Source organism: Dicentrarchus labrax, unplaced genomic scaffold (genome assembly GCF_905237075.1).
Source record: "Dicentrarchus labrax unplaced genomic scaffold, dlabrax2021, whole genome shotgun sequence".
Classification (NCBI taxonomy): domain Eukaryota; kingdom Metazoa; phylum Chordata; class Actinopteri; family Moronidae; genus Dicentrarchus; species Dicentrarchus labrax.
The window spans coordinates 19,934,663-20,075,037 of record NW_026136705.1 but is presented as its reverse complement, the minus strand read 5'-3'; the positions used below and the strand labels follow the sequence as shown (position 1 = coordinate 20,075,037).

Sequence of the window (140,375 nt, the reverse complement as noted above, 5' to 3'; positions counted from 1 at the left end):
CACATCGACCACAAATGTACGCGCTGTCAAGCTTTTTCCTGTCCACCATGCCTCGCCCTTCCTCGGTTCTTGCTGCCACCACTGTGCTATCTCATGTTCAACTTTTAACCCTTAGTGCTGGTAGCTGAATGAGGCAGAGACTGACTGATGTTGTCGCTTTCGCAGACCAAGTCCAGACTTTATTATAACTATCAAATATATATTTTTAGGGTGACAAGGCCTCAGTCCAGCTGGTTGTCCATATGTCAGATGAAGGGTGTCATTTTTAATTAAATTACTTAAATTATTATGACCTGAAGCAGTCTTTTGTTCAAGACAAAATTGCATCTGGAACGTACTTTCAGCAGCCTTTTTTCCTTGACTAAGGCTCAACGTTGAAGAGCTAAAAATAGATCTTTGATAATAAAAACTATGACGAAATTTCTGTTTTGTTTCGTTGGCGAGACGAGACAATGCACGTTAGTGGTAATAAGTATTTTCTCCCGAACCCGCCCAACCTGAAGGTCTCAGTGGTTGTGGGTCAACCCACAGATCACTGTTACACTAGTAAAACTGTTAAGAAAGTGAAATGTTGCTTTACAGATTTCGTGAAAGCTTGAAACTATGAAGTATAAAAAAGCGTTTTTGTCTCAAGACTAAGACTAAATCTAAAATAGCTGCCAAAATGAACACTGACTGTCTATAAAGCATTTAATTGGTAGAGTTTGATGGGAGTATTGCACGGCCTAGGTAGAAGTGCTGTTTTGGAGTCTCGTTTCAGGTAAAAGACTCACACACACATCCATGTGCCACCTTGAGTTTGTGGGATACTGTGACCCTTTTTTAAACTCTGAAAACAACAAAACATTCTCCCATAACCAAATCTTCCAAGTATTTCCACACTACAATCACTCAGCCTTTCCCAGCTTTAAACTGACCCCATGCACAGGTCCTAAGGGCTGACTTTAATTCAGTGATGGACTCCGTCAAAGTCATACGCAAACACTCTCGCTCAATAGTCTAATCTATTGAAAAATGTCATATTTGGAGACTAATAACATACACAAGAGGATGGAGGCCAACATTGTTCCAGCATGTTAATCTGAAAATATAAAACTTGCTGATGATTAAGAGGTCACTATGTTATCATAGAAAACATACATGTGTAATCAAACGGGCTATGTGCTATCAGGCCTCTGTCTTATGTCAGGGCAGCTTTGCTTTCACATGATTCAGAGCTGATAACTGACCATGTCAGCTCTCTCATATATAAAAACATTGGCTGCATTTGCAATTAGGTCTTTATGTGATTATCTTTGGGTAAATATTGTAATATAGCTATTGATACCATGTGATCTGTAGGCTAACCCACAGGTCTGATAAGAGGTAGACCTTATAGTGGAGCTGTTTCTGTCCTTCTTTACATCATAAGAGTTCAGAACAGACTTTCTATTTTATAGTCCCTAGCATTTCTGCTCCGTGGAAAAGCTGCTGGACATCAGTTTAGCTTTACGTTATTTGACAACAAGATTAACAGTGAACAGTATGAAAAACAGTTTGTAATGTGAATTGTCTCAGAGTTCTTGTATGAAGGAGACTAAAGTTGGCTAATGCTGTAATTCTGGCAGAGGTATACCAATGCTGCACTGCCTTAAATGGGAAACAGAGACCCAGACCTGTGCTTTACTACAACATGGCTCTGATTAAGACCAGATTGGTCTGCCTGTGGTTGGTTCTGTGCCACAGCCAATTCCTACTCAGGGACAAGACTGTTAACGCTGTGGTATGAATGCATCTATGTCGATCTCTCCCTCCTTTCAGTCACTTACATCTGCTTTAGTGAATATCCCTATAATTGCCAAATGGATGGATGTGGGCTTTTTTTGGTCCTTTTACAGAAATCCGTCATAAAGAAATCAATGTCAAAGAAGACACAAGAGTATTGACAATATTTAACTCTAAGAAAGTTAAAGGATGCATTTTTTCTGTCCCGATAAAGATTTTCTCATTGTAATTGGTTCAGAAAACAAATGGCCATTTTTTTCAAGATAACAGGACAGTTGTCTCGTTACGAATATTGTTTTATACAAATATACAAGATAAGATGATTTATCATTTCAAATTGCCACTATCTGATCAAACGTGATTTTTTTTCAATACTTTGGTTTATTATTAAAAACCTGCAAAACTAAAGACTTTCTTTGTTTTTCTACACACTAAACTGTGAACGTGGTAAACATTACCTGTTAAAGGTCCAGTGGGTAACATTTAGGAGGATCTATTGACAGAACTGGAATATAATGTCATGTTTTAAGTATTGTATAATAACCTGAAAATAAGTTTATATATATATAAGTTTTTATCAACAGAGGAAGCGGCTCCTCTTCTTTCGAAGCCACCATTTTTCCAGCCCAGAACAGACAAACCAGATTTCTGTTGGTTGCACAGTTCCTACTGGTCCTTTAAACATTAGTATGTTAACGCTGTTATTATGAGCATTATTAGCATTTGGCTTAAAGCGCTACTCTGCCTAAGCCTCAAAGGTTCGCTAGCATAGCTGTCGTCTCTTAGTCTACAGCTATTATAGTCTAGTGCCCTATTAGAATACACAGCTCTCTGGTTATAATGTGCATCCATCATAGATTGTACTCATGAAGTTAACAATGTCAGCGAGATCACTGAAATACATTCCTTTGTGAAGTTGCAGCCTGATAGTGTTAAATTTGGATGACTGATTTAATGTTATGTCCTAAAGAGACACACAGTTTCTGCCTGTGTTAGTTAACCCACATGATGAAGTACTAATCAATAATGGCATCTCTTAGGTCTGATATCATCAGATATGATAGAAAATATCTCACTGTCTCAAGATATTAGGCGAAAAAGGGTGAAAAGGAGTTTGTTATTCCAAGGAACATTTAGACAGGATGTTAAGATAACAGGACTTAAAAAAACACTGCAACCACTCTGAACTTCTGTACTACCACATTATATTTCTCACATTCTTGCTTATAGATTATTTAACAGCATTAAGTCAAATCTGTTCAACTTTGTTTCCATCTCTTCTGTTTGATTATCTCATTTGCTTTACTTTTTTAAATGTTTTTGCACCATTAAGAGTTTTGATGTGTTTAAGGATGACATGTTTTCAAATCCCTTCACCTCTCATCTACAGTCCTACCCCCCGTTACATCAGTCAGCTTTGTGTCATCAGGTTGTGTGAGGAGAATCATCTTCAGCTCAGTGTCAGTATGACACAGGCTGTAACGTGGCAAGAATCCATCACACCTGTCCGGTTGCAATAATAAGTCTTTAGGTCTCTTCTCTTCTCTTCTCTTTCAGTGCTTTAAAGTTTTCCTCCATGTTTAAGAAGTGATGTTTCTTTGCTACCATCTCCTGGCCAAAATGAAAATTTCAGGAAAGCAAATTGGAGAAAGAAAGTGATATCTTTTACCAGTGAGGCCAACAGCATCAGCATAATAAAGCAGTGATGAATGGGTAATAAAGTAAACTGTTTGGCTTGGCTCAAACTAAGGCACAATTAACTTGGCAACACCTTAACTTAAGGTAGTTATAACATACCATAACTACAAACTTTTACACCTTGTAGTTACAGCATTAAAGCATAAATATTGTTTATTTTATCTTACAGACTGATTTTGTTTTGGAAATTTACTTTTCTTGCTGAAATAAAAACATCTTGGACATCCTCACAATACTAATTATAACTTATTTCCACAGTGACCATAAAACATAATATATTACATAAGTTTGTATGTCAACTTATGTTTTCTAACTTTAATTAAACGGGTCAAAAGAGGTACATATGTACAAAGTAATCCATAACATACCAAAAGCCTTAAAGAGAGTAAATGATGAAAGGCAAAACACAGTAACGTACAAAGAGGTGATGAGTGATGACTCTAGGTCTTTACCTCAGAGAACAAGTAGGATTAGGATGCAGCAAGAAGACCGAACCGTTAGAGCTCCGATTATACAGCAGAATCAGATCACAGCTCCCATAAATGAAAGGTAAAACAAGGTTAAACAGGATTTATTGGTGGTAGATGAGAGAAGCTTCATAGCCTTCGATTGTAAAATAATTAATGTGGTTACCAAGCAAGAGAAAAACAGTAAGAAAAAAGATAATGAAGACTCAACTCTGAATGCTGAGCTGAATTAAGTTGAAAATAGCATTACGTGGCACTGGATATACAGCAACGGGACAGGATCAACTCAGTTATGATGTTTCATAAGTTACCTGGTCAAGTATTGAGTATCATCCTCGAACTGTTTAATAAGATATGGAAAGAGGGATTGATGCCAAAAAGCTGCAAAAGTACAATTATATTCTCTTTTACTAAACCCGGGAAAGATCCAAATAATGCTGGGATTTATCGACATATTGCCTTAACGTCACATCTGTGTAAATAGATGGAAAAGATCTTGAGCTGAAGACTTAACTATTTCCTACAACAGAGAGGACTGATAGCCTCATATCAGAATAGATTCATATAGATACATAAACAATGAAGATGAAAGAACTGATGGCAGTTGTTTTCTTTGATATAGAAAAAGCCTTTGATATAGAATAGAAATTAATATATAGGTATAAAAATATAGTAAAAAGTTAAAATAAAAATGGAAATAGAAATATAGTAAGAATAAAAAGAGCCTATATACAAAGTAAATGTAAATCTAAACATGAATATAAAACTATTCCACAGTATGTACTGACGAGCTGATGAGTTTTAGATAATCACAAAGAATGATGTAATAATGAAGTCAATTGCACGTAGAACCAGGTATTGCACTTGCAATCGGCTTATTGCACATTATTGTTTATTATATGTTCTTCACCAGGAAGACAAACAAAGACAAACTTTATAAAAGGTCTTTATTTCTATGGGCAACCGTTGGAGAAAGTGAAGGAGTTTCAGTACTGGGGAACATAACTTGATGAAAGATGTACATGGAAGATTCATATTGAGAAACTAGAAACAAAATGTAAAAAAGTAATTGATCTAATGAGAGTTATATCTATGGGGAGCAGATAAAAAAGCATTAATAGATATTTATAGGGCTTTGGTGAGATTGGCAATTGATTACAGATGCATTGTCGGATCTCTGTCTGACTTTGTGTTGGTGCAACTCCAAGAGACGCTGTACTGAACGGATAAAATTGTATTAGCTTATTGGATTCGTCTGAGAAGATGTGGAGATGAAAACCTCACTAAAAGTGTATTAAATGATTGTTTGGAGTATAATAGATTTAAGGGAACTGGTTTCGGTTGGAACATAAACAATAAAGCAGAAGAAAATTACATTAAAGGTTTAACTGGTAGTGTGTCGTTTACAGTCCATTAGGGAAGATTTAATGTTAGATTTTTTTCAATATTCAGAGAATTCTGGGATTTGGGATAGATGGGGTAGTGAATTTGCCGAGAGGGTGGCTAAAAGATCAATAAATATGAGGAATATAATGGACATTTCATTTGGGAAAGGGGAAGGTTAAAAAAAGGTGGGATGGAGACAATAAGGGCAGAACATAAGAGCAACAGAGCACAAAGTGTTAAAGGAAGAAATATAAGAGAAGAGAAAGTTTTTATCTAGATTAAGATTTGATTGCACTGGTTTAAATAAGACATTTATTTGTATTATTTTTATTGGGTTAGGTAAATGTAATGAACATGTAATACTGCTGCACTGTATCAAATACAATAAAGAGAGAGTAAGTTTACAGCAAAGGGTGAGATAGGCTTATTTATTGTTTAGTATTGTTTATTTTGTATATAGTCTTGTGTATATTACCCTGTAAAAACACTTTGTAAACCCGTTTTTGAAAGAGTCTATATACATATAAGTTAATAAATATAATGTTTATTATTATTATTATTATTATTATTATTATTATTATTATATGTATAAACATATTCCGGTACGGTAGGTGGCGGTATGCGCCTCTAAATTGTAGAAGTAGCAGCAGTAGAAGTTCGCTCTGTCCTTCGCGAGTAGCCGTAGTTTACGTCATTAAAACAAGCCGACCCGAGCAGCATGGAGGAGCTGTGTCGCTGAACAATTTTTGACCTTCTGAAATAATTCCTGTGAAGTAGTGTGGGTGAGTTGTTTCTTTGCGTCCTGTATTCAGTGTTAATCTGTGGTAATGTTGAGATAAAGTCGATGTATTTACGATTATTTCTGAAATTAAAACGTCAGCTGCAGCAATGCGAAGTGTATAGCCTCGGTTTGTCTCCTCATGTCATCCTCTGTTATGAACCGATTGGACATAAATAACATAATGTAGCTGTATAACTGTATTGATCCGACGAAAATCAGCATTGATTAAAGTGTGATGGTCGGTTAAATAAGACATTTGGGTTATAAAAGAGAACTCAGTTGATCCTCGTCTGTCAGATAAATCCTGAGGACTCATGTTAGTATTGTTTTTCTTCTGTTACTACAGGGTTTGGATAGAGATTTTCCAGGATGTCTGCGCTCAAGCATGCATCAGTTCATGCGAAATGGATCATCGGAAGAGTAATCGGGACCAAGATGCACAAAACTGCCAAAGTGCGAGTCACAAGGCTGGTGTTGGACCCGTACCTGCTCAAGGTGAAGTTTTAACAGGGTTCATTCACTGCTGATGGAAGGACACCTGGATGTTACATACACCAAACACCGTCAATAACAAAAAGATTATTTCTATTTCTCTGAGTTTTAGTATTGATGCCAATGCAAAACTATTTATATATTTAATAATAAGCCACAATAATCTGTTAAAATCACCATTAAATAAAGCCAAGAAAGAAGTTCGGTCTAGACCTGCTCTATTTGAAAAGTGTCCTGAGATAACTTCTGTTATGAATTGGCGCTATACAAATAAAATTGAATTGAATTGAATTGAACATATTTTGACAGTAAAATTCTGCACAAATGATTAATTCTCTCACATTAGCCTCGTATAGGTGATAATAAACTTCACTGTGTAGAAGTGAATCGGTGAATGACTCGTGTACAGTGACAATGTATTTAAATAAGCCTTATATTGTCTTCTCTTCCTTCTATAGTACTACAACAAGAGGAAGACCTACTTTGCCCATGATGCTTTGCAGCAGTGCACCGTGGGAGACGTCGTCCTACTCAAGGCTCTGCCTCAGGCGAGGTCCAAACACGTGAAGCACGAACTGTCTGAGATAGTGTATAAAGTCGGTCAGGTGGTTGACCCACTGACGGGAAAGAGGGTAGCCGGAGCCGAGTATGTGGAGCCTCTGAGTGACCTCCTAGTCAGCCTGGAAGACGACATGACGTTAACGGACAAACTGAAGGAGCTCAACATCTCTGCCTCATCCGGTGCAGACGACTCCCCGCCAGCACAAACGCCCACTCTCTGATTAGAAAAGTTGCTTAAATGTGACGTTTCTGTTTCAGGTGTTCATGTAAATATAAAAATGTATAAACCAGTAATCACTTCAGAGCCTGAATACACACGTTTGCTACCTGCTCAGGTAGTTTTGAATTCAAGACCCCATTTAAAGAAAGGATTTCACAATAAAATGACTGCATGGTGTCTGCATGATGCTCATATCTGTTTTATTATACCTTCAGACCAAAGTTGTTTGTTTGAAAAGACATTACATGTTTAAATATTACCATTATTAGAGTCAGTCGCTGGTTTACTTGCTGTTATTTACTAACACTAAGTACAGGATGTATTTTGTCATAAGTGTGATAGTTGAAATGTGCATGTGTGTGCTGGAGTGCACACTAAATCTAAAATATAACAGTATTTAGGTCAGTCTTTTATGTTGAGGCCAGTGTAACTTATTTATTATTATATTTAGAAGCAAAAAAAGTTATATTTAGAAGTCGAAGGAAAACAGAAGTTAAAGCCAGAGCTTAGTCGGTTGTGTTTAGTTTTTCAGGTGTGTTGTTAAAAGTTTAAAACCCCGCGATAATAATAATAATAATAATAATAAAAACAGCAGCGAGATTGATGTTTTAAAGTTAATACGGGGTTATGTTATTGTAAGTAACGTCAGCTCCACCGGGAACAGCTGCACCGGGAACAGCTGCACCGGGAACAGCTCCACCGGGAACAGCTCCACCGGGAACAGCTCCACCGGGAACAGCTCCACCGGACTGTCAGACAGCCTCAGACTGACAGCAGCTTTCAGGGGAAAGATGGCGACCCGAGTCCTTCAAAGAGTGGGCAAAGGCCTTAAACAGACGAAAAGTGGGCTTCAGGTCACGGTTGTCGTCAGGTTAGAGGTTTGCTTATTGAATTTGCCAACGGCGACGTACAAATGCGACTTTAACGCGTTTATTTCCGGTGAAGTTGAGAGCAATGACAAACTCCGGTGTGCTAGGTGGCTAAGCTAACGCTAACGTAAGGACGTTGGCTACGTACACATCTCTGTATAACGTCGCTAGCATTAGCACTATAGCTCCAAACTTGCTAACTTTTTGCTAATGCTAATTATTACCCTGCCGAATTAGAAAGTGGTTGTGCCACTTGTGTTTGCACTCATCAACGCGCACTTTATAATGTTGTGTGCAGAGTTACAGTTGCCATGAGCATAAATAATGCAAAATCTCAACGGGGTTCCTGTCAGTGCCAAAAACTGTATTCAACTTCAAGGTCAACATTGTTGTTGTGATTAGTGGATGACAGAGTTGCTTGCTGCTGCAAGTGTGTGTGTCCTACCTAGAGCAAGCTGTGATGTTAATACGTTCACTCCTGCAATGCTGTGGTGTATATAAAGTTTATTTACAATGTGAGAGTTTCTGAATACACATAACAAAATAATAGTTTTGTTTGCACCAGCTGGCAAACTGTCAAGAGGACTGCTTCCTGATAAACAACTGTAACCAGTGCATGGAGGGCTTTTTGGCACTTTTAAATTAAGTTAAATATGAAATGCTACTCATAAGGGAAGGCTGCTTATGAGTCCTTGTGAACTAATCCTCTGATTATGTGCAGTATGTACAGCTTACAGCCTCCTCTGCTGCTGGACCCTGAGCTGGATAGTATACAATGCCACCTTGTGCATTTACGCTCACCTCAGTCTACGTGCAAGGCAGTTTTATTTATATGCACATTTCATCACAAGTAAACTCTGTGTGCTTTACACAAACCAGTGATATGTACAGAGGTATAGCCTGGCTTATTCTGGATGTATTAGGCTGATATCAGGGACATTAGATATGTTTAAAAACCCTCAATTAGACACAGTTTCTAAATGACTTCAAACAAATAATTGGGATTTACATACTGACATATTGTGTTAGAAATCCATACAGATTTATCTTTAATAAGCTTATAATTGCTGATGTGTCAGTCTAGCTCTATACAAAACAATATAATAAATAAACTACAAAATGATGCAACATTAGCAACAGAATAAGGAATATAATACAAAATACACCCATTCCGCAAAAGGCAGTAAAAGACCCCAGACATACGCATATAGTAAGTAGTCATAACCTGCAGAAGGTAAGACGAGTTAGCTTTTGAACTTGCACACAAGTGTAATAGATCTCAGGTCATCAGATAGTTTGTTCCAGAGAATAAGTGAATGCAATCTCACTACAACAAATACAGTTATAAAACCACCACCTGATGACCCGAGATGTCCGATTGGAATATAGTCAGTGAGCAGGCCAAGAAGTTAAATGAGGAGTCAAACTGTTTTCGTGCTTTAGAGACTCTCAGAACTACAGACGAGTACAGGCAACACAACTGTACGCTGCACTTGTTGCTCAGCTTTTTCTGTTGTTAGTCTCGTATTTCTCCATTGTGTTGCAGAAGAACAGCCGGTTGTATCCAACCTTTGTGTTTTGTTTCACCACAGGAGCCTCTCAGCTTTCCGTGAAGACAGCTGGTTCAAGTCTCTGTTTGTTAGAAAGGTTGACCCCCGAAAAGACGCTCACTCTCATCTACTTGCCAAGAAGGAAGACAACAACCTGTACAAAATACAGTGTATGTGTTTTTTGTGACTTGCTGTGAGTGTTGTGGTGGCACATTGAAATAATCTTTTTCTTCTGTAATGATATTTAGATTATAAATCTATTAGCTGTTGTGTTATCCGCTCATATTTTATCGTCTCCTTGCAGTTCATAATGTCAAGCCTGAGTGCCTTGATGCTTACAATGAACTTTGGTAAGATGTCCGTCTTCCTTCATTGACTTCATCCAGATGTCAAGTTGCAGTGCAGATCTTTTGCTCTTATACACAACTGTATGTGTTTATCTTTAGTGAGGGTGTCTTGCCTTCCATTCACGCTGACCCTGAATACCCTTGTGAGCTTGTGGGAACCTGGAACACGTGGTACGGAGAGCAGGATCAAGCAGGTAACAGCAGGGTTTACATGTGCAAGTGATAAAGCTACTTGTGAATGGCATTTCACTGATTGGTTGTTGGCCCATTCAATCAGGTAGTCTAAATATCACATACACTTCTTTTTCAGAAAACACAGACAATATAGTAGTGCTCAAAGGTTCAATTGATGAATGAATTGACAATAATCTGTCATATATGAGTGATTGTTCAGAAAGAGGATTTCTTGCTTCTTTCTACTCGGTATTAATGTCCATTAAATATTTCTGTTCTTTAAAGTGAAGAGTTTAGAGATGTACCCTAAAGCTCAGGGAAGCATTTTTATACACTAAAACATTCATAGATTTGGTTGGAAAAAACTAATCATCAGATTCATTGATAATGAAATTATTTTTCGTTGCAGCCATACAAGACACTTTCCTCCTGGTTGAGGTTGAGGCTTTATAAGACAATTACATGCATCAGGGCAAATAGGATAATATTGACAATAACTTTATATTAAATAAAAGTTTAAAGTTGAACGGCATAAAAACTCTCTGATTCAGTTTGCTGCTGCTGATGGGAAACTGAGGTTTAGAAGATTTTTTAAGCTTATTTCTTCTCCATGTTTGACTCTTAAGAAAGTGACATTTCATAAGTATTATGCCAATTTTCTCCCCTCTCCAGCTACACAAACCAGAGCTTTCATATTGTGGTTAAATATAGCCGCAACTGTATTGCACTTTTCCTGGCTGCGGTCCAGTTTCTCCTTGTGGTGACATTTGTCGTTCCTCAGTCGTAATCTGCCTCTGATGTTACAGCGCAGTGATATTGGCTGCCTCAGTAAAAGATAATCTAAAAGGCTGCATGAATAAAATATATTCACAACGTGTGCACTAGGAAACAATATGCTCTGAGAGATTTTGTTTCATACTGTAGAGAGTTATCTGTTTTTGTGGTCAGTCCTGTAAAATTACTTTTCATAGTTGATTTCTTTATTCAGTTGTTCATTTTTCATCTTGATCACTGGATTCAGCGTGTTATTTTCCTGCATTGTGGTGGGGTTTGTTCGCACTGATCAGGTTTAGCTGATACTATCTCGTGTCTAGTAGCAGTAAATGCTTTTTCTACTTGGTGGGAAGAACTTTGGAATTGACTAATATCTATTAAATTATGTTAATATTTTATAACAAGTTTTTCAGCCAGAAACTCACATTTTACCAGATGTAACTGAAGTGGTAAGATGATGTGATTTTGGAAATTGATTAGAGATTCATGGTTGATATACTGGATCTCATGTCAGCTTAGATCACAGGTGCTCTATAGAGATTAAAAATTCAATAATTAAACTACAGCTGTTAATGTAAAAATATATCTCTAACCAAAGAAATGCAGACACACCGAGATATATTCGAGAGCTGCATTATTTTTGGCTCTTCTGCTCCTTCTATTCTAGTTCACCTGTGGAGATATCGGGGAGGATACCCGGCTCTCACCGAAGTCATGAACAAACTCAGACAGAATAAGGTAACGGGTGCTCGGAGTAGTTTACCGGCAGTTTGTGACCTGTAGGAGCAGTGTCAGGCAGTGCACCCCTCAAATTAGATCCACAAACCATTTTTCCACTCATGTGTCTCCATCTTTATGTGTGATTTTCCAGATGTTTGGTGTGAACCTTGTGCAATTATTATGTACAGAAATGCAATTTTATACTATAAATGAGGTAAATTCGCCCAATTCTGGTCTTATCCATATTCATGTTTTAATCTTCAGATGTTTGTTTTTATCTAGAAAGTTTGTGAGAAGTTTGAAAAAGAAGAATGAAAATAAGTACAAGTTTTTGGTGTCATGCCCACATTGATGTTACTAAATTATTTAAAATCCAATAAATACAATTAGATAGAAAAATAAATACATTTTCAAATTGTGCATTCACATAAACTTTATGCAATTAAGTAACCCAGATTACTCAAGATCTTATATAATAATAAAGAATAAAGAGTCTATCGACATGTATTCCAACAAAATTCATAAGATAATACAGGAGATGGTTTTTGTCTGTTGGAACTGGATGCTAACCTCCCAAAAAACAGAGATGTTGCCCTTCGCAACCATCAGTGTTTTCTATCTCTGTCTTACACTGTCACAGTTCTTACTAAACTTCGTCATGACAACAGGTGATTTGTTGTTCCAGGTGTAGAAAATGGTGATGTACCTAAATGGTCTGATCACAGCTGATGTGTTGTAACCAATCTAACTGACTTTACTGACTTCATCTATACTCCTATCTGACTAGAGTATTAATATTATTACGTATGTATTTAGCAGTCTGTGGGTCGAGCCAGATTTATTGAGTGATGTGAGATTGTTGTTTGTCGTTGCTGTAGGAGTTTATGAACTACAGGAACGAGAGGGGGAAGATGCTGCTGTCTCGTAGGAACCAGCTTCTGCTGGAGTTCAGTTTCTGGAACGAACCCGTCCCTCGTCCAGGACCCAACATCTATGAGCTCCGATCGTACCAACTCAGGGTAACACCATCTCATACATAGATTCACTAGCTTCCTCCCATTAAGTATAGATATATGTTTTCTCTGTTGCTGTAGTGAAGAGTCAGAAAACTTACTTTACACATCTCTCCCCTCTTTACATTCCTATTTCAGCCAGGGACGATGATCGAGTGGGGAAATTACTGGTAACGCATAACTTTCTTAATCTTTCTCCTTTTTTTTTTTTTTTTTTACATGTAGAATCAGAAAGCCATCATATTGGATTCATTTAACTAATGTGCAGATCTCGTACACTTTCTCTTTGTGTTAACTGTAGAGCTACTTTTATGTACCACTTTAAAATTTCCTCACTACTATTTTATTGGTTTTACAGATTGTGGCAGATGAAAATGAGTCAACGGTACTTTTTGGCTAGACAGTCTGTGCATGACTCCTAAGCAAGACATATTACACACATAATTTGTAAATCTCAAATATAATTGACCTATTCCCCGTGCATTTAATGTACGTACTAGGGCTGCACCCAAAAACTCAATGATTCGAATTATCAGTCGAGAAAACCTCAACTCGTATTTTGTCAGTTGAATCTCTGCATGTTTTTTAGCTGCGTCATTGCACACAGAGCAATGCAGAAGCAACTTTATAAACCAAGTCTCAACTATCACCCGTCTCTGCTTTCATCACAGTTAGTTTTTTTTGGTTTGTGATAACTTTAACAGACAGCGTGAGGCCAGACAACATGAGGCAGGGCGACACAGCTCTAGTCTGAGTCTGCTGCAGCACCCTGGCAAGTGTGTATGGCACTGGGATTTTATAATGGAGCTATGAGCAGAACGCACACTATTTCTGTCTGTGATTGTGTTAAAATCGGATGTTTTGACATCACAGATGCCGAAGAGAGGCATTAAAACGTGAGGCAGGCTAACAGCCAAATCTGATTCAACTGACAAAAGTCTGACCCGGGTACAGCCCTAGTATGTACGTATCTGATTAAATTGATAATGACTGGGAAATTTACCTGAAGTTTAAAACAATCTTGAGGTTGTAAGATCAAAGTCTGATGTTTTGATTTGAATGATATAATTTTGGTGCAGATAAATGTCAGTATTATTTGAACTTTAAAACCTACATAATTGTGCTGGTGGTTAAATCGGTACAATTACCCTTAAATAACAAGCCTTTTTTTTCATGTAACATAACTCTTTGGTGCTCCGCAGGGCGCGTGCTATTGAGATCCGCCAGCAGAACCAAGAGTCGGTGGGAGGATTTTTCTCACAGATTGGAAGTCTGTACACGGTTCACCACTTATGGGGTGAGCAGTGTTTAATGAACTGTGCAGCACTGAGATATTTCTAGAGGAAAAAATACATACACAAGTTAGATTATAGAATATTTAACCCATATTAGGGATGTTTACAAATGTATGACTGTTTTGTAAATTATTAAACAGCAGTACATAACAGTTCACTACATTAAGTGCATCTTTGATGTCTATTCAGGAACTATTTTACTTACTCTTCAGGTCAAGGAATTGATTGGAATCTATAACTTAATAAAAAAGTTTCAAAATCTAACACTTTTCTTAGTAAATATATATATATTATATATATATTTTTTTTTCCTTCCAGCTTACAAAGACCTTCAGTCCAGAGAAGACACCAGAAATGCAGCCTGGCAGCGTGATGGCTGGGACCAGATTGTTTATTACACTGGTAAGTCTTATCTCTTATCTCTCCTCTCTTTACCTTTCTGGTAATATAATGTAATCAGTCTAATCTGCGTATGTCTGTAATCTGTGTTTACGTTCACGTCATTACACATAGTGATGCATACACATTCACATTGTAATGAAGAACTGTGAAAACTTGTGTCCTACCACTGCGCTGTCAGTTTAAATGCTTGGACATACACGCACACACATACATGGGTTGCACAATTAAACACGAAGATCCAAATCTTTTCAACAATTTATTAGTGGTAATGAAATGGATGATCTTTTTCTGCAGGAAAATTAAATATTATAAATACATCATTACAAATTAGAACTCTGCACTCTGAATTAAGGTCATTATTATTACGTTTGGCATTTAGGTCTTCAGGCCTCACTAATGGGATTCTAATATGATTCCAACACAAATAATCCATTGAAAATGTAAATTAAATAAGATTTTATGGGTGAAAACTCACATAGATGATTTGTCCATGTGCATGTAAATGCTTTGTCTGATTATCTGAGTAACCTGATTCCTTCCAGTAACACAGTTTGTTGTATGTGTGTGTCTGTGTGTGGGTTTGTTGATGTAAACAATACTGCATGACACAAATCTGCCACTGTTGTTCCTTCCTCGTTCCACAGTCCCTCTTATTCAACACATGGAATCTAGAATAATGATTCCCATGAAGACTTCGCCCTTGAAGTAACCACAAACACCGAGGGGGAGCCTCTCAACAGCCACTGCAACCATCACACTGATCTGTAGAGAGTGTTACCAACCTTTAGAGTGTCCACTGCCATGAATATCTGGATAACATCAACATCGTGTTTCAGTTTCAGTTTTTTTTCTTTTGTTTCTTTACTCTGGTTTTCTGTGTGGGCCTAGAATGTCTTATTTCAGATAATGAGGTTAAAATGATTCATCACCAAACTGTATCTGTTACAGCAGACTGTGTTACTGATCCATTAATGCGCCGTGTGTAGACAAAATATAATTCCTCTTCACTGTCCATGATTTAAAGGGTCAGATTAAAAATGGCGTCTTATTTTTAATGACGAGATAAAAACTGCTTTCATCAGTGTTACGAGTGTTCAGATGTGAGGAAGAGATGTGTATCAAACATTTAATAGTTCTAGTGCTGGTCACAGGCTGAAAATGTCTTTTCATAAAAATGTGTTTCAAAAGAGAAAGTTCTTGTGACTCGTAAGCCCTGTTGTACTAGCATTGATAACTAATCAGACAAAAAACAACTGCCTCCGGTGTCTCACAACAAAAACACGTCTTCCAGAGCTCACAGTTCACTACTAATGTGAACTGAAAAAGCTTTAAATGTTACAGATGATGGTTAGTTTTAGAGGAGCATGCTGTTTACAAATCAGTGATTGTCAGAGATAGCGGCCTGTGTTGTAGAGCGGACTCTGGCTTTATGTTCAGTAGAAGTTCACCAGGTATACACTCCAACAGAAAATGTGACTTTATGTTTACATGGCTTTGATCCAGCCAGCCGGTTATCGTTTATACCAGTAATTCGTTTCAAGATGAGTTACATGGATGAATGAAAAGATTCATTATGACACTGTTATGAGGACACACAAAAAAGTTCACAAGAGTGTCGGACTTGTCAGAACAGCAAGCTAGACTTTGATTTAGAACACAGTCTTTTTTTTTTATTCCTGTTGGATTCATGAATGTAGTGTCCGGTTCTTGTGGTGAAGATGTGCTGAATGTCCTGAAGGAGTCATGTCTTCTCTTTTAAACTGACCACAAACTCCAGATTATTTTCTAACTTGGACATCATGACACTTCTGGCTCTTCAAGCTGTGAGGAGGGGGACAAGTTGATTCAAATGATTAGAAGTTATTGTTGATTGTTGACAACTAATCAGTATCTACACACTGCTGTACAACGACTGGTTTAGCCTATCCCTCTATCGAGCAATTAATGCCAACCAGGTGATTGTGTGCTCTAACTGAGATTAATAGGTTTGTTTGTTTTTTTTAAATGGTCAGATTGTAGATATACATAGTGGGGCTTATTGACCGAGCCAGAGATATGGTCAACCCTGTGTCTGTAAATGAAGTGGGTTGCTCCTAACTATTTCATGTTGATAAATAAGTGGACAGAGGAGGAGTAATTTCTCAATGTGGTAAATGCGAATTGCAGTGCTTTAATAAGACTAGTTGTACATATTAAATTAAACTTCTGATGAAAACAAGAAACAGATCTTGGTCTCCATTGTATCATGTATTGTTGATGCTTGTTCTTGATCGCTCAGTCCTGTTTGTCTTGCAGGACTGAAGAAGAATGTGTTTTATGCTCACTTGATTACATCAGAATAAATAAGACAAATATTTCACACACTTTACACACAAAGAAGAACTATTTCTACTGTCAGTTTTCCTGACTTAAAATAGTTGGAAGTTAATAACACATCCATGTCCATCCCAGCAGACCTCTTATTTCCATATTAAGACACTGAAATGTGACGTATCTTGCCCAATCAGCGCGTCGTCTAGGGTGTGACTTAGGCTGCCTTCAATGTATGTCGGAGATCCTAACACCTGACACAGTCCCGACAAGGTGGTCACTGCAGAAATTGTTTTCCAGTTGATCATAATTAAGGATGGTTAATTGCTTCCACTACTACCAAATCTTGTGCTGTCATGATGTATGATAAAATAAAACAGCAACCTGTGTGCTTTAATATTCAGCACATATATCAACAATTGTATGAGTTCCTAATAACAGTCTCTTTTTTTTTGGTTTAAATTTTTTTAAATGTTTTTGAGGAGTCTCCCATACCGATGCAATCACTTGCAACCGCACGACTCGCTATTAATTTCCCATTAATGTGAACGGGTAGTTTTGAAGCTTTCCTAAAATCCGAATGTCCGAGCCTCAACTCGTTACATAAACGCACCACGAGAACACGTGGTGGAGCCTTCTGGAAGCAGACTCTCCTTTCCAGCCCGAGCAGCCCGCACTCCCCACCGGCGGTACTTTTTACTTTTACTTCGCTGGTTGTGCTGCTTCGCCATGTCCGCGGTGAAAGCTCTGAACCCGAAAGCAGAGGTGGCCAGGGCCCAGGCCGCCCTGGCGGTTAACATCAGTGCGGCTCGGGGGCTTCAGGACGTGCTGAAAAGTAACCTGGGACCGAAGGGGACCATGAAGATGTGAGTGACGCACGAGCCCTTTGTGCAGCACGCGTGCTAAGCTAACGTTGCTAAGTAGCTAACGTTCACCGGCAGGGTGGCCGTTTATAGACAGACTAACCGCCGCGTGGTTTTGCGTTTGTTTTAAATGCGGGACGCCTCCCCTGCGTGTTACTCCGCCACAGGAAGTGCTGAATCGTAGTTTAGACCTTTTACTTTTAATAAAAACGGTTAACGGATTTTTTCCCGGCGCACGTTGCCCTGCGCAGTCATCGTCACGAGCCGTTTTGACAACCGTCAGGCTAACGGTAGCATGTTAGCGTCAGTTGGTTAGCGGATTACGCTAACGCTAACTGAATGACAAAGTTTCTGTTTACATCGCTTTTATTTTATTGTATCGTTACTATAGTGGGACTAATAGGCGGATGAATGGATTGATCAATGATAACCGAGTTAAAGTTATTGATTATTTAGCGCCGGGAGGATTATTTCAGGAAGTTTGTGCAGATGGCTAACAGTAGCTGTGTGCAGACACTCGTTTATGTTCAAGGTCTGACGAGACTGACTTTAAACTTTCTCTAAACTCTTGGTACCTACAGTATTTAATCCGGCTGTAGCTTGTAGTAAGCAGCCCGTGGCTCTGTCCAGTTAACATTAACCCTGTGTGTTGTGGGTCTGCAGGCTGGTGTCCGGTGCAGGAGACATTAAGCTGACCAAAGATGGCAACGTCTTGTTACACGAGATGGTAAGGAAGTGGTGAGCTGTGAAATTGCACTTTTTGTGTCCAGCTGTGTTGTCCTTACACTGCCTTCTCCATTGTCAAAGAGTGACCACACCCCTAATGTATTTGGATGCCATTAAAGTGAATGTGAGTAACGTGTTCCCATGTAAAAATAAACACTGTCTGTTACATGGGTGATTAACTAACTACCTGACAGGACTGGGAATCAAACCTCAATACTGTCTCGATACTGATTGATTGTATTGAGTGATCGAGTACCGACAGCTGGTTCTGAATACCTGAACAGGATTATAACGATTTGATGCATCTGCTAATCCTGGATTGAATTGCACTGCTATTTTTTGCTGCTTGTGTTTGGAGAACATTTATTATTTGTGAACTGAAATGAGTTTGTGTTGAACATGTTAATATATAGGGCACAAAACTGCTGATTGATTACACATAGATTGGTGAAAGAACAGTTACCAGTGCTAAATCTTTAAATTAAAACTCAGTCTTCAATCAGTATTACATTTGCCAGAGTCAAAATCAGGTTTAATGTCAAGTAGGTTTTCACATACAAAGAATTTGCCTTGGTATATTGGTGCATAACAGTAGACATAGCTCGAGGAAAATATAAAGATGAATTGTGAATAAGCATAAATTGACAATACGAGGAAGGAAAGAAATATGAAGACAATAATAAAGAGGCTATATGTTTCTTTCTCGACTCTTCATCAGTGGAGATACTCTTTTGAAAGCACAAGTGGACCTCGAGTTCAGTTTGTTTTGTTTTACAGCAGAGGAACGTGTTGTACTGTAGAGTAGAAAACTTATAGTTGATCATCTCAAATTAACATGCAACTAGTTTGATCATTGATTGTAATTGATAATTGTCTGTCACATATGATAATGAATATTCTTTGGGGTTTGGACTTTTGGTCAGGCAAAGCGAGACATTTGAAGATGTAAACTCGAGCTCTGTGACGTTGTGATTAAACCAAATAATGTATTAAAATATTAATTCATGAAAATGAATCATAAGCTGCAGCTCAGTTGTTCTTCGTCGGTGATGGGGTTTTGCATAATCACCATGATCAATGGTCTTTTTATGTTGCACTAATATCTTTACTCTTGTTCCTTTTCAGCAAATTCAGCACCCGACAGCATCACTCATTGCAAAGGTTGCCACGGCGCAGGATGACATCACAGGAGACGGAACCACCTCCAACGTCCTCATCATCGGTGAACTGCTGAAGCAGGCTGACCTCTACGTGTCAGAGGTAAAAGAGAAACACTGCTCTTTTATCAATGTAATGAGGGGCAGTGGTATTTGGAACTAGTTATATTTTCCCTCTAACTTTCTTTTGATTCCGCGCCGCAGGGTCTTCATCCAAGAATCATTGCTGAGGGCTTTGAGGCAGCAAAAGAGAAAGCCTTGGCGGCTCTGGAGGATGTGAAAGTGACCCAGGAAATGGACAGAGAGACGCTCATCAACGTAGCACGCACCTCTCTCAGGACCAAGGTCCACAAAGAGCTGGCAGACCTGCTCACTGAGGTGAGACATGTGCGAACGGAGCTTAGTGGGAGTCTTTGGCACCGAACAATGATCGTTCTCTTGGTTATGGTTACTCCTAGTAGACTCTTTAATCCCTTTGGCTGTAAAATATCTACTAAGGGCACTCGCTGATAAGCTACCACATCAGTCAGATAATTCCATACGAGCAGTTTCTTGCCTTTGTGAAGATGTGGATATTCGCTAGTTAATTAGGACGTGCAGAAGTTTAATATTTCAGATTTTTGTCAGTGGTTAATGTGACATGTTTGTCTGCAGGCTGTAGTAGATGCTGTGCTGGCAATCGCCAAACCCAATGAGCCAATCGACCTGTACATGGTGGAAATCATGGAGATGAAGCATAAGACCGACTGCGATACACAGTGAGTCTTAACAAAATCTGAAGACTTGGAGCAAGTGACATTTCATCACTTTACTGATGCTGCTGCAGGAGTGTATCTAAGGGTTTTTTCTTTTCAATTTTAATTTCTCAGACTGATCAGAGGTTTGGTGTTGGACCACGGTGCTCGACACCCAGACATGAAGAAGAGGGTGGAGGATGCCTACGTGCTGACCTGCAACATATCTTTGGAGTACGAAAAGACAGAGGTTAACTCTGGCTTCTTCTACAAGAGTGCAGATGAGAGGGAGAAGCTTGTGGCTGCAGAGAGGAAGTTCATTGAGGATCGTGTGCAGAAGATCATCGCCTTGAAGAACAAAGTTTCGCCCGACGGGGAGAAGGGTTTTGTTGTCATTAACCAGAAGGTAAGTTTGAAAATGAGTCGTACAGTATTGGTATTTAACTGCAAGACACTTCTTACTGGGAGTAGCTTATTTAAAGTGTTAAATGTTATGTCAAAAATACTGCTTGATAAAGCTTTAAATATATTTGACACAATATTATCCCATGACCCATTGCCTCTCGTAGGTACATAAGTTACAGGTCAATTCACATATCATTTTAAGACATTTTTAATTTCTATAAGAACACTGAGCATTTTGTGATTCTCAACATATTTAAGTAAAAATAAATGCCTCATCAATACTGTTAATTGCACAGTGAACACCCAAGGATGCTAACGTAGCTCCCCCTGGTCTCTTGTGTCTGTGCTACAGTAAACCTGATCTGTACCTCTGCATTAGGAGAGTCCGCTCCTCACTTACATGTATTCAACAGATCAGAATAAACTTTACATCACTGAAACTGATAACTGTGAGCTATTTATTGAATTGATGATGATGATAAATGGATGTTTCATGTTTTCTCTTTATTGTATAGGGTATTGACCCATTATCTCTAGATGCCCTCGCCAAGGAAGGCATTGTAGCCCTGCGCAGGGCGAAGAGGAGGAACATGGAGAGGTAAGAAAACATTACAAAGAGTGCCCTTTTCTGTACAATGGAAATGTTGTAGTTTCCCTGTCACTTCCGGTAAACGTGAATTTTATTTTTTTAGAAGATGGAAAATTTTGCAAAAAGGGTTCAAGACAACAAACCTATTATTATTTCTTCTTTTGTAAAATGTAGTTGGTCTCATTTGCACAGCGAACACCCAGGGATGCTAACATGGCTCTCCCTGGTCCACTATGTCTGTGCTACAGTGACTCTGGTCTTTTCCTCTGCATTACGAGAGTTTCCGTCTCTCCTACATGTATTCAGCTGATCAGAACAAACTTTGTTTTAAACAGATCATTTTTGCATTATTGAGCCGGAGCAATGATACTTGTCCTCTATTGTGGAAATGCTAACAGAGTCCAGTTAGAACAGTATTTTTTCACTTTTTAGCAATTATATCCACAAACAATTGGATCATATATAGATGCCTAGAGCGATGCAGACACTGCAGTTAAAACAATAACACATCCTATTGTTTTTACAAAAACCTTTCTTATACGTTCACAGTTCAGTTAGGTTTGATAAAACAAAGGCAAACCGTGGTGTAATGTAATTTTACTATTTTGGCTCTAGGTGTAGTTGTTCAGTAAAGTTTGAATACTGTGATGATACAGTTTACCATCATGTTTTTGGCCACAGTGTTAAAATTGAATATCAGAACACATTCCCTAAATCTAGCCAAATGTGGGACCAGAATGCATATACTACATTTTATTATGATGAGTACAATCTTGTCTGTGCATTAGACGTCTCTACCCTTCGGAGGCTTGGTGAAGTATGACTCAACGTTTTGCTCAGGAAACTGTAACGATTGGTCAAATTTGTGGACAGGTTGTGGCGATAGGATAAAATTGCTAGGTTGTGGATTGTTCTGATCGTATCGTCGCAGCCTCCTGGAGGGCCTGATTAGATGTCAGTGAATGAGACCGCTTGATTACTTCCATCAGTACAGTGACACATGCACAGACAACACTTGCTCTCCATAGCTACTGTGGGTTCCCGGCTGTATGATGATGTACCATCAGAAATCACATCAAGGAACTGATTAATACATACAGTGTGTTGTTCCCTTGGCAGGCTTTCCCTCGCTTGCGGTGGCATTGCCATGAATTCAGTTGATGACCTCACACCTGAATGCTTGGGAAATGCTGGGTTGGTTTATGAATACACACTGGTGAGTATCTATGTTGTGACTATTATGTAAGTGTAAAAGACTGGTTCCTGGAGGCTGTTTGCATTTATTGATGTGTAAGATGTCGAGGCAGAGCTATTAATTTCCCGTAATCCTGTTACAGGGAGAGGAGAAGTACACGTTCATTGAGAAGTGTGGAAATCCTCGCTCAGTCACCCTGCTGGTGAAGGGACCAAACAAACACACCCTCACACAAATCAAAGATGCTGTAAGAGATGGTTTGCGGGCAGTCAAGAATGCCATAGAAGATGGTAAGGCTAAATAAAATGTGTTTGTGTTATTTGACTTTGTTTTAGAAGTCAATTTCTGTTTTGCCACCAGGGTGCAGTTCAACACTTTGTTTTCAAGGTTCCCTCCAGTTGATCCTTTCACTGCAATCTTTATCACACATTTACTGCCATGTTACACATGTTACTGCAATTTAGGTAGTACACTGTGGTCAGTCTGTCTGTTCTTCTTTTGTAAAATGTAGTTGGTCTCATTTGCACAGCGAACACCCAGGGATGCTAACATGGCTCTCCCTGGTCCACTATGTCTGTGCTACAGTGACTCTGGTCTTTTCCTCTGCATTACGAGAGTTTCTGTCTCTCATACATGTATTCAGCTGATCAGAACAAACTCCCCAAGTTTATTGTTTTACGTTTGTTTTAACAGTTCTTGTCTTGCTGAGCTGAGGCAATTATATTTCTGTGTTTTCTAAGTGTTTTCTTTTGATATTTGTCTCTTCAGGTAGTGTTGTGCCCGGTGCAGGTGCATTCGAGGTTGCTGTGGCAGATGCTTTGGTAAAACACAAGCCCAATGTGAAAGGCAGAGCCCAGCTGGGAGTCCAGGCATTTGCAGATGCTCTTTTAGTCATCCCCAAGGTGAGGGATTTATACTTTCTCCTGCAGACTTTCAGTGTTTCTTTATACTAAGGTGTTTTTGCTTTTGTATTGTAGATCTACTACAATCAGTTGTCAGCTATTAAATTAATCGGCAACTACAATTACAGATTGTTTTGAGTCTGTTTTTAAAGAAACGTTTTCAGATTCTCTGTTTTCAGCTTCTCGAATGTTGATTGATTATTTTCTGGTCTCTTTAGTTCACTATGACAGTTAACTGAATATATTTGGGATGTGGACAAAAGACATTTGAGGATGACACCTTGGGGAAATGATCATCAGAAATCAATAATAAAAATAATCCTTACTTGCAGCTTTACTGTTTAGTGCTACTGATAATATCTCTTGTCCTCCTACTCATGCCTACCATTAGACAGGAAAGTCCAAACTGATTTGTTATCTGTGAGAATTCACACTGTTATCAGCCTCCGTTGATTTTAATTCTGCACCTTCCTTTGTAGGTTTTGGCCCAGAACTCTGGCTATGACCCACAGGAGACCCTGCTGAAGCTGCAGACAGAGTTCAAAGAGTCTGGTCAGCTTGTTGGAGTAGACCTCGACACAGGTCAGAACCACAGCAGGGTTTATATATAGAGGATTGTATTACGCAATGTATTTTAAAGATATTTACAATACATCACAATGTCTATTGTTGATTTTTCAAAAGCAGCAACGAGCCTAGCTACCGCCCTGGTTCGGTTATAATGCTCTTAAATCACAACTTAAATCCTGTTTTTCAGGGGAGCCCATGGTGGCAGGGGAAGCAGGTGTATGGGATAATTACAGCGTTAAGAAACAGCTTCTTCATTCATGGTGAGTTTACACATCTCAAAACTCTACAAGGCCAGTTGAATATTTGAAATGTTCCCGGTTCCTTCAATCTCTTGCGTGTTTTATTCCTTTTACAGCACGGTGATTGCTAGCAACATCTTGTTGGTGGATGAGATCATGCGAGCTGGAATGTCTTCACTCAAAGGTTAAAGGTCAACTGAAGAAGCTGCAGCTGTCTTCATACTCACAGGGATAGTTGTTTACCGAACGGTTCAGTCAACGTGTTCCCGCTCTGAAGCCCCCCAGTCTGATGGACAGCCTGCTGTAAACACCACAGCAGTCATCACAGCGTCTGTCAGAAATCAATGTTATGCTAGTCATGTTTTTTTTTTCATGGATTTGTGAACGCCTTCCTCTGATTGGTTTATTTATGAGATTTTGTTAAAAGCACTGACCTCTGCCACTCGGATTTGTTTCTACCCATTAAAGGCTCTTGAAAGATTGGTTTGTTTTTGTCTTTGTGAAGAGTAAAGTGATGTATAAAATGCAGCTGTTGAGATAAACTGGGTGTTCAAATTTAGAAATCTCTTTGGAAACTATTCAAACTGTAAAATGCAGCCAGAATGTAATTTAAACACACAAGTGCTGTTTTTGGCAATTCCATATAATGCAATTTAAAATTAAATATTGTGTTTTTTACTCCACTAAAATTACTTAACAGATCCAGATTACACAAAACAAAAGTTTATTATAGGTAATTAAATGGGTTCATCTCCACATACTGCAAAATTAAAATGCTTGTTGTATATGAATGAATTAGTAATTATATATATTATGCCTAACAATCTTTCTAAGCCTTATCTGTTGCTACTTTAGAGCTTTATGATATTTCTTCTACTGCACATAACAGTGAAGATACAAATCCAGGACGCATGTTTAATTTGCATTTCAAGCTTTCAAAATAAAACTACTGGGCGTCTGTTTATATAAACATATAAAATACATGTTCAAAGGCATATAAATTAATAAAACCTTATTTTAGATCGTAGTTTTTTGTAAACTTAAGAGTTTAGTTTAGAGTCGTTCATCTTCCTCAAGGCTTTAAATATGATGAAAATACATTTACAAATATACTTATTAAGGGGGGAGATTTGTTCACATAGCTTGATGGATCGTTTTAGTGGCACATTGTTAAATATTAACTCGTTCAGCTAAACAAATTCAGACTGCAGTGTTTCATGGATTTAATTCAGGGTGGATTAAGGTGAAATGTGTTTTATTGAATCAATTATTGTACATTTTTGTGTTGTATTTAGTGTATGGTGTAGTAGCGGGAGAAGATGTAAACAAAACTAATTAACACGTTTAAGTTTAAAATAAAGCGGAACCACCTTTTTCTATTTTACACGGAACTTGTTTTATGTTGAACTTATTTCCGTTGCGACGGTGAAATTGGTCCGAAGAGACGAGAAAAATGTTAAGTTAACGTGAGATTGAAGTTTGATAAATCGCTAGTTAAATCTTATATATATATATATAATCTATATATTTATATGCTAAATATAAACAATGTTAAATGAATAGTTAAAACTAGCTCGTCCAATATGGCCGTTAAGACAGTTTCCTTGGTAACGGCTGTGTTTTTAGTGGCAGTGGCGGGTAAGAAATCAAATATTTCTACATTTCTGAACAGAGATTGTATTAATGTTGTATCAGCATGATGGAGAACAGTTTCCTCCTGACTCCCAGCAGCAGGTGAGATGCTGAATATCCCCGGAGGGAAGATGTTAATGGGAACCAGTGCAGCTGATGGGAGAGATGGAGAGTCCCCCACTAAAGAGGTCGCACTGCAGCCTTTTAAATTAGACACATACCCGGTCACAAACTCTGATTTCAGGTAATAAAACCGACAGTATCGTATTGTGGTGTTTTGATAAGAAGTTGAAAACAATGTGGTTAAGCCACTGACTTGGCCTTGGTTCGCCACAGAGACTTTGTGAGGACTCAGAAGTACAAAACGGAAGCCGAGACGTTTGGTTGGAGTTTTGTGTTTCAAGACTTTGTGTCAGAAGAGCTGAAGAGCAAAGTCACACAGAGGATCGAGGTACTGGGATTTTAATTTATAATTCAGGAATAAATAAATGAAGTAATTGTTAGTTAGACATCAGTTGGCAATTCATTTATAACATTCATCAAGAAAAAAAGACAAATATTGTTTGTTTGTGGCTTCTTTTACATTTTATTTGATAGTTCGTAGTTACTTTTCAGATTTATATTATTAATATTATTCACAAATAAAATATGAATCATTACAAAGGAACATTTGGCTGCTACACTATTGTAATAGACTTTAGGGACTGATTGCCATTTGACTATAAGTAACTTTGAACTACTTTTACTCTTCTTTCTCTTCCAGTCTGCTCCTTGGTGGTTGCCTATAGAACGGGTGTTTTGGAGACAGGTGAGATATTTCCATTTTTTATTGTTTTGGGTTGTTTATCTTCTAGCATGCCTTAATTTCCTGTCTCTCACTCCTTTGATCCTCTGCTGCTCAGCCTGCAGGACCTGGTTCAGGCATTCGTGAGCGTCTGGGTTTCCCAGTGGTTCAGGTGAGCTGGAACGATGCTCGGGCCTACTGCCAGTGGAAGGGCAAGAGACTGCCTACTGAGGAGGAGTGGGAGTGGGCTGCACGTGGGGGGCTGCAAGGTACACAGTTTGAAAGCACAGAATACTAAATGTGCCATCATTGTGATGAGTTTTGTAGCTTTTTGACAGTTTGTTCATGTCTACTCTTGACTGACATCCATGAAACAGAGTTTTAAAGGTGTTTAAATTCACATTGATGCTTCTGGTCAATCTGCAGCTCATCCGAATTAAAGAGTTGAATTTGCCCTGAACGTTGTGCTCCATGAGTCAACAAAGAAGGGGGGGGGGGCAATTTTCATGACCCCCATGCTGAATAACTGGAATATAATTCAAGGGTTTGCTCTCCTCTTATCTCCTCCCTGTGTTTTGTGTTCCAGGTCGAGCTTATCCGTGGGGAAACAAGTTCCAGGCCAACAGAACCAACCTGTGGCAGGTCAGTCTACAATAAGACATGTTGCTGTAGCATTAGCTCAGTTATTATTGTCCTCATAGGCTGCTCCGACTGGGGGTTCACATATGATACATTTCTGCAGATTACGCTATTTTCTTGAGCTAAAGATACAAATTTGGGTGCAAACTGATTTTTTGTAGTTGTTTTTTAATAGAACATCATGACTTGCCTGTATTGCTTATTACTGTATTAAGTGAGGTACCACAAAAATCTTGCAGTAAAATTAGTTTTGTACGATTTTACTCTTTAAATCAATAAATATGTAAAGATATTTTATACTGTCACGCTTTAACTTAAAAAACATGTTCACATGAAGGTATTATTACTAATTTCCCTGTACATTTTGTCTGTATGTTTTTAGGGATTGTTTCCAGATAAAGACACTGCAGAGGATGGATACCACGGCATCTCTCCTGTCACAGCATTTCCTCCTCAGAACAGTTATGGTAACTGTCCCTTAGATAAAGTAACAAACAGCCTCAATGAGATAATATGATATTAGAAATACTGCATGGTAACAGATATGTCTTTAGTTGAAAGCATTAGATAGAAAGGGATATTTAAATGTATTAAAACCAGTCTGAGGTACTCTTGGTACTGATGGTCTCATCATATTCTTGCTGTACTGTATATGCTTTTCAATATTATAAGAACGATGTTGATTCTTCCTGAAGGACTCTATGACATGATGGGAAACACATGGGAATGGACATCTACACCTTTTCCAGGAGCCCGACCAATGTACGTGCTGCGTGGAGCCTCCTGGATCGACACAGTGGACGGTTCAGCCAATCATAAAGCACGAATCACAACCAGGTGAGTTATAAAAAAAAAAAAAAAAACACAGTACATTCAGACTCTGAGCCCACAGACCAACTGTGCATCACGGTTTTGATTGTGTGTCCTACAGAATGGGAAACACTCCTGACTCTGCCTCTGATAACCTGGGATTCAGGTGTGCTGCCAGCGATGGACAGAAACAAGGGAAGAAAAAAGACAAAACTGAACTGTAGCAACAAACCGGAAGTCAAAAATATGAAGAGAAGAACAATAATCTTCATTTGAACCAACATAGTTCAGGTGCTACTCATAAATCTGATGACTTTCAGGTTGACAAAGAACAGGAAAAAAGGAAGGAAGGGACCAATTAAACATTAATGACTAACAATGAATATTAATGATTTTTCTCCTGTGGAGAACTTAGAATTTGTTTTAATGAATTTGATAAAGAATTAACACAAATATACTAATACTGCTAACATTCAAGAAATAAATAATTTACAAAAAAACCCATGATAAGTTCCTTGTTACTGTTTTTTTCATAACGTCACACCTCGAAACAATAATAGTCTCATGCTGATCATTTTACAGACACGTGCAATTGAATAGAAGAAATAGGACACTCAGTCAGCAGTCTTCCTTCTACATGCTGGGATCTGTCTTTTGTGGAGTGTTTTTATGTGACTGGAGAGTAAATTGGTCCTCCGGTTCAGTCACAGCCTCCTCTAATCCTGTCTTTGTCTTTTTGTTTACTTTCCCATTAAAAGTGGCCGACTGAGTGTTTGTTGGACGGATTCTGTTGAACACCACAGCTAGGAAGTTTTATCAAAACTGTCAAATAACTATAATGACAATCCTTGTTTGTGTTCTTAGGAAATGATCGAGTACTTTTGACCTGGTGACACACAATGCAGACATATTATGCAAGTGGATTCTTTCACTGACAAATATTTATTCAAGGCAAAAATCAGAGCTGGCAGATTTATTTTTTGTAGCATACATTATGTAGACAGTGTTGCAATTTTAAAATAGACTTTGAAAATTTACCACATAGATAAGTTATCAGTTAGTTGTCAGTTATCTTGGCGTGTCTTTGAATGTCTGTGAATTATTATTATTATTATTATTACTTTGAATATCACTTTTCATCTAATTTATTCTTCTTCTTAACAAACGTGTTAAATCTGAACATCCCCACATTTGGTCCCCACATATGTATCGTCATGTGAAACTGTTAATGCAGCTATACTTTATTATTTATTTACATTCGTGTTTTGGATGCTTGCAGAGTCTTCCATCCTAAAGATTTGTTTACAAACCTACAACAGAGGAAGAAAAGGTAAAGCAAAAGTTTGACATACTTGCTTTCTGGTGGAGCGCTTACACTAGCTTAGCATAAGGACTGGAAACGGGGTAAACAACTAGCCTAGCTTCGTCGAGGTAACAAAATATACCTACCACCTACCTTGGCTCTGAGCAGTTGCCAAGCAACCGTCAGAGATTCCAGGAAGTTAATGTTTCCAGGCAACCAGCGGAGACTCCAGGAAGTTTCTCCTCGAAGTAACTTTAAGGGCTAAATTATAGTTACTTTAATAAAAACAAAACAATCAAGGCAAGTTTAGTTGTATAGCACCTTTTATTAACTAATATTAATTATTATTTACATAAGGCATAACAGTTAATAAGAGAAGACAGGTGTAAAACAACAAGATAATATGAAATACACATATAAACAGGATTTAAGAATAAAATAAAATACATCATAAAAATATGCCAAACTGAAACCAACAAAAATCATGTGACAATATTTCAGTTGTTTTGAATCTAAATCCACCAGTTTTAAAAAAAATTCAAGGGTTAGTCTTCTTTTTGATATATTTTCTTGCAGAGAAGTTGCAGAATAAGTTTATTCTGTACTGTCATTAACTATCATCCTTAAAATATGACTGAAAACAACCCTGGGTATTAGTGATATACTCTCACCACACTGGCAGAAAGTCTTGAAGGCTGAAGACTAAATGACTTGTTGAGACATGTTTGTTTCATTGCGGAGTGATAATACAATAGCGCCTGATCTATAAATACTTGCACAGACAAAGGGTTTCTTACATACACTAATTAGGTTTGACCTATTTAGTACAAAATGTAAATTATTAAAGATCACAATGGAGAATCAACAGTTTTGCTTTGAAGAGTGGGTCCACCTGTCTGAATGGTGTAGGTGGTGACCTACTTCCTGCAAAAGAGTGTGCAAATTGTGCAGTACAAAAGGTTCAGTACACCACTTTAATAAGGACACAGATAACACGTCTGACCATAAATCCACACAACACAAACGTGAGCCACTTCTTCCTGCTGCTTCAGGACTAAGACTAGGTCTATAATTAAAGTTAGTTTAATAAGTTAACATGACATTAAGTGAAGACTCGACACGGCCATTTAAAAACGTGATGACAATTTATTTTTGACATGACTATTTGAAACTTGCAGAACATTATGTGGCCCTCTGAAATAAGGAAATAACAGGAAACAAGTTGTTTAATGTTTGTTGATTTGTAATTTGTCTGCAACCTTCAAATCAAATCAAATGCTTCCTGCAACTCAAAGGCATCGGCAAGTATTTAGTTATAAAATAAAATGTATTGATGTGTCACTGACTCATCTCTGCACATGTATGCGGGAGGTTTGTCATCAAAAATTACCCTCTTTATTTAACTGCAAGGAATGACTACAACTGGTGTTTTCCCCGAAGCAGTAAAGCCGCAGCGATAACTGTGTAATAATAGTCTGTGGTTTTGATGCTGTACAAGTTCTTTTTTAAATCAAATAATGAAGAAGACTTCTAAGTTATGGCATAGAGATGGGTGGAATGTAACTAAGTACATTTACTCAATTACTGTACTTAGGTACCAAGTGAAGTATTAACTTGAGTATTTCTATTTCATGCAACTCTATAATACTTCTCCTCGAGGCAATTATTATACGTTTAGAGTTTACATTTGTCTGACTACTTTCCTGCCAGTGAAAACTATGTATCTCCAAACTTGGTGATTTTAAATTAGAATATTTCAGATGAACTTAATGATTAAGTGTTCCTTTGTGGGTTGAGAAAATACTCCTACTTCTTCTACTTAACCTTAAAAAATAAAAATAAAAAAAACCCTGGAGAAGCTGGAAAATCCCTTGTCACAAAGCTGAAAACTGCAGTTTTTACAGTTCTAGAAGCATCTGTTGATATTATATATATATATATATATATAGGGATTATTTTTCTGTATAATGAGTACTACTTTTAAAACTCTAAGTCAATTTGGATGACAATACTTACATACTTTTACCTAAGGTTTTGAATGCAGGAGTTTTACCTGTAGTGGAGCACTCTCACAGTGTGCTATTAGTGTGAATACTTCTTCCACCTCCGAACATTGAACTTGCCTTCATTGTATAACTGCCTTTGACGCCGTCTGTAATATTATTATTGCTTTTTATATTTGAGTTGCTTGGTAGAAGAGCTGTTTAAATTTGGCATCATGCGTCAAGCCTGAATTATCTGATTGTGTCAAAGGATCAGAAGCCCTCCTCCCTTTCTTCCCCCGCAGCTGTGGTATGTTTGCACGTCATGTGTTTGTATAGTGACTGAAAGGAGGAAGAAAACCCAGACGGGCCACATGAAGCCACAGCCTCCAGTGACATCACATCATGTCATGTTGTGTTCCTGTGAGGACGCACACCGTTCTGGAAAAACGAGTTTGGAGACATTCTGTTGTTATCCTCCCTCCTCTGGGTTTTTTGTCTTCCTCTCGCTCTTCCATGTTTATTTATCACCTGACAGTATCTGCAGGTGGTTTAATTGGTTCTACTTCTGCCTGCGACTACTACCAAGGTGATCATGGACTATACTCAGTCTTTCTCAGCCCTCAACGAGAGGCTGAAGCCTCGAATCACCACCAGTGATCAGCTCTACTCCTCCCTGAACAGATTGGAGGACAGACAGTCGGGCTCACTCAGGAGCCTATCTTCACCGTACCGACCTACAGTTCTGCCAGGACATCCAGAAGCAAAAGTCTCTGTGACTCAACCAGAACCAGAAGATCCAGAGGAACCTGAAGATGTCACAGAGCAAGAGGATTTGGTTTCTGATGACCCAGAAGAACACGGTGCTGACCTGCTGCCCTTTAACAACTCATGCCTCATCACTGAGTTGAATCTAAAAGATGTGAGTGAAGAGGAGCTGGTTGATGAGGACAGCAGCAACTCACTGTCTGAGGAGAAAGACATTCCAGGTGAGCTGACCTCAAACGGGAAAGGTGATTCCTCAAAATCAGCAGCCGGTGAAAATGGGAGCTCCATGCAGAGGGACTACATAGACGGGACTTTACCAGACCTGATCAGGAGCGGAAGGACTCTCGGCAGACGTCGGACACTGGGACATGTCTCAGAGACGGTAGGATAACAGTCTTTTTTAATGTGCATTTAAAATGAGAGTGAGATTGTTCATCATGTTTTACAGGACATGAACTTAAATGTATTCTGCTACAAACAGACTTGTCAAACAATGAAACCTGTTATACAGGGAGGATTATACCCTGACTTTCACTCGGGAGTGTACCAAGCATTTACAGAAAGCACAAATGAAAGAGACAAAGTTGTTCCTAGAACACCACCAAGAAATCATGGCCTTCAACATAATGAATTATGATCAAAATGAGTTTGACGTCAAAGCGCAGTAAACCTCAGTTTGCAGTGAACAAATTGATTGTACAGGACACTGTCACCTGATGACGACAGGGCTTGATTTGTGGTCATGAGTGTGAAGATGGAAACAGTGATGATGGAAAATGTTTTGTGCCTCATACTTTATGTCTAAGAATTTCCATTGTTCTTGTTATCTTGGCGTGTCTTTGAATGTTTCTATGATTGAGTTCATTTGTACATATTTTCAGTGTTTGTAAGCGCTGAATAACAACTCAGCCAGTACGACTGGATTTCTTGTCTACAGTTTCACCACCAGGAATCTAGATTAGCAGTTTCTATTTACATTGTGTAAAAGTGTCATGAGTTAGCACTTTATGTGTGCGGGCCTACAATTATCTTCACAGCAAGAAATTGGTTGTTAAAATGTACTGATGTGATATTATTTTCTGCAGCTCAAAGAGGTACGCAGAGAAGTGGAGCTGTCTCGGAGACGAAGCATCAAACTTAAAGCCCAGGTGGACAAACTACAGGAGAGCAGAGAAGGAGTTGGCTGGAGCCAACACAGAGAGAGGGTAAAGGTTACACACAGCACCAGGATGTAGTGTATGCCTGCACAGCTCTGCAGGATTATTATTATTTAATTCTATTTATTTCTATTCCAGGTCACAGAGGAGGTCCTGTCTGTTCTGCGACTGCTGCACCCACTGACGGAGCCAGAGTCTGGCCCGCTTGAAACCGCTCATGGTGAAAACGACCTGGATGCCGCCCTGGCCCAGCTGCAGAATGTGGCCCGCCATCTGGCCATCAGCCACACCAAACAGGTGAAAGCCAACACCCACAATCAAATAAAGCTCCTTACTCTTATCATGTACCCTACTCCTGCAATCTCATTTTGAGTTTATTTTAGTAGGCATGATACCCAGAAGAAAGCTTGTTTTGCACATATAAATAAAGGAAAGGTGTACAGGCGACAAAGGTGGCTAAATATTTACATGTAGAAACTGAGTTTTATTTTCAATTTCTATTTAAAATCTGACTATATTAACTTGATCCATAGTGCCTTATTTAAAGATTACTTCACCTGCAATTTATAAAAGAGTCATGAATATATTTTTGGACAACAGCAAGGAATTTATATTATCAACAAAGTGGTTGAATACTGTACAGACATATATATATACTCATGTGAGAGACGCTTGTGCACTCCCGATGAATCATTTCCCTCATTATTTCCCTGACAGACAATTAGGTGTTAAAGTTCAGCTATGTGGCCTGACAGGTTTAGTGACTTTATCAGTAATGTGAGTCTTTTTGGTATTTGCTGTATGTAAGGGAAAGTCACAAGGTATCTGTATTAGGGTGCGATTAGATCCGAATCCTGTTAAAATAAAGAAAAGAGAGAGTGAAGTCAGTGAGGTTAAAGGCTGATAACAACAAGAGTTTGTGACAAAACATAACCTGCCTCTCCTGTTTGTTCATTCAAAAGCTGAAATCTGGGAAAGGAGCAGAGGACAGTGCTATTCTCCAGCAGGCGCTGTGTGACAGAGATGAGGCCATAGAGAAGTGAGTACGCACACATCACGCACACAGTCACACTCTCCTCTAAATGACAAATAAAGATTTGAGGGGGAAAAAAGGAAGTTGAAAGACGTAGGATCTATTTTGAGGAGTGTGTCATTCTTTCTGTTACTGCTGTGCAGGAAGAAGGCGATGGAGGCCGAGCTGCTGCGGAGTAAAACAGAGATGATGTTGCTGAACAATCAGCTGCTGGAGGCCGTGCAGAAACGTCTGGAGCTCTCGCTGGAGCTTGAGGCCTGGAAGGTAAACCTGAGTTGAGTTTAATGTTTAACAGAGACAAAACAAAAGTGAATAAACTGGGAAAGGGAATGTAGAAAGGGAGGGTGTGACTGTTTAACAATTAATAGCTAAAACATAAATGTAAATATTGTGCAAAAAAATCCAGTAGGAAAATTGAAATATGTGTGAGTAGTCTAGAATAAGTATGACACACAGTATACACACCCACACACAACACAACACACACATAATTAGTGTTTTGTACATACGTGTAATTTCAGAGCACAGAATGTGTTCAGCTGTGAAACACAATTAAAATACACACACATTACATTCAGTATATGCAGTAAAGTACTGCCAGCTGGTATCCTGCCACAGTGTTTCGGCCACAGGCCAGTGTGTTCATCTGCTGAGCTCTTGGCTCTCTGCAGCGTCTAACCAAAACCACACTGCACTTTGCTTTGTCAAGTTTACTGGTGGGAGCAGCAGCATCTACTTCAGTCAGTGTGATCTGAAAATGTATCTTCTCATAAAAATCACAGAATTTTACGTTTCAGGAAGATATAAATAGACATAAAGCTAAAAACAAGGATAGGAAAAGCTGAACTAAGATAGGTAATAATAATATATAAATATAATATTAATATAAAAAATTCTAAAATGCAACACTGACCAAAGAAACACACACACTATACCTGTGATACTGTGTACTGTGTACAAATCCAGTGTTTCTGTAAATTAAAAAACAATATCTCAAATTATAACATCATATATCATGTTATAACTAACTAAAGGAGGCAAAGCATGAAGAATTTGAGATGGTGTAATCTAATATAAACCAAAATAGTCGCCAAAACACACACTAGAAGTGGAATTAGCAATTTCCAAATGTATGGTAAACATATAATGATGAATATTCCAGCCACCTTTTATTTGAGATATACTTAAACTTGAATTATAATATAGGCCAACTTCTTTTCAACAGAATATTGGTCCTATTAGCTAGTTGACAGTTAGTGAAAAATTAAGCCCCGAAACAGTGACAAGATTGTTGCCTGCTGCGTCTGATAAGCCACCCTTCCCCTCCTAATACAGTGTACAGTCCCAGTAGCACTCAGTGTGCACTGCTCTGAAAGCAGATCACACTCTCATTGATTTAAAACCCGGCTTATAACCACATTTCCCACACACATCTCTTTCCCACATTCCCTTATCACTCCTCACTGTTTGCAGATTTGAGGTTGCAGATCTCTTTAAAGTGAGTATTTCTTGTGCTCTGACAGCCTGTTTGTTTTCCTTGCTTTAGGAGGACGTTCAGCTGATCCTCCACCAGCAGTTGCAGAGTCAGCAGCAGGCAGAGCAGGCCCAGAAGAAGCCCTCCCGCCTGGGCATCCTGAGGAGAAACAACAAACCGCCCATCCAGCGGCCGGCCAGCATACCTACAGCTGCGCCTCCCACAACCAACTCAAGCCAGATCTTTGTCTCCAGATCGGCAGTTTCTGCTGCTCCAACTCCAACCACGCCTCCTTCTACCCCTTTCCAACGCAACTGGAGGGACAAGCTGAAGAGGAACAAGACCAGTCGTCAGGGAGACCAGGATGCAGCGGGGCAGGATTCAGAGTGGGGCAGGGGTCACAGTGGCTTCCAGGTCGTATCACTTGATTGAAACAGTGACGACTTTGCACTTTAAGTACATTCATTCTGAAGCAACAATTTAAAGTCCCCCTCGAGTCAATAATGTGTTTTGCAGAATGAAGTTTGACACTAGAAGGATGTTTTTACATCTTAAGTCTGAGTTCAGGACATGTACATACGAGCTGATCACGACCAGTTTTGGAAGTCAATTGTTGTTCTACATGAAACTTACATCAAGAATGGACTCTTCACTGAATTAGGAGACATCTGGTGTTCAGTAGTTACACTTTTGAAAGGAACAATATTTGCATATTGACAGATTCAGGATTTCTTTTTGTATGAGGGAGAAGTTGAAGTAATTTTAACAAGTTTTGATGAGGTTAACGTTTTTGTGGAAAGATATATTACACAATCATACCATACAGAGTATTTATTATGTCTTAAAACATTGTGAAATGTGCTCTGGATATTTGACTCATTCACTGTATGTATGAAATATAGCTGTGATTATGAATGAGCCATGTCATTTCTTAATACTTAAATGCCTTACACTTAATTTCCTGACTTGTTATATTGTAAATAAATTCAATTCTTATACATTTCCTGCTGAGTCAGACTGCAGTTTATGATGAGTCACTACATCTCTTACAACCCATCATTAGCTGCACTTTAGCTTGTTGCATTTTCAAGATTCAAAAGGAAAAAGAATACACACTGTTGCAGATTTTTTGCCATTTTATTGTATAATATTAGTTTGTACATTTTCAATAGTATATCATCCACTCTACCTATATGCATCTTGCACACATTTAAAATTTATATATGGCATTATCTATAATGCGTGCCAACATTGTGGCAACATGTTCAACAAATTGAGACGTATATAGCACAGCAAAGGTACATCTGATGACAAGAGAAAAGGCATGCTCATAGTGAAACAATATACAATCCTGAACAGATGATTACAGTCTTCAAACAGCTTTTTCAATGTGATTCAATAAATTCACTTTTCTATATTGTTGACACTGAGTTCCCCTTTGACATATTCTTGTCCTACTGCAACACTACACAAGCTGAAGCAGGGCCTGCATTCAAATGTCAGCGACGCCCCCCAACAGTCTATTCATATTGTGCAACAAGACAAGTCTGTCCTGTGGTTGACGAGGACGAGGGGGTGCTTCTCCACTAACTGCAGCTTTACAAAAAGAATAAAATAAAGGAGAATTTCACTCAACTTAATTCTGGTCATTTAAAGCCTTCTAGACTTCTGTATTCACATCAAATGAACATAAAACACTGATTGTAGTAAACATCTAGCGCCATGAAGGGATATACCCTCATCTGTTAAGCTTCCTTTAAGAAAATTCACACATAACTGGCAACCCAGCTGCCAATCTAAAGTCTGCTAGTTATTATTGTAGAATAAAAGTGTTTTTTAGTTTGTTTTTTTTTTAAATCAAGTTTTACAGAAATGGAAAAGGAGCTCTTGACAAAAGAGGCACATACAAATTTACAACACCCTGCTTATTCATACAGATGGCAGTTTCACTACTGTGGACTGTACTATTCAAACTCATGGAAAACAAAAATTATATTAACACTATTACCATTAGATAACAACATACAATGTTGCAGCATATATCTGTGAGATACCCATATAGCTTTGCGCCTCAGTTGTAAAGATAAGTGAGATATAGATAATAAATCTCTAAAACATGTTTCATCAAAACACACTGATTGGACTGACCAAATACAAAGACACAACAACATTACCACGGCTTATTGCCAGACAGACACAAGAATAGTATAAGTGTATAATAATTAGCATATCCAGTTGTAACCTGAGATATTCAGGAAACGGATTGTGAATACTGCATTTGAGTGTTTCAGCTTGGTTTTCGTATAGGATTATGTTCACATAAAAATATAACAAGCGCTCTCGATGACCTCGGTTTATGACAAAGTAACTCTGACCTGTAAATCCCTTATCTCTGACGAACAGCAGAGACACAGAGGAGAGGACGTGAGAAATAAAGTAAATAATATTATCGACATTAAAATAAGTTTCTACAACAAACCATCTGTACACATAAAGTCTGTATTACAGCCTCTTTGCGGAGCTCCAACCTCCCCACACGATACCAAACTCCCCCCCGTGAATTTTTTGCTTTGCTCATTCTTCACATCTCTCCAAGAAGAACTTCTCAGATATACAGTATTTGTTTCATTCCAGTGCTGTCAAAACTTTCATATCCAACTATGTTACGGCTGGTCCACTTCAGCAATCCCACATTGTACTTGGCCTAAAGCCATGTTTCTATTAGACTGGCATTAATGTTTCAACATAAAGAAAGCACTGTGCAAATGAGAGTTTCTTTGGATTAGTATATCACCTCCAAAACAGCCCCGTTATATGTTGCACTGGAGACATTTTCCACCTACCGATCTAAAACTCAATGAAAATGCACCTAAAAACCAGCCAATCTAATACCACTACCTGTCTGGCAGAGAGACTAAACAAAAGAAAACATCACCTAAACTACACTACACTAAGTTTGTTTGAAGGTAAGAACTGCCTGCTGTAAAAGGGTGGGTTTGGTCCAGTGTTGGCATTTAGTAGCATCATTAACGACTGTACTCACGCTTGCTGAAGCTGCTGAATTCTAACCTTCATTTTCAGAAATTGGACACTCAGAGGTGCAGAGCATAAAAAAAGTTCTGAGGCGTAGGGCAGGAGGCAGCTAGGACTGGAGGAAGGAGATGATGGAGCTGATGAAATCTAAGGGTTTATCTGCGTGGATCCAGTGGCTCGCGTCTGGGATGTACTGGATGTCAGCGTTAGGGAACAGCCTCTGGATTTCTGGGTAATCGTCGGAGCTGGATAAGAAGTGAAGACACAGAGAAAGAGGAATGAGGAATATCAAGTAAAACAGGGTGCTGAGAGGGCAAAAGGAAAAAGATGAACAGTGAGCTGGCATGTCATCAGTATTGGCTGATAAAGCCTTTAAAATTAAACATTAGCATCTGCAATTTCTCTCAATATGCAGATAAGATGACGGCTGAATTATACAGTTAGTAACTAGGCTAGGGACGTCCTAATCTGAGCTCAGTGATCAGTATCAGCACTGATCAAGGCATTTTTTAATCGACGGGTATCGGCTATGCTGAGCTTTATTGATCCGATCTGTTGTTTTACGTCAGCTGTCATTATAGCTTTTCGTTTTCATCATCAACTCTCTGATTGTTTCCTCCACTCTGCTCTGTGTGTGTGCTCCTGCGCTCACACGCTGCCTTCTGCTCGGAGGAGAGAGCGGTAGCGATCAGACATAAAACCACTCTCAAGCAAGTGCAACAAAAGTACAGCGAACAAAAAAGCCATTAAGAGCCATTAATGAACAAAACCAAACAGTCCATTGATGCAATGCAGAGCTATTCAATTGTCAAGCAATGGATAGATGTTTAGTAGCTTGAAGTGTGCAATGCGCACTGTATTATCAAAAATAAAATCGGATCGGGACTCGGTATCTGTAGATACTCAATATTTAATGACTCGGATCGGATCGGGGGCTAAGAAAAACGTGATTGGGACATCCCTAAACTGCTGTGCCACCCAAAACGAGGGTGCATGAACCAAAGAGGACGTCGAAGTATGTCTGCGGTGTGGACGTCTTATCAAGTTTCCGAAACAGTTGTATTTGCAGTGATTGTTCACCGTAGGTCATTCCTTTAACACTGCAAATTTAATTTCCCATCTACTTCTTCTTACGACAAGTTTGTCAAGAACAAAAAGAAACAACGCCAGCAGCCTCTTCTCTTCACAATAAGGCACAATAATATGTTAATTCCACCACATGAGAGACTTGATGTTCTCTACAATTAGGTTGAAAAGATATGTGTATATATCAGCATCTGCAATCGCCTAAAATGAACTGGGAAAAATCAGATATTGGCAAAAATCCAGCATCATGCATCCCTACAGTAAAGACAAAACACGTTTATTATATGTGAAACACAGCTAGTGTTCACACATTCACACACACAGAGCTGTTACTTTATGGTGTTGAGGTGGATTTTTTCTAGTTAAATGGTACATTTATGGTAATTTGTAATTTCCATTTATTGCATATGTAATCAAAATTGATTTCTAAAGATCCAGAGAGTCCAGTTGGGGACTTTTATTAAATGTTTTATATATTTAAATTAAAACATTTTCTTATATATATATATATATATAATCCATTGTAATCTATTATGTTCTTTGCACATAAGCATTGCAAATAAGCTTAGCCTATTAATGCTATAATATGTAGCATTTAGTATTCTTCAAGTATTCAAGTATTCTACATGTATCAGTCCCTATATAAATAAACAATCTGTGTCTGTGGTATTTTATACCTGATATAAGCAGAACTGGCTCCACCCAAAAACAGTGTAGGTCCCTCATAGATGGTGTTAAAGCTGGGGAAGCTCATGATATCGTCAAGGTGTGCCGAGATGGCCTCCAGGTTGACCCTCCAGGCATAGTGGCCATTGTGCTCCACCAGGTTAGTCAGCAGGAACTGACGTACCGAGCGCTCCTGAGGGAGGGAAGGACAGTTTATGACTAGACTGATTTAAAAAAAATAATAATTTACTTGAAAGAAACTAAAATAAATATTTTTATATTAACAATGGACCACGTGACTACTTGCCTGAAGTGATGAACACGCAGACAACTGACTGAACAATGCCCACTCAGCATTAACAGTAGACAGACACATTTAGTGACTAGCTTGTGAACACAATTTAGCATTTAGCAGCTAGAGAGTTGGTAGAGACCAAAAACAGAGCAAAAACATAGTGAATATTGGTCTTACATTCATCAGGTGGTCCGAAACACAACTCTAAATGAATGACAATAATATTCCTGGATGTGTAAATAGGCAACTGGTTGCTGACAAGCTTGTCATATGAACTTCATTACGTGATAATATGTCAGTCAAGTTTGTGGTGCTACCAAGTGGCCAAAATTAGTTATTGCACATTTAAATATCAGATACAGTAAACTACTACTTGACAAAATAAAATACACTCCTGACAAACTAACATCCCAGGTTTAATTAACTGAAGAACAGTGGACATTGTTTTAAACACTCATATCAAAAAGGAGTCCTGACCTTGACCAAACTGCGGAGCTGATCCTCAGCCATCCGCCTGGCGGTGGAACGTGGGATGTCACTGGAGATCTTCACCTCCTGCATGGCCTGGATGTAATAGCGGAAGTTGGTGCGCGTGGATGTCTGGGCTGGACTGATGTCCACTACCACCAACCTCTCCACGAGACTGGACTACAAACAGAGAAAAGAAAGAGTGGATGAACAGATTTGGGGGGAAACCTAAACTGGAAGATGAAGACCAGAGGATTAAGTTTAGAGAGACATGAATGTACAGTGAGAAAGGTCAGCTGACATCCAGCTGTAGCGTCACGATAAACTCGTGGTGACATTTTCACTGCTAACCTGCGACAGGGCGGTCGTCATGGCTGTTTTCCCTCCCATGCTGTGGCCGACGAGGACGCACTTCTCGATGCGCAGCTGGGCGAGGAGGTGTTTCAAATCGTTGGTCATTGCTTCATAGGTCAGCACCGGACTGTGAGGGCTGGTGCCGTGGTTACGGGCATCTACAGTCAGCACCTAACTAGACAAAGGACAGTTAGGACACTTGGAATGGGGGGAAAGAAGCAACAGAGCAGAAACAGAAAAAACGTTTACGTCAGCCGTGCACTTTTGTTTTTCTTTTGGCCCCAGCTCAGGCGAGTGACAGCACAAACAAAGGCTGCACTGTGCACATGAGGTGATGAGTTTCTTTATCTATCAGTATTTATTACAAAACAACAGACTGCTGAGGAGTTGTATCAAATGGCTGACAGCACACTGGTTGATTGTATGTTCCCATGCATGCTTTTGTATGAGGTGGAGTGTCAGGATACTGAGAACAAACTCAGACACATAAAAGGTGAATTGTTTTTGATGTAACAACAGACAGGTGAGATGTCTTCATCGCTGCATTACCTTTCGGCCTGTGCGCTGCACCAAGGACTTCGCTATTGAGTGGAAGTTAGATTTGCTGCCAAAAAGGCCATGGAGAAACACCAGGGGAGTGCTCTCTCCTTTCCCATCGAAGACATCATAGGTCAAGTTGACTGGGCTGGGGGGAAAAAAAGTGATTGATTGTTTAAAATCTCCCCGGTTACGTCTGTGGTGAGTACTACTTAAACAGGAACAGTGATAAATAAAAGTAATAAAACTCTGCAAACTGGTGAAGCTTTCACGGAGGGAAAATTGCATCTCATTCAAACAGGATATCAGGAGAGATTATTCAAGCAGTAGTGTGTGAACTGGAAAATAATTATTCTTTCATTGTGATTTTAAATATTTCCCTCTGCAGATGTTAATGTAACGGGGCACAATCATATTGTCACCTATACAATGCAATATAATAGCCCTGATTAAAAATGGTCTCTGTGAAGCTTTAATATTTTGTCAGCGCTATTACTTATTAATCTGTTAGTTACTTTTGATAAATGTAAAATGTGTGATTAAACAGCATCATAATAAAGTGCTTTAGTCCCCGAAGAGATGACCCTGGCCTACAAATCTGACTCTCCAGATTTATGTTATTTTGGTACAGACCCCCCCAAAAATGTCACATCATCATGATTTTAATAGGTTCTTCAGTAAAAATTCAACGTGGGATGCAAACATTATCATTCCCACAGTAATCGTGCAATTGTAATGTCGCAATAAGATGTTTTTAATCATACTGTGCAGCCCAGAGATAATACATGTACAATGATATAAAACAGAGAAATTAGTTATCCTAAGTATCCTAGTTATTAGCTATCTTATTAGTGAGTCAATTAACTGATTAATCAACTAATAATTTCAGCCCTCTATGGTTTGCAATGTTACTAATACACTGGATTGCATTAACCTGGGCACACATCTAACCTCTTTCCATCATATACACTCAGTTGCCTGTTTATTAGGTACACATAGCTAAATCTAATGCAGTCCAGCAACAAATCTCACCTTCTGAGAGGTGTTTCTTAGGGCTGCACAATTATTATCACTGCAATATGGCAAAGTGCAATATCCAAATCGCATAAGCTGCAGTTTTTTTGATGTAAGAAAAAGGTTAAATGTGCATCAAACAGCATTATAGTAGTACTGTAGTGCTGCAGAGATGAACCTGGCCTACAAATCTTATTCTCCACATTTAAGAAACCATGTTTGTTCTGTACAGACCCAGACAAATGTCACACAATCATGATTTTACTATGATCACTACCACTAATCCTGAATCATATCGCAAATGGTCAAAAATAATCGCAATATGATGGGTTTTTTTTTTACCATACCACGCAGCCCTATTTCTAATATTGTGTCTAAAAATTGTGTGGACAAAACATACACACCATATTACATTAGGATGAAACAAACCCCTCTCTACAAGCAGTGTGTGTCACATTAATGGAGCTAGCATTTATTAAATGGGTGTTGTATTAAGACAGCATTCATTTTAGCTAGGCTTATCTAATAAACTGGTAACGTAGCGTACATGCAGCATAGAATAACATACAGCGCATTACAGCTATTGGTCGTTTTATTTACATAACCGAATAATAAGATGAAGCCGGACAGAGAGTCCATATCTAAAATCCTCTTTGTAACTGTGATGGATTGATAGCTCAACTGCAGGTTAACCCTCTTGCTAACCAGACGTCTGAATGTCATGTATTTATATAAACTGTGTCAAGTTAAAGCTCGATAAAAGATGGCAAATACACAACATGGTGACACAGCTTTTTTTAAAAAAAAAACAAACACAAAAATATTCAGGGGTGTCATGTCCACCCTCGCTCCGCCGCAGCCACGCTAACAGCTCAGGCGGACAGAGGGCATCAGTTAGCCGGGTAGCTAGCGGGGATACCTGGATGAGCTCGCCGCCCGGACCGTGGGAGCCCCCCCGCACGCATCCTGCTGTCCGGGAAACAGGCGACACGACGGCCGACCGCTCAGCAGTCCTCGCTGGATCAGGCGACACAAAGCACTCATGGCAGCATAGGCTCCGTTACCGGGCGGTCGACAAACAGCATGTGCGTTTAAAAACGGCCACAGCGCCAGCAGAGACTCGGTGAGTGAGCATGAACGGAGCACCGGAGGTCGAGATTGAAGGGAGCTCCGGTCTGTCAACAGCTGATGGTGCGTGATGACGTAGGACGCACAGAAGATGGGAGTGTGTGTACCCTGAGTTTGGTCTCTCAGGCTCCATAAAAAGTACACACAATATATATATATATATATGTATATATATTTTTATTTATTTGTTTTACCTTACCGAGCTGACTTCAATCTCACGTAATGGTAACCATAATCAGAATCACACATACAAGGATTTTGACTCCAGTTTTATGTTGCTCTCCATGTACAAACACAGAGTAAACATAAATAAAAATAGATATAAACTACTATCCACAGTTATACATTATACATATTATATATAAACTAACACTAACAAAAAACAATAACATTTGTAAACAGAAGACATTAGTGCAAAGGAAGCTGAAATAAAAACATGCAGGTTTCTTTATGTGCATGCAGTAGGTGGATATGACAGTATATACAGTATATGCAGTATGCACAGCACAGGTAGATGTATTTTATTGATTGTATTTTTTGTTTTTTAAAAGGAAGTCCAACAATGGAAAAATAAATAATAAATAGTTTACAGGTGCAGTAGATGAGTCCCAGGATTATTATACAGGGATAAATAGGCTAATAGAGATTGTTAGGTGTGTATATTAAGATTTGGCCCCCAATTAGGAGGAACTATGTTTTTATGTGTGAAATCTCTTAAAATGTTAAATGTTAAAAATCCCAGATTCTTTGCTTGATTAATTAATGTTGATCATTTTGACATGAACACGCAGGTTTAAATCTTTTTTTCCCCACATTAATGTACAATTCAACATCATTCAAAACACTCTCTTTCTGTCTTCAGTCTATGAACTTTGCATTTGGACAATAAAAGAAGGTGGGAAAAGTAGCAACCGGAAGTTAAAAAAACATTGCTTTGTTGAGCCACTAGGTGGCGCCACACTGTCACAATGGTCTCACGCCCAGTAAATTGACATCCTGTGTAGAGCTACTTCCTGTGAGAACAGCTTAAGGTGGATGATTATTCATTGCCTTGTAGGGACAGCTGTAGGAGACTGGGATTGTATTGATACTCAAATGTCTCTCTCATCTCAGAAAAAGCTAAACCACCATGTGTTGTGTTGGGGACTACTGCTGCAGTTTAATTGTTGTTCACTGACCAGTACAACAGGAGAGTGTATTAATGTGTATTGCATTTCATTACTTTTCTGTATTTATTCTGTTACAGTGCTTTAGTCAAACAGTGTTTTGCCTTGTGAAGTGTTTTTTGACAATTAGGGATGGGGTCAATACCAAGTAAAATGATGCTTGTATCTTTTTTCAGCATGGATTTCCAGTGGTTTATTCTATTTTACCTGGTCTCAACACTTCATTATTACAGTTTGCATTATAATAATAATAATTTGTTAGTTATAAATGCTGAAACTTACAGATCTACACACTTGCACACACATATAGACTCAATATTTATACCATCTTAATGAATTTGAGGCAATCTTGAGTCCTAGAGAGACAACAGTCCCAAATGAGCTCAGTAAGGTATTACACTACAGGGAAATGCAGGTGCTCTTCACCCCATACACATCAGTGCTATAAACCATGCGTCTGTTTGTTGTCCTGTTTCACTCCTTTCTCTCCGAATGCATCACTCCAGTTTGGTTTATGATCAGTGCAGTTGATTGTTGTCTTTGTGGCTCGTCATATACAGGAACACTTAAACAAACCCTTAGTCTATGGGCTTGTATACCCTGGCCTCTTCTCCTGCGTGTCTCCAAACATCCATTGCTATGGGAGACGTGTCTGCTGGGATAAAACATGCTGTGAGATGTCACCATAGTGATGGCGTGAGACAGAGGCCGGGGGGAGGAGAAGGTGCAGACTCAACTGAGAGAAGAAAAGAGAATTGGCAGATGAGTGCATTTCTTTTATTCTGCTGAACACTGTATTGCTATTCAAGTTTTTTCTCAAACCAAGTATAAAAAACTATCAACAGAATGTTAGTAGTGCTAATTTACTTTTTTTTATAACAATATTCTTCAATTATGTTGTGTTGTTGTTGTTGTTGTTGTTGTTGTTTGTTATGTTCTTAAATGGTGAAATAATTTGAAATATTGCCTTTATTTCTTAATTCAAGTTATTTCAAGTGATTTTTTATAAGCAGCAAGTTGGAAAATTGCACCACAGTGGCTGATTAATGTTAAAAAAGATCATAGTCACAACATACAGTTTTCCCATTTCCATCTAACACTTCTATTTATCCAGGAAAGAGGCTAGCTAGTTTACATATACTCCTCCTCAGTACAAAAACAACCTGATTTTCAACAAACATTGGTCAAATGAGATATGAAATGACAAAAATGATCTGTTCTTGACTGCGAAGACTCAATATGGACCTAAATCATTATCAACATAGTGACAGCTTTGAGTTAAGGTTGTGCTCCCATTTGAGTTAAAAAGGGACAGATTGTGCTGACCTTGCATCCCTGAGTACTGTGTTTTTACTCCTTTAGTGTGTAATGAAGCTGAGTGTCCAGACAGTTACCACCAGCTCTTCTTCATGCTACACAGAGCACGGCAAATAACAAAGTCTTTGTTCTCAATCTGCTCTTTTCAAAGTTCCTGCACATGCACACATACATGCAAGTTAGCGAAGTTTGTGGTTGTTTATTAACTTAAAGAGAAACATCTGGAACGATTTTTTCAAGTTTCTGGAAATCTTGTTGATGCTTTCCTGTTTGGTATATTGTATATTCTGAAAATAATATGTGTCAACAGAATAAAACAAAGAAGGAAAGGTATAGACAAATTTTAATGACCAGAATACATAATAAACCACTGAGCTACACTATGAAATCATAAACTGTGTTTCAGCTGACACTGTCACATAAACCAAAATGTTATTTAGTGTAAGATTAGCGGCTGTCACCAGTAGTGAAACGTAACTGAATATATTTACTCAAGTACTGTACTTTTAGTAGAGTTTTGAAGTACGATTTGTCTACGAGTATTTTCACTTTCTGCTGCTTTATACTTTATACAATTTAGAGTCAAATATTGAACATTTTTCTCCACTATTCCCTCCACTCATACCATTTTTGTTAACTTTAGTTAAGAGTTACTTTGCATATTAAGATGAATATATTTTCTAATATATATAAAATATGTATAAAGTAATTAAAATCAGCCTCTCCAAAATTCAATAATATAATACTTTAGGTACTTTGAGTTTAGTTTCATGGCAATACTTATACTTTACTTAAGTTATATTTTGAATAAATAACTACTTTTAAGTGGAGGAGTATTTGTACACTGTATTGCTACTTTTACTTTAATAAAAGATCTGAGTAGTTCTTTCACTGCTGGCTGTCACATGAAAATGAACATGTTGGTTTGTTAAGGCCATGACATACATGTGTAACAACCTTTGTGTGTTCGTCCTATAAACATTCAGAATCTTTCGGGCAAAAGTGAAGACCATGATTCAACGGGAGTATCAACTGGGGCATTTCAACCCACAGCTGTCATTTCAATTTCATGCAGAACCACCTGCCATGAATCAAATATCTGCTAATTTACAATACAAGAGAACTTAACTTCTGCTTTACTGACACTTCTGCTTTTACTGTGACATTTTGTAAATATGCAGGAGGTTTAAAAAAGGCCGTAACAATAAGTTTTGGCCTAACAGTTTCAACAAACTGCAATCGTTTCCACATTTATAAGTCAAAGGCACTTTTTCTTTGTATACTGAGACACTTTCCTGGAAATATTTTTCTCCTACAGGATTTGTCGTCAGTATCCTGATAAATCAGAATCTGTATTTCATAGTTCATGCGCCTTGTGACATAAATGGCGATACTAAAATATTTCCATCCAATTAGTCGCTATTTTAGTCTTTCACAACAGCTCCAATTTATCTGTGTTTAGATATTTTAATAATTTGACAACTCATTAAATCATAAAACACACACAGAAGAGCTGCCTGATAAAAGCTGCAGAATTATCAGGATACTCTAGGAGAGGACAGGAATGTTCTCACAGTGTCAGAAGTCAGAAAACAGAAGTCAGTGCACAACAACCACACTCTGTTCATACTGTATAACCTTTACAGTCCTTCCAGACAGCATCTAGGATCATAGTGCCAAAGTCTCATCTATCTATACCAGTGGTTTTCAAACTTTTAGGGTAAGACAAAATCTCAAGGCACACCAATATTCATATCTGTGCAAAATAGCTCCTCTATCACTTCTTATCACTCTTATCACTCTTATCACTCTTATCACTCTGTAAACATTCATTTTTATTAACTAATGCCAGATAGAATTGAACAAACTCACATTCAGGAAATATTTATTAACAAAATAATTTAAGAATTAATTTAATACTTTGTAAAATTGCATTAAAGCATAAATACTGCCATTTAAATCTTGCAGGTCACAAAATAAAAAATGAGTTTTAACTAAGTTCATACAAAGTACTGATATAGTAAATAAAAAATGAAATCATAACTATTTGTATAATTCCGTTGATATAATATGTTGAATGGTTGTCTAAAAATCCCACTGCACACCTCAACCTACCTCACGGTGTCAGTGGTTTGGGAACTACTGATCTATTACCACCGGCAGAACAATCACAGCACACAGCAGAGGACACGCTCAGAAATCGTTATGGTTCCCTTTCTTATTCAACATTTGTTATCTGTGGAAGCTCAGTTCGCACTCATGTTTTTGGCTCCGGTGCTGGAAATATATGCCTGATACTTACTGACTACTCTAAAATAATTATCTATATGAATTACTGAAAGTTTGACTCCGATAGATCACGGCCTAAATTCAGAGTATGACCTGTATGATTTTTAGAGTGGTTTAAAATGTAATGAGATAATAATGTGTTTAAAACATAACATAGTTATTGACACCTGCTGAAGTGTTTGCAAGAGATAGTTTATCTACTTTACACAACTTTACAGTCCATCAGTCAGTGAGGTTAAAAAAATCAGTGATAACCTGGGCTTTCTCGTGTCTGTATCAGGTACCTGTTGGACTTTGATTCGGTCATCATCTTGTTTATGAGAAGTCTGCTACTTGTCAACCCCACATGTTCATGCAGGAAACAGAAGTTGACATTCAAATGTGCGATCAGTGACATATGTGAAGTCTGAAAGAACAATGGGCTGTATTCTCTGTACGGCTGGTCAACACTGCTTTGACCTTCTCTTTTTTTTGGCCAGTCATGCTACTGTAGTTCTCACTTTGTTCACTTCAGTCAACATCATCTGCACACTCATTTAAATGTTTTTCTTTCTTTCTTTCTTTATATTTTATTTATTTTTTAGTCTCCTACATACATTAAAGGTACCCTATGGAGTTTGTACTATTGTACTATTAGCGCTATGGAGCAATATTCTTACAAGTGGTTCACCGTTTTGTTTATATCAAGCGTACATTAATTTAGCTTACTAACTTGCTTGCGATCATTGAAACATACAGTATCTGTTAGCACAGTCAAACACGCTGACACTACTGATTTCATGTTTTCTTTTCTTTTTTTTAATTAATCTATATTTTTTCAAACCATTGTGAAAAATGCCCATCCCAGAGCTCAGGGGGACATCTTCAGAGTACTTGTTCCACCAATAGCCCAAAACCAGCGGTGTAACATACATTTACTCAAGTACTACATGTAACAACACCTCAATTCTGCTAGCTCGCTCCTTCTCAGCAAATCCATCAGAGATCTCTACTTCAAATGGAGTGAATGACAGACTGACCACAGCGGTGCAGCAGGAACAGGGAGCTGGTAGTCAGTGCTAATGAGCAGCTGCTGTCAGACTCTGTATGTAAAAGTTTCTGTGTGGTACCTGTGTTGTAGCTCAGCTGGTGGCTCAGAGAGGCTAACTCTCTGGTATGTGTGTGTTTGTGGGGGGAGTTATTGTGTGGGATCAAGGTAAAGATTGCAGTGTTGCTTCTACAGCCGTCAAGTCAGAACCACTGCTCCAAAATAGAAAAATACTAAGTAGAGGCAAATATGGCATAAACTCCCATGGATGATGTGTCTCGATCAGTATACATTTAAAAATGAGCACAGTGCTTTCACAGAGTCCCACTCACAGCGGAGGCTGGGGGAGGTGGGCCGCTCTTCTCTGATTGGAGGGTGTTATTCTTCTTTTTATAAATGCCATAAAGAAATCAAAAATGTACTATATAATATATATATAATGTACTATAACAACTACAGTATTAAATCCAACATACAAATTAATACAGCACTAATAATAATGCAAAATTAGCATATATAATAGTAAAAGACTGACAGTGTTTACTTTTGATACTTTAAGTAATTTTGCTGATAATGCATATTATTTTTTTGCATGTAAGATTTAAATTAATGAATCATAAATAAATATTGTAAAGGATTAACATTCACAATTAAAGCATCGTTTGTTGTGTCTCTGTTGGGTAAGGTACAACATGTACTCAGAATACAGATGACACTGTGCTAATCAATATCATCCTAGTTAATGCAGAGTCAGGAAATGTCAGACAGTCCACATGATGGTTTTCAACCACTGAGTCACAACATTTTACAGCCTTATCTGCAGAAAATGGAACCAAAGGTACTTTATCAGCATTGAAACACCCTTGCTACACTTGCTGCTTGCTGAAACAGTTCTCTGCCACCAGGTATTATCAATCAGTCACACACACACACACACACACACAGACACAGACACAGACACACACAGACACACACGCACACCCGCACAAACATCTTGCCATATCCCTGTAATCTCAGAGGACCATGACCGAGGTGGGTCAGCGAATGGAATTTGACCAGTTCTACAGAAAAATGTCAGCAACAAATATGCTAAAGTGTGACAATAATTTTTTTTACAGTATACCCTAACTGTGCACATACATACAGTTCAATAGGCTGCTGTCCTTTTTTCTCTTGTGTCCAAATGGTCAAACCCAAAGCTTTCACAAACCAAAGGGTGACAGTGGCTACAGTATATATATAATGATGATATAATATATAATATATGACATAATATTTAATTATTATTAATACGATGGACCTGCATTCAACTGTAGTCCACAGTTGTTCACAAACAATAATACAAAAATTCAAACAAAGAAACATGCAATTAAAATTAAAGAAAAAATTAAAGATAGGGACAAAACAAGGACGAAATGGGGCATCAACCTTCAGAAAAAACTCTGTAAAGTCTTGTCAAGCAGTTTTCCTAAACTGCAGGACACATACAGGATGTATAGGCTTCTTAATAAAAATAGACCTACTGACAGACAGCATGACCTACAGCATGAATGCAGCATGAATATAAATATCTAGTTCAATACAGACAAGACTGCCTGACGAGAGGAACTGTATCTGTATATATATGTAACACTAAAACACCTGATACCGAACTTTATTAAACATTAAACACATTTTCTTTTCTTTTATTCCTCCCTTTTGTTCAGTTCTTCCTGAAAAGTAACTAGTACAAAAGTAATGACTGTATGTGTACCTGCTGTCTCTTTCCTTTGTCCATATTATAGCCAACAGGCAAATGTGTTTTCATTTTGGTATGTGGCAGGCCAAACAAAGCCTACTGTACCAGCCACACCTAAACATTATTTAGCTTTGGCTAATCTGATAGATGAATTTAACTCAGCTGTACCGTTGGGTAAACAAAGAAACCCAATTCCCAAAGCCCAACCCAACTTTCAGCTTTTTAAACTATTTGATTTGGACTCATCCTTGTTTGCTTTGGTAGCAAAGGCTTTGTGATGTCCCTCCTAGATTATCTAAGTGTTCTTAGAAGGGAAAAAAAACAACCCATATTTTTTTTAATATGGCTTTTATTGAAATCTTCAACATATTTGGAATTCAAGCAGTACTATAAAACATTTAACAAAGCATTTTATTTTATAAATCAGCGTTGTCTTTTAATGACATTTGAACAACACAAAAGAAACACATTGTGTTAAACTTTGGAGACAAAATCCTATTTAAAAGAGATGGAAATATTTCTACTCACAAAACACATCCTGCTGGAGACAAACATCCTACAACGGTTGTAGTCGTTTTGTTCCCTCAGGGTGTCTCACACACACACATACACACACATCTGTGTCTCTGTCTTTTGGCTCTTTGCTTGACATACAGAGGACCGTACAGCTGTTACTTCTGATATATACAAAAATGTTTGAAACTAAGACACACAGTTAAAATACATTACACATGTTGATTACAGGAATATAAAATAAAGTCACACATATGGACACAAAGTCAGACTTTGTATATCAACTGAAACAGTCTCTTCCGTGTCCTGAAACAGTAAAACTAAGGAAGGAGATAATGTTGTTACCTAGGGCCATATCATGGATCCATCTTCGGTTTCAGTCTCAGCAGAAACTCTCCTAAGCAAATATTACATGCAAAACACACACACACACACACACACACACACACACACACACACACACACACACACACACACACCAAACTCTCTCTCTCTCTTTCACACACACACACACACACACACACACACACACACACACACACACACACACTGAACAATCACACAACCAAATCCATGTAAAATGAGAGCTGGCTCTTCCTTGTCATTGTCAGTGAAATGACACACAGCGTTTTAACTGAAAGTTTCAGTGAAACGCAACACCAGCCAGCCAACAGCTAATTATAGAGCACGACACACACAAGAAGCAGGTGTTTTCAAATTCACATAATGGAAGTTTTAGTATAAATACAACAAAGGGAATCAGACATTTTAAAAAGTTATAAACCTTTACGTTCATATACTGAACATGAAAGCCTCTTTAACCAGACACACTTGCTGGATCATGGCAGAGCAAAAGCGTTAGACTGATGCAAATGAACATCTTCGGCAAAGCAAAGCTGAATGATCAATATTTATACACTCATCTTCATCTCGGAGTCTTTTCACGGGGTTCATCCTGTGGTTTCAAATAGCAAAAAACAACATAGACACACAAAAAACACTCATGTGCAACAAATATTTTCATTTTATCCAATCAAACATAGTCTTTCCTGTCGTACCCTCCACCGGCACTGGTACTCCGTGGGGCGGAGTAGGCCATCCTAGGTGGCTTGTACTTCTCCTCTTTTGGCGGGCAGCTGCTGCACAGCATCGCCCCACCAATCAGGAGCAAGGCGGCCGCTCCCCAACCGATGTAGAGCGATGCGCCCAGCTCCCTCCTTTGCGCATTGGTAAGGAGTGGGTTGTAGAAATCACGGATGACGACGCTGGCAGTCCAGGAGACGGGGATGAGGACCAGAAGGCCGGCAATGAGGAAGAAGATCCCAGAGATGATCATCACTTTGGCCTTGGATGGCTCGTCTTCGATGCAGTTGGTACACTTGGCGCCAACGATGGAGATCATGACCCCCAGGACCCCCAGTATGATGGCGATGATCATCATTGCTCTGGAGGCCTGCAGCTCTTGCGGCAAAGCCAGCAATGAGTCGTAGACCTTACATTGCATTTGGCCTGTGCTCTGGGTGACACAGTTCATCCACAAACCCTCCCAGATGGTCTGAGCTGTGATGATGTTGGCTCCGATAAAGGCCGTCACCCTCCACATTGGCAGGGCACATGTCACTATCGCAATGATAAATCCGATGACTCCCAGGGCAATGCCCACAATCTCCATGCCCATCGACATGCTGGCTCTTTGTCTGGTGACAGAACAAAACTTAAAACAGTGAGTCCACGGATTTTCCAACAAACAAAACCAGTTCAGATTGCAGTAAAGAGTCTTCTCCTGTGTTGTTCAGGTGTCCTCCTAGAAGCACCTGTGGTGTGTGATGTAGCTATGAGATGCTGCCACGGAAATATGAGATCCTTTATACCTCAGGGGAGTGAGGAGGAGTCCCCTGGTAATGATGTCAGCAGGAGGTTGTCTTCATGAAACAAAAAACACCACCTGTTCACATACACGGTGGAGGAGGGGAGCTGGAAGCAGGGCGGGTGAGGAGGTATGTGATGGAGGGAGGGTGGGTCCGTCTGTGTGTGTGTGTGTGTGTGTGTGTGTGTGTGTGTGTGCGTGGTTGTGGGGGTTGGTCACTGGAAAGATGGTTGGCTTGTGACTTTCAAGACCAACACTTTAAATAACCGCTTCACCTGTTTTCTCCTAGGAATTGTAGCCTGATGTGGGAGATTCACACAGCGACAAGGAAATCCAAGCTGTGGTTTAAAGTGGAGCAAATAAGGAAATTAAATGAGGTCTGACCAAATACATCACTTATTCTCTTAGAGGAATGTTCAGTTCCTTAAACACAAGGCAGCAGTGGAGAACAGAGAGGTAGCTGCAGCCTCTGGCTACCTAGAAAAGCTTGTTGTGAGTAAGCATAGAAACACACACAAACACACACACTAGTGCAAACACACACACTCAGGATATAAGTAGAATGTACCATTGATAATATTGGTCTTTTGTTACTTCCTGGTTCCAGTCACGTGAGTTTCTTAAACAATCAGGATTCAGTGTTAGGAAAACAAACCCAAAGCTCGACTGAAAACCGGAATAACTGCACCCAGAGTAAATATGAGCAGAGAGAAAAGGCCGATTCTAAACACCTTTAGCATACAGACAGCGTGATCATCTCAGTATCGGTTAAACTCTGTACTCTGACTAAACAATTCCCACAGACACACATGTGGTTGAGTATATTGTATAAAAGAAGGTTAATGGAGTAAATTACTGTTGTTGGCAGTAGTATTTCCTTGTTGAGGATTAGTATAACGAGCCCAGGAATTATCATTTTTACATTCAGATAATTAGGATTCTTTTTTTCTTTTGTTCAGGAAAAATGTTAAAATAAAATAACACATTTGTAAATGGGTTGAATTTAGAAAGTTTAGAAATTTTAAAAGTTTTCGTAATGCTTTATATGACAAGTGCATATTTTTAAAATAATTCTGTTAAAATAAGTCTGTTCAACAACAGACTGATCCAATGTTTTTTTTATACGATATGAAAGATGAAAGATATGAAAACAACAACACACATAAACAAACCTGAGGGTGGGAGGCTCCGTTTGTCATTCCACTGGGAGCCTCTCCATCAGTCAGTTTCTTGTGTTTATGTAACAACATCAGTTTATTCATTACTACTGAGATAACAGCCATAACCTGTGGGCTACCTGTATCAGTACACATGTGTTGACCAGCCGCTTGTGTTACCAAAACAAGTGCAGAAGCATTAACAAAGATGTTATAAATGTCATTATATTTCCATATTAATCCATGTAACTTATTATCAAAGTGGAGGAATGCAATAGGGTCACCAGTCACCAGTCACCAGTAGTGGAAAGTAAGTACATATACTCAAGTACTTAAGTACAATTTTGAGGTATTTGTGTTTTCTGCTACTTCATACTACGTTATATTTATTTGATAACTTAAGTTACTTTGTAGATTTAGATTAATAATATAATATATAATAAACAAATAAATTATGACATATAATTATAGGTTAAGAAGGCTTTATTGATCCTGATGGGAAGTTCACAACACACCTTGCAGTATATAAAGTAATTAAAACCAACCCCACTGTTCCCAGTTCCAGCAATAATTATAATCCAATAACATAATTATTCTGAAATGAGCCATGCTGCATAATAAATACTTTTACCTTTAGTATAGTATGTTTTGATGCTTATACCTTTGTATATATACTTCAGTAAAATGTAAAATGCAAGACTTTTAGTTGTAACTACAATGTGGTATTGCTACTTTACAAAAAAAACATCCTCTGCCACTAGGTGTTTCTATTTGATGGGGTTGCTTATGTTCACAGAGGAGTAAAAATCTTAAGTTGAAAAAAGATTTCCTGGATGTTGAAAGAGTTTTGTTCAGTGTTGTTCAGAGGGGGAGAAATAGGTCATGTGTAGTAATGTTCCTAGTGCCGAATTAACAGGCTGCTCAGCTGTCCCTGAGCACATCACGTGCTGAAACACAGAGGGAAAATTTGACTATTCAAAACAGGAAAAAGTTGGTATCAGTGGTTTAGAGGCTGAGTCGGATACCAGACAGAAGGGACTTTCCTTCCCATCACATCCAATTTCTGTTCAACAGATTCACATGCAACTCTGACGTACGAGTGGTCACTAATTCTGTTGTTGCAAAATTATATCAAAATGAAAAAACCAAAGATGGTTTTAACAAATGAAGATGAAACTCTTCCAGTTTTTGAACAATGTCTTAAACTTATTGGTCTTCTTATGATTTGATGTTAATTTGTGTTCACTTGAATTTCTACTCTTATGTCTCTAAGTATTAAAACATTTGATGATCATCTTTTTTGATCATTGTTAAGTCTAACCAGGATGAATTAGAACCACATAATGTTTCACAGTGAAAATCTTTATTTCTTATTATTAGTTATTGAAATCATGTTAGTAGATCTAAAAACAAAACAGTTGCATTCATAAAATCATCCTAATACATTTTATTCTCTCATTATTGGCAAATGTTAATACAACAAAAGACATGTTACATAAAAGAGTAAACCTTTGTAGAAAATGTCAAAACAAAGCCACATTATGTGCAGTGATAGAGATGAAACAACTAAAATCACTCATATATAACTCTATATATACTATATAAACTATATATATTTCTCTCACTCTTTTTAATATACCACTCCGCCATCTTGACCTTGCTTTGGAGCCCATTTTGCTCGGCCGCACAGTGTTTCACATCTGTGACTCTGTGTCTGTATTTTATAATAACAGCAAGAAAATTATTATTGCCCGAGAAAAGAAGCCATTTGGAACTCAGTTCAGTCGAAACAGTCACAACAGTGTCCCTATTTGCTTTACATTAATTGACAGTATGATACCTGTTATGTACACAATGATCAGCACAAATACATTGACAATGTAAATGTTATAACAAATAATAAATACATATGGGATAAAGTCGCATTATTGAACTAATTGCATCGATCAAATTTCTGAACTTCTCTTACAATATTTGATCTCTTCTTAAATTTGATGTCACCCTTCGCTCACTTTAGACAAAATTGTAAACAGGACCATCAAAAATCTGTACAGAGCTTTCAAATCTATGATATCAAAAAACCTGCCTGCATATTTACATACATTTATGGTCCTAAATATCCAGAAAAACACCTGGTTTGGGAAGTGTACAATTGGTACCAGTTAAACCAATTTAATTAGGATTTAGCTACCTTTCTGTACACTTTTCCTGAAAATTTACAAATAAGCAGGATACATGTGAATATAAAGTATTCTTTCTGATCCTTCTGCTCTTCCCTCACACGTAGTCCCTCCTGTTGTAGGAGCTTTGAGCAATTGACCTCGGTGCAGCGGAATATGCTATACGACTCTGGGGGTGCACGCTGTACCTTGTTGGTTTCTCTTCCTGTGGCGGACAACTGCAGCAGAGGATGCACCCCCCAATGAGCAGGAAGGCCGCGGCAGCCCAGCCCAGATACAGCGCCGCCCCGATCTCCATCTTCTGACCAGAGGGAATGAGTGGACTGTAAAACTCAATGACGATGGTGTGTGCTGACCAGGAAACAGGCACCAGCTGGGCCAGAGCTGCGGCGATGAATGCCCCGCCTGAGGAAGCCATCACCCTGGCTTTAACCCCGTCATCATCGATGCAGTTGGTGCACTTTGCTCCCACCATAGAGATGAGGAGAGCCACCACCCCCACAATGATGGACACGATGGTGAGTGCCCTGGCGGCCTGCAGGTCCTGAGGTAAAGCCAGCATGGAGTCGTAGACCTTACACTGCATCTGGCCCGTGCTCTGGAACACGCAGCTCATCCACAGGCCTTCCCAGTACACCTGAGCTGTGACAATGTTGGCGCCAATGAATGCGGAGACCCTCCACATCGGCAAGGCGCAGCTGATAATACTCAGCACCCAGCCGAGCGCTGATAGAGTGACACCGGTCAGTTCAAGTCCAAAAGACACCATTGTGCAGCAAGACAAGCGTCCCCTCTTTGGATCGAAAGTTTTTATTTGTCCTTCCTCGCCTCTTGGTCCTTTTTCCCCTTTATTGTCTTTTCTTTATTGTCCTTGCTTCCCTTGCCCCCGTTTATTTTCCAGCAAATATTCTGAAGGCCTTCCTGATTTTTGAGCTCCTCTTTGTCAGCTCTTCCCTCCGCCAGGTAAGCCTCCTCCTCAAACTGTAGCTACTGCACCGGCTGCTGAATCCAGGAGTATCGACTGATTGACAGTGTGCTTCCTCCACAAACTCTCTGCTGCGCGTACGTGCCAGCATAAATGTTGCCTTCCTTCTGTTTCTCGTAAGGAGTCGATGACCCTTATCTGTGTATCTTTTTATTGTCGTGGTCAGGCCCTCCTAAGATATGACATCATCGGCTAAACCAAGCCAATCAGGTGAGTCCTGGGCAATGGCCTCGTTTAGCACCTGGGTGTGTGGGTGTTCGTTTGTGTGCTTTTTCAAATGAAGAGTATTTTTATGGTTTAACCTTTTGCCCATGGTAGCTCTGGGTGTGTTTGTTTTATTGCTGTCGAAAGGTAATGAGTGGCCAAGGCAGAACTTGTTATGTGGTTGATAGGTGACCACAAGAGACTGTAACGGATATACAAACATGTATTCTTGATGTGTATGTGTTTAAGTGTGTGCATGTATCCAGTGTGTGTGTTTGAGTGGAATTGTGTTTGAGAGAGACAAAGGAATAAAAAAGGGGAAATTTAGCACATATTAAAACGTAGCAGGCTTTTTCTGTCTCTTTTCTTTCCTTATTTTCAAAAAAGGTTTTGTTGTGATGTGTCATGTTTTTATAGCTTTGACTGAAACATGATGTTAAAGTTGTTTTTACAGCAGAAACTTGTACCATCCCCACTAGGTTACACAGTCTATGGGTAATCATACAATAAAATTCCAGTTAATGGCAAACTAGAAATGCTAAGAATATATTTTATAGATGTGTATTGGTCTTTGGCCCTCTGTGAACTAACTGCAATGTTTTTGTAGCTCAGAACATTTTAGTTTCTGTTCTGTTTGGGGCACAAACTACAGTATACATGAACAGTGTGATAAATACAATACCACGAAAAGACCAAGACCAACAACGTGTTAGTTGTCCCTTCTCTGTTTGTAGCGCACAGCTCTAACCCTTTTGGTACATACTGAAGACGTAAATATTTATAAAAAGGGGTCACAGATATATAGTTAATTTCCCAAAACAGTTGGGCAACGTAGTTTTCAGTTTACATTACTCAAACTGGAATAAGAATAGGAAAAACTATATTTGTTGGGGACTATTTCTAGCTGCGGATTAATTCACAGTTAGTACACTAATGGTTATTTATAGCAGCACAACTGTGTATTTAATCGATTTTGGACAACAAAGGAGGTCTTTGCTGAAGGATGATCTATATCAGGCTTTGGATAAACAGATAAAATTGGTTGTTGATCAATTGTTAAAAAAGAATATGCCCAGACTTTCCTTTTAAACATCTTAACATGAGATAACAGAAATGTGTTTTGTTTCACGGTTGGCATATTGGAGTTTTATCTGCCTGAGCATGAGTGAGCAAAATATTTTCCACCAGGCAGACTACGCGACTGCTGTTCCATCCTGTGTCTAATGGCTGATGACATGGATTCTGGTTTCTCCCTTAAACCAGGTCTGAATGACTCTGTGGGTTCATGTGATGTATGCCTGCACAGATTTATACAGTGCCACTATCAGACTCTGACACACTTTTATCTTGTATATGTGTACACATTATCACACTTCAATATTAGTCACACACATGCTGCTAAAGAATTGGCTCACCCCTGTAACCACAATAAGATAAAGCCTGATAAAAAGCAATTAACTGATATTATCTTGGTATTTAGGAAGGAAATAAACAATCTAACAACAATTCAAATAATATCTGATTGTTAGTACAATCAAATTATTTGTTTGCATGCTTAAACAAGAAATACTTAATGGTAGAGTTGCCGCTCAACAGCATTACTGCACCGTGTTCTCCAGTTGTGTGTTGTGCAGTGACAAAGATACAGCTCTGATATCTTCTTATAGAACTGTTGTAGTGCGTTTACGTTGTAACGTTTTTTTTTATTTGCATACAGCAAAAGTAGGATTCATTTGGAGTCATGTTTTTTCACCACCTGACTTGTCCAGTGTTCACTCTTCTTTTATCTCTTTTTTGGTTTCCACCAACCACTGCTAAACAGCTTTTTGCTGAAAACAGCTGTCTGCTGCTGTTGGCAATTGAACTAGGAAAACTTGCTGTAAAACCAAAGCTAACAGCTAAAAAGGGGGAAAGGCTTAGTAGATCTGCAAGTGACCCCTTTAATATTATGTTAATATAAAAAATACTAGGATTTTCATCACCATCAAATCAATCAACACTCATAATAACAACAGGAATGTCACGACTATTATTAATAAGAAAAAAACTTTAAATAAGTAGTGCCATATTGTGTAATATTCATTAAAGGGTCATAAAATTATATTGAAATGCAGACTGCAATGACTCTATCTTCTGTTTTTTAATTTAACAAAATGACACTTGAACATTAGCCAGTACTTCAACACTGTGAAACCGTAACTGGAGGCAGTGATCTACTATAAAAACATCTACTAGCCTAATCACACTGAGTGGTCATTTTATTTAAAGGGGAATTTGGCAACTATTTCAACTTAATAAACCCGTTTAGAAATCCTTTGGATGGTTAAATGGTCTGTTCCGGTCTTAATGGTGACTTTCTCTGCTCCCCCTAGCGTCCCCAGGTGGAAAACCAACCTTGCAACTTTGGGACTACCGTCCCATTAAGTTGGAAATAGGAAGTATCGTAAGAAGCAAGAACGAGCGAGAAAAACGAACTGCTTTACGGCAATTCCACATAAACGCAATGTTCTATGATACTGTGTATAATGTATTACCCACCTCGGTAGACATTGCTCAACACAAAAAAGTTGCCCGGCAACAAATGCACATCAGCAGCGGTAGAAAGGGGGAGGAGGGTGCCGCAAGTGAGTTTTTTTTATGTCAGTTTTGTAAAATATACGTCCGAGAGCTGTAGGGGGAGCTCATTGAGAAAACATGCGACGACAAAAGTGACAAAATCGAAAACCAGCGAAGTTCCCCTTTAATTTAGCCTACATGTTAGTTTGATTTGTCATTTTGGCCTAAACATTTAGTAGTGATGTGATCTTCGTGCTAACATAATTTTCACTTCACATGGTCATTTTCAGCTATATGGTGATGTGTTGTCATATCACTTGAAGCAAAATGCTTAATTAAGAATAGCTATTTCTGTAAGTCGATATACAACAACCTGTGTTGATCTCGTCTATGGTTGTCGCTGTTTTATGCTCACAGTAAGACAACTCTCCCATTCCACAAAGTGGTTCGTTTATGTTTTTCAAAGCATAAACCAAGTAAGACCAATATAAAACCAGTCAGAACTGCTGAAAGAAACTGGAATTGTGAACCTGGATTAGCTGCTGACCATGAAGTTAATTTCCATGTTACTAAAACAGCTCTTCCTTATAACTACTGCAGTAATTCCAGCTTTTTTTCCACAGAAGTAGAGTTGTGCAGTTAGGGGAGTTTCACTGGATGACTCTATCTCTCACAAGGGTTGATAAGTGAGTTTCAGTTGGTAGAGGGATTATTAATTTCTCTGTTGTTTCCTTGTGCATACAAGCTTGATGTCCGCTAGTCTTCCTTAGGTCCAACACAGAAATTACACAATTATATACATTGTGTACATTACATACAAAAACAAAAACAAACAAGCAAAATCAATCGTCAGACCATCAAATACTAGAAACAAAAACAATTCCAAAACAGTGTTAGCTCTTCAAATGATCAAATCCCACTGGGCGTGTAGACTTGGTATTTCAGCATACTGTATGCATAACAGGTTTATCTATTTGGTTAACTGCCAAGAGAAATTCAGATACGTGCACGGGACTGCAACCACTGCCAGCACACTGATCACAGTGACCTAAATAAAAGGAGGGAAGTTATAAAAATATACTTCCAGAGTGGAAGTACTGTCCTGCTGGAAGAACTGTAAAAGTCTGAAGTAAAAGTGCAGCACACGTCGGCATGTAAGGATACTATATCATGACCTATCAACTTATAACATATTATAACTTGACATGTTTTCTTTCAGTGTTTCAAATTTAAACTGGATCTGGTCCAGTAAATCACTTAGTCCAAAACACTGGTGGGGGACAAATTATGTTTAAAGCTTTCAAAGCACTTTATAAACATATTCTGAAAGTCATACCATGATTCAAGCAGTGATTTAAAGAAAACTTGACTAGCTGAGCTCAAGTTTCCTCATAAACTAACTCATCTATAAGATTTGGTGAAAATGGGTGAAAAGCCACCACTAAGTAAGAACAAGAATTAAAAGACATAAGATGTAGGCAGTGATATCTCATTAATGATTAATTTGCTTCTGTTGTACTTTCTGAAAATCTAAACACAACCCCACCCTAACCTTACCACTAACCCAGCTGCCTCCTGCTGTGTGATGTGATTCAAATGTAACAAGCTACACTTTGTTCAGAAGTGCATGTAGAGATTTTTATTAACAGGGCATCCCATTGATGAGACCATTCATCATTAATCATTTCCACAACTTCAAAAGACTCACCCGGAGCCATCACAAAACGGCAGCACTACCAAGATTGAATGCTACAGTGTCACATGACAGGGGACAAAGGACATCACTTTAACTTTAGCAATTACGGGCTAGTTTTGCAACTTCATCTATAGCATTATTATTATGATTATTATTAATATTATGATTATTACTAATATTATTATTATTGTTATTTTAGTATTCTAGTTAACTTAGCATTGTCAGTACATGTTTGTGCAGAGTTCATATACTTTCCTGCATTTATACTTAAACTGAAACTTATTCAAAACACTTAAACATGCGTACAAGTAACAGTGAAATTCCTGATATAAGAAATACCGTGATACAAAATTTTACTCATAAGTCTAAGAGATAAGTCTAAGATTCTGTATAGTTATAGTTACTTTCGCACTTGAAAGACCGTTGATTTTTGTTTTTTTCCAAACTTCACGTTTTGAAATGTTTTTATTTTAACATACGTTTTGGAAGTACACAAAGCTATAAAGGTTTTTCATGTTGACAAAAGAAATGTTTGCCAGAGGGGTGTGAGTGCACATCGGTCACAGTTGACAGTAATGAAACTTGTACATAACTACCATAGAAACTGAAACACATCTACTATCAACTGTCTGTCAAGATAATGGCAGTACAATGTAATAGAAACTGTTGGCCTGAGAAGGACCTAAAAAAAAATATATATACATATATATATATTTAAATATATTTACTGCACCAAATTATTTTCTTTTGGAAAAATCACACTCTGTATTTATTTTTGAAATATATCTTAACCAATTACCAGCCTTCATTTAAAACCGCCCATTTCTAAGGAAGACAGGGACAGTTTTTATAGGGTCACTGGTCAGTTGTGATGCTGCTCTATAAGCTGACTCACAGTTACTAAGTAATAGGTCGTTTGTAAGAGGCAGGGAGTTTTGGATTTAATGGCTGTTTAGAGATTTATGGCACATTCAAAACTGCAGTTAAAAGCTCTTTGAACACTGGGTGATGCCACACTTTCCCAACCACCCAGAAATCCTTTTTTCTGTTTGTGCTTAAATGCTCCAGAGTCAAACAAAACCCAAGTTGTGTGCTTTATTGCTTCATTATGGGAATATAAAAATGTTCATGTTTATACAAACTGCAGGGAACTTCAGATAAAGATTCAGATATAAGATATAATATATATTGCATCTGCTTCCTCTGAGTCAGAGTTGAACCCACAAGTGACCCTTCCAAGAAATATAGGACAGATTATGGCACAAGTGTGTACTCCACCCACACACATACACGCACGCAAAATGGCAGAAAGCAGAAGCTGCTGCCTCCCTTTGGGCAGAGCAGAGAACAGCAGACAGAGAGGCAAACTTCAGAGAGTTCAACATTTTTCTTTTATGTCAGGGTTACAACATTTAGAGGGTACAAAATCCAGACCTGTCAAATACGGCGTATATAATAGCACTAGCACTAACACTGACCCCTCTTTGTTGCCCTTCCCCTCTCTGCCCACATCAATTTCACACAAATATCAAGCACAAGCTCTTTTCCTGTGATCTTCTATCAACAAAAAACCTATGTTCTCACTTACAATCAGCCTTCAGTCTGATTCACAGAACACACACAGTCTGAACATACCAGCCTTTATTTCACATGGTCTCTTCATATTTCACTTAGTTATTTTTCTCCCAATGAATGTTTGTTGAGAAATGTAATGTTACTTCCTAAAGTAACAAAATGACTAAAGACACATTTTTACCACTGCATGCATAACATTTAATTATCCAACCTTTGTGAAATCACGTTGGTGTGTGAATGACCTGCAAGCTTCAGAGAACAAAGTCACATGCCTTGCACGCTGTGTCTCCTTTTTAAAACATTTTATTTACAAGTATATGACAAGGTGTGAGTGAGGTTTTTCACCCTCTGTGTACACACCAGTCAATAACAGTACTGAGGGTTGCAGAAGATCTACTATAAGCACGTCAATGATTTTCACACACACAAAAAGAAAGGATACCTTTTTAAAACTGTTAATATTATGGACATATGATATGTCAAAGAACTTTCTACATACACAAACTTAAAGGGTCAGTCCTTGCTCCTGAGCAGAGCAGTCGAATAAGACAAACTGAGTGTGTCCCTGAACTTTGTGGGCTTGCTCAGCCGTGCTCTACCTTGATCAGATAACCATGAAATCTGTGATGAACCGACGTCACCTAGTCACGTAAAGTAAAAAAAGGGCAACGCTTTTTGCCTCATTATTTGACAGTTTGACTTTGTTTAATATCAACATCCAACACTGTAACATTATCTGTATGACAGAAACTAAGGAAATGCCAGACTATGTTTTCATCAACTTGAAGAGGAAATGTTTCACCAAATGTGTATGCAAAGTTACTTAAGGCTTGTTGATGATCTTGATTAAATTGAAAATGTCAAACGTAACCTTAATTGAACAATTCATTTAACATTGAACTGAAACTACAATCTGTCCTTAACTCTAACCAAAGTGTGTAAACTGATACACAGGTGAAAAGCTTGTCTTTGAATGTCTTCAGCAGAGATAATTATTAATTCAGGGAGGAAATCTATTTTGACACCTATACGTCATCCATAGTTTGTGAAGGTGTAATAGAGCAAAATCCCTGAGCACAAGACCATATTTGGTCAGTCTGAAGTTTTGTCAGAGGTATTGTCATTCAGAGATTGAGTCATCCCTCACTCAGGGCATCACTCCACCCTCCTCCTGCTTCAGGTGAAACTATGGGGGAGGGGAAATAAAGAGGGGAGATGAACAAAAAAAAACTTGTGTTACTATCAATTTTTCTTTAGATGCTTATAATCTGTTAAAATTGAGCATTTTACCATGTATGTGGTGTTACATGAAAAGCAGTTTCACACGTTTTCTTTTGCTTAATGGATGGTTGGGGGAGGGTAAACAGGTTTTGGGTTTGTGGAGTTTGGGGGTGGACCTGAAGAGCAGGGACTAATGACGGTGAGCTGTTTTTCACCATGGCCCCTCCCCTTTCAGAGAGAAAATCATATGTACCTGCTCTCCTCTCAATCCTCTCCCATTCACCTGTCTAACAGAGGACTTGCCCTCCATCACAGAAGGACACAAACAACCCACAAGCTCACGTCACTCCAAGGGAGGAATTACAGCATACAGAGAGACCTTTCAAGTCTGCAATTTAAAAGAGGAAGAAGTTTCATTTGAAGAACAAATCTGCTGTCCACGATGGTGTCTGCCGGGTTTCAAATGCTTGGTGCAGCTCTGGGGATCGTGGGCTGGATTGGTGCCATTGTTGTGTGCGCTCTTCCCATGTGGAAGGTCACTGCTTTCATCGGCAGCAACATCGTCACCTCACAGACCTCCTGGGAAGGTATTTGGATGAGTTGCGTGGTCCAGAGCACAGGCCAGATGCAGTGTAAGGTCTACGACTCCATGCTGGCCCTCAGCTCTGACCTCCAGGCAGCCCGGGCCCTGACCATCGTCTCCATCGTGGTGGGCGTAATGGCTATCCTGCTCTCTGTAGCCGGGGGGAAATGCACAAACTGTGTGGAGGACCCGTCATCCAAGATCAAGGTGGGCATTGCATCTGGAGTTATGTTCATTGTTGCTGGGGTCCTCTGCCTCATCCCTGTCTGCTGGACCGCCAACACCATCATCCAAGACTTCTACAACCCACTGTTGGTCAGCGCCCAGAAGAGAGAGCTCGGTGCTGCACTCTACATCGGCTGGGGGGCAGCCGCTTTGATGCTGATTGGAGGGGGGATTCTCTGCTGCAACTGTCCCCCTAAAGATGAAGGCTCCTACACTGCAAACTACAAAGCTGCCAGATCTGAGGCCTCAGCACCAGCGTCCGGAAAAGACTATGTTTGAAACAGATCTACAGATCAGTAAATACCTTCCACAAGGCAGTGTTTGCTGGGACAGATGAACTACTGGGTGCTACTGGGTTGTGAGAGCTGATATTTTAGGATGTTACTGGAGTTTTAGAAAGAAAAAAGGAACCACAGCCAAAGATGAAATTCAATTTTATATGTTAACACAGTTATTTTAATGTGTATGGTTGTTAATATGAATATTAGGAATCTGTAAGTCTTTTCTATGTGGTATAAATAATCTCTATCTTATTTTGAATTTGTTGTGTATGGGTTGTTGTTATGAACCATGTGTTTGAGATTTGTGGTGTGCCAACTACAAAAACAACTGTAAATAAATATTTTGTTTACAAATCTGAGTTCACTTGTGCTTGCTTTTTATTTTCATATTCATTCACACAACAGCTGTGTTCAACAATATTCATTCTGTTTTAAAATGTGACAAAACAATCAAATAAATCAAATTCTTGGATTTACTTTTCTGTTTACAGTTTTGAATATTTTCTCCACAAATGTACACATTTAGTGATTCAAATATATCTATTCACCACTGCATAACAATCAAATCTAGGATCCGAGGGAAAAAAAACAACCCTCAAAGCATTTGAGAAGCATCTATTATCTTGATTTTCTTGTAGATCAGGTTTAGGTGTGGCAGAAAAAGAGGCATGGTGACTTGAAACTGGTCTTTGTTCAAACTGTCAGCCCACAGAAAAAAGTATTTGTACTTTATATGGACTCACAAGAGTAAATAATTAAATAAGGAAATATTCATATCCCTTTGATTTTACCTTTTACTATGATTAAGGTCCTTTAATCAAACATGCAAACCATACTTTAATACAATACTGTGCATCTGAGTTAATTCACTGCTTTTTGTCTTAACAAATGAATATGCTGACCCAAACTCTGAAGTTTGTGTTTGCTCAAGGTTTGACCTGTGTGAGTGGGTCTGTATGTTTTTGTGTGTGTATGAGAACAGGTGGGATCGGGAGCCATTGTTCCCAGTCTTGAAACCTTGCTTGAGGTAACAAAGCTTGTATGTGTGGAAATAATGAACAGAGAGAGAGAAAAAGGATTGTGGGTATTAGGTCTCAGCTTTCCCCCTTTTGTCTGGGAGCACAGAAACTCCACCCTGAAAGTTGGAACCACAATGAGAGGCAGTTTCTTCTCATAGTGGGACCTCAGAGGGCCAGAGCACAGCAAACACTTCCTCAAGCAGGTGTGGGAGGAATATGTTGTGTTTTTATGCATTCAGAGTCTAATAATCTTCAAGACCTGAACATTTCTGTAAGAGCGACCTTTTCTTTCTTCTGGTAGAAGTTGAGTCCTGGCTGCAGACGTGTAACAATGGCTTCTCAGGGTCTTCAGATCATGGGTGTGCTGCTGGCCTTCATCGGCTGGCTGGGCACCATCATCACCTGCGCTCTGCCCATGTGGAGAGTTACCGCTTTCGTCGGGCGAACATTGTCACTGCACAGGTGATCTGGGAGGGCCTGTGGATGAACTGCGTGGTCCAGAGCACAGGCCAGATGCAGTGTAAGGTGTACGACTCCATGCTGGCTCTACCTCAAGACCTGCAGGCCGCCAGGGCCATGGTGGTCATCTCTGTGATCGTCGGGGTGTTCGGCGTCCTCATGGCCGTGGTTGGTGGAAAGTGCACTAACTGCATGGAGGACGAAGTGGCCAAAGCCAAAGCCTGCATCGCGTCCGGCGTGATCTTCATAATAGCCGCTATGCTCATCATGATCCCAGTATCGTGGTCAGCTCATGCAGTGATCAGGGACTTTTATAACCCCCTGTTGTCCGCGGCTCAGAGAAGGGAGCTTGGGGCTGCACTTTATATCGGCTGGGGCTCTGCTGGGGTGCTGCTGCTGGGAGGAGGTCTGCTCTGCAACAACTGCCCCCCAAAAGACGGAAGACCCTACATACCGGCCAAGTTTGCTCCGGCAAGAACCGCATCTTCAAATGTGGATTATGTGTGAGTGTTTGGGCTGGAACTGCAGCATATGATGTCTCAAGATTTTCATTCAATTTTGTTAATGTTTCACCAAAAGGTTGCAGAAAAAATATCTGTTTCATGAGGTAATTAAAATTGTTGTTGCTCACAAAAGCAAGAAATCTGCGTTGCTTAAGATCTGTGTATTTGTTTGATTAGGGAAGAAAATCCTTCCTCAGAAATTGTGTTACTTTTTAAACTCAATAAACAATTTGGAGCATTAAAGTAACAAAAGACTGCACAGTGAAATATACTGTCTGCTTATGTCCCTATCAAAGGTTGACATATACAATGTAAGTTAGTTTTTTCTTTGATCTTGTTTTTCACAAATAAATATTTACCTTACTGTGAATCGAAAACCTGTAACATTCCTCTGAATCAATAACTTAAGGACTTGTTTCATTCATAAAGACTGAGAGTGGCGTAACACTGTACATCTTAATACAGACAGCCTTTATTAAATTACTGTATTCTCTAATGTTGTAAAGATGCTGCCCAAAATAAAGATGAATACAGATTTTTTTAAAACTCTTGACTCTTGACTGTGTGCACTTGAAATCAGTTGTGAAGTTCTGTTTTATTCTGCTGTATAATCACTGCTAAACTTCCAATTGTCTTTTAGATGTCAGAAATAAAGCTTCTTTGTCCATACTGTTCCCGACTTCTTCCTTTTTTCGTGTTCACTTTGCACCTGCACTGTAACAGAACTGAAACTGAAGTTCTCAATAACCTTGTGATAAGGCATTCAGGAATTCAGGGGAGTAGACTCCTGGGAATTTACTGTATCTGGTTGAGAAGTTTGCCATGCTGTAATCAAGTGCCCTTGTATAAAGATGGTAATTTACTGTTTCTGTCTTGAGTAAAATGGACGTTACTGCCAGAGACAACAGTGCCTTGTGTATGCTTGGATTCATGTTGCCAAGGAACTGTTTTATATCTCCAAAGAATGAATATTTACACTTTGCCCACTAAGAGCACATCTGCCAAGTCTTGTCAGGTTGATATATCCCAAACCTATTTAATGGGTTTCTTTGTCAATTGAAACCAGTCTGACAAGAAAAACAATACTTCACTGTAATGTTTCACTTTGTGTCTTTCCTTTTTGGCCACTGAGATCAGTCCAGTGGTGTAAGAATTATTCAGTTTTACTTATAGCAGTCACACTGTAAACGTTGACTACAAGTTTAAAGCATTAAAAATCATATTTATTTATGGTTAAAAGTACAGAAAAAGAAAAACTTTAAGTGCAGTTGTAGTGTAAAGTACTCATTATGCAGAATTGCCACTGTCAGTATACTGTAATACTGGATTATTAATTATGATGTATGAATGTGTAAGCAACATTTTACTGTTGTAACTGGTGGAGCTAAATTTATCAATTTTATATAGTTGAATCAAATCAGTTTTACTTATGTAGCCCAATATTACAAATCACAAATTCATAAACCAGCCAGCTGCATAAACTGATGTAAAGCCATGTAAAAACCAAAATTTTTATGTAACTAGTAACTATAATAATTTGCATAGAATAATAGTTCTGAAGAAAAGTACCTCAAAATTTTATTCAAACACAGTAATTATAGTAAGTAAATGTACTTTACATTCCCCCTGATCACGCATATTAAAAGAAACATTGCTGACAAAAAATACTGTTTATTGTCTGCATGAAAAACAAAATGAAAATGAAGATTTCACATGACAAATACATATTTTTATGAAGTGCTTCAGTCACAAAAAAATCAGGAGAGTCTGAGCCAGATTGAATTAATATCGACATTCTAATACAAAACAACGTAAAAAGAAATTAATCTGCAATCCTAACATGGCACATACCTTAAAGTCACTTGTATGTTTCAGAAACAATAGGCCCCAGTTTGTTAGTAAAAAAAAAAGTTAGTCACTATGCAAATCACAACTTGATAAGCAACCGGTTTGTACTTTGAATAAAATCAGGTGCTTTTTCAAAAGCTGGTGCCTCTCATGTAATGCAGCAACTCAGACAAATTCCTTCCCGGGTGTTGTGGATTTAGGCGCGGAGTACTTTGCTCCATTATAGCGGTCTCCTCCTGACGGGCACTGACAGCAGAGAAGAGCACCACCGATCAGCAGTAGTCCTGATGCTCCCCAGCCCATGTACAAACACGCACCCAGCTCCCTCCTCTGGGCGTCTGGAACCATGGGGTTGTAGAAGTCCTTGATGATAGTATTAGCAGGCAGAGACACGGTCACCAGACACAGAGCACCACTCAGGATGAAGAAAACCCCGGCGGAGATGGCCACTCTAGCTTTTGCTACCTTGTCCCCAATGCAGGTGGTGCATTTCCCTCCGACCACAGAGAGCAGCAGGCCGAAAAAAGAGAAAAGGATGGCGATGACCACCATGGCCCGAGCTGCCTGGAGGTCTGGAGGCAGGGCTAGCAGGGAATCGTAGACCTTGCACTGCATCTGGCCCGTGCTCTGCACCACACATGTCATCCACAGTCCTTCCCAGATGGTCTGAGCCACCACAATGTTGTTCCCAATAAAAGCAGACACCTTCCACAGCGGCAGCATACAAATCAGTATGTTTCCAATCCAACCAAGCACTGCCAGCCCGACGCCCAGAATCTGCAGCCCTAAAGATGCCATTGCTGTTTTCTGATTGCTGGTGCTCCTTCTATTTCTTGCTCCGTCTCAGTTCTTCACTGAGCTGCCAACTAAAAGCTCTCCCACTGTCGAGGAGGTTTATATGACCCGCAGATGCCCCCAAGAAGCCCCCTCCTCTGGGTGGGCTTTGGCTTCACTGTTCAGATAGAAACATCAATCTTGCTACTGAGTTCAGAGGAGTTTCTCTCCTACAAAGGCCCTCTGGTGCCCCAGCAGAGCGTTAAAGAAAGAGAAGAAGCTTAGACAGAAGGGTTCAGTGAAAAGCTTGCTACAGTAAACGTCTGATGTTATGAAGTTTTGAAAAGTTGAAACGTGTAAATCTAACTTTATGGTTATATATATATATATTGTAGAACATTAACTTTGTTTAAAATATGAAAGTTTTCTACATCAAAAGTCTCAAGTCTTTTGCAAACCATATAAAACATAAATTGTTTTTGTATAGTAGCCCAGAATTGACAAACTAAATAATCTAGATATGGCCTTTTGCGTTTTTGGGAGTTTTATGGCCACTGTAGTTTCTCCTACATTCTTGGAACAGGAAGGTGAGGTGAGAGGTTGTAATCTGCAACTACACAGCTAGAAGCCACTAAATCCTACACACTTGACCTTAAGGTATAATTATAATTGACACAATAACCATTAAACTACCAGATTAAAGTAACAACCACATGCTGCAATTGCAATAGAAGAATTAAAAAAGATATTTAAAAGTCAAAAAAGATTGTAATTAACTACTTTTGCACTTTTTTACACAGAAAGAAATCAACTAAAAAACTTCATGTATAAAACTTAAAATGTTATTTTCATTTAGTAGTACTAGAACTACTAACATCTATACAATCTATTCCTGTAAGGATTTTAAGTTGTAATATAAGCAAATATTTATTCTACCGGGAATATCCTTTCTCTTTTTTACCCTTATCTCTGTTTGGATACATCTTTCTTGTTCATTTTAAAATGTGTTTGGCTCATGCACAACAACTCAGCTGAGGCTCAGTGGCTAATCAGCACAGGTGAGATCACTTAGCTTGATAGCTGCACTTGTAACAGAACATGAAATAAGGTGGTAAGCAGACATGTTCATGGTCTTTATTGACACTTAAAAATGTAAAACGGGAAAAGTGTTGTGACATTTTGCAGGATGTTGCACCTTGGCAGTAAAAACAAACTTATTTCTCCCTGTGGTTGAGATGAAAATGAGCCAATGAGCTAGACACTACCGGACTAACTTAACGACCACAGGTGTTTTCAGTTTGAACAATTTTGACTGACCAATCAGAAGAAACCACAACCTACCATGTTGGCATAAAAGCTGCGGGTGCGAGAGCAATCTTTGTATTTCATTGCTTGTGCAGTTGATTCCTCACACGGCCTCTGAACAACCTGAAACAAACATGGCTTCTGCAGGTCTCCAGATCTTTGGCATCTTTCTGGCATCCATTGGCTTTCTCGGAGACATCATCATCTGTGCCCTGCCGATGTGGAAGGTGTCTGCTTTTATTGGGAACAACATTGTGACAGCACAGATCTTCTGGGAAGGCTTGTGGATGAATTGTGTGAAGCAGAGCACCGGACAGATGCAGTGCAAGGTCTACGACTCCATGCTGGCTCTGCCCCGTGACCTGCAGGCGGCACGGGCCCTGGTTGTCATCTCCATCCTGATCGTCTTTATGGGAATCCTGCTTGCTGTCGCAGGAGGAAAGTGCACCAACTGCATTGCAGATGAAGTGGCCAAGAGCAAGGTGGCCATTGTTGCGGGGGTGTTCTTCATCGTCGGTGGTATCCTGTGCCTGATCCCTGTATCATGGTCTGCTAATGTTGTCATCAGGAACTTCTACAACCCCATCATGATCGACGCACAGAGGCGGGAGCTCGGAGCGTCGCTGTTCATCGGTTGGGGATCAGCAGGACTCCTACTCATTGGAGGTGCCCTTATGTGCTGTCAGTGTCAGCAGCGTAAGGATAGCAGATACTCTGTCAAATATTCTGCCCCACGTTCGGCAGCCAGTGGAGGAGCCTATGTTTAAAATGCCTGCAAGTATTCTGAAAGTCTTCATAGCTTACTCTGGCAAACTGGACTGAATTCCTTTTTTAAGTCATGTTTTATCATATCTTTAAATCAAGTGTTCTACTTTTTAAATAAATTTAAACTTCATAATCACGGTTTTCTCGTGTGTGGGGGGGGGGTGCATGCATGCTACTGTCTTCAGTGAAGACAAAGGAAAGTTTTAAGATGGTTTGGTCTTGACAAAGCCTTGATTGGCTGACTTCAACTTAGCTGGTCTGGGTCCCTCGTCTAGTTTTCTAATAAGTTTTAACAACCAAAATCCCGTCCTACGATGGCTTTGCGTCTCGTTCAGTTGAGACCAAAGTTAAATCTTGACATCTCTCTGGTGGGAGAAAATACAAGCCTAAAGTGTTATGCCAGGTTGTGTGAACTTGAACACATTTGAAAGACTTTACATCTGCTGCAGAAAGCAAGTGTTAACTGTCAAAATTCTGTATCCCAGAGAACCGGTGTTCTTGAGAGACCCTGAATCTATGAACTACCTTGTACACTCTTTACTAAAGTCTATTAAGCAGTACATTTGAGATTTTGTTGAATTGCACTTTTAAAAAAAAAAAAAATCCTTGTTGGAAATTTGGTAACTTCAAAGCTACTTACACCAGTGCTTTTACTACTTTGACAAACTGCTGTCTTGGAAAACTACTCACTCAGCTAATGTTGCAAGAATCTGCAGCTCTACTTAACTCAAGTTGTCCAATTATGCAAGGCAGGTTGGTTATAAAGGGGCTGAGTCAATGGTTGCAAAATAGTGGCACTTCAGGGGGGAGGAAATATAAGTCATGGTATACGCTAAAAAGGAAGTGTTCAGTACATTCTGACGCTAACACTTATGTAACAAGTGGTTTTTAAATGCTTGAGTATAGCAAAATGGGTACTTTCTTCAGAGGTTTAATTCGTTCACCCTGGATTATATTGTGTTTAGTGCGCTCTTATTTTGACATGAAGGCAACATGAGTTACAACCAAGATTCACTTCACTTTCACGGAGCTGATCATAGTATAGACTTTGGTGGATATCTTTATTAGGTACAGGTGTAACTATGAACAGTATTGGCTCTGTCATTTCTCAGTGAGCCAGCATGACCAATAGACTGACAGAATGCTTTGACATGTCAATGTCTGTTTAAAAAAAAAAGGCCTATCGGAAAGAGCTTAAACATGTCAACATAAGTAATGTCAGTTTAGTAAGTGATCTTACTTTATATTTTAACAATTTTTCAATCCAAAAGTGGACAATTTATATTTATCCATCATTTAATAGTTTTGTTTAAATGATAAATCCCCTCCAAAATATCATGAATTACCATATCTTTTTTTAGTGTCATGATTTTTGTACTGACTATTTTGTTGTATATCCAATATATGTAAGCTTACATAGATAACCATGAATGTATCTGTGGAAAGGTGACTAACTCTGCCTACTATAACCTCAACACATTATACATTGTTTAATCCATACAAAAACTGAAGTGTAAAAACAACTTATTTTACTTGGTGTTTTGAGACTTCTGGTAGTCTTGTCAAGGTGCAGCTGTTTCACTTTAAGTTTTTGTGCCAAGCTAAGCTAACCGGCTGCTGATTGTAGCTTCATATTTATCTTACAGAAATGCGTGGAATCAATACTGTTATCAAACTCCCAGCAAGAAAGTGTATTTCCCAAAATGTCAAAGTACTGGGACAGGCAGTATATCTGATTTGTCTACACTACATTTCTCAAACCAGGAAGACGCCTTTCAAAATATCTTGTTTCTTTTCATATTATAATCATGTGTATGTATATGTTTTAAATTGAATCCCACTGTTGCGCATTAATTGAACAGGTGCTGATAGAGGTACTCCTTCTTTTCATGTATTGGCTTCTCTCAAGTGTTTTTCTTTTTTTTTAACCCCCCAAGCTCTGTACAAGTTAGAAACTTTTAGGAAACATTCATACAATATGTAATTTCAGGTTTAAAGTGATTCTCAGATAAAGTCTGAACTGAAGATGTGAAAGCGTGACTTAGTGCTTCAATCCATTTAGAATTTGTGACCAAAGCCTTTTGTTTTGGTGCACAAAGCAGTTATTCAAGCATGATTGCTTTTGTTAACAGCTCTCTCCTCCTACTTCTTCACAGTGAGCAGGAATCAGGACAAGCAGGAAACCTGATCCACAGAGTAGCAGAGTCCCCTCCCTTTTGCTCTTCCTTCACACACCTGCAGTGCAAAACCATTCAGCAAAACACACAGCAAAAAAACATACAGCCGAGTGAAAGCCTCTGGTAAAAATGATCTCCAGCTCAACAGAAGGTGAAATTTGTTGCTGTTTTTGAATTTGTGGCAAACATAAACACCTGCCTTGGATTAGTTTTTGTGGCAAAATGCGGACTCAGCTCGTTGGTCTGTGTTTGGCAATCATCGGATTTCTTGGCACCATCCTTATCTGCGCACTGCCAATGTGGAAGGTGACAGCCTTTATTGGGGCAAACATCATCACAGCTCAGGTCTTCTGGGAAGGTTTATGGATGAACTGTGTGATCCAGAGCACGGGTCACTCGCAGTGTAAGGCATACGACTCTGTTCTGGCTTTGCCACAGGAACTGCAGGCTTCCAGGGCTTTGATCTGCGTCTCCATCGCTGTCAGCGTGGTGGCCATCGGACTCACTGTGGTCGGGGTCCGCTGCACCAACTTCTACCGTGATGACTGGCTGACCAAATCTAATGTTGGCCTGGCTGGAGGTGTGGTGTTTATATTAGCAGGGCTCCTGTGTGTTGTACCTGTAAGCTGGTCAGCTCACAGCATCATCACAGGTTTCTACAACCCCCTGGCCACCCAGGAGAGGAGGGGAGAGCTTGGTGCTTCCATATATGTGGGCTGGGCGTCTGGAGCTCTGCTCATCATTGGAGGAGGGGTTTTGAGTAGCACCTACAGATGCTGAGGATGAGGAGAAGAAAGCGAAGAGAAGAGTATGCGATGACATCTATCAGATACAGACTGTAGTAAAATGTACAAAAATGTATTAACTGTGATGGACCTTCTTTGTTTCAGTCTTAGATCAAAGCTTCTTTTCAACCTTAGTTAAATTGCACTATACTGACATTTTACAACAAATCAGTTCCTTAACTGTGTAAAACATTATGAAATCTGTAGCATATTGAAGTGTACAGCAAATTGCATGACCAGGACATGCAGTGTTTATGATTGTAGAGGAATGAAGATTTAAAACATGAAGGTTGAGCTAATAATTGTATATATTACAGGATGTTAAATGAAAAATGTTGAAAGGTCCAGTGTGTAAGATTTAGCGGCTCTATTTGCAGAATATAATATTTATACATATTCTTTCATTAGTGTATAATCACTTAAAAATAATAATCATTGTATTTTTTTTACCTTAGAATGAGGCGTTTTTATCTGCAGTGTCCATCCACGAAGTCCACCATGTTGAACAGTCATGTTTCTAGAGTAGACCAGACACTGGCTCTAGATAGGGCCTTTCACATTTGAAGGGGGGAGTGAGGCAAGCAATCTACAAATTCTCTCTTAGATGACACTAAATTGCACACACTGGTCCTTTAATGCAGACATCCAAGTTTATGTGAAGTGTTTTACTATGCATAGCACAAATTGTGAATTGAATTCTGAAAGAATATTCAGTTTTTAAGTCCTTGAGAGACTATTGGTGTTTAATCAGAATCTTAAACAGTATTTGTTTAAACTGCCAGTGTGGTAAGGAAATGTATGTTTATTTGCAACAAGACAGTTTTACTCAGAGACAATTTTCAATAATCTGAAACTGAATTATGCAAAATTATAAAAAGTTATTATTACTCTTTATCACTCTCATTACACAAGGGTTGTGAAAGAAGTTGAACTGTTCTGGAAACAACTAAAATGTCTCAGTTTCCATCCTTTTTACTCAGTATTGAGTTATTGAAGTATATATTTGCTTATTGGGTTCAGTTGTTTCCATCTTTTGCCACATGAAGTGGAAACTCATTTTTTGTAACTGAAAACAATAAAATCACTTTGTATTTTTGTAAAGAAGTTCTGCGTTTATTTTGTCTCTCGCACTATTATTTTTAAAAACAACTGCAGGTTTTTTAGCATACTGCAAGTTACAAAAGTCACCCTCCAGAGATATATGATGCTCAAATAAATAAACAGATAATAATAGACGGAACAAATATGTTAGTTTGAGAACTCCTGTGATCTACATCAGCCATTTCAGTTTGTATAAAAACCTGAAAAACCTGCTTTGGTTCTAGTGCCGAGGTATTTAAATAATGTATATTTACAGACACCTCACAAGCTGCCTCTCTAGACCACATTTGCACATTTCTGTTGATCTTTGTGTCATCTGACTACTTAACATAACAGCAAAACATAACCGCTGACAAAAGGATCTTCCTCTCTATTTCAGTAGAGATAAGACAAGGGGAATGCTTATTTTCTCCTTTGAAAACCTGTGAGGAAATCTTAAGACTTATAGAATTTGCTCGAGTCACTGTGGATTATTATTGGTGAATTATCTTTTTTTATTGTAGCTCTTGTATCTCTGGTTTTAATTTACTGCTGCATAACTACATATTTTTTTAATGGAGGGTCATGGCAAACAGATTGGGGGCTTGGCACTGGTCATGATGGGGGTTTTGGGAGTGTGTTTAGTGTGTGGACTGCCAATGTGGCGCGAGACATCTTTTGTGGGAGCAAATGTTGTGACTGCACAATCGGTAAGTTGATATACTGTACATCATAGAGAAATTAATTTCACTTACTACATGTTATTTTGAATCATTATATGATATTTATTAAATTAACAACAGAAACACAGACTTTCAAAACACAACATAAATGTTTGAAGAGAGAGATATATTTTTAACTGTAATGAATTGTACTTGTGTAGTTGTGCTGATGTTGATGTGTAGATTTTTCTATAGTCAGTGTGATAGAGACTATGCAATGGTATTGTGTGTACAAGAATGTTTTCAGTTTCTGTTTGTTCCTCCCCAGTGACTACAGATGGACATTAGCTTAAATCATCTCTTCTAATTTTGAGATGAATGTTTGTGTGCATTGTCCTTGTTTAATAAAGACTAAATTATGTTATGATAGTCGTGTACATTTATGTATGTCACAGTATAATGCTGGATTACACTGAAATGGTCTGTTTCCTTATTTACCAAAAAATTTAAAACCAAAGACTTTAAACTGAATTTGGACTTCTGCACCAAGAGTATAATTGAACATATAAGTTGCTACCTCACCTACATTAATAAATGAACATCCTGTCCAGCTCTTTAAAACTCACTGACGATTCCCTCTGTCTCTGTATTAGGTTTGGGACGGTCTGTGGTTACACTGTGTCTTTCAGGCCACAGGTCAGATGCAGTGCAAGAGACACACAACATCCATCACTATGACCCCTGACATCCAGGCTGGGCGTGCCCTCACATTGCTCTCCATCATCGCCGGCCTCCTGGGCTTCATTGTCACCCTCATCGGAGGAGGCGTAGCCAACTGTAGTGACGATCCACCTGAGCCCTTAGAGCCTCCGACCACCTCTTCCTCAAGAAAGAAGGTGCTGAATTTGTATTCATATTGCACAGACATACATTGTAGCAAGGAAATTATTCCGGCTATTAATTCTAAAATTGTGGGTTATCGGTCTTGTTTATAACATCTGTTAAGAATATGCACTATGTAGTAAAAAGATCAAAAAGAAGAAAAGAATAAGGCATTAAGATTATGACACATGGTCCTTCTGCAAGACAGTCAGAATTTAGTAAAAATGCAGAGGCCACCACCTTTACGATCTCAGTTTAGATTTTGCTTAATATGTCAAATAACCACAAACTTTGCCACACAGGGTTTTTGAGGCCAGGCAGTTGTCCAAGTAACCGGTTGGCAATCTTTAATATTTAACATGAGTATCTTCTGAAATGGTCAAGGTGTATGTAAAACCTTTTTTGTAAGCTTAATAGCCTTTATGTGTAGTGTAGGTTTTTACTGCGTTCACCATGATGGCCTCAATCGTTTGTCTGCAAACAAAAACATAAATGCCATGAAAATAAATTTAAATCGCGGATATCCTTTGTTTCTCCAGGCATCTCTGCTGGGTGGAGCTCTGTGTGTCCTAGCCGGCATCCTGTGTCTGGTTTCAGTCAGTTGGTCAGCAGCAGCAACCATCTCACTCTACAACGATCCCTTGGTGGTTGCGGCCCTGAAGAGAGAGGTGGGCTCCTCCATCTACATAGGCTGGGCCTCCTCTCTGCTGCTCCTGCTCGGCGGTGTTCTGATGTGTATCGTCTGTGGGGAGAAGGAGAGATCACAATCTTCGAACTACTCCTACACGCCATACAACATCAACACATTCAGTGACGGCTCATCCCGTATGGGCGGTCTGAGGTCTGATTTCATAAGATCAGACAGCCCCAGGAGGTTTGATCGTCACACGTCAAGTTGGACGGGCATGTACTCCAAGCATCCCTGAATAGAGCTCAGAGTGGGGTTGGGAGGTGTAATCAGCCTCAGGCAGGGGAGGATCTGGAAAAATGTTCATGGGGTGGCAGGAGGGTGGCATGGAGCCTTAAGGGGGGGAAGAAATATATGTTGATTTAACTGCAAACAATCAAATATATCAATATTTGCTTGGACTCACTTTTACCTCACAATTTTTACATTATTGTGGAACATTAGAGAAGCATTGAATAGACACATGTAAAGGTGGTAAAGGTTGTTTTAATTTCAAGTCTTCCAAAATATATTTTTCCTAATACATGTAATTTTTCATTTAATTTAAACCTGTTACTTAAGTCTGACATTTTGCCACAACCGATAATTAAATTAAATGTATCACTTTCTTTTTTTTTTTTTTCAAGTTATTTTTTAAAATCAATCTAAATGAATGTGTGAAATTTGACTGCATTTGACACCAAACTGGGGTGGCCGGGCATTTTTTAGAGGTGGCACCCCTCAAGACCCGCCCTTGGCCTTAAGGGACACAACACAACCAGGAGACTTTGGGAAGTAAGCTAACCCGTAATCTGTCAAACAGATCAGGGACACCAGACAAGGGTGAAAGGCTTATTCATGGGGATGAAGCCAAATCTGGTGTGTGACGATTGCAGCAGAGCCACAACTGTGCCAAGGGAATGTTATTACAGTGTGTCCTAAATCTGGTTGGTTGGATCTGCACTGATCATTGTTCTTTACTGAGGGTGACTGAACACAGGAATTACATAGATGTTAACAGTGAGTTTCTGTCATTGTCATTTCTGCTTATGTCAGATCAATAAAGTTTGACATCATTGTTATTATTATTCAAGATACCTGGCTTTACAGGCTGCCAGTGGATTAGTCATTAAAAGCTCATGCTGTACAGCCAAATATTGTAATGTTATAGACCAACTAAACCCAATTTAAATAAATAATAATAATAATGGTAGTGGCATTTTTTATTTAATGATTAAAAAAAACTGCACTTCCCTTTATATGCAGGACTGAGGAAAAGTTATTCAAATTATCATCATTTAGAGAAACTCCACTTTAATACAATGACTGATCTGAATGAAGGTCCACTACATCTTTCTGGTGCCACAAAGTGCCACAACATTAACAAAGTGCTAATGTTTCAGATTTGTGTTCAAGGACACGTTTGCCTGTTCAGTGAATACCTGCTGCATCCCTGCAGTCATGTGTGCATTCAAACACCTACTGTTCATGCCATTACACTCTGAGTGCCGCTAGTATCGATTGGCACTGTGATCACTCTGGAGGTGATGTGCTTTTCTGGGAACCATTTCAAAGCTTTTGATCTTTGCCAATCAGAAGAGTACCATTTATATTCACTGTGAATGACTGTCACATATTTCCGTGATACTGTAAGAAGTTAGATTTCTCAAGAGGAACTGCTTTACTCACTCACACACTCTCTCTCTCCTTTAGACTGATTTATATATTTTGATATATTTTGTCATACATACTATACTATAGTTATTATGTATTATATATGCTGTACTATTCTATATGTTTTTACTACTACTAAATCTCACGTTATATTGTATATTCCATACTTTTTTATACTGTACTGCGGGGGTCTCCGAACTTTTTGAGAGTGTGGGCTATCTAGAGGGAGAAAATAGAATAACATGGCGTTGTTAGCCAATATGACTTGAAATTATAATTGCAGGTGTCAAAGTTATGTTTTCTTTGTTTGTGATATTAACACTGAGGGATCTTATGGGAAATTTACACAAGATAAACCAATTAAATGATAGGTAATGAAAATCTAAAAGTGCAACTCAGAGAAAAAGAAAAGAAAAAGCAGAATGCAGAAGGGCAGAACAGAGAAGCATGGTTTCAACTCATGTTGTAAAGGCTAATCTCAATACACTTTTTAAATTAATCATTTTTATTTCAACTATATTTCTATATTAATACAGACAAACACTGAGTATCATTACCCATCATATTACTTATTATTGTGGTGTATGCTCTTTACCACCAGACTAATCACATAATTTTGTCTTTAAATGCTCTTGTATAATTTCTATTTTTTCCTCAATTCTTATTTATGTTTTATCTCCTATTATTTTTTTTGCTTTTTTTATATCTCTTGTATTCTTTTCCCTACTGAGTATCAATCAAGGCTTGTTGTATCTTAAAATAAAGTAGAAACTGAGATTGCTACACTGACATTTTTGAGTGTTGAGTCTTGGTAAGTCCCTCTAGGATATAATTAGTAACGTCCAAGGAAATACTGTGCTTCTGTACTGATGAAGGATTTCAAATAGCTTTTGAAAGGTATACAACAACCATGCTTGTGCATTGATGAGAAACATAATTAGTCCGTGTGCTGTATTTAAATTATTTTGTCCTTATTATTGTCCTTAAAGGGGCTTCTGTGTACATCTGAAACTTTTCTACTGGTGCTGAGAAGCAATGTGGTCAGGTGAGATTTCTTCACAAACCAGTTTCAGCTAAGAGGCTACTTCCGAAAACTCCTCCTCTGACTTCTTCTTTAACAACCAAACCTGTGAGTGACAAAGCCATAGTCAACTTCTCCTCTGAGCGGGCAAAAAACCACTACCCGTTCTTAGTAACACACAGTCTTACCTCTTTGAAGAGATCGACAGAGCCTCAACATGGTGTCTGGTGGAAGACAGATTCTGGGTATGGCCCTGGCCATCATCGGCTTTCTGGGGAGCATCATCATCTGCGCTCTCCCTACCTGGAAAGTCACAGCCTTCATTGGTGCCAACATTGTCACTTCTCAGGTGATCTGGGAGGGTTTGTGGATGAACTGTGTGACCCAGAGTACAGGCCAGATGCAGTGCAAAGTCTATGACTCTCTCCTGGCCTTACCGCAAGACCTGCAGGCTGCCAGAGCTCTCACCATCATTGCCATCATCATTGGGGTCTTTGGGATCTTTCTTGGCGTGGCCGGTGGCAAGTGCACCAACTTTGTGGAGGAAGAAAGGGAAAAGAGCAAAGTGGCCATCGCTTCTGGAGTCCTCTTCATCATCGCAGGCCTCATGGTGCTTATCCCTGTTTGCTGGACCGCCAACACCATCATTCGTGATTTCTACAACCCCGTCATGACCAACGCTCAAAGAAGGGAGCTGGGGGCCTCGCTCTACATTGGCTGGGGCTCGGCGGGGCTGCTGTTCTTGGGTGGGGCCCTCCTCTGCAGCTCCTGTCCCCCCAGAGATGAGAACGACTATGATGTGAAGTATGCCAAGGCTCGCTCTACGGACAGCGGCAAGGCCTATGTTTAGATCTAAGCTGGAAGCAGAACTTGGACAGTTTTATGGGAAGAGATAAGAAAAAGAGTTTATGAAAGTCTCACCTTCTGTTCGTCCCATGAACATGAGTCAAGTTCCACAATTTAAAAAATGAATATCTAAAATATGATTAAAGTAGATAGGAACATTTGCAGTATGAATGTGTAACTTAAGTATATGTTTTAGTCTTAAAAGGGTCATATGTGTTGTAAACATGCAGTATTTTTATTCTTTATGCAATGTTTTGTATTTTACACCATTATGGACACTTTCACACAGTTTTCCTTATATTGTTTAGTTTATTTTGTTTATTACTCACACTCACTCAGCGTGTTCTCTATAATGTGTTCAGAACATGTGTGTTAAGAGCTGCTTTATACAAAACAATTGTATATTTATGTGAAATCTGCCCCTGTAGTTACTGTTTTGTGTCTAAGTCTGATATTTTGGCTCTTCTTTCTTGATTAAAATAGTTGAATACTGATGATTATGTGACTTATTGAGATATGCTGTTTAAGTAGGATTTTCTTTGGTTGTTGTTTTTCTCTTTTTGTATTATTGTATACCATTAAAATGTAGGTCATTTGAGCATGTGTGGCTGGTGGTTTTTATTTTTTCAAAGGGAAGAACAGTTACAGTGGTGACAAATGCCAAAAAAACCCAGCTGAGCAGTGGATCTGGTTTTTCAGGTGTACATGAAAGATTCCTTACAAACAGGTTGACAATGTGTGTCCCTCCTGCTATAGAGACCTTGCTGAATAAACAAAGACACTGACTAATAACTGTGTTTGTGTGGATGTTTAGAGTTTGAATGTGCGTATGTAGTACTGCCTCTTTTTATCTGATAAGATGATCTGTTTGTAAACTTTTGCACAAGATACATTTCTTATGTCCTTTAAACACAATTATGTGAAAATCTAAGTTTGTCATAATGCTTTGGGGAAAAAATTAATAGACAAACAGTATCTTTCTGAACTTTACAAGGACAGCAAGATTAAAGATTATTTTGAGCCTGATTAAAAAGTTAAGTAGTGTGTATATTTGTGTGTGTGTGTGTGTGTGTGTGTGTGTGTGTGTGTGTGTGTGTGTGTGTGTGTGTGTGTGTGTGTGTGTGTGTGTGTGTGTGTGTGTGTGTGTGTGTTTGGGGAGGTTGAATGTTTCAAACTGGTTTTTCTGTGCAATAGCCACTGCTAGAATGAAACTGGTTTTCTCCCAGGAGATTGTGTTTCACATCATTCTTCTTTTGTTACACCAATACATTCTGCATGTATGCATTACGCACATGAATACATACATTGCCAGAGGATGTTTTAACACACACACACACACACACACACATATATATATATATATACTGAGCTTATTTTCAATCCAATTCAGCGATTCTGCAGAAAGATGGTGTCTGGCAGAGTAAAGCTATGGAGCGCCTCATTAGTGTGCAAAGTCAAACAGGCAGAAGTTTATCATTCTCATTGCTCTATCCAAAGCTTATTGTTTCCAAAATGATCTTGTCAGAGGAAGACAGTGAGGGAGGGGAAAAGATGATGTCACAGTTTCACAGCTACCTCTCTCTCTCGCTCTGTTTTTCTGTCAATCTCCTCCCCTTTCTTTCCCCAATAGAGTAGGTGTGGTGCATCTACACCTGTCCAGTAGCACACAGGCAGCCGCTCAGGTGACAGAAAAGACTCTGAGGCAGAGGAATTAAGACAGAAGAGACAGAGAGAGAGAGGGGGAAGGAGAGGACAGCAGTTAAGGATACAAAGGAGGAGGGGGAGAAGGAGGGAGTGTAGGCTGTAAACAAATGAATTGAGGCTGAAGTGAGACACACCTGGAGTCAAGGTTGCTGGAGGCTGAATAGTCAGAGTCCGACAGGGCTCTGCGCTGCTGGGATAGATTTTTCAAAGCACTGCAACAATGTCAAGAAACGGAGGTGTATGAGAATGGCAACATCAAATGTTGAGAAAGACTGACACAGAGAAGCTAGTCGAGATACAAGAGAAGAGAAGAGAAGAGAGGAGAAGAGTGACCAGAGAGATCAGGAGTGAAAACAAAAGAAGCTACACAGACAAAGAATAAAAACATCAGAACACTGTTCGAAGGTCTGTAAGGATTTCTCAAACAGCTTCAGAGATCTTCCCTCCACCTCTACATCATGGCCTCTCTGGGGATGCAGATGCTGGCCAGTGCCTTGTGCCTCCTGGGTTGGGCAGGGGTTATCATCAGCTGCATACTGCCCATGTGGCGGGTCACTGCCTTCGTGGGCAGCACCATTGTCACCTCCCAGACCATCTGGGAGGGCATCTGGATGACTTGTGTGGTCCAGAGCACGGGGCAGATCCAGTGTAAACCGTACGAGTCTCTGCTTGCTCTCAGCACAGACCTGCAGGCCGCCAGGGCGCTCACCGTCCTCGCCATCACCACTGGCAGCATGGGCCTCATCCTGGCCTTTGTTGGAGGGAAGTGCACTCGCTTTTTGGATGAAGAAGGAGGTGGCGTTAAGGGTAAGGTGGCTGTAGCAGCTGGGGCAGTGTTGATTGTCACAGGGCTGCTGTGTTTGATTCCAACGTCGTGGGCAGCCGGGGCCGTTGTGAGGAAGTTTTACAGTGCCTCCATTGATGCCCAAAGGAGGGAGATTGGAGCCTGTCTCTACATTGGCTGGGGAGCCTCCATCTTGCTTATTCTGGGAGGGGGTTTGTTCATCAGCTCAACATGCCCCCTCAAAGCACATGACGCAGACAAGAGCCCCTCTGTCCGCTACCTGGTGGTCCGCTCCTCCAACGGGTCCAGCCAGGCTGGTTCTCATCGCAGAGCGCCACCAGCAAAGTCTCAGCCTGTTGGAGCGGTGTTTCCCAGGTCCCAAAGCTACGAGGGGGCATCAAAGACAAGGCCTCCCTGGGAGGACGTGCCAGAGCAGGGCTTGAGGCAGGAGTCAGAAATATCATGGGCACCATCAACAAAGTCTCAGATGAAAAGACCAGAGTCGATAAAATCTGAACACAGTGAGGCACTGTCTACAAAGTCTCAGCTGAAACGAGCAGAAATGGAAGAGAATTTGTCAGTTGAGAGAGAAAATGAGGATGCATCCTCAAATCCAGCGAGAACATACCTGTAATATGGGGGCGCACACATATACACAAATGCAACATGTTATTTAGAAGTCGTAGTTTACTTATTTTGTGATTGTTTACTGAAGTATGGTTGTCTTTATACTCCATGTTGCTCTGCTCGAAGGACAGAAGGGAAAATGTCTGGACTACATTCCTCAAAATGCAGGAGAATATGTGATGTGCACTAAAACTGTACTTAAAACCAAATACAGAAACAAACCAAATTCAGGTGCAAATGAAGTATGCCATTGTTGTTTTCCTTTTCAAAAATGTGCTTATTTAAAGAATCATTAATTAATGATTGGCATTAATTTTGACATGTTAGGTTTGCCATGCTAATGTTCATATCAGCTTTTTCTCTCACTGTATAAAAGCACTGATGAGTACAAATCTGTCCGCATAAAGAATTTTATTTTACCTCAAACTTTTTAGCTTGTTTGTCTGTTTCCACCATCATTACTTATCATTATAATTTTTAATTCAAGTATGTGCTCATTTGATGAGCTCCTAGGCCATTAAAAATCTCCACTTGCTGCAAATAAAAAGTAATTCCTTTTGTGTTGCACCGGATGCAACACCGATGTCATGTCGATTTCTGTAAAGGCTTTGATTTTGCTTTTTGTAACAACTGTGAAATGTGATTTTATGTCTTCTTGATTTGGACAGATATTAAAAGATATTTGTAGGTTTACTTTTCAATAAATTACTGTAATTCTTTAAAGCAAATCGAAAGTGTTTTTAATTTATAAATTTATTAAACATGCTAACATGTCAGAAATTAGCTGAAAAGAGCCTTTTCTTTTAAAGTTTACAACAACCCTCTGGACCTTAAGTCCTCTTCCTGGCTATTAAAATCCACAGGACAAACTGGTTTGACAGAGAGTGTGGTAACAGCGACAGTGTTAGAGGAAGGAGGCACAATGTGTTTACAGAGGACGCCAACTTGGTTTCAGTGCATCATGTTTCTGTGATGTCTTGTTTTGGATTTGCTTATTCAAATGTGCAGTAGCATCAGTCATATGCTGCCACTTTACCAAAACAAAAAATACAGAAGTTTTTACTTTAGAGAACACAGGTACATGGATATATAAATGAGAAACTACAAAAATAAGTAAGTAATACACAAATAAAACAACAATGAAATAAAAAATATATAAACTTCATTTAAATTAAAACAGCAGGTAACATCACTGGATGGATGACAGACTCATCCAGAGTGATCTAAGAAACCACAACATCACAAGATGCACTACAGGGTCAGGTAGCTTTGCGGATGTTAAAATAATCTCATTCCGCAAAACTTATGTTTTGTGTGGAGTGAAACGTTCAAATGCAAGAATCTATATTATTTATGACTGCACCATCTCGTCATGTTTGGCCAAGGCAGGTCACTTCATCACGGAATGATGATCATTTTCATCACATAGTCTTGTGTGAAACACTGCCATCTTGCGGTCAGTGGTGCACATCTATCTATCTATCTATCTATCTATCTATCTATCTATCTATCTATCTATCTATCTATCTATCTATCTATCTATCTATCCATCCATCCATCCATCCATCCATCCATCCATCCATCCATCCATCCATGTCTGTATGTTTTAATGATCCAGTAGGAACCGAACTGATTACATTTTACATCAAATCATCATCATCATCATCAAATGTTTGCAATATATTTGGCACCTATTACTGCTATTGTAAAATTGAGTTAAAGGTGTGATAAATGGGAAAGAAAAGTGTTTTGGGACCATTGTAAGTCTTTATTAAAGTCTTTATAACAGATATAAAACAAAGATCCCTGTCTGGACTTAAAAAAGTCCAGACAGAAAAAATTTTTTTTTTTTTTAATAAAAAAAATTTTTTTTTTTTTTTTCCAAAAAAAAATTAGGTGGGTTCCTATAACAACTAAATCATTTTGAGGATAGTTTATGACAACTCTGGGTTGTGATTATTGACTTTGAAGTGCTTTCTGCTTCCACAACATTAAAGCCTCCCAAACAGTAACTTTCTGCACTATTGACAGAACTGTGCCTTGGGCTGCACTATGCCTCACATCTGTCTCTATAAGCTTATAGAGACAGAATTGAGAAGGGCGGTCATAAATTGTTACAGAAGATTATTGTATGCTTTTTGAGAACTCTCCCAATGTTTCCTGTTGGTGTGTTGTAGATATCTTTTCAGAGCAGATGACCTCTGCCCAAGCAGCAGATGAAATACTGATGGATGATTTTTGGTTTAGCCTGTGACATCCATCGGCCAGGCCCAAGATGACCCTGACACACAGCAGCCTGTGTGCCATGAAGACAAAACACCACAGCCTCAGTCAGCATGTTGATAAGCATCTCATAGATCAGTCTCCTAATTCCTTCTCCCTTCACACTTCATTCACAGTAACCCTATTGTTACTGTCTATTGTTCATTGTCTTACAAAGGGAAATTCTCAACTCAATAATAGCAAACTGAATCCAAAAACGTCAATGAATCTTTGATTTATCTGAATGCTGTTTTCAAGGAGGAAGTCACATTCAGAATTACATTAAATTAGTCTTGGAGGCAGAGTTTTTTCTGGGATACATCAGCATTTTCTAAAGAATCACAGTGTAACCAATAACAACAGAGTTTGTGACAAATTAATCACACAGCAGCCAAACAACATCGTTACAGTGGGAAGAGAAGGGCACCACTGAAGGTGTTGTGTTTATTTCCATTTCCATCTTCATAGAGAGAATGACCTGATAAGAGAACTGGGTTAATTTCATCTCCTGCTATCAGCTCCAAGACAAGAGAGTTAGTGAGATACTCATTATTCACATGAGGTAGCCACTGCCAATTACACATAATCTTTTGGTTGTTCTTGTACACACATAGACCAATATTACCAGCATTGCGACCAAGCACAGTGAACTGGAGATAGTAGACCCCTTTCACTGGTGCTATGAAGAAACCTACAGAGTATCTATGAGTGTGATATTAGTACTTTTACTTAAGTGGAGGATCTCAATACCGCTGACCATCATCAGGTGAAATTTTATATGAAACTTTTGTTTATGAGCAAATTTATGAGCAATATTTTTAACACTTTTTTGCTATTTCTTTCCCCTTTTTATTTCATTGAAAATAATGTTATGTTTACAGACGCACACAGATTAAAATAATAACAGAAAATAAACCATGCATTACACTTATTAAACAATCATGTTTGTCAGTGAAATACCTGCATTCTGTTTCTCTAGGTCACTTGTTTTGCCCTCGATGGCAGTCAGTCTAGTTTCCAGAGAGATCAGTTGTGTGGCTTGGACTGAAAAACAGAAATAGTTTAATTATTGTTTGTGACATTTAGTTCTGACAGATTTACATGAAAAAAAAAAAAATTATTCTAGAGGATACAATGTATTGTTAAAGATTAAACCAGTGATACCCAACCTTCCTGACTTGTGGCCTCTTAAAAAGAAGCAGTGTGTAGTTGGGGCCCAGTGCCATGTTTCAGATGTCTGTAAGTTGTTCCACTAGAGAGACACTTCCCCTCAAAACCATTCACATGGTTTTATTTAAATGGAAGTTTAAATCCCAAAGAGGTTAAATTATCCAATATTTATATAAAAAATATTATGAAAAGCCCCAAAAAAGAAAATAATCTTGTTTTCTTCCTCATTAATCATCTGATGACCCTCAGTTTGATCTTATGATCCATTAGAGGGGCCCATACCCTGATTTAGAACCTTAATATACCTGTATAAAGTAGTTTAAAATTATAAATCAACCAGCTACAAAAGTGCCATGCTGCTAACACATTGCAGTATGAACTGCCTAATAATGTCATATACAAAAATATATATATTTTATATATTTATTCTTGGTACATAGTAGAAACTGTAAATAGTTGCAGTATGTGAACATCAGAGCAGTTCATGGGATTGTCTCAGTTTCTATATAAAGACCTACAGTCAATGACAACAAACAGAAAAAAAAAAAACTTAAACGAATCTTTGATTTATTTGAATGTTGATTTCATGTAACGATACAAGAGGGAAGTCAGGTTCAGAATCACATTATTTGATACATTCACTAAGTGTACAGTATTTTCTAAAGAATCACAGTGTAACCAATAACAACAGAGTTTGTGACAAATCAATCACACAGCAGCCAAACAACATCCTTACAGTGGGAAGAGAAGGGCGCCACTGAAGGTGCTGAAGTTATTTACATTGTCATAGATAGAATGGCCTGATGGGAGAACAAGGTGAATTTCATCTCCTGCTATCAGCTCCAAGACAAGAGAGTTAGTGAGAAACTCATCAGACTCATTAGAATGCCAATCCGCATTATACATAATACATTGGTTGTTCTTGTACACAGTTATACCAAAAGCAAATGCTTGGTGACCAAACGCAGTGAACTGGAGATAGTAGACCCCTTTCACTGGTGCTGTGAAGAAACCTATAGAGTAAGAACAGAAAATTAAAAACATTAACAATTGATTGATGTAGATTTTCATGACCTCATGTGACCTGCAGTATATTACCTGTAGCTGGATTGTAAGCATTGCCAATGTTGGTGAAGACCTTGCTGAATTTCAGTGTGATGTCAGTGTTGTATGGTCCAACGTTCTTTGAATTAGTCAGAGCTGTGTAAAAGGCTACCTTTGGTTTCTCTGTTAACACAAAAAAGTTCATGTATGTCATTAAACTTAACTTAACTTAACTACACTAAATAAGTTGTGTGTGTGTGTGTGTGTGTGTGTGTGTGTGTGTGTGTGTGTGTGTGTGTGTGTGTGTGTGTGTATGTGTGTGTGTGTGTGCACAATCATCACCTTCATTTTCTCTTTCCAGCTGGTCAATCCTGGACTTACTGACGAGAAGTTCACTCTCACTGGTACTCAGTCTGGACTGCAAGTCTGGAGTTAATACAATGACAGTGAATTACAGAGCAGAGCAGTCATCAAAATATCAAACAGTTAACATGCAAAGCAAATTATATACAGTGTGATCTCCAGACATTGAATCCTACTGACTTTGGTGATCCTCTGACTTTTCCTCTGGCGCCACCATGAGGTTGACATTTGTGGTTTTGAGTGCAATGTCTCAACAATTGTTGGATAGTTTGTCTTGAAATCAATTTCTCCATCAGGATGAGTTGTAATCACTTTGCTGATCTCTTGAGTTTTCATCTAGCACCATTGTCAGTTGAGGAATGTAACTAAGTACATTTACTCAAGTATTGTCACTTTGGGTAATTGTGACGGCATCAATTGATTAATCAAAAAACATAATCAGCAGATTAATCCAAAAATAATTATTAGTTGCTTTTCTGTATAAAATAGTTCAAAAGTTCCATCTCAATAACAACAACAACAACAGTAAAATCCTTCTTTTACATGAATAATAAGAATCAAATGATAAAATATATAATAGTGTAACATGGGGGGATTTCAGTTTCAATACAGGACTTTTACTTGTAACAGAATATTTTCACAGTGTGATATTAGTACTTTTATTTAAGTGAAGGATCTCAATACCGCTGACCATCATCAGGTGAAATTGTATATAAAACTTTTGTTCATGAGCAAATTTATGCAACAGAACGCGTTTTTGCTACGTCTCTACCGTTTTTATTAAATAGAAAAATAACATTATGTTAACAGATGTACTTAGATTAAAATAATTACAGAAAATAACAAACCATACATGACACTTATTAAACAATCATGTTTGTCAGTGAAATACCTGCATTCTGTTTCTCTAGGTCACTTGTTTTGCTCTCGGTGGCTGTCAGTCTAGTTTCCAGAGAGATCAGTTGTGTGGCTTGGACTGAAAAACAGAATTAGTTAAATTTTTGTTTGTGAATGGTTGAAAGCAGTTTAAGTAACACAATAAGTTCTGTTGTATTTAGTATTTAATGTAGCTTAATTATCCACACAATCTGAATTTTTATAGATTTATTGTGGAGCTCACAATAAGTTTGTCAGTGCACTGACACACTTCAGTTAAACTCTTGAATCAACAGGAAAAGTTACCAGTCTGTACCAGAATTCTCTCTCTGCAGCAGCTCCATTTGCACCTTGGTGACCATCAGCTCAGTCTTCAGTTCATTCACCTGGCTCTCACTCTCCTTCACTCTGGCCTCCATGTTCCTCAGCTCCACCTTGAGCTCCACCACCATGTCTCTCAGGGCCCTCACCTCTGCCCAGATGTCAGAGATGGTCTGCTCTGTTGATTCCTCAACTGCACCCACCTCGTCGAGGCCTCCACCCTCCCCCTGAGCCCCTGAGCCACACAGACCGAGCAGCAACCACAGCAAACCAAGAACAACCCTCATTGTCCAGTTACACGTCTTCACAAAGGTACAGTGGTAGAGTTGGTCAGTCTTATATAGTCTCCAAACTTCAGCTGGCTGAATGAATGGGAAAAACAACAAGTGACTGATTCAAGGGCTCAGATGATTCAATATGATCTCTGTGCTGGTGAGAAAATACAAGCTGCTACAGGCTGGTGGAAAACTTTTACTAAGATACTCTCTCATGCAGTCAGAACTGTATATACACTGTGTTTATTAATACACACACATAGACAAACAGTCACAGAAACATACTTATTCTGATATTAAGGCCTTTTAGTGTGACTGAGGGTTATCTGATTAAAGTCTGTGAGTGAGTAAAAGTTTTTGCTTCACTTCACTTGTGTCAATCTCATTCTCTCTGGTTTTTTAAATACATTCATATAAAAATGTATACTTAAATCATTGTGATTGTTTTACATCTCATACTTTTTAATCTTTAAGTTATTTGTTAAACTACTGATACACAAAAAGTTGTGATGTCTTGTTCCCTGGACCGAGATCTGTGGGGGGACTTGAGTGTGACACAGAGTAGGATAAGGGAATAGAGCAGTGCTATTCGAGACAATCCTTCTCATCTGCTCTTTGATAAATGAGGCAGACAGGCAGCTCATTCAGGTACAGAATACGTAAGTGCAGGACAGAGCACTTAAGATGCTCACTTGTGCCCACTGCCACCAGCCTGGAAGTAAGTGTGGAAATAGCTAAAGAAAATCACACACACACACACACACACACACACACACTCACACTCATTCATCCAGGCTCTTGACTCAATAATGACTATTGCATATGAACAAGACCTGAACATTATGGTATTGACACTTTACAAGAATACAACTGCACCTTGTCCTCATGTATGTATTGTTACTATTGCTGCTATTATCATTACTACAACAGAAGTAGTCACATAAATAGCAGTGACATATCAAACACTATATATATTACATTTCTTTATATTATTACAATATGAATATATTATTATTGTACTTATATGAAAAGTTATTTCATGATTTTCTTTCAATTTCTATATTTCTATATATTATTATTCATAATGTGTATTACATATAGCCTACTGCATATATATAATATACATATAATACTGTATCATTCTGTAGATATTTTAATTAAAGTTTTCTTACTTTTTATTGTCAGTGTTGATTTATAAGACTTTATACTTTAATAGCTTTAAATAAAAAATCTTTATTCTCCAAGTGCATAATTATTATGAATATTCATTAACAATCCTGTTTGTTATATTAATGCAGATATTAATGCACTAAACACACAGAATACACAGAAATAAATTTCACGCTCATTTTCTTACATCATTCTCATGTTTGCAATCATTTTTTATTAAGACTTTACTGCATTATCGACAAGATACTGCACATCTGTAGACATCTGAAGTGCAATGTAATGTGGATACTGTTAATCATGAAACTGAACCATCTAGTCATTAACATTTCAAGCCTCATATTTACTCCCAGCAATGCAGTTTTAACTCTGGGTCTTTAAGAGGCTGAAAGTATCAAAAAATCTAGACACTTTCTTTTTGAAGTCTAATATGAGTTATTTGAATATTTTGTATCTTCTTTAATAATGCTGTTTTGTTCATTTGCTGAGATACAAAGTCACATCTACATGGTCATGCTACACATATAGTTTCTTATAGAGGTACACGGCACCAGATATGTAGCCGTCCTCCTGTTCTGACACCGCTCTCTCCCAGTCTTCCACCTCAGTGACGTCTACACAAGTCCACAATCCCTCTTCCTCCATCTGCTTCAGCTCACGCTCCAGGGAAACTTTGTAGTCCACATTGTCACAGTTACTTCTGGTTGTCATGCAAACGTAGCCACCTATTGTAAAACAGGGAACCGTGGTGTTGTTAAAACTCACCTACAGTGAGGAGATCCAGATTTACAATCAAAAATCAGAACTGCAATTGAGACAGCATCAAACGAAAAAACACATATTCTCACCTGGTTTGGTGGACTTGCACAAGTTTCTGACTGCATCAACCGGGACCTGACCAACACTCAGCGCTCCAACAATAACAACCACATCAAAGAAACCTGCAGGAAGTGAAGAGGGGCAAGGTGGAGGAGTGCAATAGATCAGAGTTTAATTTCAATATTATATAATCACAGTTCCATAAGAAATGCAGACAACTACAGCTACTACTGATAATAATAATACTAAACATTAATAATATTTAATAGCCATAATGTCTACAGAGGTTGGTTTTTTCATAATAAGTTCATAAAGTCGACCACAAATCAACATACAGGGTGGACAATATGACCAACATTTTTAACAGTGAATAAAATCCAGCTATAACGTGGACATAATAACAACAGCAAAAAGCAGTGACAAAGTAAACAGACAATAAAATAATCATAACAAAGACAAATTATGTTAATTCATCTTGAATAAACAACCCGCCTGAGGATCACCTACTGAATCACGCTGATCAATGACCCATGTGAAGTAATGAACCATTAAATTACCCCATTGGACAGGTAGCGGCTCCTCTCCCAGCAGGGACTGCTTCAGGTCCTGGTACAACCCGCTCTCTCTGGCCAAGTCCAACATAGCCTCACTTCCATCAATACCCATAAAATGTTTAAATCCGTGTTTCCTCAACTGTACAACAGAGACAGGATGGGTTGTTAATCAGTGACACTGGTCAAATCAATTGAACATGGAAATTAAAAGCTGATAGGGATAGTCTGTATTTTATAGACAATAACACGTTTAGTCTTTTCACTCTGAGAAGAAAAACAGATCAACAAATATTTCATTTTTCACTTTTTTTAAATCACTTTTTTCTCCTTTATTCAGAATGTCTCTCAGGAGTTTGTTCTCTATTGTGTGAGTTTACCTGTTTGGCCACCAGTCCTGTCCCACAGGCCACATCCAGCACAACGGCTGCTTCACGATCACCGTTGAAATGGGAGGAGATGCTGTTTGCTGCCAGACTTGGTGCACGGTAGTCCAGAACAGCCACATCCTATTCCAACAAGTTCAATGAAAGAACGGTGGCTTTTAGCACACATGAAGAGTGCAAACATGAACAGGTATCTGAACAAATGTATTAATTCACAACTTATCATATAAACAGATGTGTACTAGAGTTGCAGTGAGCGCTCTAAAGCTACATTTGGCTAGATATAAAGAAAATAGAAGCTATTTTTCTTTGCATACAAAGACACAATATGTTATACATTTTGCACTGCATTGTTTTTCTTGGTATTGCTCAGATCTATGCACAATATTATCACTATTCCCTATAGTTTAACTGGTTTATACTGCCAATATTTTGCTGATCGACTTATTGTACTTCAGTTTTCTCACCTGATCATAGTTCTCTGCCCAGGAGTTGTAGAAGTTGACCTTTTCTCTTGATGTGGAGCTCTTATGAGCTGATAAGATAACCGCTTTCACATTCTCAAATGTGTTAGTGACAGCTGACATTATATACAAAGCTGTTCAAAGGAAGAAAGAACCAGAAAGAACAAAGTGAAGTAACAGTAGTAGATATCAGAATACACATTATAGATTGTAAGTTTAAAGTGTGAATGAAACTGACACTGGTAAGCCTCCTAGTACACCTGATCACCTTACTTTCTGTAATCATCAGGGTTTTTTTTTTAACGGTGTATATAATTTTAACCATTATATTATTTTAATATGGGAAATATGGGAAGGTTTTGAGAATTGTGCAACTACTACACGCCACTGTTGTCTTATTGACTAATAAATAATAACAATGTATCTGAAACACTGACGACTACATTACACAAGATATGAACATTAATGGTAATGACAAGTTACCTGCAGTAGCCTCGCTAGTTGTTTTTTATCTGACAGTTTATTCACAAGTTCACCATCGTACATCAACTTGGTCCCACCAGCTGTTTCACAAATTTAGTGGCACAACAATGAAGTCTCGCTGCAGAACAGTGTGGTTATTGAGAGCAGAAATGGACCAGGAAGAAAAAAGTAGTAACACTCAGATGTCCGACATTCCCTCGGTAAGGACTGTCAGGAGAAGACACATACATGGCGCATTTACGTCCTTTTTGCCCCCGCAAAAAAAACAACCTTTGCCTTCTTACCTGATTGTATGTTTTATTACCTTCATGTGCTTTTTAATATCCAGTAGCCAGCCAGATAAATCTGCCCCAGACGTTTCGACTCGGAGTCCCAGCTGCTGCATTCACGGTCACCTTAAAGTCTAAAGCACATTACACATTTCCGACAACCCGCGAAGGTAGCATTCGTGCTTCCAAATTCATGCACATGCGCAGTGGCGTGCTCCAAAGCTGCTATTCGTGCTCCCACCTGTAGAGCGAGCAGGAGTCAAAACAAAAAAATCTTCTGGAAAGTCCTCCTGATAATTAACAGCAAGCTAACCAGCGAAAGCACGTCGCAGCCGATAACGCCAGCAAAGTTGTTTCCTTCGGGCTTTTTTTTAAAAACAACAACAAACAACTTTATTATAGTTACAAAGTGATTTCGCTCGATTTGTTTAATTATGGAGATCTCTCAAAAGTTCCGCTCTTTCTACAACTTGTTTTGGTCCGTTTTCGTGGCATAACTGGGAAGCTAACGCTGTCTGGTGATATCAGTTAGCTTAGCATTGGTCTCCCCAACAACACACACAAAAAAAAAGCCCAGCCTCCTCTGAGCCTTGTTGGACGGCAGAAGTTTGAGAGTTTACTCGCTGGTAATGGGCCTTATGTGTTATACATTTCAGCTTCATGTTGTATTTGATAAATAAGCAACAGTTAATTGTTTTTTTTTTTTACTGTTAAAAACCACTTGAATCATTAAATTATTATCGGCTGACAGCTAATTCCCCACATTCAGTAACTATTGACTGGCAGAAGTTTAAAATGACTTTAAAATGTGCAGTTTTAGTGTCTGGATGCATTTATCTTATAATGTGAAAAATGTCCCGTTTTGTACTGAAAGCAGTTCTACTCTCTTGAAATAGTTATTTACGTTTTCTTTTGTTTTGTTTGACAGCAGCACCCACAACATGTCTATCCTAGGATTAAAGAAGAAACAGCCAAAGACTTTCAAAGTCAAAGTCATCACCATGGATGCTGAAATGGAGTTCAGCTGTGAGGTATGAGTTTATTTAGTCAACCTAAGAGCTTAAAAATATGCTTTATCTGTCTCTATATGTTGTGTATCATTCCCATGTTCAGGTCAATGTCTAATACCTTTCACATGGGTATGTAGCCACTCATTGTTGTCACCCAAGACGATATAAAAATGTCATGTTACACTTATTTTTGTGGTAATCATCAAATATTGTGGGGGATACAACAGGCAAACCGAGCCTTCAGCCATGGTGACAGGAAAGATTCGGGCTCCCGTTGTTCAAAATAAATCAATATAGGACTGTATGCTGTCAAGCTATACAGCTTTTTTAGGTCAAGCCATGTGTGGAGACTCACGATTATTCACCATGATAAAGTGTTTTTATTACAATACACAATAATATTGTTTATCGTCCCATCCTTATCACATGATATACGTCATCCAGCTTCCTCGGAAAAGCATAAATCAGGGTTTACCCCTGGAAATCGTTTATCAGACGTCGTAAGATACTTCAGTGCCTCGTCTTGTGATCAATGTAGGTAGCAACTAGATTAAAGTCTAATTGACAGCCACACTCACTAAATACATGCCATTTGCAGTATGAAATAGTGCCTGTGCTTTTTTTTTTATCTCATAAAAGTGTATTGTTTTTGTCAGGATGTTAGTGAAGGTGGCGCAACTCCACTACAACGTACCAAAAGAAGCAGTATTTACCATAAAGTGTAAAGTGATATTCTGACACAGAGAGTGTTACTAGTTAATATTCGGGTTGCTTTTACTGGTTTTTCTCAGGTGAAGTGGAAAGGTAAAGACCTGTTTGACCTGGTGTGTCGCACTGTTGGTTTGAGGGAGACCTGGTTCTTTGGACTCAGGTACACAGTAAAGGACACCTACGCCTGGCTGAAACCAGAGAAGAGGGTAAGTGAATGGCTGAACTTGACTTGAACAATATGTTAGACATGTAGTTAACATTTTGCACAAATTCAGTTTGACGTAAAACAGTAAATCCTCACATCTGAGAGACTAGAACAAGCTAATATTTGTATCATTTGCTTGATAGGTTACTTCATAAATTGATTATTTAAATTGTTAATACATTATAAGTGGACCAATTAAGCCTTTAATTGCCTAACGATTTAGTGTGTTGCCAGATAGGAAGTACACACTGATCATGATATGACATTGCAGCTTTAGTGAGAGTCTGGTCTAACAAACATATTATTATGAACTTTTCTTCTACTGTTTATTTGTTCACCAAGGTCTTGGACCAGGAGGTTCCCAAGGACTCTCCCATAACATTTCATTTCCTGGCTAAGTTCTTCCCAGAAAAAGTAGAAGAAGAGTTGGTCCAAGAAATAACTCAGCACCTCTTCTTCTTACAGGTAATCTAGCCGATAACATTTCTTGTAAAAAAAAAAAAAAAAATTATTTATTTTTAGATGTAGGTAGAACTCATCTCCATGTTTTAGGACATTTTATTTGGTTCAGCATGTGTTCATACATGTCTTTTAAACTCTAGGTGAAAAAACAGATATTAGATGAAGAGATATTCTGTTCCCCTGAAGCGTCTGTTCTGTTGGCATCATATGCTGTCCAAGCCAAGGTAAGAAATATATGTATATATACAAGATTCCTGGTCTCTCACTGTCATTTTCTTGCAGCTGCAGTATGGTTGTCCTACCTGTATCTCATGTTGTCCACTTGAAAGTCACAGTTAATGTCTTTTGCAAATACACTTAAAAATACAATGTTTTCATCAACTTTATGCAAAGGAGCTCTCACAGATGGGACATATTCATGAGACCAAAAAAAACACATTTCTCTTTTTTTGGGTACTGGTTTTTGTCCTCAAGGGCAACTTACTGAGCAGATCTATATTATGGTGAATAAAATCAGTATTTTATTTCCAGTTAAACTGCTTTGTAAGTTTTGCTTTCTCCTCTTCAATCTCAATTACAGTATGGGGACTATGACCCAAACTTTCACAAGCCAGGCTTCCTCGCACAAGATGAGCTTTTGCCAAAAAGAGTAAGTATATACTACTATTTGCACATTTGACTATCTGGAATAGCAGGTTATAACCACTTAGCTAATGTTTTTGTTCTTGTGTGTGTGTGTGTGTGTGTGTGTGTATAGTGTTTTTTCCTCTGACCCCGTGCTTGTATTCCAGGTTTTGATGCAATATCAAATGACAGCTGACATGTGGGAGGAGAAGATCACAGCTTGGTATGCAGAGCACAGAGGCATCGCCAGGTAGGACTGACAAAGGAAGGCATCTGAAGTCCAGCATGTTAAAGGACCAGTGTGTAGGATTTAGTGGCATTTGGCAGTGAAGTCTCAGATTGCGACTAACTGAACGCTGCTCACGTCTGTATTAGTTGATCTGGGAATGAGAACGGAGTGTGAAATGTGTAGGATAAACTATGGTGTCTGCGAAACTCGTGAAAAAAGCAAAAGGCCCTATCTACAGACAATGTTTGGTTTGTCCGTTCTGGGCTACTGTAGAAACATGGAAGGTGAGTGCGTCTGTAGATAAAAATGTCTCATTCTAAGGTAACAAAAACACAATGATTCCTATATTCAGGTGATTATACGCTAAAAAATACCCATGAATATTATATTCCATTTCTGCCAATAGATCCTCCTTAATGTTACACACTGGACCTTTAAGAGAAATGAAAACCTTTACAAAAGGTCTCGTCCTACATTCTGTAGTTGAAGTCTGATTAATATATCATGGTTTAAAAAGTCTTCTCTTCCTTACTTTTACAATGTCAGGGACGAGGCTGAGATGGAGTACCTAAAAATTGCTCAGGACCTTGAGATGTATGGTGTCAGCTACTTTGCCATTACCGTAAGTGTAAATTACTGTGCCTTGATTTGTATGTCATTGGGAAAAATGCAACCGTGAATATTGCTGTCATGTTGGTTTAAATTTTTATTTTACACATTTACAGCAAAATAAGAGGGATACTGACCTGTTACTCGGAGTGGATGCTCAGGGTCTTCACATCTACAGCCCCAACAGCAAACTCAACCCTAACAAGTCCTTTCCTTGGAGCGGCATTCGCAACATATCTTACAGTGAAAAGGAGGTGAATGCAAGCAGTGGACTGTCTTTTGCCGTCAGGACATTCTGCATTTCGCAAAAAGGGTTTTAGTTGTTTAAGTGGATTTAAATTCCACATCCGTAATGACTGTTTGTTAAGAAAATATGCTTCATTATTTGTTTTATACATTCACTTCCTGTTCTTTCTGGCTGTCCTCACTGTCCTGCTGCCTGCTGCTGTTCTGTTTTAAAGGCATCAAACCTGTGCTGTCTGTCAAAAACAAAATGGTGTCCGTGCTGAGCAGAGTTGAACTTACTTTTGTATGTTGCAGTTCACAATCAAACCCCTGGACAAAAAGAAAGATGTTTTCAAATTCTACTCCTCTCAACTGCGTGTCAACAAGCTGGTGGGTTTACTTCTTTGTCCATGTAAACATTCAACTATAGCAAAGCTATAATAGAGATACGTGAATTAAGATATTTCTGGTTTGTATCACCTGCGTCTCTAGATCCTGCAGTTGTGCATCGGTAACCATGATCTATTCATGAGGAGGAGGAAGGTGGACTCCATTGAAGTGCAGCAGATGAAGGCTCAAGCTAAAGAGGAGAAGGCCCGCAAGAAGGTCAGCAGTAACAGATTAGACGGGATGTACACCGTGCATACATATAGACTAACTACAGTCAGAATTAATTGGCAATCATGGTTGATTGTCTCAACTCTTTAATTTGGTTTCTCTGACCATCCAGATGGAGCGTCAAATTCTGGCACGAGAAAAACAGATGAGGGAGGAGGCGGAACGAGCAAAAGAGGAGATGGAGCGAAGACTTTTCCAGCTGCAGGACGAAGCACGATTGGCCAACGAGGCACTGGTGAGGGCTTCATCCTTGATATGAGATAATTGATGAGCTCATGTTGGGGCAATAAGCATAACATTCATTTAAATTTTCCTATAAAAGCGACAGACAACATGGTGGTAGAGTCAAGTTCCTCCATCATGCTAAGCCCTAAAACTCTTCCACAATTTATCTGCATTTTCTCCAGCTGCGATCTGAGGAGACAGCGGACCTGCTGGCAGAGAAGGCCCAGATTGCTGAGGAGGAGGCCAAGCTGTTGGCCCACAAGGCTGCAGACGCTGAGCAGGAGAGGCAGAGGTTAGAGGTCACCGCCATGAAGACCAAGGAGGAGAAAAGGCTGATGGAGCAGAAGATGAGGGAGGCAGAGCAGCTGGCTGTCAAACTGGTGGAGCAGTCCGAGAGGAGGTCTGAAATCATCTTGAATAGTGTCGCATTTGTTTTATTATAATTATCACTTAATTGATTTGATTTCTTACAGGGGAATATGCGATACATTAAAAGAGTCCTCCATCAGTTTAGCATTGAACTCCTGTAACTCTGTCACATCAGACTCACAATGGACAAAAGGATTGAAATCAATGCAACAGAACCAGAGATACTGTTCTCTTTATTCACCGCTTTCTTGTTCCTTGTCCAAACCTGGCATCTATATTACCCACAATGCAACTCGGCTGCTGACAGTTCCATTGGAGATTGAGGTGTGTTATGCTAGTCTGACTCACAGGAAGTAGGTTGTGTGTATAAGCCTGCCATTGGCTGACTATTTCAGTCAGAATTCTCCTCCCCTTACGGTATCTGTGTATTTTGTAAGGGCACCGTCGCTGCATCCTGTGCTTAGTACCACCCAAGACCATTGTGATTGGTTCAAAGAAACACAAACAAGTCAGGGCATTTCCTCCCCTTTACCAGAATGATATGGGATTCAGCCAGACCTTTCTCTGCCGCTGGCACAGCACTAAAATTAAGTGTGGAGATACTGTAGGTCTTGGTATGTAAGAGTTTTAGTTTTCAAACTTGTCTTCAGCCACAACCAACCATTATTCAAGTGATATCACTAGAGGCAATTTACAACATTGACCGGTTGTAGTTTTAAATACAAATATTGCTGTTCAGTAAACAGCCATCAACAGTAACCATGAAGTTACATCTGCTCCTGTATCCAGAATTTGTTATTTTAATACTCCTCAGTATTCACTGTATTAGCAATACTGTCTTCCATCAACCTCTGGTTCCAGGTTGAAGGAGGCAGATCACCTGAAACAGGACCTGACCGAGGCGAAGGATGCTGAGCGGAGAGCCAAACAGAAGCTGCTGGAGATCACCAAAACAACATACCCTGTACGGTGGTGATGATACAGCTGCTTGTGTACTCTTTGTGACACCTTAGTTGTTACCTTTTGTGGATGAATGCAGCTTATTTTTGTTCTGAAATATGAGTTCAAGTTATTACAGTGCAGTCATCTTATTAAGGCCATTTATTGCCTGCTTTAAAGGTAATTTATTTTAGATACTTCTACAGTACGAATCACCAAATGACTTATTTTTTAGGGAGGAATACTCAAGTTCAAGTAACCAAGATTATACAAGAAGTGAGCCCTTGAAATATTTGGGGCCTGAGAAATAAAACTGCAAACAAGAAAATAAAAGCAGGAATGCTACATGCACTGCAACCAAGAATTTTATTTTAGGGAGTATTTAGTGATTTTATTGTGAAAAAGTAGTTTACATTAGTACATTACAAAACATTACAAAAACATTACAAAAAAATCTGACTTGCTGATAATGTGCTTTAAGTTGAGCTTAAGCAGTTTTTTGCCATTGTGTGTCAGCAGATTGAAATATAGTTAGAACAACAACTTACATCCGTTTGCCTGTCTTCCAGCTCATAGCGGCCTACTCTACTCCTCCTGCTCCCCCTGCCCCTCCTGAAGCAGCCGACTTCGGCTATGAATCGGCATCTACGCGCCTCGACTTCAAGGACTCTGACATGAAAAGGCTGTCAATGGAGATTGAGAGAGAGAGGTGAGTTGTCAAATACAGACATGAGCGGTGTTTCGTTAGTTGCCATCTGCAGTTTCTCCGCTAGATGCCAATAAATCTTACACACTGGTCTGTTAATCCAGGCTGGAGTACATGGAGAAGAGTAAACACCTGCAGGACCAGCTGAAAGAGCTGAAGACCGAGATTGAGTCTCTGAAGCTGGAGGAGCAGCAGCAACAGGCTGGCCTCTACAACCTCCGCAGTGAGGCGAGAGGATACGTCCAGGAGCCTGTCTATATACCTCACAGCAATGTAAGTATGATCACTTCACATGATCTTCCTCTTAGTATTCCAAATACTAGTATTATTAGTCTAACTGGTTACCGATTATGTGTCAGAATGTCTAATAAAGTGAATAAATCAGCGAATCCACATATATAAAAGTATCTTGAGTGTTTTCACTCTGTCTCCTGTCTCTTTTATGATAATGGGCTCACTTCATATTTGTATTACCCAAAGAATATTGGGAATTGTGTTAAATTTTAATTTAAATGTTAAAATTTTTCAAAATGGAAAGAATGAAAAAATAAATGGGCATCAGTACAGCAGAAAAATCTAAGATATTGGATATCTTATCATAATGATAATTGTATACCTGAAGCGCACACATTCTCCTCTATTTTTTGCAGATATTTGCTTTGTGTTGATAACCCATAACACAAAGGCTGAAAACCCAAGCAATTTTAAATCGCATAGAATTAATATATATAACAAATGTCCTTGAACATGTATAGAAATACTTACTTGCTAAATTATGGTATTTCTGAGCTGTCTAACTTAAAGAAAATGAAGTTATGGAAGATATTAATGTCATGAGTCGTTATATTTACATAACTGAGTATGTACTTCTTGTCTTTGAGTTTTTAATCACACCATGAATGCACATTTCTTTTACACTGATTTCGACCCCCTTTGCTTCTCTCTCAACCTGCTCATACTTGTCTTGTTTTGCAGCGAAACTCTGCGTACATGTCTCAGATGGCCTACTTTGAAGAAGTGTGATCCCAGTCCTGCCAGACAAGGAGGGAGGGCACCAGCTGTTGTGACTCTGTGTTTTCTCAAATTGTGTGGTTAATTTTTACCTGGCTGACACAAACAGTCAGACACATACGTACACTATAACTGTGGGCTTTGGAAAGACTTTTAATCTGTCCTCAACATCAAACAGCCACTAGTTTGTCTGCCAGCACAGGCTGTCATGCTAGGCTGTACCACCTGCTACACTACAGCACCTTCCATGTATAACAAAATATAAAAACTTGAGTTTGTTATATATAACAAACACAATAATGTGTGTAACACTGATTCAGGATATGGTGCTGAAGATGGATGAATGAATGAGTTCTGATTTGCTGATGTTTTTTTGTGGCTTTAAGGGATATTTAGCTGTAAGATGGTCAGATTTAGAATTATGACTTAATGACAGGTTACACATAAATGCCCTAAAAACATTTTGGGACAGGGATTAAGTTGAAATGTGTCACAAACCGGTTTTATGAAAATATATAAATATCCTTATGAATGTGTAAATATATTGGCAGCCTTTGGTCATTTTCTTTCAAACGAGCAAAATTTTGCTCAAACTTATATATAGTATATTAAAGAAAATCGAAATTGGCACATTTCTGATTATAAATTTAACAAGGTATTGTTGAATGTAGCATTCAACACTAAAAATAAACTCAAGATAACTCTTGATCAATAATATGTAATGTGAAAAAGAACTTTGTGATAAAAGTAATTTATAAAAGTACTAATTGGAAGAAAAGTCTAAATATTCAGAGCAGACGGGTGCAGGGACAGTGTCTAAATGTGACACAAAATGCAGTGTTTGATCTTTGTTCTGGTATTTCATTTGTATTTGCTTGCTGTTTCTGTTACTAGGTTCATTACTGACAACAGCACACAGGTGCCTTTTATTGTTTTCTTGCAATGTGATAGTTAATAGAAATGTAGTATACAGTTGCAAGCTTGAGCTCATTTCAAGTTTTTATATTTTGTACTCTAGACTGTTGTCGTGCCTTGAACTTTATTTTGTACTATTATGATTTGAGTTACTAAGGTTTTATTTGGTATCATTGTGCTCAAATGTCTTAGCATTAGGGGTTACTTTAAGTTTGGGGTTGATTTCATACCCTGACTCATTTGCTGAGTAGCAGATTGATGGCTTTTCCATTTCTTCTATTCTTTCTTTTTGCCTCATGTTTTTCTCAGGGTTAGTGTTGGAGACAATCACTGCAGGTAGAATCTTATTGTTTTTTTCCCCCCTGAGATATACATTGCGGTATCCATTCATGTTTACCTTTTTGAACATGTTATTTTGATTTAACTTGGATAAGTCCAATAGTTTGGCAGCAGTGGGTGAACAGTCCTCAGTACATTCTCAAAAAGGGAGAGGCTGGAGGCCAGATGTACAGCCAGAGGTTCTGTTTGTTTATTTGGACTGAATTCATTATGGACTGAACAGTGACAAATAATTGGTTCTTTTCTCATCAACACATTGCGTAAGTGCTTCAGTTTGCAACTTTAACCTTATTTATTTGTGTTCTTTAAATAACATCACCATACATCTTGAGCTCCACCATTGTGGGGATTGTAATTTAATGTGTGTTTCTATAATGGGATTTTCCTGCCAAATTCATGTCCTGTGTTTAGGAATAATTTTACATCTGAAACAATGTTGTACTTTACGGGATTAGAGTTACTTTCGAGTGACACAAATTAATATTTACAACAAAGATGTGTTATTTGTAACCTCGTTATTTTGTGAACAGTTTAATTACAACAGTGATCATACGACAGTGTTTCTATTTTGCCTGATGTTTGTGCAGACATTAGTCTCCTAGATCAGTCAGTAAAATGCAGACAGAGCGAACACCCCCATCAAGGCCACACAATCCTCTAAATATGTCATTTTATTTGTAGAACAATCTTAATAATGTGTAATCTGCAGTCATTAATAGTCTGAGTAATTACATTTAAAGATGGATGAATTGTGGGAAATGTGAGCCAGACTCTCTACCACTGAGGATTCGTCATTTACATTGATCATGTGCTGTCGTGCAGTCTGCCGGTGTATTGCCGCTAAATCTTTTGGGATGTGATTTGAAAAGACCTGCTATCGTTTAGGACTGAGTTGGGTTGGGTCAGAGTGTCACAGGTCTTTGCAAATCAAGCACCAACCTTAATTTGTAACTTAAATTGTGTGACGTCTCTATTTATACTATATAGTGGAGATCAAATGTAGCCAGTAATCTGGTAACATCCTGCATTAAAACCATACACCAGCGCACATTTTCATCTTTTTACTTGTTTGCATTTGTAGTGTTTGCTTCAAACATTAGTTTTTCTCTATTTTGTAGATGAAGTGAGAGATGAAAGGGGATCTACAAATGGGAAAACACCATAGTGACATGAGCCTACAGAGATACACTTATTTAAGAAGAAGATATACTTTATTTATCCCCTATTGGAAATGTTTCTTTTCACTCTTTTGCTAAAATAATTTGAATGTGTATGGGATGTATCCATCTTTAATATTGTTATAATGACCATATTATAGTCATGCTAGAACATATTCATCTGCAGTTCTGCCTTTTGTGCTGTGCCTTATAATACAGTAAACCAAAACATACCAGCATGTGTTGCTTATGTTAATACATATCTTATCAATGTAGGTAATATAGACTGAGCAGGTACATTTAGTCTTAGAAATGCCAATAAATCAGGTAGCTGTCATGTCATGATCACTACACTTAGTAATATTATAACAATAATTTCATGCTGTGATTTATAGATCATGTCTACGAGATTAGAAGAGTGAAAAGATGCAACATTTCTCTGGGCTTCACAGCTTATTTTACAAGACTTTTGAGAGTGAATACAACTGTATGATTGTTAGAATATAGGAAAGTTATGAGGTTTGTCTACATTTTGTGGTGTCAAGAAAACATTAATGAATGGTGAAGGGCCTCATGGGAAATATTCTCTCAATAATGAAGATGCAGATATGCATTTTAGTCGATTTTTTCCTTTTTTACTCACCTCTGCGACTTTAATCAGATAACCTTCAGTCACACTAAAACACCTTGGCATCAGGATAAGTACCTTTCTGTGAGTGAGTGTATGTGTGTATTAATAAACACAGTGTATATACAGCTGTGACTGCATGAGAGAGTATCTTAGTTAAAGTTTTCCACCAGCCTGTAGCAGCTTGTATTTTCTCACCAGCACAGAGATCATATTTAATCATCTGAGGACTTGAATCAGTCACTTGTTGTTTTTCCCATTTGTTCAGCCAGTTGAAGTTTGGAGACTATATAAGACAGACCAACTCTACCACTGTACCTTAGTGAAGACGTGTAACTGGACAATGAGGGTTGTTCTTGGTTTGCTGTTGTTGCTGCTCGGTCTGTGTGGCTCAGGGGCTCAGGGGGAGGGTGGAGGCCTCGACGAGAGGGGTGCAGTTGAGGAATCGTCAGAGCAGACCACAAAGCAAACCACCACTGACATCTGGGCAGAGGTGAGGGCCCTGAGAGACATGGTGGTGGAGCTCAAGGTGGAGCTCAAGGTGGAGCTGAGGAACATGGAGGCCAGAGTGAAGGACAGTGAGAGCCAGGTGAATGAACTGAAGGCTGAGCTGATGGTCACCAAGGTGCAAATGGAGCTGCTGCAGAGAGAGAATTCTGGTACAGACTGGTAACTTTTCCTGTTGATTCAAGAGTTTAACTGAAGTGTGTCAGAGCACTGATAAACTAATTATGAGCTCCACAGTAAATCTATAAAAATCAACGTGGTGGAAGCTATATTTAATAATTGTTAAAATATAACAAAGCCCATTTTCCAAACAATAATTAAATTAATTCTGTTTTTCAGTCCAAGCTACACAACTGATCTCTCTGGAAACTAGACTGACTGCCACCGAGAGCAAAACAAGTGACCTAGAGAAACAGAATGCAGGTATTTCACTGACAAACATGATTGTTTAATAAGTGTCATGTATGGTTTGTTATTTTCTATGTTATTATTTTTTAAGTAAAAGCACTAATATCACACTGTGAAAATATTCTGTAACAAGTACAAATCCTGCATTGAAATGGAAATACACTATTATATATTATATCACTAATTATCGTTACTCATGCATTCATGTAAAAGGTGGATTTCACTGAGGTGGAGCTCATTTTGATTTACTTTGTATAGGACGGCAACTAATTATTTATGAAATAATTTGCTAATTATTTTATTTTCCATTAATCAATTGGTGCCGTCACAATTTCCCAGAGCCCAAAGTGACACTTTCACAATGCTTGTTTTGTCCAACCAATATTCCAAACTGCTATATTATTATAAATACATTAAAGTTATTAAAAGGACAAACAGAAAATGTTCACAATTGTGAAGCTGCAACCATGAAATGGTTTACATGAAACATTAACAATTATCAAATAATTGCCAAATAATTTTCTGTCAATTGATAATTGATTAATGGACTAGTTTTTTTTATATATATACTTTTGAGTAGTTTAATTTATCACAAAGCATCATTTTTTTAAAAAAACCTTAAGATGTTTTGTCTGTAAAAAATCTTAAATGCAGAGAACAATAAGTACAATATTTCCCTCTGATGTGTAGTGGAGTAGAAGTACAAGACTCAAGTAAAGTACAAGTGCCTCAAATCTGTACTTAAGTACAGTACTTGAGTAAATTCACTGACAATGGCGCTAGATGAAAATCTAATTTTATAATTTGTTTTGCATGTTAACTGTTTGATATTTTGATGGCTGCTCTGCTCTGTAATTCACTGTCATTGTATTAACTCCAGACTTGCAGACCAGACTGAGTATCAGTGAGAGTGAACTTCTCGTCAGTAAGTCCAGGATTGACCAGCTGGAGAGAAAAAATGGAGGTGATGATTGTACATACACACAAATACACCTTATTTGGTGTAGTTAAGTTAAGTTTAATGACATAAATTAACTTTTTTGTGTTAACAGAGAAACCAAAGGTGGCCTTTTACACAGCTCTGACTAATTCAGGACATGTTGGACCATACAACACTGCCATCACACTGAAATACAGCAAGGTCTTCACCAACATTGGCAATGCTTACAATCCATCTACAGGTAATATACTACTGGTCACATGAGGTCATGGAAATCTACATCAATCAATTGTTAATGTTTTTACTTTTCTACTTTTACTCTGTAGGTTTCTTCACAGCACCAGTGAAAGGGGTCTACTATTTCCAGTTCACTGCGTATGGTAACCAAGCAGGTTATATGGGTGTACGAGTGTACAAGAACAGCAAAAGTATTATGTATAATGATATTTTGCTGTCTAATGCGCAACGTGAATATCTCACTAACTCTCTTGTCTTGGAGCTGATAGCAGGAGATGAAATTCACCTTGTTCTCTCATCAGGCTATTCTCTCTTTGACAATGAAAATAACCACAGCACCTTCAGTGGCGCCCTTCTCTTCCCACTGTAAGGATGTTGTTTGGTTGCTGTGTGATTGATTTGTCACAAACTCTGTTGTTATTGGTTACACTGTGATTCTTTAGAAAATACTGTACACTTAGTGAATGTATAAAATAATGTGATTCTGAATCTGACTTCCCTCTTGTATCGTCACATGAAAACAACATTCAAATAAATCAAAGATTAATTGAAGTTTTTTTATTCTGTTTGTTGTCATGGACTGTAGGTCTTTATATAGACATTGAGATGATCCCATGAACTGTTCTGATGTTCACATACTGCAACTATTTACAGTTTCTACCTCTTTACAAAGTGATGTCCTGCAGGCAAAAGAATGTCTCTGTTTATACTAGTTAGTGGAGATCTAATGTAGCCAATTATCTCAACATCCCTAAAACCAGCTTCTAGAGCACATATTTGAGGGAATATTATTCTTCTTTAACATAGTTGCACTTTTGTTTTAAACAGAGTAGTTTTCTGTTTCTTATAGATGAAGGGAAATGTAAAGAAAGCCTATTTCAGAGAACAAAGTTGTTCTGAAAATGCAAAGAAACAGTACCTTTGTGCATTAACTGTGACGTAGGCCTACAAAGATACTCTTCTTTTACAAAGACACACTCCTTTGAATATTAATATAAACTGAAACGTGTGTAAGAATATTCATATATAAAATATATGAATATTATTTTTTGCCTAAACATGATATAAAGTAAAGAAAAACAACAATCAAATACTATGAAATATTGCATAATAAGTGATCTAAACAAAACATTGACAGCATGAGTCAATAAAATGCTACAGGAGGGTTTCTACCTCATGTCTAATGAGAGTGAATGTATGAACATCTGACCCCTGACCTTTCACCCCTGACCATAGCTAAACAGTCTGATTTAACAAATAATTTATAAGATGAATAATCATAATATAAGATGTAAAGATGTTCATAAACAGAGAGCAGTTTTTATATCAATTCATAGAATATCAGATAGAATGAGACAAGAAGTGAGACAGAGTGAAGAAAACACTTTTACTCTCTGGCTTTAATCAGATAAGCCTCAGTCACACTAAAACACCTTAGTATCAGTATAAGTAGGTTTCTGTGAGTGAGTCTATGTGTGTGTATTAATAAACACAGTGTATATACAGCTGTGACTGCATGAGAGAGTATCTTAGTAAAGGTTTTCCACCAGCCTGTAGCAGCTTGTACGGGTAATCATATCTAGCTGTTTGTATAAAGTGTCAATCTCATTCTGTAAATATCTTCGCCATATATGTCTTGGTGTATTCACCTCACTCCGTTCATTCTGTTAATACTGTTCAGAATGTAAATATTCTGCCAGTATATTGATATACATATCTATAATGTTATTATTACTTTTTTTACATATTTTGTACATATGCACATTACTCTGCACTTTACTGCTTTGCACTTCTGGTTAGATGCTAACTGCATTTTGTTGCCTTTTACCTGTAAATGGAATCTAATCTAATCTAATTACAACAGTTATCATACAGCAGTGTTTCTATTTTTCCTGAAGTGTGGGCAGACATTAGTCTCCTAGATCAGTCAGTAAAATGCAGACAGAGTGAACCGCCCCACCAAGGCCACACGATCCTCTAAATATGTTTTTTTTAATTGTAGAACAATCTTAATAATGTGTAATCTGCAGTCATTAATAGTCTGAGTAATTACATTTGAAGATGGATGAATTGTGGGAAATGTGAGCCAGACTCTCTACCACTGAGGATTCGTCATTTACATTGATCATGTGCTGTCGTGCAGTCTGCCGGTGTATTGCCGCTAAATCTTTTGGGATGTGATTTGAAAAGACCTGCCATCGTTTAGGACTGAGTTGGGTTGGGTCAGAGTGTCACAGGTCTTTGCAAATCAAGCACCAACCTTAATTTGTAACTTACATTGTGTGACGTCTCTATTTATACTATATAGTGGAGATCAAATGTAGCCAGTAATCTGGTAACATCCTGCATTAAAACCATACACCATGCACACATTTTCATCTTTTTACTTGTTTGCATTTGTAGTGTTTGCTTCAAACATTAGTTTTTCTCTATTTTGTAGATGAAGTGAGAGATGAAAGGGGATCTACAAATGGGAAAACACCATAGTGACATGAGCCTACAGAGATACACTTATTTAAGAAGAAGAAGAAGAAGATATACTTTATTTATCCCCTATTGGAAATGTTTCTTTTCACTCTTTTGCTAAAATAATTTGAATGTGTATGGGATGTATCCATCTTTAATATTGTTATAATGACCATATTATAGTCACGCTAGAACATATTCATCTGCAGTTCTGCCTTTTGTGCTGTGCCTTTTAATACAGTAAACCAAAACATACGAGCATGTGTTGCTTATGTTAATACATATCTTATCAATGTAGGTAATATAGACTGAGCAGGTACATTTAGTCTTAGAAATGCCAATAAATCAGGTAGCTGTCATGTCATGATCACTACACTTAGTAATATTATAACAATAATTTCATGCTGTGATTTATAGATCATGTCTACGAAATTAGAAGAGTGAAAAGATGCAACATTTCTCTGGGCTTCACAGCTTATTTTACAAGACTTTTGAGAGTGAATACAACTGTATGATTGTTAGAATATAGGAAAGTTATGAGGTTTGTCTACATTTTGTGGTGTCAAGAAAACATTAATGAATGGCGAAGGGCCTCATGGGAAATATTCACTCAATAATAAAGATGCAGATATGCATTTTAGTCGATTTTTTCCCTTTTTACTCACCTCTGCGACTTTAATCAGATAACCTTCAGTCACACTAAAACACCTTGGCATCAGGATAAGTACCTTTCTGTGGGTGAGTGTATGTGTGTATTAATAAACACAGTGTATATACAGCTGTGACTGCATGAGAGAGTATCTTAGTTAAAGTTTTTCACCAGCCTGTAGCAGCTTGTATTTTCTCACCAGCAAGGAGATCATATTTAATCATCTGAGGACTTGAATCAGTCACTTGTTGTTTTTCCCATTTGTTCAGCCAGCTGAAGTTTGGAGACTATATAAGACAGACCAACTCTACCACTGTACCTTTGTGAAGACGTGTAACTGGACAATGAGGGTTGTTCTTGGTTTGCTGTTGTTGCTGCTCGGTCTGTGTGGCTCAGGGGCTCAGGGGGAGGGTGGAGGCCTCGACGAGGTGGGTGCAGTTGAGGAATCGTCAGAGCAGACCACAAAGCAAACCACCCCTGACATCTGGGCAGAGGTGAGGGCCCTGAGAGACATGGTGGTGGAGCTCAAGGTGGAGCTGAGGAACATGGAGGCCAGAGTGAAGGACAGTGAGAGCCAGGTGAATGAACTGAAGACTGAGCTGATCTTGACCAAGGTGAAAGTGGAGCTGCTGCAGAGAGAGAATTCTGGTACAGACTGGTAACTTTTCCTGTTGATTCAAGAGTTTGACTGAAGTGTGTCAGTGCACTGATACACTTATTGTGAGCTCCACAGTAAATCTATAAAAATTAACGTGGTGGAAGCTATATTTAATAATTGTTAAAATACAACAAAGCTCATTTTCCAAACAATAATTAAACTAATTCTGTTTTTCAGTCCAAGCTACACAACTGATCTCTCTGGAAACTAGACTGACTGCCACTGAGAGCAAAACAAGTGACCTAGAGAAACAGAATGCAGGTATATCACTGACAAACATGATTGTTTAATAAGTGTCATGTATGGTTTGTTATTTTCTATGTTATTATTTTTCAAGTAAAAGTACTAATATCACACTGTGAAAATATTCTGTAACAAGTACAAATCCTGCATTGAAATGGAAATGTTACACTATTATATATTATATCACTGATTATCGTTACTCATGCATTCATGTAAAAGGTGGATTTCACTGAGGTGGAGCTCATTTTGATTTACTTTGTATAGGACGGCAACTAATTATTTATGAAATAATTTGCTAATTATTTTATTTTCCATTAATCAATTGATGCTGTCACATTTTCCCACAGCCCAAAGTGACACTTTCACAATGCTTGTTTTGTCCAACCAATATTCCAAACTGCTATATTATTATAAATACATTAAAGTTATTAAAAGGACAAACAGAAAATGTTCACAATTGTGACAATTATCAAATAATTGCCATATAATTGCCATATAATTTTCTGTCAATTGATAATTGATTAATGGACTAGTTTTTTTTATATATATACTTTTGAGTAGTTTAATTTATCACAAAGCATCATTTTTTTTTAAATCTTAAGATGTTTTGTCTGTAAAAAATCTTAAATGCAGTGAACAACAAGTACAATATTCCCCTCTGATGTGTAGTGGAGTAGAAGTACAAGACTCAAGTAAAGTACAAGTGCCTCAAATCTGTACTTAAGTACAGTACTTGAGTAAATTCACTGACAATGGCGCTAGATGAAAATCTAATTTTATAATTTGTTTTGCATGTTAACTGTTTGATATTTTGATGGCTGCTCTGCTCTGTAATTCACTGTCATTGTATTAACTCCAGACTTGCAGACCAGACTGAGTATCAGTGAGAGTGAACTTCTCGTCAGTAAGTCCAGGATTGACCAGCTGGAGAGAATAAATGGAGGTGATGATTGTACATACACACAAATACACCTTATTTGGTGTAGTTAAGTTAAGTTTAATGACATAAATTAACTTTTTTGTGTTAACAGAGAAACCAAAGGTGGCCTTTTACACAGCTCTGACTAATTCAGGACAAGTTGGACCATACAACACTGACATGACACTGAAATACAGCAAGGTCTTCACCAACATTGGCAATGCTTACAATCCAGCTACAGGTAATATACTGCAGGTCACATGAGGTCATGGAAATTTAAATAAATTAATTGTTAATGCTTTTACTTTTCTACTGTTACTCTGTAGGTTTCTTCACAGCACCAGTGAAAGGGGTCTACTATCTCCAGTTCACTGCGTTTGGTCACTCTGCAGGTGCTATGGGTATACGTGTGTACAAGAACAACCAAAGGATTATGCATAATGGGGATTGGCAACCTGAAATTAATAATGAGTATTTCACTAACTCTCTTGTCTTTGAGCTGCTAGCAGGAGATGAAATTCACCTTGTTCTCCCATCAGGTCATCATCTCTTTGACAATGGAGATAACCACAGCACCTTCACTGGCGCCCTTCTCTTCCCACTGTAAAGATGTTGTTTAACTGCTGTGTGATTGATTTGTCAAATGAAATCAAATAATGTGACTCTGAATCTCACTTCCCTCTAATTTCTCCACATGAAAACAACATTAAAATAAATTAAAGATTCATTGAAGTTTTTTTATTCTGTTTGTTATCATATACTGTAAGTCTTCATATAGAAACTTCACATAAGACAATCCCATGAACTGCAATGATGTTCACACACTGCAATTGTTTAGAATCAAATCTGGATCAAATTACGCTGTAAAGCCTGAGTGAAATTTTATTGATACACTACATGAGCCATATAAGCAAAGCTGGGATGTGTGCTGGTAAATGAAAGACAACATCTATGCTGGTCAATTCACCATTTAAGAAGTTGTTTAAAAATAGACTTCCTTTGTACTTTATATTATTGGGTACTAATGTAAATGAAATAATTCTCTTTACATTTTACAGGTTTAGAAATATGATGGATTTTAAATGTTGACCTGAAATATTTGTGTGCTTTTGAGTCCTCTCACTGAGGTGTTTTTTGCATTCAGAGATAAGAATCCATTTGTAGACTTTCTAACCACAAAAAAAGTGAAGTTGTGGTATTAATATTGTTTATTTTCAAAGTGATAGTGCAAAAAGGAAGAGAGAGAGAGAGAAGAAAGAGGAGACAGAGAAGAGAGTTACATCCTTTCTGCCTTCCTAACCCGCCCCCCCCGTCCATTTTCACTTTTCACCCCCAAACAACGCACCCACCATCCCAACATCCCAAAACATTCCAACTCCTCTTCCTCAACTCCATCAACCTTCTCAGCCCTCACACACTCAAATCTTGCCCTCACCCCATACCCCCACCATCTTCCCCTGCTTCCCTCTCTCCTCTTCCATGGAAATCATAGTCATTGATACTTCAGGTGATTCTTGGTTTCCTCCCACACTCCAAAGACATTTAGGTTCAGATAACTTGATCACAGTGTTAATAAACAATTAAATGTGAGACAAAGAAACATCACATCTGCCTGTTTCTGCCTTTGTGAGATAGATAGATATAATATAAATACACCTGCTGTCATGACAACATGACACGTGAGGTTTCAGATATTTCTCTTATTTGACTTTCTGTAAATTGAAGATGACTCTTCCCCCAAGCAGAGACTGAAATAAAAGAGATTGCAGATTCTATATAATTTACTGCAACTAAGACTTTTCATACAGTGGGGAAATACTGCCCTCTGGTGATAAAAGTTTAGGATTGCATCAAAGTGTTGCATAGACCTTGAGTACTTCAGTGAGAGGGTGTGGGCTTGAACTTTATTTCAATTAACTGTTGGCACACATGAACATGAATTATGAAAATACTGTATTTAGTTGAATACAACCCGATACTAGAAAGCACAAAGTTTAATTCAACTTAAAAGCACTAGCACAAATCATGGGGTAGTTTGACTTTCCAGTGTGAGGATAAATGGATCACATTCACTTAAAACATTTGGGTGATTGGGACAGCACATCTTATCATTAATTTTGCCTAAGACATAACATAAAAAACAACCTGATTCCAAAAATGAAAATATGATTTTAATACATTATTTATTGATTTTGCTGCAATAGTGCATCATATTCATGTTTCCATCAAAAGTTTGTGCATTATACTGGCTATGACAATTTTATGACCTTATGTTGAAAACTAACTAGAACTTATGTGATTTTCTTCACATGATGCATTTCAGGGTCAACTTCCAGTTTGATTATTGTCCCCCCTACCTAAGAAATGTCACACCGATGCTTTTCCTTCCTTGGAGCACATTTGATGGTTACTGACCTCTGCAGACCGGAAACACCCCACCAAAGCTGCAGTTTTGGAGATGCTCTGACCCAGTCGTCTAGCACAATTTGGCCCTTGTCAAAGTCGCTCAAATCCTCACGCTGCCTATTTTCCTGCTTCTAACACATCAACTTTGAGGACAAAATGTTAAGTTGCTGCCTAACATATCCCACCCACTGACAGGTGCCATGATAAACCGATAATCAGTGTTATTCACTTCACCTGTCAGTGGTCATAATGTTGTGGCTGATCAGTGAATGTACTTGAAGAGTTATGTATGTGTATGTTAGACGTGTTGTGATTTAAAGGTCCAGTGTGTAACATTTTGGAGGATCTATTTGTAGAAATTGAATATAATATTCATAGGTGTGTTTTCATTACTGTATAATCACTTGTTATGGTTTTGTTACCTCAGAATGAACCTTTTATATCTACAGACACTGCAAGTCGCCTTTTATGGAGCCTGCCATGGTTCTACACTAAATCCTACACACTGAACCCTTTAAGTCTTGAGACAAGATTGGACATTTCATTCAACTTTCAACTTTTACTGCAATTAACAGTTGGTGCACATGAAAATGAAGCCTGAAAATGCCTTATGTTGTTAAATAAAACACCCAAAACACAACAGGAGAACTTCACCACAGCAATACAATCCTCTTAATTTGTTATTTTGCATTTGGTTCTGCATTAAAAACAAACATAGTGGAAGATAATTATGGAAACTGGATGATGTAGCTGCACAGTGTGTTCAACACTTAAGGGAAGTAAACCACAGCCACTAGAATTTTTAATCAGAGTTCGTCTAAAGTGACTACAAACACGTTTTCATGTTTTCTTTTTTAATGTCAAAATTAATTCTAATCTATAAATAAGTATCTAAAATAAACAAAAACAAAAATGAAATATGACAAAATATTGCATAACAAGAGATTTAAAAAATACCTTGACAATGTGAGTTAATAAAATAAAGAAATAAAAATAAAATGCTGCAGGAGGGTTTTTAACTTATATCTAATGAGAGTGAACATATAAACATACGACACCTGACCTTTGACCCCTGACCATAGTTGCATGAGAGAGTATCTTAGTAAAGCCTGTAGCAGCTTGCATTTTCTCACCAGCACAGAGATCATATTGAATCATCTGAGGCCTTGAATCAGTCACTTGTTGTTTTTCCCATTTGTTCAGCCAGCTGAAGTTTGGAGACTATATAAGACAGACCAACTCTACCACTGTACCTTTGTGAAGACGTGTAACTGGACAATGAGGGTTGTTCTTGGTTTGCTGTTGTTGCTGCTCGGTCTGTGTGGCTCAGGGGCTCAGGGGGAGGGTGGAGGCCTCGACGAGGGGGGTGCAGTTGAGGAATCATCAGAGCAGACCACAAAGCAAACTACACCGGACATCTGGGCAGAGGTGAGGGCCCTGAGAGACATGGTGGTGGAGCTCAAGGTGGAGCTGAGGAACATGGAGGCCAGAGTGAAGGACAGTGAGAGCCAGGTGAATGAACTGAAGACTGAGCTGATCTTGACCAAGGTGAAAGTGGAGCTGCTGCAGAGAGAGAATTCTGGTACAGACTGGTAACTTTTCCTGTTGATTCAAGAGTTTGACTGAAGTGTGTCAGCGTCAACTTATTGTGAGCTCCAGCATAAATCTATAAAAATTCCCATGGTGTGGATAGTTAAGCTAAATGTAATAATAAATACAACAGAACTCATTGTGTTATTTAAAATTGAACATTTTAAAATTAATTTAATTAATTAATTCTGTTTTTCAGTCCAAGCCACACAACTGATCTCTCTGGAAACTAGACTGACTGCCACCGAGAGCAAAACAAGTGACCTAGAGAAACAGAATGCAGGTATTTCACTGACAAACATGATTGTTTAATAAGTGTCATGCATGGTTTGTTACTTTCTATGTTATTTTTTTAATCTATGTACATCTGTAAACATAATGTTATTTTCAGGTTAATAAAAAAGGGAAACGAAAAAAGAAATAGCTGAAAAAGAGTTGAAAATATTGCTCATAAATCTGCTCGTAAACAAAGGTTTTATAACATTTCACCTGATGATGGTCAGCAGTATTGAGATCCTTTACTTACTTAAATACTAATATAACACTTTGAAAATATTCTGTTACAAGTAAAAGTCCTGTATTGAAATTGAAATTCCCCCCATGTTACACTATTATATCATTGATTATTATTAATCGTGCATTCTTTGTGAAAGAAGAATATTACTCTTGTATTACTGTTGTTAGGGATGTGAAGCTCATTTTAAACAGTTTTGATGCCGTCACAATTACCCAGAACACAAAGTGACACTTTCACAAAGCTTGTTTTGTTCAAAGTATATTCAAAACTGCAATATTATTATAAAAACATTAAAGTTATTAAGAGGACAAACAGCAAATGTTCACAATTGTGAAGCTGCAACCATGAAATGGTTTACATCAAACATTACTTAAACAATTATCAAACTAACTGCACAGCGCGTATTGTTGTATATTATATATACCTATGTTAACTGTCATTTTTAGTTACTGTTGTACTTTATTTTATGTTAGCTTTATCCTATTGTGCTTTGCACTTTGTTGCATTTAGTTACTTGTTTTATTTTTATGCTAGCTTGATTCTTACTCTTGTATTACTTCTCCACTTTTGTATCGCAATTGTTTCCCTCGGGATAAATAAAGCTTCTTGAATCTTGAATCTTGAATCTTGAAACATTTGCCAAGTAATTATCTGTCAATCGATAATTGATTAATGGACTAGTTGTTTCTGCTACACTTGTATATAATGTTGTGTAGTTAAGTTTATGATAAAGCACTATTTTTATAATCTATCTGAGGTGTAGTGGAGTAGAAATAGAAATTGGCATGAAAAGAAAAGACTCAACTAACAGTGGTTGAGACATTTCACTCAAAACCACAAATGTCAACCTCATGGTGGCGCCAGAGGAAAAGTCAGAGGATCACCAAAGTCAGTAGGATTCAATGTCTGGAGATCACACTGTATATTATTTGCTTTGCATGTTAACTGTTTGATATTTTGATGGCTGCTTTGCTCTGTAATTCACTGTCATTGTATTAACTCCAGACTTGCAGACCAGACTGAGTACCAGTGAGAGTGAACTTCTCGTCAGTAAGTCCAGGATTGACCAGCTGGAGAGAGAAAATGAAGGTGATGAAGTGTGTCAGTGCACTGATAAACTTATTATGAGCTCCAGAATTAATCTCTAAAAATCAGCATGGTATGGATAATTTAACTACATTTAATATTAAATACAACAGAACTTTAATTGCCAGAAGAAAAGACAAGATCACCAACGTCAGTAGGATTCATCCTCTGGTGTCTGTACCAACTTTCGAGGCAGTCCATCCAATAGCTTTGGAGATATTTCAGTCTGGACATAAGTAGTGGACTGACCGACAGGCTGACATCCCTACAGCCGTGCCACCAGCATGGTTAAAAATGAACACATGTGAACAGAAGTAAATGAACTGCGGCACAACTTACATCAAATACCAACGTGCATGGAAAAAGGAGAGCAGTCTTAATTGGTCAAAAACAAAAATAGATATTATTAAGAGCAAAGTTATTGTCAGACTGAGGCGTTTTGGTTAATGGCCCTCTGATCTCTGCTCCTGCAACCTTCCCCTAAAATGAACCAAATGCTTTATTTATTTGCCTTAATCGATTATAACGGTCATCCTGGTTGTTTTAACTAAGGTGATGATTGTACACACACACACACACACACACACACACACACACACACACACACACACACACACCACACGCACACAATTTATTAAGTGTAGTTGAGTTTAATGACATAAATTGACATTTTTGTGTCAACAGAGAAACCAAAGGTGGCCTTTTACACAGCTCTGACTAATTCAGGACAAGTTGGACCATACAACACTGCCATCACACTGAAATACAGCAAGGTCTTCACCAACATTGGCAATGCTTACAATTCATCTACAGGTAATATACTGCAGGTCACATGAGGTCATGGAAATCTACATCAATCAGTTGTTAATGTTTTTAATTTTCTGCTTTTACTCTGTAGGTTTCTTCACAGCACCAGTGAAAGGGGTCTACAATTTCCAGTTCACTGCGCATGGTAACCAAGCAGGTTATATGGGTGTACAGGTGTACAAGAACAACCAAAGGATTATGTTTAATGATCTTTGGCTATCTGATGCGCATCGTGAGTATATCACTAACTCTCTTGTCTTGGAGCTGATAGCAGGAGATGAAATTTACCTTGTTCTCCCATCAGGCCATTCTCTCTTTGACAGTTTAAGTTACCACAACACCTTCAGTGGCGCCCTTCTCTTCCCACTGTAAGGATGTTGTTTGGCTGCTGTGTGATTGATTTGTCACAAACTCTGTTGTTGTTGGTTACACTGTGATTCTTTAGAAAATACTGTACACTTAGTGAATGTATCAAATAATGTGATTCTGAACCTGACTTCCCTCTTGTATGGTCACATGAAAACAACATTCAAATAAATCAAAGATCAAGATCAAAGTGTTTTTATTCTGTTGGTATTATGGACTGTAGGTCTTTATATAGAAATTGAGACAATCCCATGAACTGCTCTGATGTTCACATACTGCAAGTATTTACAGTTTCTAACTAAGTAACAAGAAAATGTCAATAATGTGACCTGTTTGGTGCTTCAACTGTCATTTAAATAAAACCATGTGAATGGTTTTGAGGGGAAGTATCTCTTTGGTGGAACAACTCACAGACATCTGAAACATGGCACTGGGCCCCAACTACACACTGCTTCTTTTTAAGAGGCCACAAGTCAGGAAGGTTGGGAATCACTGGTTTAATCTTTAACAATACATTGTCACCTCTAGAATAATCATATTGTTTTAATGTAAATCCTGTCAGAAATGTCGTGGAGTGAAATGTACAACATTATATAATAATATATCTCTCTGAATTGTGGTGGAATAGAAGAAGCACAAAGTGTAAATACTCAAGATTCACAGGACCTTTTGCTGCTTAAACTGTCTCAGTGGAAATGATGGATCCACTGTGATCACACAGACCTCACAGGGACTCATCACAATGTAATGTCCTGCAGGCAAAAGAATGTCTCCGTTTATACTAGTTAGTGGAGATCTAATGTAGCCAATTATCTCAACATCCTTAAAACCAGCTTCTAGAGCACATATTTGAGGGAATGTTATTTTTTCTTCAACATAGTTGCACTTTTGTATTAAACAGAGTAGTTTTCTGTTTCTTATAGATGAAGGGAAATGTGAAGAAAGTCTACTTAGGAGAACAAAGGGTTCTGAAAATGCAAAGAAACTGTACCTTTGTGCACTAACTGTGACGTAGGCCTACAGAGATACTCTTCTTTTACAAAGACACACTCCCTTGAATATTAATATGAACTGAAAATTGTGTAAACAGTCAAGAATATTCCTATATAAAATATATGAATATTATTTTTTTGGCTAAACACTATATAAAGTAAACAAAAACAACAATACGATACTATGAAATATTGCATAATAAGTGATCTAAACAAAACATTGACAGCATGAGTCAATAAAATGCTACAGGAGGGTTTCTACCTCATGTCTGATGAGAGTGAATGTATGAACATCTGACCCCCTGACCTCTGACCCCTGACCATAGTTCAACAGTCTTATTTAACAAATAATTTATGAGACCAAAAATAATAATTTAACATGTAAAAGATGTTCACAAACACAGAGCAGTTTTTATATTAATTCATAAAATATCAGAGAGAATGAGACAAGAAGTGAGACTGTTTGTCTATGTGTGTGTATTAATAAACAGAGTGCATATACAGCTGTGACTGCATGAGAGAGTATCTTAGTAAGAGTTTTCCATCAGCCTGTAGCAGCTTGTATTTTCTCACCAGCACAGAGATCATATTGAATCATCTGAGGCCTTGAATCAGTCACTTGTTGTTTTTCCCATTCGTTCAGCCAGCTGAAGTTTGGAGACTATATAAGACAGACCAACTCTACCACTGTACCTTTGTGAAGACGTGTAACTGGACAATGAGGGTTGTTCTTGGTTTGCTGTTGTTGCTGCTCGGTCTGTGTGGCTCAGGGGCTCAGGGGGAGGGTGGAGGCCTCGACGAGGTGGGTGCAGTTGAGCAATCGTCAGAGCAGACCATCTCTGACATCTGGGCAGAGGTTAGGGCCCTGAGAGACATGGTGGTGGAGCTCAAGGTGGAGCTGAGGAACATGGAGGCCAGAGTGAAGGACAGTGAGAGCCAGCTGAATGAACTGAAGACTGAGCTGATGGTCACCAAGGTGCAAATGGAGCTGCTGCAGAGAGAGAATTCTGGTACAGACTGGTAACTTTTCCTGTTGATTCAAGAGTTTGACTGAAGTGTGTCAGTGCACTGATAAACTTATTGTGAGCTCCAGAATAAATCTATAAAAATGTACATGGTGTGGATAATTAAGCTAAATTTAACAATAAATACAACAGAACTCATTGTGTTATTTAAAGTGTATTCACCATTCACAAACAAAAATTTAACTAATTCTGTTTTTCAGTCCAAGCCACACAACTGATCTCTCTGGGAACTAGACTGACTGCCACCGAGAGCAAAACAAGTGACCTAGAGAAACAGAATGCAGGTATTTCACTGACAAACATGATTGTTTAATAAGTGTAATGCATGGTTTGTTATTTTCTATTATCATTTTAATCTGTATACATCTGTAAACATAATATTATTTTCAATGTAATAGAAAAGTGAAAGAAATAGGAAAAAAGTGTTAAAAATATTGCTCATAAATTTGCTCATAAACAAAAGTTTTATATAAAATTTCACCTGATGATAGTCAGCGGTATTGAGATCCTTCACTTAAGTAAAAATACTAATATCACACTGTGAGAATATTCTGTTACAAGTGAAAGTCCTGTATTGAAATTGAAATGCCTCCCATTTTACACTATTATATATTATATTATTAATTATTATTACCGCTGCATTCATGTTAAAGAATAATTTAACTCTAGTATTACTGTTGTTATTGATGTGGAGCTCATTTTAAACTGTTTTGATGCCGTCACAATTACCTAGAGACCAAAGTGACACTTTCACAATGCTTGTTTTGTCCAACCAATATTCCAAACTGCCAAATCTGTACTTAAGTACAGTACTTGAGTAAATGTACTTATTTACATTCCTCAACTGACAATAGTGCTAGATGAGAAGTTAAGAGATCAGCAAAGTGATTACAACTCATCCTGAGGGAGAAATCGATTTCAAGACAAACTATCCAACAGTTGTTGAGACATTTCACACAAAACCACAAATGTCAACCTCATGGTGGCGCCAGAGGAAAAGTCAGAGGATCACCAAAGTCAGAAGGATTCATTGTCTGGAGATCACACTGTATATAATTTGTTTTGCATGTTAACTGTTTGATATTTTGATGGCTGCTCTGCTCTGTAATTCACTGTCATTGTATTAACTCCAGCCTTGCAGACCAGACTGAGTACCAGTGAGAGTGAACTTCTCGTCACTAAGTCCAGGATTGACCAGCTGGAGAGAGAAAGTGAAGGTGATTAAGTGTGTCAGTGCACTGATAAACCTATTGTGAGCTCCAGAATTAATCTATAAAAATAAACATGGTATGGAGAAGAGAGCTACATTTAATAATAAATACAACAGAACTGGTTTTGTTATTGAAACTGTTTTGGAAATTAATTTAGCCATTCACAAACAAAAATTAGACTAATTCTGTTTTTCAGTCCAAGCCACACAACTGATCTCTCTGGAAACTCGACTGACTGCCACCGAGAGCAAAACGAGTGACCTAGAGAAACAGAATGCAGGTATTTCACTGACAAACATGATTGTTTAATAAGTGTAACATATGGTTTGTTATTTTCTGTTATTATTTTAATCTATGTACATCTGTAAACATAATGTTATTTTTCTATTTGGTAGATGGTTTGGTAAGTGTCATTCATGGTTACTTTTATGTTATTAATTTAACCTGTGTTAAAGATTGCTGTAAATTTTTCAACATACATTAAAAATAGCCCAAAAAGTCTTTAAAATAGTTAGGGATTTGCTCATAAACCAAAGTTTTAGAGAAGATTTTGACCTGATGGTGGCCAGTGGTATTGATATCCTTTACTTGAATAAATGTACTAATAAGACACTCTGAAAAATATCAATTATGTAAAAAAAAATAATTAAAAAAAAAGCAAAAGTACTCAAAGCAGAAAACAGGCCCCTGTGACAGTAACACTATTATATATTATATTATTAATTATTACTCATGCATTTATGTAAAAGAATGATTTCACTGTTGTAGTTATTGAGGTGGAGCTCATTTTGATTTATTTGTATAGGACAGCAATTCATATTTATTTATGGATTAATGTGCTGATTATTTTTTCAATTAATCAATTGATGCCGTTACAATCACCCAGAGCACAAAATGACACTTTCACAAAGCTTGTTTTGTGTAACTAATATTCTAAACTGCTATATTATTATAAATACATTAAAGTTATTAAAATGATTAAAAGGACAAACAGCATATTTTCACAACTGTGAAGCTGCAACCATAAAATGTTTGAAGTGAAACATTACTTAAACAATTATCAAACAACTGCCAAATAATTTTCTGTCAATCGATAATTGATTAATGGACTAGTTGTTCAGTTGAACATATAAATTGTTGAGTAGTTTAATTTATCACAAAGCATCATTTTTTATAAACTCTTAAGACGTTTTGTCTGTAAAAAATCTTAAATGCATTGAAAAACAAGTACAATATTTCCCTCTGATGTGTAGTGGAGTAGAAGTACAAGGTGGCATGAAAACAAAAGACTCAAGTAAAGTACAAGTACATTAAATCTGTACTTAAGTACAGTAATTGAGTAAATGTACTTAGTTACAGTCCTCCACTGACGATGGCGCTAGATGAAAATCTAATTTTATAATTTGTTTTGCATGTTAACTGTTTGATATTTTGATGGCTGCTCTGCTCTGTAATTCACTTTCATTGTATTAACTCCAGACTTGCAGACCAGACTGAGTACCAGTGAGAGTGAACTTCTCGTCACTAAGTCCAGGATTGACCAGCTGGAGAGAGAAAATGCAGGTGATGATTGTACATACACACACACACACACACACACACACACACACACACACACACACACATGCACACAACTATTTAGTGTAGTAATGTTAAGTTTAATGACATAAATGAACTTTTTTGTGTTAACAGAGAAACCAAGGGTGGCCTTTTACACAGCTCTTACTAATTCAGGACAAGTTGGACCATACAACACTGACATCACACTAAAATACAGCAAGGTCTTCACCAACATTGGCAATGCTTACAATCCAGCTACAGGTAATATACTGCAGGTCACATGAGGTCATGGAAATCTACATCAATCAATTGTTAATGTTTTTAATTTTCTACTTTTACTCTGTAGGTTTCTTCACAGCACCAGTGAAAGGGGTCTATAATCTCCAGTTCACTGCGTTTGGTCACCATGCAGGTTCTATGGGTATACAGGTGTACAAGAACAACCAAAAAGTGATGCACAATGGGGTTTGGCAACCTGATGGGGGTTTTGAGTATTTCACTAACTCTCTTGTCTTGGAGCTGATAGCAGGAGATAAAATTCACCTTGGTCTCCCATCAGGTCATTTTCTCTATGACGATGGAAATAACCACAGCACCTTCAGTGGTGCCCTTCTCTTCCCACTATAAAGATGTTGTTTGGCTGCTGTGTGATTGATTTGTCACAAACTCTGTTGTTATTGGTTACACTGTGATTCTTAAAAAGTAGAAAATATACTGATTTATGTCAGCACTGCTTCCTCCAAGACAAATGTATACATTTATTGAATGTATCAAATAATGTGACTCTCAATCTGACTTCCCTCTTATGTCGTCAAACAACATTCAAATAAATCAAAGATTCATTGAATTTTTTTATTCTGTTTGTTATCATTGGGTGTAGGTCTTCATATAGAAACTTCACATGAGACAAACCCATGAACTGCTCTGATGTTCACATACTGCAACTATTCAGAGGCAAATCTGGATCAAACTATGCTGTAAAGCCTGAGTTAGATTTTATTGATACACTGTATGAAACATATTAGCTGAAGCTGGGATGTGTGCTGGTAAATGAAAGATAACATATCACATATGTTGGTCATTTCACCATTTGTGCCTTTATAGACAGAAGAGAATGGGATAACAAGGTATTTTAAAAAATAAAACACAATGTGTAGTAAAACATCAAAGCATTTGAACAAATCATGGAGTAGTGTCACTTTTCAGTGAGAGGACATGTGCTTGAAGAATGATGTATCTGTATGTTAGACATGTGGTGGTTTAAAGGGCCAATGTGTAACGTTTTTGAGGATCTATTTGTAGAAATTGAATATAATATTCATAGCTGTGTTTTCATTACTGTATAATCACTCGTTATGGTTTTGTTTCCTCAGAATGAGCCTTTTATATCTAAAGACACTGCAAGTCGCCTTTCATGGAGCCTGCCATTGTTCAACACTAAATCCTACACACTGGATTTTTAAGTCTTGAGACAAGATTGGACATTTCATTCAACTTTCAACATTTACTCCAATTAACAGTTGGTACACACGGACAGTAATCATGAAAATGCCTAATGTCGTTAAATAAAACACCCAAAACACAACAGGAGAACTTCACCACAGCATCACAATTCTCTCAATTTGTAATTTTGCATTTGGTTCTGCATTAAAAACAAACATAGTGGAAGATGATTATGGAAACTGGATGATGTGTCTGCACAGTGTGTTCAACACTTAATGAAGTTTATGTGAAATAAACCACAGCCACTAGAATTTTTAATCAGAGTTTGTCTATAGTTACTACAAACACGTTTTCATGTTTTCTTTTTTAACGTCAAAATTAATTTTAATCTATAAATAAGTATCTAAAATAAACAAAAACTAAAATAAAATATGACACAATATTGCATAAGAAGTGATTAAACAAAACCTTGACAATGTGAGTCAACAAAATGCTACAGGAGGATTTTTAACTTATATCTAATGAGAGTGAACCTATGAACATCTGACACCTGACCTTTGACCCCTGACCATAGCTTAACAGTCTGACAGACCTTTGTATTGTCCAAATAAAATGTGTCTTAAGTAAGTATTTAATAAGTTGTCAGTGATTTAACAAATAATTTACAAGATGAAAAATCATAATATTAGATGTAAAAGATGTTCACAAACAGAGAGCAGTTTTTATATTAATTCATAAAATATCAGAGAGAATGAGACAAGAAGTGAGACAGAGTGAAGAAAAAGCTTTTACTCTCTGACTTTAATCAGATAACCCTCAGTCACACTAAAAGGCCTTAGCATCAGAATAAGAATAAGTATATTTCTGTGACTGTTTGTCTATGTGTGTGTATTAATAAACACAGTGTATATACAGCTGTGACTGCATGAGAGAGTATCTCAGTAAAAGTTTTCCACCAGCCTGTAGCAGCTTGTATTTTCTCACCAGCACAGAGATCATATTGAATCATCTGAGGCCTTGAATCAATCACTTGTTGTTTTTCCCATTCGTTCAGCCAGCTGAAGTTTGGAGACTATATTAGACAGACCAACTCTACCACTGTACCTTTGTGAAGACGTGTAACTGGACAATGAGGGTTTTTCTTGGTTTGCTGTTGTTGCTGCTCGGTCTGTGTGGCTCAGGGGCTCAGGGGGAGGGTGGAGGCCTCGACGAGGTGGGTGCAGTTGAGGAATCGTCAGAGCAGACCATCTCTGACAACTGGGCAGAGGTAAGGGCCCTGAGAGACATGGTGGTGGAGCTCAAGGTGGAGCTGAGGAACATGGAGGCCAGAGTGAAGGACAGTGAGAGCCAGGTGAATGAACTGAAGGCTGAGCTGATGGTCACCAAGGTGCAAATGGAGCTGCTGCAGAGAGAGAATTCTGGTACAGACTGGTAACTTTTCCTGTTGATTCAAGAGTTTGACTGAAGTGTGTCAGTGCACTGATAAACTTATTGTGAGCTCCAGAATAAATCTATAAAAATGTACATGGTGTGGATAATTAAGCTAAATTTAACAATAAATACAACAGAACTCATTGTGTTATTTAAAGTGTATTCACCATTCACAAACAAAAATTTAACTAATTCTGTTTTTCAGTCCAAGCCACACAACTGATCTCTCTGGGAACTAGACTGACTGCCACCGAGAGCAAAACAAGTGACCTAGAGAAACAGAATGCAGGTATTTCACTGACAAACATGATTGTTTAATAAGTGTCATGCATGGTTTGTTATTTTCTGTTATTATTTTAATCTATATACATCTGTAAACATAATATTATTTTCAATGTAATAAAAAAGGGAAAGAAATAGGAAAAAAGTGTTTAAAATATTGCTGATAAATTTGCTCATAAACAAAAGTTTTATATAAAATTTCACCTGATGATAGTCAGCGGTATTGAGATCCTTCACTTAAGTAAAAGTACTAATATCACACTATGAAAATATTCTGTTACAAGTGAAAGTCCTGTATTGAAATTGAAATTTCCCCATGTTACACTATTATATATTATATAATGAATTATTATTACTGATGCATTCTTGTTAAAGAATAATTTTACTCTAATATTACTGTTGTTATTGATGTGGAGCTCATTTTAAACTGTTTTGATGCCGTCACAATTACCTAGAGACCAAAGGGACACTTTGCTTGTTTTGTCCAACCAATATTCCAAACTGCCAAATCTGTACTTAAGTACAGTATTGAGTAAATGTACTTAGTTACATTCCTCAACTGACAGTGGTGCTAGATGAAAAGTTAAGAGATCCCCAAAGTGATTACAACTCATCCTGAGGGAGAAATCGATTTCAAAACAAGCTATCCAACAGTTGTTGAGACATTTCACTCAAAACCACAAATGTCAACCTCATGGTGGCGCCAGAGGAAAAGTCAGAGGATCACCAAAGTCAGTAGGATTCAATGTCTGGAGATCACACTGTATATAATTTGTTTTGCATGTTAACTGTTTAATATTTTGATGGCTGCTCTGCTCTGTAATTCACTGTCATTGTATTAACTCCAGACTTGCAGACCAGACTGAGTACCAGTGAGAGTGAACTTCTCGTCACTAAGTCCAGGATTGACCAGCTGGAGAGAGAAAGTGAAGGTGATGAAGTGTGTCAGTGCACTGATAAACCTATTGTGAGCTCCAGAATTAATCTATAAAAATAAACATGGTATGGAGAAGAGAGCTACATTTAATAATAAATACAACAGAACTGGTTTTGTTATTGAAACTGTTTTGGAAATTAATTTAGCCATTCACAAACAAAAATTAGACTAATTCTGTTTTTCAGTCCAAGCCACACAACTGATCTCTCTGGAAACTCGACTGACTGCCACCGAGAGCAAAACGAGTGACCTAGAGAAACAGATTAAGTTTTTAAAATAGTTAGGGATTTGCTCATAAACCAAAGTTTTAGAGAAGATTTTGACCTGATGGTGGCCAGTGGTATTGATATCCTTTACTTGAATAAATTTACTAATAAGACACTCGAAAAATATCAATTAAGTAAAAGAATAAAAAAAAAAAGTAAAAGTACTCAAAGCAGAAAATGGGCCCCTGTGACAGTAACACTATTATATATTATATTATTAATTATTACTCATGCATTTATGTGAAAGAATGATTTCACTGTTATAGTTATTGAGGTGGAGCTCATTTCGATTTATTTGTATAGGACAGCAACTCATATTTATTTATGGATAAATGTGCTGATTATTTTGTCAATTAATCAATCACCCAGAGCACAAAGTGACACTTTCACAATGCTTGTTTTGTCCAACTAATATTCCAAACTGCTATATTATTATAAATACATTAAAGTTATTAAAATGATTAAAAGGACAAACAGCACATTTTCACAACTGTGAAGCTGCAACCATAAAATGTTTGAAATGAAACATTACTTAAACAATTATCAAACAACTGCCAAATAATTTTCTGTCAATCGATAATTGATTAATGGACTAGTTGTTCAGTTGAACATACACATTGTTGAGTAGTTTAATTTATCACAAAGCATCATTTTTTATGAACTCTTAAGATGTTTTGTCTGTAAAAAATCTTAAATGCAGTGAAAAACAAGTACAATATTTCCCTCTGATGTGTAGTGGAGTAGAAGTACAAGGTGGCATGAAAACAAAAGACTCAAGTAAAGTACAAGTACATTAAATCTGTACTTAAGTACAGTACTAGAGTAAATGTACTTAGTTACAGTCCTCTACTGACGATGGCGCTAGATGAAAATCTAATTTTATAATTTGTTTTGCATGTTAACTGTTTGATATTTTGATGGCTGCTCTGCTCTGTAATTCACTTTCATTGTATTAACTCCAGACTTGCAGACCAGACTGAGTATCAGTGAGAGTGAACTTCTCGTCAGTAAGTCCAGGATTGACCAGCTGGAGAGAGAAAATGCAGGTGATGATTGTATCTACACACATACACAAAACTTATTTAGTGTAGCTAAGTTAAGTTTAATTACATAAATTAACTTTTTTGTGTTAACAGAGAAACCAAAGGTGGTCTTTTACACAGCTCTGACTAATTCAGGACAAGTTGGACCATACAACGCTGACATCACACTGAAATACAGTAAGGTCTTCACCAACATTGGCAATGCTTATAATCCAGCTACAGGTAATATACTGCAGGTCACATGAGGTCATGGAAATCTGCATCAATCAGTTGTTGCTCTTTTTAATTTTCTACTGTTACTCTGTAGGTTTCTTCACAGCACCAGCGACAGGGGTCTACTATCTCCAGTTCACTGTGTTTGGTCACAACACAAATGCGATGGGTCTACAAGTGTACAAGAATAACCAGAGTATTATGCATAATGGGGATTTGCAGCAAGATGGGGGTTCTGAGTATCTCACTAACTCTCTTGTTTTGAAGCTGATAGCAGGAGATAAAATTCACCTTGTTCTCCCATCAGGCTATTCACTTTTTGACAATGCAGGTCACCACAGTACCTTCAGTGGCGCCCTTCTCTTCCCAATGTGATGATGTTGTTATTGGCTGCACTGTGATTCTTTAGAAATGCTGATATATATCAGCTCTGCTGCATCCAATACAAAAAACACTCTGTACACTTAGTGAATGTATCAATAATGTGATTCTGAATCTGACCTCCTTCTTATGTCGACAACAACAACAACATTCAAATAAATCAACGATTCATCAAAGTTTTTTTTATTCTGTTTGTTATCATTGGGTGTAGGTCTTTATATAGAAATTGAGACAATCCCATGAACTGCTCTAATGTTCACATTCATATAGAAACCTTACATGAGACTATTCCATTAACTGCAACTTTTTAGACTCTCTAATTCTATACTTTATACTGTTGGACAGTTTAACAATTCATTGTAATTTATAAATGGATCATTTGTTTAAAGAAAAGAGAGAATGAATGAAAGTCTTCACATATACCAATAATGACCTCAAACATGTGTACCTTCCTTTCGACATTGAATGATTTAACTATACAAAAACATAGTTTTTGGACTTAGGGTTAGGGTTAGGGTCATTTCAGCCATTATTACTGAATGTACAGTTTACATAATTTAAATGTTTTTTATTCTTTATTCATATTATCATCAAAGCAATTGCATAATTTCAGCATAATGTATTTTTATTCCAGTTTTTTCAGTGTGTTCTTAAGAAAGGAAAAAAAGAATAGTTAAAAGAGAGCAGAGACAGTACATTTACATATTCTTTTAATGTCTAATATATGTCTTAATGTCTAATAATATGTCTATGACGATGTTATAGTCATACATTTAGTTTGTTGTACTTTTGTTTAAAGCTACATTGCTGCAAAAACAATTTCCCTTGTAGGATAATAAAAATATGATGTGAATTGCCATGAACTGGGTACACACAAAACGTGGACTACACATGTTAGATTAGATTAATTTGATTAGATTTGATCAGATTTGATTAGATTGAGCTTTACTGTCATTACATACATTAAATACAACTACAACAAAATGCAGTTTAGCATCTAACCATATTGTGCAAACACTAACAAAAATGCATTACTTATATATGTAAATATAAATAAACACACAGCAGAATGAACAATAAAGCAGTGGGGTACTGATAGTATAAGAAGGGATGTAACTGTGAAATCTAGAAAATAAACAAATATAGATTAGAAAGGTTAGTGTGAATGAACCCCTCAGTCTTAGCGTACAGTGCATGAACTGTCTAGCACATTACAGAAAAATAAAATAGTATTGGGTCAAGACAAAAGCACAGCTGTTTGGAAACACAGCGCCAAAATGATAGATTGATAGAGTCCTTTTCTGTAGTGCATCCCCACTTTTGTTCAATTTTAAAGTTTTGGAGAAAAAAAGCTGAAATGTGGTAGATTGGGTGCTCCACAGCAATAAAAAAAAAATCAAAAGATTCCCTGTTACAGAATCACTTTAAGGGCCTTTTGCTGCGTAAACTGTCTCAATGGCAATGATGGATCCGCTCGGATTAGATGATGATTACACGCAAAGAAGGATTTTCTAAGAACTAAAGGAGAGTGAGAGAGATAAGTGGATGAGGGAGAGGGTTTCCCTCACAGGGACTTGTCACAGCGTGATGTCCAGCAGCCACAGGAATATCAGATTTGGGAGAATGAGAATCATTCAGAGAGTTCATTTTGCCTGAAGATTGGTTCACTACCTCTTTATCTGTGGAAACCCTGAGACTGTCCCTCCCATCTGTTTTAGCTCCGATCTGTCCCACGGCATTTGGCACACAGATTAGAGTAATAGGAGAGAAGGGGCAGGGCTACATTTAGAGACTTTGGATTGAATTCTAGGCAGCGCTGACTGGACAGGAAGGGCTGCAAAGACATAAAGGAGTGAAATCACGTTCTACACAGAGAGAAAGAAAGAATAGGCCTTTGAAGGGCTTTTGCTGTGAAGGCATTTAAAGGAGTGAAATAATTGGATGCTGGAGGCCTCGTCTCAGCAAAAGCAAGAATGCAAACCCAATTCTTTCCATGAGTGGAGGAGGTAAAGTCGGGTGACAGGGGTTGTCATCCAGTAAAATCACAACCAAGGGGTTTTAACATCTTTTCTTTCACACTACACACCATACATTCAAAATAAACAGAATTAGGGCATTTTTTTCAGTAAAATTGTATTTTGGGAAGAAGCCAAGTTCTACACAGGCACCGGGGGATCTACACAGTGCATTGCTTCTTCAGAGATATTGATCCTTTCATGGTTACTCTGTTCCATTGCAGATGAAAGCGAGCTGCTTCCCTGCTTGGTATCACCCCGGTGAACTTGGCAAGGAATGAATGAATGCCTGAGAAAAAAATGGAGGCAGAACATCTCTATGTAGTCCCTAGTCTTACTCCTACTCTTATTGGGCTATGGTTTAAAGAACAATAGGACAAGGACTGGGCAGGCTTATGCTGATTCATCCTCATTCAGTTTATGGTAATTGACTGGAGCTAGGTTATTTGACGAATATTTCATTCAAATGTGTTACAGTCAAGCTACTATAATTCAGTGGTTTTGGCTTCAACATATTAAGAGTTTTACGTCATCTCCATTTCCTGTCCCCTCACTCAAAAGTCAAAATTCCCCAATGAAGAAAGCTGAGGACATTTAATTAAATTGATGTTTACAGTTTTTACTTACTGGTTCTGGTCACTCTGGTCACTCACTCTGAGTTGTAATACGGTGAAGGGTGTCATTCCCACTCTGGGCAGAAACTTTGCGCTCTGGGTCTTTACAGCAGTAATCACACACCACCAACTATATTGCTGATTTTGGTGAAACTTGATCTTATTTTATGGAGAACATGTTTTCTGGTTTTCCCTCTGATGTCCTGCTACGCCTCAACTCTCAGTGATTCATGGAGTTTCATGATGGATATATGGTTTACATGTTGCTAAAGTAAGTTAAGCACTAACTGCTGTTGCTGTTAGCTAGTTAGCTCAATCTGTGCTTCCCAGGCTGGGAGCTCAGATCACTGGGGGAGTGTTGGTATATCTACACCGGTAGCGCAAGAGCTTTGGACCACTGGGTGTGGAGATTTTCAGGCCAGTGGGGAATGCTGACAGGGATCAGAGCCGAAGTCAGACATCAGACATTATCAAAATCCAAATATTATACGACGAGCTATGGGGATAAGAATTACGTTTTGCGTTGTGTCTCAGTTTATCCATCTGACCACCTCTTCTGTGCTGTAAATGCTGGTTGCCTGGCAACCTCGAAGTAATGACGATAAAGGAAGTGACTGTGCCCGGCTGCTGTTCTCCAAAAAATACTTCCTCTGAAGTCACACTTTGTTATTTACATTGCTGTTTGTGTCCATATTAAACAAATGAAATATAACCATGTTATCAGTGAGCTTTAAACGTGTTGGTAGGTGTATTTTTTGAAAACGTTGGACAGACCCAGGTTATCTGTATCCCCCTCCTTCCTGTCTTTGCTAAGCTAATCATTTGCTGGCTCTAGCTCCATAATCATTCTCACAAGAGTGGTATCATCTCACACTCTGAATGAAAGTGAATAATCATATTTCCCAAAATATTGTAAAAAAGAACTCTCTTCTTTGTACATATCTTTGTCCTAGGTCCAGCCCAGCCACACATGGGGGTCCCACTGGGAGGCTTCTGGTGGTCCCTGATGGGTTAGCTGCGTCTTTAGTCCGGTCTGGTCTTATTTTTATTTTCAAGGTCAAGAACAAACTTTCACAAATGACCTTTAATGTTTATGGAGTGTTTCAAATCACAATCAATGATTGGTCAGTATGTGTGGAAAGATAAGGAGTAAAGGGTGTCTTTCTTGTAACTTTCACATGGTCTTCATTACAATTAACGGCACATGTTGTGCATTCACCATGCATGATGCATAAGGACAGTTGAGCAAGTTAGTTATGAATGTACATATGAGCTCACAAAATACTCACACAAACTAGTTAACAAATTAAAACTGTATTTAATGCAATGCAGAATGTCTGTGTTCAGGTTGGTGTTACTGTATGCTGTCTTTAGCTGCTTTGTTGTTGTTGTTGTTGTTGTTGCAGACTGGTAACAGTCATTGAACAGAGGCGACAGCAGCACTGCATGCAAGCAAACATGCATGGCAAAGGAATATATTTAAACACACTGGTTTATATGAACATGTTGCTGCCCGAGCGGGAGTAGTGTTGCTGCGACTACCAATGAAAACTGCAAATCTGGCCTACCAAGATCCCAGGCTACACCCAACTAGCAATGATGGACCAACAGAATGGATGATAGTGCCACAGGTCGGTAGTCATTAAGACATGTCACTGTCGACTTATTTGGCATTGGGATGATGGTGGACTTTTTGAAGCTTGTGGGGACACCAGACTGGCTCAGGGAGATGTTGAATATGTCTGTGGGAGCATCTGCCAGCTGGTTAGCACAAATCCTTTAGCACTCGCTCTGGTATGTTATCTGGGCCTACAGCTTTATATGGGTTGACTCTGGATAGGGTTCTCCTCACGTCAGCTCAGTCCAGACATAATGCCTGCTCCTCGGGGAGAGGAGGGGATCTTACGTGCCAGAGTGTCATTCAGAGCTTCAAACTGTGCACAGAAGTCATTGAGCGTGTCAAGGAGGTGAATGTGACTGTTGTGTGAGACCTAAAGGTGGCTTCTTGTGCTCTCAGTGTGGCTAGGACCTCAGCAGTCAGCCACGGCTTCTGTTTAACCAGTGTGGTGATGGACTTCACAACAGTGACGTCTTCAATGCACTTCTCTTTGTATCCAGTAACAGTGTCTGTGTACTCCTCTACACGTGTGTGTTGATCGTAAGTGGCTGCCTCCCTGGGTATGAACTTGTCTGTGTTTGCAAAATAGTCCTGCAGGGCTGAGGTGGCTCCTTCAGGCCAGATTCTGATGGTCCTGTGTGCTAGCTTGGAGCGTTAAGGTGGGAGATAGGCAGTGTGAGCTTGACTGTGTTTTACTTGTGTGGACATCAACTTATTTCAGAGATCTGTGCACGGCGTAGGGAGCATACAGATTGTGCACCTTAGAGCTCTCTTACAGTTTTTGTGTTCACTGTTGACATGAACACCAGCATGACGCAGGAGGAGTTCAGCGAGCATCCCCCGTGTTTTGGAATATTGAGGTGACAAATTATTACTTTTAGCTTTTGGGATTTAATTACAAATATTGGGGGAGACAAATTTTCATTTTTAGTTTGTCTGACAGGGGATTAGACTACCAGTCCACCTCAGCAATTATGTGCTTGCGTCTGACAGTGTTTCCATATACTCATACTGTATGTGCACAAGTGTGTGTGTGTGTGTGTGTGTGTGTGTGTGTGTGTTCCATTTTTCTTCACCTGGCAAGGTCAATGACTCACATCAGTCATATAGGCCGACAAGATCAAATCTGTCAAAATCTGTCCACAGTTGACTGCATGGAACAAATGACAGCTGCAGACTGACTGTTTAATATCTACAGGGCTTGTTTCAGTGCGATTTATATGCATATGACTGTGTGTCTGTGTGAGCATCTGTCATATCTGTATGCTTCTGTCTTTGTTGAGACAAACCTATGGATATATGAGTATTCTTCTGTTATACTGTAACCACTACGCAGCCTCAGAGGGGACTAACCAGGCAGCAATATGAGAACTTCCTCTTTTATTGTTTATCCTTTCCATTGGACTTGACACAGTGAGAATAACAGGGGAAAGAGAGATGCTTTTATTTTGGGTCAAATGGGATGTTATAGAGGCTTTTTGGTGCAACTCACAGAGAGAGTGGCTTCTTTAGCTGATAATTTGGTCAATGAGATGCAAATCCATGCAGCACCGAGTAGGGAAAAAGCAATAGAGCCGGGCTACTGCTCAAACACACACACAACATTAAAACCTAACTTTCTCCTCCTTCAAACGTGACAAACATGCATGCATTTGCTGAGACACTGCATAGTAAGAATGTCTTTCTTCTTAATCAGTCACTTAGTGTCAGCTGCAGCACACAGACCCGTCTGGGCAATCCTGTGCACAAATTGAATCAAGCCAATCATCCTCACAAAATCCAATCATACTGCAATACAGGTATTCCAAGCGGAGCTTTGTTCAATAACAGAATAATAAGATTCAAGATATAGCATTACCAAAAGTTTTCAGTGGACTTAGTGGGATTTAGTTTACGTTATTTTCACAAGCAATGGTAAATGTTGTATGTAGGGACTCTTGTATTCTGATGAGGAGAATCCGGGGAACAGTCATTGTTAAAGAAGGAGTTATATGTATAAACAAATCCTTTGAAAAGTAAAGATTTTTAAAGTGGGAAAGATGGACCATTTTCTTTCAACTTTTCCACCAACTTTTTAATGCAGAAATTGAACAAGTAGATGACTACAAACTACACAGGGTAGAATGAGCAATTGTTCTGCATAACTTTCCTTCCTGTTATCAGACTGACATTATGTAGTCTGATCCCAGAATCAGTCTCCTGTCCCTCTGGGGAAACACCTTTCTGATACATAATAATCTATCATCAAAGCCACCCTCACACTAACGTATTTACAACAATTTATCCCACATAAGCCAAGGATGGGAAGAGTTTCGGTCACACAAGACGAGCCATATGGTCACTGTCACCGCTCAGTGATTGGAATCGGAGGTCACTGCGTTTTTCTCTGCTCTGCAGATCTGGTGGAGGTGACAGCTGTGTCAAATTAGATATTGATTTTAAGTGTGTGTGTGTGAGCTTATTTGTGGATCCTCTTCTTTTTCCTCTCTCTCTATAGTCAATGTATCAAAAAGCTTTAAATACGAACTGCAGGTAATTCATTGATATCAAGTTCTGCAGAGCATTAGCCAGCGGATTGTTGAATCTTTAAGTTCGTCTCCCTTTTTTTAAATGTGTGTGCTTGTGTGTCATTAATGCAACAGATATTAGTGGATTGATTCTCACTTGTGTGGACAAAGCCTGAATCTGATGGTTGAGTCCTCCTTTTATCTGTTATGCAGCTCACCAACATAAGGTGACACTGTTGATTTGAGGATGGATCAATAGGAGAGGTTACTGTCAAACCACAAGATAATGAGGCATCCTTCACACTCACAGCATCATGTGTTTACTAATGCCATTTGGAATGCATTTGAAAATTTCAGATTTTCCTACAACCTAATAATAATTATGTATGTATTATTGTGCTTTATTATCTCTTTACAAGCAGTAAAATACACATATAGACTTCACTACTTTCTCTTTTCCCAGGTGCAATGGTCTGGAACATTTTATTTGTGACCATTTAGACCTGATTATCAAGCTTCCTTTTCATACTGCAATATGCTTTGATATAAATGTTGAAGAGGATTTTCACGGTCTGTAACATAATCGATTGTGCTTGATGTATTTCATCCTCTAAGAATGGTGTTACATGTTAAAGCAGCTATAATCAATACAATAACAAGGCATCCAATGACAATGTAAAAACAATGTGACCATGTGAAAGGGGATCACTCATAGTGATGAACCTCCTGAGAATTATCACCTGAATCTGCAGCTCTGCTCAGCTTTACGGAGCTTTATTGTTCATCCATCCAGCCTGCAACTTTACTGTTTTGATTCAATCTCACTGGTCAAATAGCCCCATTTATGGCTCAGGTAGGTGGCTGTTTAAGATCTAAAGACCCACTTGACACTACTTGCTCATCACCAAACAGACAGACAAACAGCGTTAGTGACTAGCTGTGAACATAATGGAGCATTTAGCAGCTAAAGAGATAAAATTTCATAAGGAGTTGGTGGAGACCAAAAACAGAGATACAAGACCGTATATTGGATTTATATTCACCGGGTGGCCAGAAACCACTACTTCAAATGAATGCT

At 38.3% G+C, this 140,375-nt stretch overlaps 15 protein-coding genes, 1 long non-coding RNA gene, 3 other non-coding genes and 1 pseudogene across 52 annotated transcripts; 15 read left to right on the top strand and 5 right to left on the bottom strand.

The window, feature by feature from the left end:
- Nucleotides 1-5,996: 5,996 nt before the first annotated feature.
- mrps17 (mitochondrial ribosomal protein S17) lies at nt 5,997-7,552 on the top strand. Its single transcript, XM_051400778.1, has 3 exons — nt 5,997-6,097; nt 6,443-6,591; nt 7,047-7,552. Exons 2-3 carry the CDS (start codon nt 6,466-6,468, stop codon nt 7,368-7,370), a joined length of 450 nt encoding a protein of 149 aa, XP_051256738.1. The 5' UTR covers nt 5,997-6,097; nt 6,443-6,465; the 3' UTR covers nt 7,371-7,552.
- Nucleotides 7,553-8,077: 525 nt separating this feature from the next.
- LOC127363833 (protein NipSnap homolog 2) lies at nt 8,078-16,735 on the top strand. The gene is made up of 10 exons (XM_051400777.1): nt 8,078-8,240; nt 9,831-9,958; nt 10,093-10,138; nt 10,235-10,329; nt 11,751-11,821; nt 12,682-12,822; nt 12,955-12,986; nt 14,019-14,113; nt 14,430-14,513; nt 15,158-16,735. Exons 1-10 carry the CDS (start codon nt 8,161-8,163, stop codon nt 15,220-15,222), a joined length of 837 nt encoding a protein of 278 aa, XP_051256737.1. The 5' UTR covers nt 8,078-8,160; the 3' UTR covers nt 15,223-16,735.
- Nucleotides 16,736-17,463: 728 nt separating this feature from the next.
- cct6a (chaperonin containing TCP1, subunit 6A (zeta 1)) lies at nt 17,464-24,686 on the top strand. The gene is made up of 13 exons (XM_051400776.1): nt 17,464-17,689; nt 18,350-18,413; nt 19,538-19,672; nt 19,774-19,947; nt 20,224-20,327; nt 20,439-20,709; nt 21,224-21,306; nt 22,417-22,513; nt 22,635-22,782; nt 23,261-23,394; nt 23,874-23,976; nt 24,152-24,224; nt 24,320-24,686. The coding sequence occupies exons 1-13, from the start codon at nt 17,553-17,555 to the stop codon at nt 24,390-24,392; spliced, it is 1,596 nt and encodes a 531-aa protein (XP_051256736.1). The 5' UTR covers nt 17,464-17,552; the 3' UTR covers nt 24,393-24,686.
- LOC127364754 (small nucleolar RNA SNORA22) lies at nt 20,997-21,133 on the top strand. Its single transcript, XR_007885062.1, has one exon. It is a non-coding gene; the product is annotated as a small nucleolar RNA SNORA22 (small nucleolar RNA).
- LOC127364756 (small nucleolar RNA SNORA22) lies at nt 21,482-21,618 on the top strand. The gene has a single exon (XR_007885064.1). It is a non-coding gene; the product is annotated as a small nucleolar RNA SNORA22 (small nucleolar RNA).
- LOC127364755 (small nucleolar RNA SNORA22) lies at nt 23,014-23,150 on the top strand. Its single transcript, XR_007885063.1, has one exon. It is a non-coding gene; the product is annotated as a small nucleolar RNA SNORA22 (small nucleolar RNA).
- A 942-nt stretch (nt 24,687-25,628) lies between the features above and the next one.
- On the top strand, nt 25,629-28,838 carry sumf2 (sulfatase modifying factor 2). Of its 2 annotated transcripts, none has more exons than XM_051402165.1 (9): nt 25,629-25,841; nt 25,935-26,079; nt 26,172-26,286; nt 26,599-26,643; nt 26,738-26,888; nt 27,206-27,261; nt 27,641-27,725; nt 27,954-28,095; nt 28,190-28,838. In XM_051402165.1, the coding sequence occupies exons 1-9, from the start codon at nt 25,787-25,789 to the stop codon at nt 28,290-28,292; spliced, it is 897 nt and encodes a 298-aa protein (XP_051258125.1). In that variant the 5' UTR covers nt 25,629-25,786; the 3' UTR covers nt 28,293-28,838. The 2 variants fall into 2 exon arrangements, with proteins under 2 accessions (XP_051258125.1, XP_051258124.1); XM_051402164.1 differs by having other exon boundaries at nt 25,932-26,079.
- A 2,900-nt stretch (nt 28,839-31,738) lies between these two features.
- Nucleotides 31,739-36,788, top strand: bicdl2l (bicaudal-D-related protein 2-like). Its single transcript, XM_051401378.1, has 6 exons — nt 31,739-32,503; nt 33,207-33,326; nt 33,417-33,575; nt 34,241-34,317; nt 34,455-34,575; nt 35,858-36,788. Exons 1-6 carry the CDS (start codon nt 31,949-31,951, stop codon nt 36,215-36,217), a joined length of 1,392 nt encoding a protein of 463 aa, XP_051257338.1. The 5' UTR covers nt 31,739-31,948; the 3' UTR covers nt 36,218-36,788.
- A 115-nt stretch (nt 36,789-36,903) lies between these two features.
- On the bottom strand, nt 36,904-44,428 carry abhd11 (abhydrolase domain containing 11). The gene is made up of 6 exons (XM_051401379.1): nt 44,158-44,428; nt 42,237-42,372; nt 41,685-41,858; nt 41,343-41,513; nt 40,582-40,763; nt 36,904-39,063 (listed from the first exon to the last, which is right to left on the bottom strand). Exons 1-6 carry the CDS (start codon nt 44,280-44,282, stop codon nt 38,928-38,930), a joined length of 924 nt encoding a protein of 307 aa, XP_051257339.1. The 5' UTR covers nt 44,283-44,428; the 3' UTR covers nt 36,904-38,927.
- A 7,867-nt stretch (nt 44,429-52,295) lies between these two features.
- LOC127363418 (claudin-4) lies at nt 52,296-58,389 on the bottom strand. The gene is made up of 2 exons (XM_051399799.1): nt 57,902-58,389; nt 52,296-54,101 (listed from the first exon to the last, which is right to left on the bottom strand). The coding sequence occupies exons 1-2, from the start codon at nt 58,387-58,389 to the stop codon at nt 53,450-53,452; spliced, it is 1,140 nt and encodes a 379-aa protein (XP_051255759.1). The 3' UTR covers nt 52,296-53,449.
- On the top strand, nt 54,148-60,324 carry LOC127363422 (uncharacterized). The gene is made up of 3 exons (XR_007884823.1): nt 54,148-54,413; nt 54,573-54,775; nt 57,728-60,324. It is a non-coding gene; the product is annotated as an uncharacterized LOC127363422 (long non-coding RNA).
- A 5,793-nt stretch (nt 60,325-66,117) lies between these two features.
- LOC127363419 (claudin-4-like) lies at nt 66,118-69,599 on the top strand (annotated as a pseudogene).
- Nucleotides 69,600-70,582: 983 nt separating this feature from the next.
- Nucleotides 70,583-71,849, bottom strand: LOC127363416 (claudin-like protein ZF-A89). The gene has a single exon (XM_051399797.1). It carries the CDS (start codon nt 71,571-71,573, stop codon nt 70,941-70,943), a length of 633 nt encoding a protein of 210 aa, XP_051255757.1. The 5' UTR covers nt 71,574-71,849; the 3' UTR covers nt 70,583-70,940.
- A 1,065-nt stretch (nt 71,850-72,914) lies between these two features.
- On the top strand, nt 72,915-77,685 carry LOC127363421 (claudin-like protein ZF-A89). Its single transcript, XM_051399801.1, has 2 exons — nt 72,915-73,473; nt 76,006-77,685. The coding sequence occupies exons 1-2, from the start codon at nt 72,989-72,991 to the stop codon at nt 76,574-76,576; spliced, it is 1,056 nt and encodes a 351-aa protein (XP_051255761.1). The 5' UTR covers nt 72,915-72,988; the 3' UTR covers nt 76,577-77,685.
- A 91-nt stretch (nt 77,686-77,776) lies between these two features.
- LOC127363415 (claudin-4-like) lies at nt 77,777-82,337 on the top strand. The gene is made up of 3 exons (XM_051399796.1): nt 77,777-78,371; nt 78,977-79,219; nt 79,745-82,337. The coding sequence occupies exons 1-3, from the start codon at nt 78,237-78,239 to the stop codon at nt 80,129-80,131; spliced, it is 765 nt and encodes a 254-aa protein (XP_051255756.1). The 5' UTR covers nt 77,777-78,236; the 3' UTR covers nt 80,132-82,337.
- A 320-nt stretch (nt 82,338-82,657) lies between these two features.
- Nucleotides 82,658-87,233, top strand: LOC127363417 (uncharacterized). The gene is made up of 2 exons (XM_051399798.1): nt 82,658-83,246; nt 85,546-87,233. Exons 1-2 carry the CDS (start codon nt 82,785-82,787, stop codon nt 86,533-86,535), a joined length of 1,452 nt encoding a protein of 483 aa, XP_051255758.1. The 5' UTR covers nt 82,658-82,784; the 3' UTR covers nt 86,536-87,233.
- Nucleotides 87,234-90,510: 3,277 nt separating this feature from the next.
- cbln17 (cerebellin 17) lies at nt 90,511-92,927 on the bottom strand. The gene is made up of 5 exons (XM_051399795.1): nt 92,560-92,927; nt 92,260-92,343; nt 91,347-91,430; nt 91,059-91,187; nt 90,511-90,973 (listed from the first exon to the last, which is right to left on the bottom strand). Exons 1-5 carry the CDS (start codon nt 92,849-92,851, stop codon nt 90,693-90,695), a joined length of 870 nt encoding a protein of 289 aa, XP_051255755.1. The 5' UTR covers nt 92,852-92,927; the 3' UTR covers nt 90,511-90,692.
- A 1,273-nt stretch (nt 92,928-94,200) lies between these two features.
- On the bottom strand, nt 94,201-97,212 carry mettl27 (methyltransferase like 27). 3 transcript variants are annotated; one of them, XM_051401118.1, is made up of 7 exons: nt 97,014-97,212; nt 96,710-96,916; nt 96,230-96,360; nt 95,757-95,885; nt 95,383-95,518; nt 94,855-94,947; nt 94,201-94,731 (listed from the first exon to the last, which is right to left on the bottom strand). In XM_051401118.1, exons 3-7 carry the CDS (start codon nt 96,347-96,349, stop codon nt 94,523-94,525), a joined length of 687 nt encoding a protein of 228 aa, XP_051257078.1. In that variant the 5' UTR covers nt 96,350-96,360; nt 96,710-96,916; nt 97,014-97,212; the 3' UTR covers nt 94,201-94,522. The 3 variants fall into 3 exon arrangements, with proteins under 3 accessions (XP_051257078.1, XP_051257079.1, XP_051257077.1); XM_051401119.1 differs by having other exon boundaries at nt 96,710-96,827; XM_051401117.1 differs by lacking the exon at nt 96,710-96,916.
- A 63-nt stretch (nt 97,213-97,275) lies between these two features.
- Nucleotides 97,276-107,218, top strand: nf2b (NF2, moesin-ezrin-radixin like (MERLIN) tumor suppressor b). 2 transcript variants are annotated; one of them, XM_051401082.1, is made up of 17 exons: nt 97,276-97,604; nt 97,910-98,009; nt 98,780-98,905; nt 99,247-99,369; nt 99,507-99,590; nt 99,947-100,015; nt 100,158-100,240; nt 100,766-100,841; nt 100,945-101,082; nt 101,369-101,443; nt 101,546-101,659; nt 101,784-101,906; nt 102,079-102,296; nt 103,127-103,229; nt 103,774-103,913; nt 104,015-104,183; nt 104,886-107,218. In XM_051401082.1, exons 2-17 carry the CDS (start codon nt 97,920-97,922, stop codon nt 104,931-104,933), a joined length of 1,779 nt encoding a protein of 592 aa, XP_051257042.1. In that variant the 5' UTR covers nt 97,276-97,604; nt 97,910-97,919; the 3' UTR covers nt 104,934-107,218. The 2 variants fall into 2 exon arrangements, with proteins under 2 accessions (XP_051257042.1, XP_051257041.1); XM_051401081.1 differs by having other exon boundaries at nt 97,277-97,604; nt 97,907-98,009.
- A 1,040-nt stretch (nt 107,219-108,258) lies between these two features.
- Nucleotides 108,259-132,719, top strand: LOC127364030 (major antigen-like). 30 transcript variants are annotated; one of them, XM_051401086.1, is made up of 12 exons: nt 108,267-108,619; nt 114,003-114,086; nt 120,506-120,589; nt 123,977-124,060; nt 124,910-124,993; nt 125,184-125,267; nt 126,467-126,550; nt 129,627-129,710; nt 130,552-130,635; nt 131,869-131,952; nt 132,043-132,171; nt 132,257-132,719. In XM_051401086.1, exons 1-12 carry the CDS (start codon nt 108,304-108,306, stop codon nt 132,535-132,537), a joined length of 1,482 nt encoding a protein of 493 aa, XP_051257046.1. In that variant the 5' UTR covers nt 108,267-108,303; the 3' UTR covers nt 132,538-132,719. The 30 variants fall into 30 exon arrangements, with proteins under 30 accessions (XP_051257062.1, XP_051257075.1, XP_051257046.1 ...); XM_051401089.1 differs by lacking the exon at nt 114,003-114,086 and adding an exon at nt 119,183-119,266 and having other exon boundaries at nt 108,268-108,619; nt 132,043-132,126; XM_051401084.1 differs by lacking the exon at nt 114,003-114,086 and adding an exon at nt 119,183-119,266 and having other exon boundaries at nt 108,268-108,619.
- The last annotated feature ends 7,656 nt before the right edge of the window (nt 132,720-140,375 follow it).

Bases quoted from the DNA above. Each gene is read 5' to 3' on its own strand.
- abhd11 (XM_051401379.1), bottom strand. From the start codon at position 44,282: ATGAGTGCTTTGTGTCGCCTGATCCAGCGAGGACTGCTGAGCGGTCGG. The intron at 42,373-44,157 runs GTATCCCCGCTA...TTTTCCCCCCAG, and splicing joins CGGGCGGCGAGCTCATCCAG to CCCAGTCAACTTGACCTATG. The intron at 40,764-41,342 runs GTCAGGACTCCT...TCCCTCCCTCAG, and splicing joins AGCTCCGCAGTTTGGTCAAG to GAGCGCTCGGTACGTCAGTT.
- cbln17 (XM_051399795.1), bottom strand. From the start codon at position 92,851: ATGAGGGTTGTTCTTGGTTTGCTGTGGTTGCTGCTCGGTCTGTGTGGC. The intron at 92,344-92,559 runs GTACAGACTGGT...TCTGTTTTTCAG, and splicing joins GCTGCAGAGAGAGAATTCTG to TCCAAGCCACACAACTGATC. The intron at 91,188-91,346 runs GTGATGATTGTG...TTGTGTTAACAG, and splicing joins GCTGGAAAGAGAAAATGAAG to AGAAACCAAAGGTAGCCTTT.
- bicdl2l (XM_051401378.1), top strand. From the start codon at position 31,949: ATGGACTATACTCAGTCTTTCTCAGCCCTCAACGAGAGGCTGAAGCCT. The intron at 34,318-34,454 runs GTGAGTACGCAC...ACTGCTGTGCAG, and splicing joins AGAGATGAGGCCATAGAGAA to GAAGAAGGCGATGGAGGCCG. The intron at 34,576-35,857 runs GTAAACCTGAGT...TCCTTGCTTTAG, and splicing joins TGGAGCTTGAGGCCTGGAAG to GAGGACGTTCAGCTGATCCT.
- mettl27 (XM_051401118.1), bottom strand. From the start codon at position 96,349: ATGTCAGCTGTCACTAACACATTTGAGAATGTGAAAGCGGTTATCTTA. The intron at 95,519-95,756 runs GTAAACTCACAC...TCTGTTGTACAG, and splicing joins CAGGACTGGTGGCCAAACAG to TTGAGGAAACACGGATTTAA. The intron at 94,948-95,382 runs GTAATTTAATGG...CACTTCCTGCAG, and splicing joins GCCGCTACCTGTCCAATGGG to GTTTCTTTGATGTGGTTGTT.
- LOC127363418 (XM_051399799.1), bottom strand. From the start codon at position 58,389: ATGGTGTCTTTTGGACTTGAACTGACCGGTGTCACTCTATCAGCGCTC. The intron at 54,102-57,901 runs GCTGTATCTGGG...ACAAAGAGCCAG, and splicing joins AAGATGGAGATCGGGGCGGC to CATGTCGATGGGCATGGAGA.
- LOC127363415 (XM_051399796.1), top strand. From the start codon at position 78,237: ATGGAGGGTCATGGCAAACAGATTGGGGGCTTGGCACTGGTCATGATG. The intron at 78,372-78,976 runs GTAAGTTGATAT...TCTCTGTATTAG, and splicing joins ATGTTGTGACTGCACAATCG to GTTTGGGACGGTCTGTGGTT. The intron at 79,220-79,744 runs GTGCTGAATTTG...TTGTTTCTCCAG, and splicing joins CCTCTTCCTCAAGAAAGAAG to GCATCTCTGCTGGGTGGAGC.
- LOC127363421 (XM_051399801.1), top strand. From the start codon at position 72,989: ATGGCTTCTGCAGGTCTCCAGATCTTTGGCATCTTTCTGGCATCCATT. The intron at 73,474-76,005 runs GTCGCTGTTCAT...GCCTTGGATTAG, and splicing joins CAGAGGCGGGAGCTCGGAGC to TTTTTGTGGCAAAATGCGGA.
- LOC127363416 (XM_051399797.1), bottom strand. From the start codon at position 71,573: ATGGCATCTTTAGGGCTGCAGATTCTGGGCGTCGGGCTGGCAGTGCTT.
- nf2b (XM_051401082.1), top strand. From the start codon at position 97,920: ATGTCTATCCTAGGATTAAAGAAGAAACAGCCAAAGACTTTCAAAGTC. The intron at 99,591-99,946 runs GTAAGAAATATA...TCTCAATTACAG, and splicing joins CATATGCTGTCCAAGCCAAG to TATGGGGACTATGACCCAAA. The intron at 101,660-101,783 runs GTCAGCAGTAAC...CTGACCATCCAG, and splicing joins AGGAGAAGGCCCGCAAGAAG to ATGGAGCGTCAAATTCTGGC.
- LOC127363417 (XM_051399798.1), top strand. From the start codon at position 82,785: ATGGTGTCTGGTGGAAGACAGATTCTGGGTATGGCCCTGGCCATCATC. The intron at 83,247-85,545 runs GCTCAAAGAAGG...TTTCTCAAACAG, and splicing joins ACAACCCCGTCATGACCAAC to CTTCAGAGATCTTCCCTCCA.
- mrps17 (XM_051400778.1), top strand. From the start codon at position 6,466: ATGTCTGCGCTCAAGCATGCATCAGTTCATGCGAAATGGATCATCGGA. The intron at 6,592-7,046 runs GTGAAGTTTTAA...TTCCTTCTATAG, and splicing joins TGGACCCGTACCTGCTCAAG to TACTACAACAAGAGGAAGAC.
- LOC127364030 (XM_051401086.1), top strand. From the start codon at position 108,304: ATGAGGGTTGTTCTTGGTTTGCTGTTGTTGCTGCTCGGTCTGTGTGGC. The intron at 124,994-125,183 runs GTGATTAAGTGT...TCTGTTTTTCAG, and splicing joins GCTGGAGAGAGAAAGTGAAG to TCCAAGCCACACAACTGATC. The intron at 129,711-130,551 runs GTATTTCACTGA...TATTAACTCCAG, and splicing joins CCTAGAGAAACAGAATGCAG to ACTTGCAGACCAGACTGAGT.
- sumf2 (XM_051402164.1), top strand. From the start codon at position 25,787: ATGGCCGTTAAGACAGTTTCCTTGGTAACGGCTGTGTTTTTAGTGGCA. The intron at 26,287-26,598 runs GTACTGGGATTT...TTTCTCTTCCAG, and splicing joins AAGTCACACAGAGGATCGAG to TCTGCTCCTTGGTGGTTGCC. The intron at 26,644-26,737 runs GTGAGATATTTC...TCTGCTGCTCAG, and splicing joins AACGGGTGTTTTGGAGACAG to CCTGCAGGACCTGGTTCAGG.
- LOC127363833 (XM_051400777.1), top strand. From the start codon at position 8,161: ATGGCGACCCGAGTCCTTCAAAGAGTGGGCAAAGGCCTTAAACAGACG. The intron at 14,114-14,429 runs GTGAGCAGTGTT...TTTTCCTTCCAG, and splicing joins CACGGTTCACCACTTATGGG to CTTACAAAGACCTTCAGTCC. The intron at 14,514-15,157 runs GTAAGTCTTATC...CTCGTTCCACAG, and splicing joins CCAGATTGTTTATTACACTG to TCCCTCTTATTCAACACATG.
- cct6a (XM_051400776.1), top strand. From the start codon at position 17,553: ATGTCCGCGGTGAAAGCTCTGAACCCGAAAGCAGAGGTGGCCAGGGCC. The intron at 22,514-22,634 runs GTGAGTATCTAT...ATCCTGTTACAG, and splicing joins TGGTTTATGAATACACACTG to GGAGAGGAGAAGTACACGTT. The intron at 22,783-23,260 runs GTAAGGCTAAAT...TTGTCTCTTCAG, and splicing joins CAAGAATGCCATAGAAGATG to GTAGTGTTGTGCCCGGTGCA.